The sequence below is a fragment of the Cnephaeus nilssonii genome (genome assembly GCF_951640355.1).
Source record: "Cnephaeus nilssonii genome assembly, chromosome: 19".
NCBI lineage: Eukaryota > Metazoa > Chordata > Mammalia > Chiroptera > Vespertilionidae > Cnephaeus > Cnephaeus nilssonii.
The window spans coordinates 32,081,887-32,219,050 of NC_137090.1; the positions used below are offsets into that span (position 1 = coordinate 32,081,887).

The following is a 137,164-nucleotide window of genomic DNA, read 5'->3' on the forward strand; positions in this document are numbered from 1 at the left end:
AAACTTTACCCCCAAAGTATCTGCTAAAAACAAAGACATTATTCTACATAAGCTACAGCCCCATTATCATACCTAAGAAATTTAACAATTGCTATGTTACCTAATATACAGGAAATACTCAAATTTCTCCAATTGACAAAAATTACATTTATAGCTGTTTATTTTCCATTCAGGATATAGCCATAATGGTGTCTTGCATTTGGTTATCATGTCTTATTAGCATCCTCTAATCTAGGAGAATCTGCCTTTTCTTCCTTTTTTTTTTTTTTTTTTTTTTTTTCACTCCTCACCCGAAGGTATGTTTTTATTGCTTTAGAGAGAGGAAGGGAAAGAGAGAGAGAAACATCGATGTCAGGGAGACACATCGATCACTTGTCTCCCATAAGGGCCCCAAATGGGGATCAAACCTGCAACCTGGATATGTGCCCAGAATCAAACCCACAACCTTTTGGCGCATGGGACAATGCCCCAACCAACTGAGCCACAGGCCAGGCTGCCTTTCCTTTCATGGCACTTGGCACTTTGGAAGGTGCAAGACCAACTGTCATGCAGGATGTCCTACAACGATTTGGATTTTTCTGATTGTTTCCTCATGGTTAGATCAGGTTGAAGACTGCTAACAGTGGTGATGTGGTGTACTTCCCAGCCCATCAGTTCAGGGGGTATAAATGTTTGTCCCAGTTTCGGTCATACTAAATTTGGTGATTTGATCAAGGCTGTGATTGCCAGATCTTTCCATTGTAAAAGTGCCTTTTCCTTTTGTTATTAATACATAATCTATGGAGAGATATTTTGAGACCACATCTTACTCCTCCACAAACTTTTATCCAGTGCCATCCATTGATGATCTTTGCCCAATTATTTATTACATTAGTGGTTGGGAATTGGTGATTTCCTAATTCTAATTCTATCATGCCTTCTACACTTGGCATTTTCTCTTCCACCCTAAATAGATTCATCAATATTGAAGGATTCATCAAACTTTTTGAGTATGTGAACATACCTTCCATGAAGGTTCCGAAACTGCCCCTAGAGGAATTGTGGGAAAGCCTGCTCATGGACCACTGAAATCTTCCTCCCTGGCACAAGACTAGACTACATTCCCACACCCCCTAGTGGTAAGATGTGGGCACGTGTCTAACTTGTCTCCAATGGAAAGTGATTGGAAGGGATGTTTGCCTTAGGATATTGAATGCACTCCCTCTATGCTTTCTTTTCACTTACTAATTAAACTCATGGCCTTGACCATGAAGATGACAATGCCTTAAAGCAGGGGTCAGTAAACTACAATCACCACAGGTCAAATCAGACCTGATGCCTGGTTTTTAAATAAAGTTTTATTGCAACATGGCCATGTTCACTCATGTACATATTGTATATAGCTGCTTTCACACATCAAATAGCAGCATTGAGTAGTTGGGACAAAGATTGGCCTACAAAGCCTAAAATATTTATTGTCTGGCCATTGGCCATTTATAGTAAAAGTTTGCCAACCCCTGCTCTAGTATACAGTAGGCACTCCTTAAGTGAGTGATAGCTGTTAACTCTTCCATTAAACAGGTCCCTTCCACCACCAAATGTATTTGAGGCACATCTTTCTTGAAAAAAAGCCTGACCTTGATACCTCCAGGTCTTTCCTTTCTTAGCTGCTAAACTGGAAACGCATGAGCCTAGTATACAAATTCCAATATCTCACTTCCACTTCCCTCCCTACCAGTCCACCTGGCACATTGGGGCCAGATGAATATTCCTAAAACACTATTGTAATCCCAAATTGCCCTGCTCAAGATCTCCCACGTCTCCCTACTGCCCTGATATCAAGTCAGCGCTTAGCTTTCCAGGCCCAGTAACTAAACCCCTCCTCCCCACTCCTCCCTGACAACCAGGGTTGGAACTAGGGTGAGGTGACTGAGGCTTAGGTGGGCACCAAAATAACTCAGTAATCAGGATAAATAGTATTTTTTAAAATATATTTTTATTGATTTCAGAGAGGAAGGGGGAGAGAGATAGAAACATCAATGATGAGAGAAAATCATTGATGGGCCACCTCCTGCACGCCCCCTACTGGGGACCTAGCCCGCAGCCCGGGCATGTGCCCTTGGCCAGAATCGAACCTGGTACCCTTCAGTCCACAGGCCGACACTCTATCCACTAAGCCAAACTGGCTAGGGCAAGATAAGTACTATTTTAATGCAATATTTTTAAAAATAAAAACTCAGAAAGATCTATGAACAATAAAATATCCAAATGTTAAACTAAATCTTTCCAGGATTAACCCCCACCTGTTCTGTCCCTCCACCCAAGTTCACAGGTTCTCTGACATGAAAAAGAGGTAATCACTCAAGACAGCTGGGCAGCTGCCCTCTGCCTCAGCGAAACCACAGATCTCAGGAGAGTTCATTCTGACTCTCCCCACACAGACGGGGCTGACAGAATCTTAGCTTTTGCTAATGAATATATAATGTTTTGGCTTTGAGGTGTGAAGCCATCTGCTGATTCTGGAGTCTCAGCGGCTTTCCAGGTCTTATCATTTTCCATTAGTAGCAGAACCTCCTGAAATTTGATACACCTCCACCTCGCCATTGGTTGGCTGTCCTTGTCCCCAGTGTTCCCCTCACGGTTTCTCTGCGTGGCAGTCTTCCTGTGGCAGAGGAGTCTGCCTTTCCCATTTAGCTCACTCAACAATGGCCTCAGTTTTGTGTTCGTCAAATAAAGATGCCAAAAACTCAGTCTTTGCTGTCAAGGAACCTACTCTAACAGGAAAGGGACTTAGATCAACGTTGCTCAGAGTGAAAGGAATAAATGTGTCAGAAAAGAAGTTCAGAGATGACAGCCGTGCCACCAAATCAGGGCAACCCTGGGAGGCGGCCATCAGCTCCTCCTTAGAGTCACTTAAGGGGTTGGGGGGATGGGTACAAGGAGATGAGAAGGGTGGGTGCATTTTAAAGAGAAAAGTGAGCCGTAACTGGTTTGGCTCAGTGACTAGAGCATCAGCCCTTGTACTGGTCTCAGGGCAAAGGCACATACCTGGGTTGCAGGCTCGATACCACCCCATCAGGGTGTGTGCGGGAGGCAACCAATCGATGTGTCTCTCTCACATCCATGTTTCTCTCTGTGTCCCTGCCCCTCCCTACCACTGTCTCTAAAAATCAATGGGAAAATATCCTCAGGTGAGCATTATCAACAAAAAAGAGAGAATAGTGAAACAAAAGGCAAAGAGAAGAGGAGAAATCTCTGTACAGCTGCTGCCGAAGAGGAAAGTCGTTGTATTGTTGGGCTTATGGTATTGGTCTCATCCCAGCACAAATAACTTCCAGAAGGTGCTGAGCATTGCCTCTTCTCCCTCATTCTTTCACGCAGCACTTGCTTTGGGTGAGGAATCTGCTGATGAGCCATGTCCTCCACTCAGGGCCATTTGCCTTCTACTATTTATCTGAACTGGTGAAATGAAGAGCTGTGGTTTCCCCACGAGAGGAATTTCAAGCATAAGACAGCAGCTGGACAGATTTTTTTGGATGGAGGGACCTTTCCATGAAAGGGCTTGACCTTGAAAATCTTTATCTGCAGATAACCAACTTGGCTGGGTAAGACTGTTTTTGAGGAACAGTCGCATTAACAGCTGCACACTTACCACGTTCTCTGGGCAAATCCCACCCCCCTCCCCGCAGCAAGCAGTCCAGCTTGAAAGGTGCTGCCACTCTTGAGGGAAGGGGAGCATACCTTCCCCAGGCCCCCCTGAGTACCGCTGTGAGCGAGGGCTCCAGCCTGCCCCTGAGGCCCCAGGGACTTGGTGTTCTGACAATGTGAGCCGCCCATTCATTCCTGCTCTCCCTCTCCTGCTGTGCTGTCCTCACCGTAAACCCCCCTCCTCTCCAGAGCCCGCACTCCCCTACTACGGAGCTAACAAACCCCTCCACGCCCTTAGCTCTCGCCTGCTGTAACTGAGGCCTGGCTCCCCCTGCTCCTCGAGGTCTCAGCTCCCCCCAGCTCTCTCCAGGTCAGGCTGTTCATTTTCTCACACTCCACAAACTCAGGGCCAGGAGGAGGGGTCACCAGCCTCCCCGCCCCCCAAGACCACATCCACCCATTTCCCTTTCATTCTCTGAGGTTTGAGCCACACCTCAGCCCATGCCCACCGTCCGCCTGGTCACTCCCCTTATATACCCAAGACTTTTTGGCAATGGGCTCACAGTCTTCCCTCCACCTAACTGCTACCACCACCCTCAGTGGCCTTTGCAGTAAATCTATCCCATACCCCAGGCTCTCTATCCCTTGATCTCATCTCCAAAGACCTTTCCCTCCACTCTGTTTAGGTCAAACCTTCCCATGGACAGAACCTCTTCCAGACCCAGGAACTGAGACATTGCACCTCCTTATCATCTCTCGATCTCCTGGCCCATTCATCCAGTTACTCCCATCACACTACCACTGTTTCCTCAGCCTCCAACCCATTCACTCTTTTTTTTCAATCTTTAATTTCTTTATTGATTAAGGTATTACATATGTGTCCTCATCTCCCCATTAAACCTCCCACCCCACCCCCCACTCATGCCCTCACCCCCGTTGTCTGTGTCCATTGGTTGGGCTTTTATTCCATTCACTCTTCCACTTTCTCTCTACCAGCTCGTTTGGCCTCATGTCGCTCACTCCCTATCCAGCTTGAACTGCATCTTGTGGGAGCACAGGTCCTAGGACGCTGGGTATTAGCCACAGCTGCTCTCACAGAGCCACCAGGGGGTACCATTCAGTGTTGCTCTGACACAGCTGCCCTACCTCTGCCTCCGTTTCTGTAACATCACACTCCTGTTGTCCACCTGTATCTCAGCTCCCTCCTCCCACAAATCCTGAGTTTGGTGCTCCTCTAAGTTCTCTTACAGGCCCTCTGATCTCAGAACTTCAACTCCCAGCAAACGATAATGCTCATAAATCTACATCTCCAGACAGGTTCATCAGGATGCACTCAGGTATGGCAGAGACTGCTTAATGTCAACATGGCCAGCCCCAAATTACCTTCTCTTCAACTCACTTCTCCTGTGTCCCTCCTCTCCACGAAAGGAAGCCCCATCCATTCTGCCCAGAGCAGACCTGGGCCCAGCATATAAACATCAATATTTGCTGAATGAATCAATGAATCCTTGAACCTCCCTCATTCTTCACAGCCAATCACCAAGGACTATCTATCAACTTCACCTCTTTCTATAACCTCTGCTTATTTTTAGTTAAGGCTGGCTGCCTCCTGCGCATCCTTTGGAAGGCTTCCAGAAGCCCTCAGCTTCGGCAGGACAGGGATCTTGCCCGGTGCTCACACGGCCCGGCCCGTGGATCACAGCGCACTGTCCTTAGGGCCCTCGCCTGGGACAGTCCCACTCACTGGGGGCTCCAGCTCCATAAACGCCCACGGCCCAGCACCCTGGAGGCGCTCTGTAAGCGGTAACGGAGGGGATGGATGAATGGACTAACGAGCGAAAGGGGACCACAGTGGGCAGCCGCCGCTGAGCCCAGCTTGCCACGCGGAGGACGGCGAAAGGCCTGGTCGGCCCTCCCCACCCCGGCACGCCCCTCTGCCCACCCTCCGCGAGGCGGCCGGGAGCCCCGCCCCTGCCTGACTTCCTGACACGCTACATTCAGACGAGCCAATAGACGCGCGCTCCTCCTCAGCAGCCAATGGAAGCGTCCTGCGTAGCCCCCGGGAGGGGCGGGGCGAGCGGCCGCGCGCGGGTCCCAGGAGGGCGCGGCCCGGGCCTGGGCGCTCTTCCCACGTCGGCGGTCCCGGCGAGCGCAGCCTCCGCTCCTACGCGGCCCAACCAACGGATGATGGGGACTCTGAGTGCTCGGCGCGGCCTGGAGTGGCTGCTGGGGCTCTACTTCCTCTCCCACATCCCCATCACCCTGCTCTTCGACCTGCAGGCGGTGCTGCCACGCGAACTCTACCCCATCGAGGTGAGGGCGCCAGTCGGGCCTGGCCGCGGGTCGCCGAATGTGGGGCCCTCCGCGCGCTGCGGCGGTGCCCGGCGTTCCCACGGCTCCTCTCCTCCGGCCTCGACCCCCGCAGCGGGGTTTCCGTTCTGTCTCCCCGGTCTTCCTGCCGGCGCTCCGGCCTGAACTTACTTTTCAGCTCGACAGCTCCCTCGGGGTTTTCTTTGTCTATCCCACACTCTACCCACAAGTTGCTGCGGGCAAACACTTCGTTCCTTGCAAAAACAGTTATTCCCCGGTTGTGTTTAAAGGCTCTTACCACCTCAGGTCAGATGTCGGTATGTGAGGGAAGTAGCGTGGATGAACCAGTGTGTAAATCACGCGTTGGATTTGTTTTAAAGTTGTGCTTCTTGGAAGAGCTTTAAAATACCGTCTTATCCCAAAGAAATAATCCAGGTAGAATTAGATTCGTCAAAAGGGCATTTGCAGATAGTCATCAAGATCAGAATCCAGCAACTTCAAAGGCTCAGAAATAATGACACCTTTTCAGTTCGACCCTTGCAGTTGGGTTCACCTGAGTAGAAACAGGCGCAGAGCCTCATTTTCCTGGTTGGTGGAGAGTTCTTTGTGTTTTTTTTTACCCCAAACTTTGCTTTAATGCTTATTATTTCTCCAGAATTTTATTTTTCCAGTTCTTTTCACGTCCGGACCTTGTGTAACTTTCTTCTATGAAATTCCTGTCCTCAGTCCTATGTTTCTGCAATCTGTCTGTAGAACTGTGGGCAAGACTGACTTGTAAACCTATGGATTTGATTTTGTCTCTGTTTCTTCTTAAATGCTTTTTCTTAACCTGAAGTCCATGAACTCCTGGTGGTGTATGCACAATGTGTGTGCCCTGTGTTTTCTGAGAGGAGAATCTATAACTTCCATCAACTTTTCTGGGGAGGAAGGGGGTGTCTGACCTTCTCAAAAGGTCAAGAGCCATTCAACAGTGTACCCCCACTCCATACATTTTTTTGTTCAAGCGTAACTGGGAAGCCCTCTGACCTATGTTTTCTTGGAAAAGCTTAGGTAGCGTGTGACAAGAGCATGCAGTGGACTACAGACTGGGGACTGGGTTATTCCAAGAAATGCTGGAGTGTCTTGGGCAAGTCAGGGCGCTGTAGCCTCAGTTGTCAAGTAAGAGAGTTGGGTTCAATTACAAACTTAAATATACACAGGATTTATTAGTTTCACTTGTTGCTGCCATAACAAATTAACAAAATCAGTGGGTTAAACCAACACAAGTTTATCCTCTTGTAGTCTGGAGTCAGAATTCAAAATGAATCTTGCAGAGCTGGTTCCTGCTGAAGGTCCTAGGAATCTGGTTGCCAGTGTTCCTTGGCTCGTGGCCACACACTTCAATCTCGGCTCTGTCATCACTCTGCCACCTCTTCTAGTCCAGTGTCCCTCTGCCCTACATGTGGATTACATTTAGGGCCCACCAGGTAATCCAGGGTAATCTTCCTATCTCAAGATCTTTAATTTAATCATGTCTACAAACTGTCTTTTGCCAAGTAAGGGTACAGTCACAGGGATCAGGATGTGGATATTTTGGGGGGCCATTCAGCCTACCACACAGACCTAGATAGCACATACTCTTTCCAAACAGGTTGTCAGAGCTCTGCATTAGCCCTTAGTTGCCTTAAAGAAAGGAGAGCCATGTCTGTGGTTTTTAAAGTCTGTGGCCAACAAAATTCAGGCAGGCTGCCTATTTAAAATCTGTAATGTTATGAGTCCTCTTAATATGGGACAAATATGTTACTCCAGGTTATTCCATACTTAACAGCTGTTGGTTTCTTTATTCTTTCTGAATGTGCCATTCCACAAGTCCGTGCTCACCACTCACAAAATACAATTAAAATATGTCTAGTATAGCCCCATTTAAATTTATATATATGATTTGGTAAAGTTCTCTCAGCTTTATTTAATGTTGACTTAATATAAAAGGTCAAGGGCCAATGTAGGCAGTACCTGGCCAGAAACCCTGTGTGTGTGTGTGTGTGTGTGTGTGACTGACTGAGTGTGTGATGATGTTTTGAAGGAATTAAAACAGGCATCCTGGCTTGGAAGGCCTGTGTCTCTAGTCATTTTTGTTGCTCTGCGGTGGGGAATAATAGTTTTGTTGCTTCTCTTTGTGGAAAATAATAATAATAGAAGCCTTGAGTTATTCTCAAATTCTCAAGCTGCTGCTTGAGAATCCCATGTGCGCAGGCCAGGTAAATGTTGTTTTTTTAAAATGTATTTTATTGTTTTTTTACAGAGAGGAAGGGAGAGGGATAGAGAGTTAGAAACATCAATGAGAGAGAAACATCCATCAGTTGCCTCCTGCACGCCCCCTACTGGGGATGTGCCCGCAACCAAGGTACATGCCCTTGACCGGAATCGAACCTGGGACCTTTCAGTCCGCAGGCCGATGCTCTATTCACTGAGCCAAACCGGTTAGGGACAGGTAAATGTTTTTAATGGATAACAATGTTAAGTTGAGTGAAATGTGACTGAGATATATAAATGGAGACAGTTTTATTATTACCTTTGGGGGGGGTCTTATCCTATATAATAAAAGGCTAATATGCAAAGCGACCAAATGGCATAACGAGCAGTCCCTATGATGCATACTGACCACCAGGGGGCAGACACTTAACACAGGAGCTGCCCCCTCCCCTGATGGTCAGTGCACACCCACAGGGGGAGCGCTGCTCTGCCAGAAGTCAGGCTCACAGTTGGCGAGTGCAAGAGAGGTGGCGGCAGCGTTAAGGATGTCCTAAGTCATCAGTCAGACATCCCCTGAGGGCTCCCGGACTGTGAGAGGGTGCAGGCCGGGCTGAGGGACTCTGCCGGAAGCCAATTCCAGCATGTCATAATTGCAAGAGTTTCATCAAAAGGTTGATGGAACTTGGGGACTCAACAAGGGCTGAATCACATATATTGTCGCCTTCTGGGAAAGGCTAAAGGCATTTCCCCAAACCTGAAAAGGATTATTGCTTGATGCCAGACAGCTCAGGGCATCTTAATCTACATGTTATTGCCTCCTCCTGGCCAAACACCTGAATAGCAGGAGGTAATTCCCCAATCTGACAATGGATTCTGTACCTAACCCTACCCTTTGATGTGTATATCTCCACCTTGCCTTAGGACAAATTGTGTTAATAAAAAGCAAGGAGTCCTGAGATAAGGAGAACTTGGTTTCTTCAGCCAAGTTCCTCTGCCCTCCCACACCCACCCCCCGAATATGCCTTTCAAAATTATGTTTCATCTCTGGACTCTTCCTTTCAAAATTATGTTTTGTCTCTGGACTCTTTATTAATTTACACACAGCCCCTTCTCCAGGTTTCCTGAACCCTTCTAGGTGCTGGATCAAGACCCACTGGTGTTAGGACCCCCTCCCCCCCAGTGCATGAATTTTGTGCACTGGGCCTCTAGTTACCTAATAAGAATAGTTCTTATTAATGACCATTTGCATGCTGAGATGTTAACAGGATTAAATTTGAATATCTCCAAATATGTATTAATTAGTCAGATAATCTTTATGTGCTAGCCATTATTCTAAAGACTGTATGTATTAACTCACTTTATTTTACCAACAGTGAGGTAGGTACTATAATTGGGAAACAAACTTAGTGGGATTAAGTGCTTTGTCCAGAGCCAGCACTCAGGTCCAGGCACTTTGCCCTGCTAGAGGCCTATACTTTGCCTTCCACCAGCCCTCCTTCTGGCGTCAGGTGGCTGTTAAGTGACTGTGGGCAGGTGGTTGTGTTTTAATTGATTACGAGAGCTGAGTGGTTATTTTTAAATTTTGCTAATCCCATCTTGCAGCCCTTAGAAATTACAGTACTGTACAAATCTGCCTGGATTTATGAAATAGGTGGATCTGAGAGATTGTATACAAATAGAATGGAAAATGAAGTTCAAATGAACCAGAATGCCTTTTAAATTCTGCAGTAAATCTTGTAAAGCTTTTTTCTAAGTAAATCTGGAAAGCAAAGAAAGTCTTCAAAAACACTTAATCCAACTGGCTTATTTATTTTATTTTTAAAGTATAGGATTTTTTAAAAATATACTTTTTATTTCAGAGAGAAAGATAGGGAGAGAGAAACATCAATGATGAGAGAGAATCATTGGTTGCCTTGTGCACGGCCCTACTGGGGATTTAGCCCAAAACCTGGGCATGTGCCCTTGACCGGAATCGAACCTGGGACCCTTCAGTCGCAGGCTGACGCTCTATCCACTGAGCAAAACCAGTTAGGGCCCAAGTTGCTTGTTTTATAGGCGAGGAAATAGAGCCCAGGAGAGGTGCAGTGACCTAACCTTTTTGTGAACACTTTCTACTGCATTACTACCCTGAAAAGTGCTCAGGAGGAAGCTAAGGGTATTGCCGCGAATCTAAATTTCAAGTCAAGTACACATTAAGAGATCACTTGGTCAATAAATTGGTTATCTAGACAGAGCCTGTCTTGTTTTTTAAATATATTTTTTAATTGATTTCAGAGAGTGGAAGGGAGAAGGAGAGAAACATCGATGGGCTGCCTCCTATTGGAGATGGAGCCCGAAATCTAGGCATGTGCCCTGACCTGGAATGCAACCGGCAACCTGGTGCATGGGACTATGCTCCACCAGCTGAGCCACACAGCCCGGTAATGTGCTAACAGAATATCTGTCTCTGGATATTTGCTTAAAGCTCACTCACACCAATGAGACCTCGATTTAGTGAGCCTTTATCTTCTGATTAAAAATTAACAGGAAAATCTTTAGATTTTTCCATTGTAAGCTAAATTCTTACTTGGGAAGTTGCCTTTATTTATTCTTAATATAAATACATATTTGGCTTTGATGGCAGGTGTGTTGAAACCATGCCATTTCCAGGAGGTTAAATGCAACAGACTTATGTGGAGAGCCCGAGGCTTTGGGGCTCTTTAAAAAGCACAGAATGGGCACCCTCAGGCCCTCTTACTTCTTTTCTCTGCCTGTAGCCAAGTCAGCATGGATCTGTATCTTTTCATTTGACAGCATAATTATGAGGGTGGGGCCCAAACTAGAACTAAGACTGCTACTCCAGCTTTGCCATAGCCTAGGAGCTATATAGTTTGTGGTTTGGAGCAGAGTTTGTTCTTCTATAAATATCCTACTGGTTTCCTAAAAGAAAAAAACTTGAGTACTAGGAAGTCAATGACAATTTGGCTCGACATACGTGGCTCAGTGGTTGAGTGTCGACCTACAAACCAGGAGGTCTGGGTTCGATTCCGGTCAGGGCACGTGCCCTGGTTGGGGGCCCAATCCCCAGTAGGGGGGCATGCAGGAGGCAGCCGATCAGTGATTTTCATCATTGATGTTTCTATCTCGCCCTCTCCCCTTCCTCTCTAAAGTCAATAAAAATGTATTTTGGGAGGAGGGGGAAGAATGACAATTTAAATTGTCTAAAGTTGCATCCTCACAAAGGTTCAGTTTACTGCCTTTCCATCACTGTCCCCTCCCCCCAGTCAAATTCAATTCATTTCTGTATTTGAGGGTATCTGGCCCTCGGAGCTTGGCATGCAGTTGCTATTGTGAAAGAGCAAATGTCAGGATGATACTGTTGGCAGATGTCATGTTTGTGTGTTCATTCAGCAAACTAAGTGCCAGATATTGCTTTCGACAAAGGGCAACACACCTAGATAAGTGTTGCCATGGAGTCACAAACCGACGCTGGGTGGCACAAAGGGGCTGCAAGAGCTGAGGAAAACTTCTTGGAGAAGCTAACATTTGAGTTAGAGCTAGTGAGTTTTTATTAAATGACCATCTAGGCTGTTTCACAGTCAGCTGGTTGTGCCATCTGCTGCCAAGGGGGTTGGAGCGGCTGCGCCTACCCTGCCAGGTGGTTGTATTCATTGTGATCTTGATCTTTTCCAGTTGAGAAACCTGCTGAAGTGGTACGTTAAAGAATTCAAAGACCCTCTGCTGCAGGACCCCCCAATGTGGTTTAAATCCTTCCTGTTTTGCGAGCTTGTGCTTCAGCTGCCTTTCTTTCCCATTGCAACATACGCCTTCTTCAAAGGTTGGTAAATGGTGGGGAAATCCCATTCTTGCTCAAATCAGGTCCCAGAAATCTTTGGGAAAGTATCTTCAAAGGCGAGAGGAGTGGCCCGTGGTTTGTGTGAGGGTGGTGGAGGCTCTGGTGGGAAGACCAGGATAGCTCCTCTAACGGGACATTAATGTGGCTCAGGCTAATGTCTGTGGTCAGCTGGGCTGCATAACTGCCTCAGCCAACTGGGAAACTCTCGTACACGGGAAACTTGAGGCTACTTAAAAATTGAACTTGTTGCTTTTTCTTTCCTTTATCGTTGGGTTTCATTTTTCTGTTTTAGGTAGTATCATGCTGGCTTATAAGTAGTAGCATCAAGCTAATTCCTAAGGGTTTAACTTCGTTTTAAAAAATGATTCTTACAGTGTCCCCATATGTCTGATGCTGTTATAAAGAAAGCAGTCATACCGGCATACGTGGTAACTAAGCTTGTAGGGCTTATTTCCCACTGCAGCTCCCAAATCCATCTCTTGGCAGAATCTACTGATCTTCTCACCTGCATACACTAGAATTACTTAACAAACACATTGCTGTCAGGCCCCTCCCCGCCCCGTTTCAGACCAAACAGGTTTAACTTTTACTGCCCTAGAGTTTTTCTGAATTAAATTCCAACTCCCACCCTGGCTCTTGGGGGAATTTGCGCATTTAGGCAGCACTGTAACACATCTGGTTTTCCATTGTTTCCTCTGGTAAAGGAGGTGGAATGGTCCAGCTGAAAGGAGCAGTCAGATGTCATGGGGCATGTCCCGGGCATCCCTGGAGTCATGAACAGACCTAACGCTTCTCTCTCTTCCCGACAACTTCAGGAGGCTGCAAGTGGATTCGCTCCGCTGCCATCGTCTACTCGGCCCACACCATGACAACCCTAATTCCAATTCTCTCCACGCTTCTATTTGAGGATTTCTCTAAAGCCAGTGGTTTCAAAGGACAAGGACCGAAGACTTTACGTGAACGCTTAACCCTCGTATCTGTCTATGCCCCTTACTTTCTCATCCCTCTCATGCTTCTGCTTTTCATGTTGCGGAGCCCCTACTATAAATATGAGGAGAAAAGAAAGAAAAAATGAGGTAACTTCACAAGGAAAACTGCTCAGAACCCATGTCTTCAGTCGCATTTGAAACACACCAGCAGCCGTGAACTGGCACCTTCCAAGGGCACTGGCACAGACCCATCACCTGAGGACGGGCCAAGTCCACCACGTGCCCAGTTCTGCAGAATTACTAAAAACAGGACCAGACCAGAAATGGATAAACTTCTAAAAAACATATCCTGCTTGGCATTTTCATGAGTTATTTGATCCACAATATACATGTGACTAACCCCTTGACTCATGATTCTCTACAGCAAATCACTATTCAGCAAAATGAGTAGTATGATGTTCAGGCCATTTTTAAGTTTGAAATTATGCCTCTTCAATACTCATTAAAAACTATATTGTTTTCTTGCCTGCACCCCTGGTGGGGAGAGGAGAGAGAAAATAGTCTGCAAGAGGTTTAAGGTTCAGCCCTGGCTTAACTTTCAGTCAGATAGGGATTAAACCAGAAGGTGCTTTGTTTCTGTTTTAAACAGCTCGTCCCAGAAGGAGAGATTTTTTATCTTCTTTCCAAACCTTAGTCCTGTCTTTTTACAGACCACCGGACAGAAGTCACTCTACTCTGAGGTCTGGTGTCTCAAACCTGATCTGGAAGTGTGCTGCCTTCTGGATAACTACATTCTTCCTAATAGTTTAATCATTCCTTCCTTGTTGGTCTGAGTCAAAATGGGGGAACAGCTGGGCAAAACATGTCCACTGTGCATGTAGGGTCTCTTCACGTTAGTACCTGGTGTTCCATTAGCTTTCTCTAAGTTCAAACTCAAAGCTAACTTAAAAAAAAAAAGACTTCTGAACACACATGGACAACAGAAGAAATTGGTTCCAGTCAATTCCCTCTTTGCCTGTTCTGCTCATAAGCCATATTACTCTGTTGGGAGCATCCTCTGACTCATGTGTCCAGTCCAAATAAAGGTAGCTGCTGACCACTGCCTGGTTTGTTTTGTGGCCAAGGGGCTGGAGAGTCCAAGGTTCTCTTACAAGTGACTAAGTGTACACTTTAAGGGCACCAGGAAAAGAGGTAGATAAGCCATTTGAAAACAATAATTTATTGCTTTTTCCTCCAAAGCTTTGTGAGTTTACAAAAAAAAAAAAAGAATCAAAGTTTACAGACTGCTTATTTCAGAATTAAGAATGCAAGAGGTGAGAACCTGGGCCACCGTGGTCACGGGGTGTCGACCAGATAGGCACTGGCATCTGAAACAAGCCCCCCTTCCCGCCCCCCAGATTTGTTTTATTGCCTTCAGAGATGATGCATCCTCCGCACACCATCTCACATGATATACTTGGGTCATTAGTCAAAGTCACTGGAATGGTACAGAGGTTTTTTGTTTTTCTGCCCTCCTGCTATATAATGAAATTTTCAGTTCATTTCTGAAAAATAAATTGGTCAATAAATTCATTTTGTTCTGCTTCTACTTTACACAAAGCTTCATATTCAACCCGATACCTGAAAAACAAAATTGTTAGAAGCCCTAAAAACGGATGAAATAAACCATGGACTTAATTCTTCTAGAGAAGAATACAGGTGACTTAAATGATTCCAAGAAATGGTGTTAGAGTGAAGTTAGGGCAAGAAGAGAAAAGACTAGTGTGCAAAGCCCTGCACAGGGCACCGTGAGAAATCCTCCGCCCTTAGAGGGTCTGCCAGCCACCTCTGCACACTAGCCACCTGAGTCTTCGTGCTCTCAAACCACTACAGGTGATCTGATATTAACGAATTTTCTTTTTCCTTTCCATCAAATGTAATTTTATTTTTAAAACCTTCAAATTAGAATAAGTGAGACACTATTCCTAGGAGAAAAATGAATAAGGATAAGAGGTGACCGTTAAGAAGGAAAAATAGAAATGCAGTTGAGTAAAGACTTGGCTTTACATAATGTCTTACCTTTCGAGCTGCATTTTCTTTTCTGCTATTAGTGCTTGGAGTTGCTGCTGTTGGGCTTCTCTCTGCTTTGCTATAGATTTGAGCAAATTGCGAGCACCAATGGCCTAGAACAGTGGTCGGCAAATTCATTAGTCAACAGAGCCAAATATCAACAGTACAACGATTGAAATTTCTTTTGAGAGCCAATTTTTTTTTAAAATATATTTTATTGATTTTTTACAGAGAGGAAGGGAGAGGGATAGTTAGAAACATCGATGAGAGAGAAACATCGATTCAGTTGCCTCCTGCACGCCCCCTACTGGGGATGTGCCCGCAACCAAGGTACATGCCCTTGACTGGAATCGAACTTGGGACCTTTCAGCAGGCTGACGAGAGCCAAATTTTTTAAACTTAAACTTCTAACGCCACTTCTTCAAAATAGACTCGCCCAGGCCATGGTATTTTGTGGAAGAGCCACACTTAAGGGGCCAAAGAGCTGCATGTGGCTCGCGAGCCGCGGTTTGCCGACCACTGGCCTAGAAGAACAGTATTGCCAAAGAAGGTCATGGCTTCATTAAAACCATCTTTAGCATTAAGTCCTCAACTGGGTAAGCACCACTTGGGGGCTACCTCACTGCCCAGAAGGGAAAAGAAGGGTGAACCCCAGAGCTTTGGGAGAAAGAAAGGATTAACCTCAGGATTCCAAATTAGAATTGACCTAGAGCTCTGAGGCAGATCTAGGAGTATCCCCAGGGTCTGGAACATTTAGTGCTCTTTGCCAAGTCACCTATACTCTGCACACCTTCATTTATAAAATGATAAAACCATCTATTTCAGTGATGTGAAGCTTAAAGGAAATAATGACTAAAAGTGTACTGGCATATAAGAATTCAAAGTAGGTTAATTGGACCAGGAATTGTTTTTAAAAAACTGAGGTATAATTGACATGTAATATTTCAGGTGTACAACATGAGTTGATACTTGTATAGGAAATGTTGTTTAAAATCTTGTTTTATTAAAAGAATCTCCTCCTCACCCCCCCCCCCCCCCTTCACCCCCAACACACACAGTCAAGAGGGCAGAAGATGACAGGCTAGTGAACGAGGGTCCCAGGCCAAGATGGAGATAAAATGCATGCTGATCTTACCTTCATCTTCTCATTTTCTGCTTCTTTTGCAAGTTGGTCAACAAGCTCAAGTAAACCACCAACTATTTTCTGAAACTGGCCAATTTCTTTTGGGGAAAGAAGAAAATGTTTTTATTTCCTCAGTGTCATCACTCTCCCTCGGTGTTCCCTTTCAGCAAGAGGGAAGGACTAACAGCCCCTTCTAATTTGTGTCCAAACAATTTGGTGCCTGCTGGTCTAGAGTCTGCCACCCTTGGTTTGAACCTAGAGATGACTGGCAGGTGTCCAGAGCTATGGGAAATATCCAGACCTTGAGACCCCACGGCCAGCTAGCTGCTGTTACCTCAAGCTATGGAGGCCCTGGTGGACCTACTCTATGGGTGGACCCCAAGCAGGTACAAAGGGCCACATTCATGAAAGGACTGCCTCAGGACAGGAAGCTGCCTCTTGTAGCCACAGATACACTAGATTTCAATTGATGGTGGGGCTATCCACTGTGGCCACAGCTAATAAAGAGCTCAAAGCATTTAAGTGCCTAATCTCCCATTCCCTTTTTTTCAATATCCTTGGGTGTGGTGGAACCCCCACTACTCAGGAGTAAGCTAAGGCCCAAGAAGATGGGACAACATTCACAGCAATCAGAAGGCTGGCAATAGAACTCATGCTACCTTTCACCAGGTGAGCTCTCTACAGCCTACAGTGCCCAGAAGGCTCAGAAATCCCTGCTCTAGCTCTAGCTAGGCCTGCTCTTTATTTACGCCACTGGTCTTCCTTGGCTGCTAGGACAGGAGGTGTCCTGGGTATCTCCTGTTAAAAGATGTTTTCATGGGGTCTGTTGAGCTGCTTCTAGGGATTCCAGTTAATCAATTTTACTCCCAATACAGACAATCCCACTACTGAGAATACTATTTCTCCCAGGAAATCAAGTCATCAGTACATAACTCTATTTCCCACTCCCAAGCCATAGTTCTGCCCCCACGAAGTTTAAGGTTTCTGGGAGCAAAAAAATCAAAGATGGCATATCTCAAAAACACACCCTCCTCTCAGCACTTCAGCATCCGCTTTGACTGGTGTTCCCTGTGGGACTACATGAGAGCATAAGAGGGCAGGTAGATAAGGTGGGTGGCATATGGGAATTCATAAAGGTCAGGGTCAACCTTCAGGGAGCCAGCAGCTCCATTCTGGCTGGGCCAAGAGCAACAGCTGGGAGGTAGGGGTGGGGCACAGTTGGAATAATTCAAAGCTGAGGGGCAACACGTCTCCCCAAATGACACTCACTGTCCACAAAGTCCTTGCACTCTTCCTTGAGCTCTATGGTCTGCTGGGTAACCTCTGGGTCCAACACCCGCAGCTTGTTCAGTTCATCAAAGTGCAACCCAGCTTCACCCAGGATGTCCTTGGCCATAGCTGTAAAGAAACCAACCCCAATCTATGATCACTTCCCAGCCATCCAAGGAAAGCCTGCTTCCAGCCCAGCCCCACTCCTGCCCCCAGATACCAAGGCCCAAAACCCAGATGTCCCAAAGGCTCCCCGTCCCTCTGCCTCCACCTCTCTAAGCCTCACCTGTTTCCCTTCCAGGTTCTCTAGAGAAGATCTGCTCTGAAGGAGTGATAGTAGCAGCCAGGAGGAGATGTGTCATAGGATCAAGGGTCAGGAAAGAATAAAGTCCAGTTGTTCGTCACAGGCATCGTTCATTCAACACATACTTCTTGAGTGCCTACTACATGCCAACATCGCTAGATGCTGGGGGTACAAAGATGAGTGCAACATGGTACCCGCCCTGGAGGAGCACAGTTTAGCTGGAGGAAGACAGACATGTAAACTGAAAAATTATACTGTGTTAAGTGCTTTTACAGAAATATCACTAAAGCACTAGAGGAGAACAGTTAACATGGTGTGAGGAAGTTCACATCTGAATTAAGTTGTTAGCCATAAGCATATTTATTTATCCCCAATTATATACCCAAAAGGACATGAAAAAGCTTTTCAAATACAGTACTGTAACAACACAAAAAGCAAGTGAAAGAGAAAATCTGGGTGAATTAAAAATTAGGGTTAAAAAAATAAGCCAGGAGTAAGCATATTACCCAAAATGTACGCCAGGGGATACTGTACGCTTGCCTGAACTGGGACCCAAAGTTGGGTCAGTCTCTTCCAAGCAGAAAACACAGAGTAAGGAAGTCAGGGAAGGCATTCCAAGCAGAGAACAGCATGAACAGCAGCCGGAAGTCACTGGAAGGGCCTATCCTGCCTACAAGAGGAAAGGATGGAGGATGGAGCTGGAAAGGTCAGAGGAGCCAGATCAGAAAGACCCTGTGTGCCACGCTAAAGAGGTTGGGGGTTTTCTGTCGGCAACAGGACCGGCACAGGTATCTTCTCCCTTCCTAGGCCGCCTTGCATTCCTGGTCTAAAGGATGCATCGATTCTTGGAAAGAAACACTGAAAACTCAGCCTCATTCTAGCTTTAAAATAACACAAATAACAAGGAATACAGCCCTAGCCAGTTTGGCTCAGTGGATAGAGCGTCTGCCTGCGGACTGAAGGGTCCCAGATTCGATTCTGGTCAAGGGCATGTACCTTGGTTGCGGGCAGCAGGGGGTGTGCAGGAGGCGGCTGATGGATGTTTCTCTCTCATCGATGTTTCTAACTCTCTATCCCTCTCCCTTCCTCTCTGTAAAAAAATCAATAAAATATATTTTTAAAAAACACACACACAAAAAAAAACAAGGAACACATGCCCTGTCTAGAAAGGAAGGCAATGCTATTCAGGACTACCATTGACCGCTATACCAATTCCAAAACCCCAGGTGTTCCAAAGGCTACCACCACCTGGCCCTGCACCTCTCCTCCCTCTGCTCCCACCTCCTCCAACCAACCCTACCCTTCCAGCTTCCTTAGAGAAGTTCTGTTTGAATGGGGTGGTTCTTCTGGGACTGACTGCCCAGAGCATGTGTACCATTAGAAGATCAATGGTTAAAAAGCTGGTGTGGCCAAGTTGGCCGGGCATCGTCCATGTACCTGGGGGTGGCCAGTTGGATTCCAGTAAGGGCACATGCCCAGGTTGCATACTCAATCCCGAGTACAGGATGTGTAGGAGGCAGTTGATCAATGTTTTGTCTCACACCAAGGTTTCTCTCTCTCTCCCACTCCCTTCCTCTCTCTCTAAAAAGTCAATAAAATCTTTAAAAAAAAGGGGGGGGGGGGAATTAAGTCCTACCATTGCCAGAACTGATTTTCAAGAGGACCAGAAATCCAGATTTATATATGGAATCTGATTTTTAAAGGAAAGTATCTAATTCAAAAATTCAAAGTAAAACACATCCAAAACTGTGTGGGCCAACTAATGCATGTCTATAGGTTGTCTGTGTATGACTGTGGCCCAGAGCCTTTGACCTCCCTGGAATCCACTCAAGTAAGCAGGCTAGCATCTTCCTTTTGAAATATTTTAATCATCCAGAGCTTCCTTATGATCAGTTTTTTTAAATGTTGTTATTGATTTCAGAGAGGAAGGGACAGGGAGAGACAGACAGAAACATCAACGATGAGAGAGAATCATTGATTGGCTGCCTCCTGCACACCCTCCACTGGGGATGGAGCCGGGAACCCCAGCATGTGTCCTGACCCAAATCAAACCGTGACCTCCTGGTTCATGGGTCAACATTCAACCACTGAGCCACATCAACTGGGCTGATCAGGCTTTTAAAAAATATTTGTTCATATTTTTAAATATCCTACTTGTTACATTTACACATATAGTCTAAGTACTTAACACTTACTGGGTGATTAAGCTACTCTAGAAAGCTTCAGGTAACCTGAGGGAGCAAACATCTGCTTCAACTGTTACTCCCTTTCCTGAGAGCATGAATTTATTCAGAGACATCTACTGAGTCCCTGCTCTGGAGATGGAATAGTGAAGAAAATGCTTTAATGCTATAGTTCCTGACCTCTGGACAAAGAGTAAACACACCATCACAAATGATGGTAATCGTATGAGGAAAGGCACAGGGTGCTAGGGGAAGCGGCAGCAGCAGGACATACTTCTTATGGGGGTGGGGGAAAAGCCTTCTGCAAAAGGGACACTGAAGCTGAGACCTAAAAGAGGCCCCAAAGCTTGTCAAGTGAAGGGGGGAGGCGGCATTCCAGGCAGAAGGGAAAGCCTGGGTGAAGATCCTGAAGCTGTGACAAATTAAACACATCCCAAGAACTGAAAGGCTAGTGTGGTTCAAACAGAGTGAGCAAGAGGGACTTGGAACAGGATGCCGCTAGATAAGGGAGCTAGAGCTGGATCGTGAAGGGCTCGGAAAGCTGCAGTAATGACCTTGGGTTTTATCAGAGGCTTCATGAGCAGCCAGTGGATTCTCAACAGAGTGACATAATCAGATTTGACTTTGAGAGAGACCACTGTGACCTAGGATGGAGACTGGATTGGAGGACACGAGTGTGGGGCTACACCCACCTAGTTCATCACGGTAACCCTAGCATCTAGCATGGGGCCTGCACATAATTGGCACTCAGTAATTGTGGAATGAAAGACTGTGAGAACAGAGAAGGTTATCATAGTAACCAAGGCTTGGAGCTGAAGAAAAGTGTTCCAATTTGAGATGTTTTGTAAGTCGAGTTGTTAGGACTTAGTAAGGATTGACTGAATGTAGTAGGGGCGTGGGGGATGAGTGAAGGAAAGAGTCAGACAAGTTTCCCATGTTTCTGGCTTGAGACAACTGAATGGCTGAATGAGATGGGTAAGACCAGAGGAGTGAAGGGAGAGGGTTCACAGCTGACTATCAGATCTCTCCCAGCTCCCACCACTCGCGCGTCTGCGCCTCTGAGAAACACCGGGCACAAGAGCCAGACTGAGCTCCCCGGAGAGGAGGGCGGTGACACGCTTTCCGCCCCGGGCTCTCCCAGACCCATGCTAGGCACTGCGAGGAAGCTCCATTCATGGGGCATAGGGAAAGGGCACTGGGCAGAAAGTCAGAAAGGTCTGGGTGATGGAACTGGCTGTCTTCACTATGTAAACTCCTTGAACTTATCTGAGCCACAGTTTTCTCACAAGGTTGTTGTGAGCATCAGCGCGGAAAGTTGCAGGCCCACGCGGTGTGTAATACCGCTCCCAAAGAGTTGGGCAGGATTCCCACGTTTCTTTCCGCCTGGGACGGTCTTTCCTCGAGGCGCGGGCCTGTCGGGTTTATCTCGCCCCGGGTCCGCCCACGTCTCCCGACCGGAGTCACGGCCTACCTTCCGACCCCGCAGCAGCGGCGCGCGGCAGCCCAGGCTGAGGTTGGCAGAGAGCGTCTCTCTCGACCCGCGGCAGCGGTACCTGGCCCGCCAGCCTCAGCCGCTGCCACGGCTACAGGACCTGTACACGCAAAACGTCACTATTTGACCCCGGAAGCATTTACCCCGCCTAACCCGCAGAGCCTGCTGGGAAACAGAGGCCCGAGAAGAGCGGCCTCTGCCTACAAGATCCAGAGGCTTTTGCGCCGGAGTTTTCCGGAAGTAGTTGTGGGCTCACCAAGGAATACTCTAGGGGCTCTTCCCTCTCCCCTGATTGGATGCTGGGCATGCCGGGACTTATAGGCTCAGGCTCCTGGGCCCGCCCCGCTGGGCGGCAGCTCGGGAAGGAGTGTTGGGTCGGAGGATGTGATTTCACAGCCCGGGATTGCTGTTTGAAGGGCGGCCACATCCTAGGGCGGTACAGTGTCGGCCTGCAACCCACCTGACTGGAGAGGCGCCGCTGGGGACGGTAAGAATCGGGTCTGCCGATACCCTAGGCGAGGGGGAGGGATGGACGGGCCTCGCGCTGGAGCCGAGAGCCCCACCTGGTCCTGGGGAAAAGGCATGGGACAGCGTAGGGGAGATGGAGAGCTCCAATCCCCCACTGCGGGTGGGGTGGGGTGTCTGTCTGTGTCTCTGTGTCCCGGTCTCGGTTTCTCGGTAGTAAGAGGGGGGGGGGGGGGTACGAGCTGGGAAAGACTCTACACTGGCCAGGGAGTGTGGGTCTTTAATTTCTCCAGACCCTTTGGATGGAGCCTAAGATTTGTATACTTAGGATTTCTGCTAGACCCGCCCTCTTTAACCAAGGTCGGCGCTCTCCCCACGTCCCATTTCCCCTGTAACTAGTTTCTGAGTGTTCTTCCTTTAGGACCCCTACCTCCTCCCACCGCCGAGGTTGTTTGCCCTTTTTTCTGCTTGGGTTCCCCTTAGCCTCGCTGAGTGTGACACGGATACGCCCCTAGCTTCAGGCATCCCCAGATATCCACACACACAAAGTCCGGAAGGAAGAGCACTGAGGCTCCCCGTGGAAACTTCATTCTCACAGGAATTACTTTCTGGGCGTTACCTGCCAGAGGATTCCTGGAACCTATTGGTATGGACAGAATCTGAGCTGACGTCATCCAGGGGCTCATAGCAATTGCTTTGTAGGAAAAGAATAGATTAACTTTGGGTTTGTCTTTCTGTTGGCAACAACCTAGCCTTTGAGTTCCTTTGCTTTGGCAGAATAAGTGGTGTTTTCTTTGATCCTGGGGAAATTGATGCTAGACACAAAACACACAAGAACTTGTTGAAACCTATTAAGGGGTTTTATTCCTTTGGGGTGGGCTGAGGAAGGTAAGGTGATGTCATACTAGTGTTACTTATTGATTGGGCAGTCTCTGGTGAGGGTTCTTTGTGTCCTTGAAGCAAATGAGAGTCACCTGGCCAAGCCATCAAAGGAATTCAGTACCTCACACAGCACCTGCTCCAGCCCTTCCTTGGCAATTCTTCCCAGGGACCCACCTAAATTATCAGGGACCACTTCAGTGTAACAAACCAACATATATTCAATGCTTTAAAATGTGAATGGCATTGTGCTAAGTTTGGAGAATGGAGCAGTAAACTTGGGAAAACCAGAGCACTGTTTCTGGGTTGCACTTACAAGAGATGATGTGCAGCTGTAAACTTCTGAATGTTGTGATGATTAAATGAAGTAATTCCACTCTTTTTCTGTTTCCATTATCACCACTATAGTCCAAGCCTTCACCATTCTTCTCTTGCCCAGACTACTACTGTTTCCGCTGGTCTTCCCACTTGATCTCTCAAACCCTTTCAATATATTCTCTACACAGCAGCCAGAGCCTGGATCCTTTATAAAGGATGTGTATCCTGTCCCTCAGACTCCTGGGAAACTCCTAGGCTGGCTGGACTCCCAGTAGGTTTGTCTGGAAGTCTTTACATTCCCAAATGTAAATAGATCATATCAGCCCCCTGCTTAAAACTCTCCAATCGATTCCCATTGCAATTCATATAAAATCGGAACTCTTAATATGGTCTGCACCAGCCACTTAACTCTGTTCCCTGGTCCTTATCTAGATTAGTGCCTCTCCCTAGTCACTTTCTTAATACTGTTTTAGCCCTCGCTGGTTTAGCTCAGTGGATAGAGCGTCAACCTTCGAACTGAAGGGTCCCAAGGGCACATGCCGGGGTTTTGGACTAGATCCCCAGTAGGGGGCCTGCAGGAGGCAGCCAATCAATGATTCTCTCTCAACATTGATGTTTCTCTCTCTCTCTGAAATCAATAAAAAATATATATTTTTTAAAAATACTGTTTTACCTTTATTGTATTTCTCACTTTTGGAATTCCTGCTTATTTATTTGTTTTCTTGTCGATATCCACCAACTAGAATGCAAGCTCCATGAGGCCATGCCTTGTTCTCTTCTGTATCTCCAGGGCCTGGCCCGTAGCAGGGGGAAGTAAATGCTAACTCTTATCATATTTGTTCTTGTTAACATTCTGATGCTTTGAACTCCTTGAAGACAAGGCTGATATTTTCTCATCTCTCTATCCCTACTGCTTAACCTAATAGGAACTCAATATTGTTTTATTGCTGAATGAATTGAGTTAATAAGTATTAAATGCCTGGAACATTTAATGCAATGAATGTTTTCTATTATTTTTTTCTTCAGTGAATGGATTCTTTAGAAAACCAAAACATACAATAAAATCTAAATCAAAAGAAGTGACCTAGCTTTACTTTCCATTTCCAAATCACTTAATTTATTTTAGATTTATCATCTGGTCTTTTCTAGCCCTTTCTTCCCATTCTTGTTGGAAGGGAACTGAGGAAGAGATAGGGCTAGGCCCCTTCTCAGGAAAAGAAGCAAAAATAGCCATCCTGTAGTTGTTCAATTCTGAAAAATGGTGACAATTTCAGGAACTTAGGATAGGGCCAGTGCCAAGAAACGGGAAGGTCAGGAAGCGCCTGCTGGAGCCGGGTCATCTCTGCCAAGAACACTGGCTGGGACCCTCCAGCCCGACTCATTTCATGCTCTCCTGAGCTGCTTTTACTTGCCTTCCTGAAGCCAGACTCCGGGTGTTACTCAAAATAAGCACTGGTGCAGGCTGCTCCTGAGCCTGGAATCTTTGGAAAGGAAGTGTGCCCTGTCCCTCAGGCTCCTGGGACCTCCTAGGCAGGCTGAACTCCCAGTAGGTTTGACTGGAAGTCTTGAATCCTGGGAATCTTGAGAAGAAAATAACTGGACTCTGCTTGGCAGATCCCCAGGGTAAGGACTTCTGCCCTGCCAGTCTGTGCCTCTGACTGGCTCCAAGGGCTTGCTTGTCCTCCTTGCTGCCCAGAGCTGAGTCTCAGGGAGGCTGGTGACGTGACCAGCTCTGGGCTCTGGTTCCTGGTACCATAAAGAACAGCAGGAGCATCTTTCTTACCATTGCCTAGGGCCTTCATCTCTGCCAGGGAATCTTGACTTGTCAAGGAGAGAATGACTGGATGGTCAGTGTTTCTCCTTTTGTCCCCCCCCCCCTGCTGACTCTTATCTTCTCTCCCATCTCCTGCTCACAGCCTTGAGAGTATGAGGCTCTCACCTCCACTGGCCACTCACTCGTGACCCTTCACCACGGCGGAACCTTCCAAACCCACCTCTTGCCGTGTGGTGATCTACCTGAAGCGGGAGATGTCGGGGGATACCTGCTTGTGCCCAGCTTCAGGGGCCAAGCCCAAGCTAAGCGGTTTCAAGGGAGGAAGCCTGGGCAACAAATACGTCCAGCTCAATGTGGGCGGTTCGCTGTACTACACCACTGTGCGGGCACTGACCCGGCATGACACCATGCTCAAGGCCATGTTCAGCGGGCGCATGGAGGTGCTGACTGACAAGGAAGGTGAGGTATCAGGGCTTGTTGGGCTAGTTGGGAAGGGAAGGAGGAGTTCCTGGGGATGTGACTTCAGGGCAGGGCTTAAGCCTGGCATATATATTCTAGGTTCACTTTTCCAGTTCACCTAGTACAGGACTCCACCTGGAGTCCTTAATCAAGCTTCAGAATTCTGACATTGTACATAGATTATTGTATGGCTACGCACCCATTTCCCAGGGAGGCTATCCATACTTTGTTTTTTCTTCACATAGGACTAGATTCTCATAGGAGCATCACCATAGTGGTGGGGCCGTGGGCAGAGGCAAACAGGGCCTGGTGGTTTCTGTGTTGTCAGGAGGTGGGCCTGAGCATTCCTGAGCTTAGACCTCTGCAGGCCTCCACAGAGCCTGGAGGGCCTGTCTCTCCTACAGTATGTTCCAGTTCTTGGTTTCAGGGAGGAGGAATGAGAGCAACAATGGACTTAAGAGCTTGAGGTTCTGTTTTCTGTTACCCTGTGCTGTGGACTGGGTGCTCATGTGCGCTCTGCCACCTGTCACCAGGCTGTCAGGTGGCCTTGGCTGCTGCCTGCTTCTGAGGTACCTGGAGGCAAATGGTCACCTTCTGGGGCCCATTTGAATCCCTAGGCTGGATCCTCATAGACCGATGTGGAAAGCACTTTGGCACCATTTTGAATTACCTCCGTGATGACACCATCATCCTCCCTCAGAACCGTCAAGAAATCAAGGAATTGATGGCTGAAGCGAAATATTACCTCATTCAGGGCCTGGTGAACATGTGCCAGAGTGCCCTGCAGGTATGGAGGCAGAGTTGGGGCTGGTTGACATGGTTGGGAGTTGGCCCCCTCCTTCAGGGACATGGGTCCAGTTCCTGGAAGGCTGTGTGGCAGGTATGGCTGACGAGTCCAAACCTAGTGAAATACACCAGCTGTTGCCCAGGCCAAGCAAGTGGGCAGCCAGACAGTTTTGTAAGGTGGCGCACTCAAGCCTTATGACTAGGCCCTGCTGCTAGCTTATAGCCTAGATACCTGCATTTTAGGTTTTCTAGAAATGGAAGTCTGCTTGCCAGCTGGCAGTTTCTATTACCAGGGGCCTCCTAATCTGTCCGATGCCTCGGCAAGCAGGGCTGGCCGTGGCAGAGGGGCTTTGACAGTTCCTGGGGAAAGCTTGGCTAAGCCTGGCAAACAAGACCTCAAAAAGGCTTCTCGGCTGTGTCACCCAGGACAAGAAGGACTCCTACCAGCCGGTGTGCAACATCCCCATCATTACCTCCCTGAAGGAGGAGGAGAGGCTCATCGAATCTTCCACCAAGGTACTGGGATCTCGGAGGGACTCTTGAGGGCTCAGGCAGGGCATTCCAGGACTTGGCCCAGCCCTCACACTCTCCTCCCTCACAGCCTGTGGTGAAGCTGCTGTACAACAGAAGCAACAACAAGTACTCCTACACCAGGTAAGCTGGGCATCAGTGGGGGGGGCGTTGGTGGGTTGAGGGGAGGGCCTTGGGGAAGGGCTGCAGAAGCAGCTAAAAGAGACGAGCAGCCAGAGCGGAAGTTTGGCAGCAGACCACGGGAAGCCACCTGCACTCCTGGCATGGTTGCACAGGTCTGGGTCTAAGGAGGGAAGGACAGAGAGTAGAAGGGAGATCAGGGCAGAGGCATTTGGAACTTGGTGCAGAGCCCTGGCTGGAATAGACGAGACTGAACATGTAACACCCTTTTAACATCTGTCATGTCAGGCAGCATGCCAGGTGTTTTCCCAGCATTATCCTATGGGGTGGAGGAGGGACACTGGGAAGCCAGTGGGCTGGGACTCCTCCTAAGCCAACCTTTGTCCTAGGCCAGTTTCCCCCTTCCCTCCCCCGTCCCCTACCCCGTGTCTTCTCAACAGGTCAGTTAGTCTGTAGGAGGCTGCAGACTCAGTCCCAAACCTTCCCAGCGTCACCCTTACAGCAAGGAAAGAATCCTGCTAAGATAGCAGCAAGCCTCCTTTTTTCCAGGCCTAATGAGAGGAGACCTCCTTCCCTCAGTTCTCTCTGCTTTACCTTAAAACCAACTCAACTGCTTTTCTGAGCAGGCCCCCAAACCCAGATGGTGCGGTGCCCCGTGACGTTTTCTCTTCCTGTCCCCTCTGGCATCTTGACTTTTCCTCATTTTAGCATGCTGGGGGAGGGACGGGGAGAGCCCAGCTAGTGTCCTCCCTGTGCGGAACCTCACTGCCAGGCCTGCTGGCCCTCCTGGGTTTTTCAGCAACTCCGACGACCACCTACTGAAAAACATTGAGCTGTTTGACAAGCTCTCCCTGCGCTTCAACGGTCGTGTGCTCTTCATCAAGGACGTCATCGGTGATGAGATCTGCTGCTGGTCATTCTATGGCCAGGGTCGCAAGCTGGCAGAGGTGTGCTGCACCTCCATTGTGTATGCTACAGAGAAGAAGCAGACCAAGGTAGGGGCTTCCCTCTGCGTGGTGGGGCAGGACACACACCAGGGAGTGAAAGGGGCATCCATTTTGCTCTCTGTGATGGTGATAGGCAAGGATAAAAAACAATATAAGGGGGCTCAGGAATGGCATGAAACTATTTGTTCTGGTCACCTGGGAAGGGGCTGCTGGGAAGGGAACAGCTGGTGCAATGGGAAGGACTGGGTCTTTGGAGGTGGCCCAGTTCAGGTTTGAATTCTGGTGCCACAATTTACCAGTTTTCTGACTTTAGATAAGCCACCTAAACCATTTGAGCCTCAGTTTCCTCATTTGTAAACAGGGGAATGATAGTGCAAATTTAACAGAGCTATTGTGAAAATGAGACAATTCTTAAGAGAAGCAGTGCAGTGTAGTGGAAATAATGTTGAGATCTCTTCTCTGGCCCCTGCTACTTGGGTTTCCTGCTCTGTTCCTGCTCAGTCAGCTTAGCCTCTGCAGTAACAGCAGAGTGCCAGGCATGCGTGAAGGATTTGTTAGGTGAGTTATCATAAGCTGCGCTAACCCCGCTCTCCCACACTGTGAGTGGTCGGTGTCCTCCCCGGATAGCAGCTGCCCACCATGAGTGTCTGTTCCGGAGACGGCCAGGCCTTGCTGGTGCGGAAGGGCAGCTCATCTGGGGGAGTCATGTGCATGTGAAGGGCTCAAAGCAGCCACGCTCATATATTACCTTCTGACCCCCAGGCTACTAAAATGCCTACAGCTGGGCGGTTAGAGGGTCAGAGGACAGCTCAAGGAGGTGGCCCTGCTTCCTCCTTTCATTTTTTGGGGTGGGAGCTCCCATGTGCAGGTATCAATGGAGTCAGGACTCAGGGGTCTGTCTCTGGGAGGGTTGGTTACATTGTGGAAGTGGCAACAGCACCTGTTACTTTCCTGAGTGCTTTCTCTTTCATGAACTTTTTGACTCACATACCACACCTGTGAGGAGCAAGGCTAGAGCCATTCTCCCCATTTGGCAGATGAGGGAACAGAAGCTCAAGATGACACAAGTCAGTCTAGAATTCAGGTGCCTTGAATGCATCCCTATCCATCTTTCAATTAATGTTCACAGCTCTCCTAGGTAGATACTAACCATGATTTTACACAGGTGGAAATTCAGGCCTAGCAAGGTTGAACCCAAGGCCACACAGCTATTAAGTACTTGAGTTGTATTTGGACCTAGGCTAACCACAAAGCCAAGGCCCTAACCTCTGCACATACTAGTCCATTGGTCTGGGATCCGAGAGGACATGGAGATGGTGCTAGTCTTCTGCATCCTTATGTGCACAGAGTACATCTCACACCTTCCGAGGGAGACCTGCCTCGGCCTCATGAAACAGAAAGCCAGCTGTCTCCTGAGAGAGTTCAGGAGGTCTTATGAGCAAGCACAGGGTCAGGGGCCCTGACATGCTGTCCCTCTTTGGGATGAAATCTTGTTCAGTTCAGTCAGTCCTCTTGTCACCCTCACCCTAGGTGGAATTTCCAGAGGCCCGAATCTATGAGGAGACACTCAACGTCTTACTCTACGAGACCCCGCGAGTCCCTGACAACTCCTTGTTGGAGGCTACAAGCCGTAGCCATAGCCAGGCTTCCCCCAGTGAAGATGAGGAGACCTTTGAACTACGGGACCGTGTCCGTCGTATCCATGTCAAACGCTATAGCACTTACGATGACCGCCAGCTCGGCCACCAGTCTGCCCATCGTGACTGACAAAACCCTCAAGGAGTCAGGGCATGGGACACCCTGTCTCCCGTCCTGTGGAACCCTGCCCTATTGGCCACCCCACGCTGCTGCTGGCTGGGCTTCTGCTCCAGCACCCAGAGGCATGATAGGCCCTGCCTGCGAGGTCAGAGGGCCTGAGGGGAGGGACCACATTCCTTTGCCCTGCTTCCTGAGCACTTCAAAATGGCTGAGTCCTGGCCCCTTTGCTCAGCATCTCCCTTCCTGTCTGACAGGGAGCTGCTTCTGCCCCTGGGATGAGTGAACTAATGTGCCCACGTCCTGCTAAGGGCATCCCCTTGGCCCTTTGCTAAATGCCCCTTTGCTTAGCTGACACCCACAGGAAGTGGGTCATTCTGAGGAGAAGGTGCTGCTGGTGCTGTGGAGGCCCAGTTTCTTAGAAGGTGGGGCTCCTTTTTTCTTAAGTTGTTTAAGCACAGGCTTGATGAGGTTTTGTTTTTTTAATCTAGGAAATGAATGGTTATAGGTCTAATAATGAGGGGACTGGGTATTCCTGCTACCCCTCCAGGATGCCAAGACCCTGGACCCGTCTCCATGCCTTTGGGATCTATTTCTTTAAAGCACTTTGTTCTTTTGTTCAGGAGATTTATATTCTTTCCTGACCTATGTTGTCTTTTTCTGACCCTAATCCCCTCTTCCTGCAGAATCAATCTGAGGGAGGAGATAGAAGCAATAAGACACTGACCAGTTTTGGTTGCCAGGATGGCCAAACAGCCTGCCCAGACAGTGCTGAGAAAGGATGTGTAAGTTGGGACCTGTGGTCCTAATAACGGCCCTGTGAAAAAGGACACTTTGCCCCAACATCTTAGAGTCACATAACTGACTCCTAAGGCCTAACGTGATTGCTCTTTTTGATTCTCTTGCTGTCAGCTCCAAGGAATGATGTCCTTACTATAAGGCCAAAACCATTTTAGGGGCCAGGAGCATGAGCCACAGCAGGAAGGCTGTAGAGCCCAAGACCATTGGACACAGCCCTGCATTCTCCGCAGCCCTGTGCAGAAATGGTGTGTGCTTGGCCGAACATCCCCTCTCCCCCCACCAATGCTATTGGTTTTGTGTCCTGGTTGGAGATGGGGGTTCTTCCCAGGGTGAGTCTCTAAACACAGGGTAATGTGAGCAGCCCAAGCCCCTTAAAAGGGTTCTTCATTTCTTTCTTGTTGGGTAATTTAGCCATGGAGATGCCACGCACCAGCTCTTGGGCAAGGATGCGAGTTCCTCTTCAGGGCTTTGGTTTTCATTCTGTTTGGCTTGGCCCTTGGGAGGCTGCTTATCTGAATTCTTTTCCAAAGGAATGCCATCAGGAAGGAATGTTCAGCCAGCCTAACAAATAACAAAGCAGCATAGCCACTTAGCAGTACCCACTCATTCAAGAAGGGACATAAGTTATCGAGTTCAGCTCTCAACTACTCTTACAATAAGCCCTTAAGTGGCTGTTCATGGCTGATTCCACAGAGTCTATGGGCAAATGCCAGGCCAGGGTTAATAGACACTCAACAAGGACCTGAGATGACATGATGGGGCAGAGAAATGTGACTCTAATCAGGTATTTTACACTTGTCACAATGTATAAAGACTTTCAGGTGAGGCACCCTCGTGATCAGCTATAAACAGTTCTTCTAGCCCTCAGTGAAGTAATAAGATGAAGACAAATCCATTTCTTTGGCCAGATTCTGGCTTTGGCTTTGTGCCTTTTTCACAGAGCCTGGAATAATTCTGAGGCCACTGGCCTACTTCCTCAACTGTCCTCCTGATGTCCTTTAATACTCAAAGTCCCAGGTCCCTACTGAAGTATTTTATAATGATTGTCCTTTGACCTTCACAGCTCCTGTAACCTCTTTACTGCTTTGACATTCAGATTCTCTGCTCAGTGGTGACTAGTCTTTCTTCCTGGGACTCGAGACACTTTTCCCTGACTGAAAATATTTCCTTGTTCTTAAGAAAAATACTAAATTGAGCTCAATGAAGTAATCTTAGCTTTTTAAATCAGACTGTGTGGTGTAAGGACTGGGAGAATTTTGCATTTCCTAGCCCCATTCAGAAAACACTATTGATTGTCTGAATTTTTCAACTCTGAGCAGCCCACGGGAAATATAAACAAAAAGTGTGGGTGAAGGTCAAACCTTCTCATCAGCTCCTCCGAACACTGGAAGCCTGCTGTTAAGGACATGAGTGAACATTGGGTTTTATTCCGTTTGTTATCTGACCAGGGTCTGCCTAATGGATGGTACAGGTCCTGGCATGAGGGAACTTCTTCTGTATCATACAACTACAATTCTTTGTTGTTCTGCATAGGTGATGGAAACAAACACTAATTTCTAATAAAATTGTTATACTGCAGTGGTACAGAGCCGTGCTTACGGTGAGTACAGCTTGGTCAGCTCACTGCTATGGATGGAGTTCTTGTATTTGTGTTCACCACTCCTGTTCTCCCTAGAAGTCCAATTGCACTCAGTTGTCCTGCAACACAGACTCCCCCTGGTGGAGGATTAAGGACAACACTAATAAGGGCCAGAATGGAGATTTAATATTAATTCAAGAATAAAACGACTGCTTTAGCAATCACTATGGTAGTGGGGAAGCAGGAACCCTAAGAATCAGGGCAAAATGCAGCATGTTTCATCTCTGGCTCTTGGAGATCTGTGAAAAGCTCAGAAAGTAGCTTGGCTTAGTCACCACCCATACCTAGAGCTCCTCGGCTGAATTTCTGCATTTGTAGTCTGGAAGCTTGACAAATTTGTGCTCAAGGCTGGCAGGCCCACTGCTCCAGGAAACCTGGTTGGCTTGCCTCATTTCTCTCCCAGGCCCGATGAGGCCAGAGATGCCAATGGTTGGCCAGCATTAAGAGCCAGGCCCTCCTCTGACCCCGATATTGGCCTCCTACTCTGCACTTGGCAGAAGGTAAAGAGAACTAGTCCAGCCCAGCCCCCACCCCACTGACTGAGAGGCACAGTGATCCTGGGAGATGTCTAGCCAACCCCAAGCCTCAAGAGGGAAACATGCATACCCTAGTAGAAAGGGAAGCAATCAAGGGCCCTCACTAGGTCAAAAAGGGAGCCTGAGACCTTGGGGGCAGAAATGGCGAGGATGGCCAAGCGTGCACTGGTTTATTGACCAAACCTCACATTCCAAACAACTTGGGTGACCGACTAGGAAACTCCTCCGAGCCTGTGGCAGCCGAACAGAGTTCCTGGTGGAAAGGTCTACTGGAACACAGTGTAGGCGGGGCTTACAGGGGAGGCCAGCCTTGGAGGAGTCCTACATGGGTCTTCAGGAGAAAAGTTACAGCCCACCCACCAAAGAAAGAACCCCACATTCAAATGGCACAAACGATTAAGAGAACCACTGTGGCCACGATGGAGAGTTCTGCAGCAGTTGTGGGATGAGAGCTGTTCAAGGACTGAGCCTGCCCATTCAGGGCCTCAGCTGGCCTACCAGTGAAGGCCTGAGGGTGGTGTCTTCTCATCTTTATTGCTTTCCAGGGAGAAGGGAGGGATCCGGACATCAAAGTGGGAGCCATCAGGCCTCTCAAAGCGGAATGTCCCCCTGTGGGTCAGAGAAGCTAGTTTAGAGGGAGGGCTGAAGCCCTCTTGAGGATCTGGATAGCCCTATGTCCTCAGCTCCAGAAGCATGGCAGAAGACAGGCCTGGCTCATGCCAGCCTAACACTGGTCCAGAGAACCAAGAGTCCTTCCTGCCCCTACATGAAAAGAAAAAATACAGCTGTCCTGATTCTGGCCCTTAGATGCACAATGCATAAAAAACCCAATTACAGCTGAAACCGGTTTGGCTCAGTGGATAGAGCGTCGGCCTGTGGACTGAAGGGTCCCAGGTTTGATTCTGGTCAAGGGCACATGCCCAGGTTGCAGGCCTTATCCCCATAGGGGGCATGCAGGAGGCAACCGATCAATGATTCTCCCTCATCACTGATGTTTCTATCTCTCCTTCTCTGAAATCAATAAAAATATTTTTTTTCAAAAATTCAATTACACTTTCAGGTTAAGGAGTAGAATACCGGGGGGCGGGGGTGGGGGGTGAACCAACTATGTAGACAACACTGCATCATCAAATCACCAGACCTCTTTAGCTGAAGTCCTTACTCCACAAAGCCACAGGGAACTGGAAAACAGTCATAAACAATCAGACAAATCCCACAATAATGAACAGCAGGTAAGGCTCCATCTCAGGACTTAACTTGGCCCAGAATTAACTACAAAGCTATGAGCCCCCACTTTTCTGATCTGCAGCTTGTGTCTGTGGAGTTAAACTGCCCCTGCCCCAGCACACCCTCACTTACCACATATGCCCACTGGAAGCTTGCAGGGAGACGTGGCTGCTGTACTGGAATGCAGGCTGCTCCTTGGATAACACTGGTTCCTGTTAGGGTTCAGGCAAAATAGGTCAGGCCAGACAAGTTCCCTGTACCCTGGGGCCAGATGCTACCACCAGTTCGTCAGGACTGGATGCTCCTCATGCCTCCCCCAATGACTGCCTGCCGGTGCTTCCTCCACTGCACAGCCATGGACCTGGGCCTCTTAGTCTGCCTCTGGGGAAGATCATCTTAGACTAAATGTCTGAGGCACTGAGCAGAGACGCTAGGCACAGGACCTACTCTGTAAATACCCTTCCAGCAACCCTTTGCTGAGTGCCTAAGTGCAAGGCACCATGGCGGGGCTCTGCAAACCTTTGCTGACTCAAGTCTCCAAGTACTCATAGGTAAAGGTGTAATCCCCATTTCAGCAGTAAGAAACTGAGATTTTGGTTAAATAACTTACCCAAGTTATGCAGTGAGTAAAGAACACACCTGGCATTTGAAACCAGACTAACTCCAAAGCTCTGTTCTTACTCTCTATCCCACCCTGCTTCCCCAAGTCCCTGCTAACTTGGATAAATGCTTGTTCAATGTGACCCCTGGCCACTTCTCATGACTTTATTTCTCAGGAAATGGTGGGGTAGTACAGGAATTGCAAAATCAGATTTCCTCAAGGACTAGTAGAGGATGCAAGCATGTAAAAAGGTAGAGGAAGGACAACAGGAGTAGAGGGAGCATGCCTCATCCAAGGGCATTCAAATTCAGATTTTTAAAAAGGCACTGTGCTAGCTACAAAAAACTCTACACCAGCTTTTCTCTTTAACCCTCACTCAAGGATATGATTTTCATTGATTCTAGAAAGAGGAAGGGAGAGAAAAACATCAATGTGAGCCGAAACCGGTTTGGCTCAGTGGATACAGCGTCGGTCTGCGGACTGAAAGGTCCCAGGTTCGATTCCGGTCAAGGGCATGTACCTGGGTTGCGGGCACATCCCCGGTAGGGGGTGTGCAGGAGGCAGCTGGTCGATGTTTCTCTCTCATCGATGTTTCTAGCTCTCTATTCCTCTCTGTAAAAAATCAATAAAATATATTTAAAAACAAACAAACAAACAAAAAACATCTATGTGAGAGAAACATCAATCGGTTGCCTCCCATGCATACCCCAACCAGGGATCAAACCCACAACTAGATATGTGCCCTGACAGGGAATCGAACATGCGATCCTTTGGTGCACAGGGCGATGCTCAACTAAGCCACACCGGCCACGGTGTTAGATCACTTGGATTCAGCTTTGATGTTAGATCACTTGGATTCCAATCCAGGTCCTGCACCACTAGCTATGGGACCATGGGCTAGTTATTAAACTTCATAGTCTCATTCTCTTCATCTGTGAAATGGGTTGTAAGAAACCTCTCACAGGTTTGTTGTAAGATTTCTCACCAATGCATTCACACCCAGAGCCTCTGTCCCTAACCACACATTAAGCCCCCAAGCCTGCTGGGCAGGACCAGGAACTGGGCATTACTGGCCCAATTAATGATGCTCACCCTGCCCACCACCCCTCGGCCTCGCACTGTCTCCAAGGTGCCAGACAGACTAAATATCCTCCAGTGTCGCTCCCGGAGCTGTACCACGTCACTGTCAAGGTTCTCCAAGCGAATACAGTAGCGCCACTGTGGGAGTGAGAGAGAGTTCACATCTGAGAAAGTAAACTTTGGGTTAGTGTGCCCAGAATTCTAAGAGACCAAAATGCAAAAAAGGCTGACCCCCGCATTGCACAGGCCTGCTCCCCAGAGGTAAACTCCCCCACCTCCCAACCTGCCCCACCATGCACCCCTCCTGAGCTCCTCCTCCTCGAGGGAGACACTCACCCAGTAGACGTGGGAATTCTGGGCTTCCTGGGGAAAAAACACAAAGAATTTAAGTCCCAGAGCAGAAGGCAGGATCAAGTCTGTTCCACTCAACATTGCTCCAATGGAATAGATGTATTCCAGGAAGGTTGCAGAGACAGATAATGCTGCGAGTATCTGTGGATGATGATGACTGAACTATGGCCAACAAGCCACTGTGGGGGGCAGCCTTCCCTCAGTCCATCCCTGGCCTTCCTCCTTTTTTAAAAAAAAAATATTTTTATTGATTTCAGGAAGAGGAAGAGAGAGGGAGAGATAGAAACATCAATGAGAGAGAATCATTGATCAGTTGCTTCCCGCATGCCTCCTACTGGGGATCGAGCTCAAAACCCGAGCATGTGCCCTCATCAGGAATCAAACCGTGGCCTCCCGGGGCATAGGTCGATGCTCAACCACTGAGCCACACTGGCTGGGCGCTGGCCTTCCTCCTTCTTATCCTATCAGCCACAGGACTTGTCCCTTTCTCTGGACCACCCTCCCTGACAATTGCTGCTCCTTAACCCTCACTGCTGGCCCAGGCTATTGCCCACCTCTTCGGCCCTACCATAGCCCAACCTTATTACAATACTTGGTGTGGTGTATATTGACATCCCTCACTATCACAAGCTCTGGAAGGCAGGGACAATGTTTCATTTTTATCTGTATCCCCAGGACCTAGCTTACAGCCAGGCAAGAAATAGCTCAATAAATGTTTGACTAATGCATAAAAAGTATGAAGATCAGCCTACAATTTAGACAAGTATGTGTATATTCTTCATAAACACAGCTCCCTTTGAGTCAGAAGAGAGGAGTCAGCCTAGAGGACTCTCTGGGACCCAAAGGTTTCCCTGCTCTCGGTCTTGGTGTCAGCCCTTGTCAAGAGGCTGCTCAACCCCAACCAATACATGGAGGACTCAGAAGCAGCAGCACAGGCACATGGTTGAAATTTGAAACCTGCTCCAGCAGTCACATTGGGAAGACCATACAGAATCTGGGGAACTAGCCCTGAGGGAAGGGGCCCGCGCACATACCCTCATGCCCATGTAGAAGGGGATGACAGTGACACGGATGTTCTCGGTTGTTTCCCGATGGACATCGGAGAGCTCCAGCCAGGGGTGATTCTTCTCTTGCCAGGCCCTTAGTGTCTCCCGAGCCACAAAAGGGGGTGCTGGGACAAGAGAATGACTGATTAGTCCAGGCCAGAATCCAGGGCATTATACCCACTTTCCAAATGCCCCTCCTGGAAAACCCTTCCTGGTGGTGGCTCAGATAAGTAAGACACCCAAACTGAAGCAAAGCACAAGCTGGAAGAAAGCATAGAGCTGCTTCCAAGAAGCCCCGGGGAGGTATGTAGCATCGTGGGGAGAGAACTGGACTGGGAGTTAAGAGCCCTGGTTTTCAGACTTCGCTCTGCCACTAACTAGCAATCTTTTATACACACACACACACACATATTTTTAAAATTGATTTCAGAGAGGAAGGGAAAGGGAGAGAGAGAGAGAAACATCAATGACTAGAGAGAATCACTGATAGGCTATCTCCTGCACACCCCACACTGGGGATTGAACACACAACCCAGGCACGTGCCCTGACCAGGAATCGAACCGTGACCTGCTGGTTCATAGGTCGACACTCAACCACTGAGCTATGCCGGCTGGACCTAACTAGCAATCTTAAGTCCCTTCTCATCACCTCTGAGTTTCCATATCTGGAGGAGATGATAGCCATTCACCTGACAGGTCTAATGGGAGGTTGAATAAGGTTGTGGAAATAGAGTTCTGAAATTACTTCTATGATACTGTTTTTGAAGAAAGGCCCCTCCCTTTCCAGCTTCTCGAGAAAGATTACCTTTTGTCTGGTCATAGAGAAGAAATCTTTCAAAGAGCTCGTGCTGGATGGGAACCTGATCAGTGGAGGTATAGGGGAGGATGTCTTCATGGCTGACATAGTCCAGGCCTGGCACAGAGAGGCAAAGAGACAGTGAAACTCATGTAGGTGAGGGGAGGAACAGGGCTGAGAAGAAATACAATTCCTGGCCTTGTCCTAGGGTGGGATAACCCTGGTACCATCGTTCTCAGCATCTATAATCCCTCCCAGCAGATTAAAGGACATCAGAAAGGAATCCGAATCCTCTCCTTGGGACACACTAGACCCCTCATTGACAGGCACCATTCAAATGCTCTACTCACCTGGGATGGCATAGAGGGCCCGGCTGTCATCATGGTTAGCCAAGAAAGTCACAGCTTCTGTCTGAGATCTCTGAGACTAAGGCAAGAAGCGAGTCAGACTTTCTTAGTCACTCTCCAGTCCTGAGGACTTGGGGCCCAGTGCTGATCTGGGCTGTCTGAGTCCTCTCCCTCCCTTTGTGCCCCATGGGATTCCGGCATTTCCCATGGAGAGGAACCCCAGGTCCAGCCTTCTTGCTTACTTACTATATGTGGACAGTCTCGGGCATCAATCAGCACCTGATAGTAAGTGTGAGTTTTGCCTTTCACCTCCTTAGAGCCGTGGCCAGCAGGATTCTCTGCTCTACAGGGTAGGAGAAGCCAAAGATCATCCAGAGAGAAACAGAATCAGTGCCTGCCCCAGGTCCCTACCCCAGCCCTTCCTCATCTAAACTGTTAGATGCCTGCGGGACAATGTTTAACCAATTGAGCCACACCAGCCAGGGCTGGGTGCTAGATTTTGTTGAATGCTTTTTCTGCATCTACTGATACGATCCTGTGATTTTTATCCTTCATTTTGTTTATGTGATGTATCACATTAATTGATTTGCGAAAATTGTACCAAGTTTGTATCCCTGGAATCAATCCCACTTGGTTATGGTATAAAAAAATAAAAGATAAATAAAGTAAAATAAAAATCCCCTCAAATAAATAAATAAATAAATAAAATAAACTTACTGGTACCTGATCTGAAGGTTTTAGCAAAACCTAGCCTGCCACTCCCCAGGCAGGGGCAAATAATGGAATGTGGAGGACCCATGGCATGGAGTTATCATTTGCCCTACTCTCTGGCTGCCTCTTAGAAGAAGGAGATATTAAAAAATCAAATTGCTGCTTCAGTCCCTGGAGCCCAGAGTACCCACTCTTCTTACATCCCAGGGCTGTCTGTGATCACTGAATGAAGCTGGGCCTTTTCTTTTTTGTTTTTTTGATGGGCCTTTTCTTTTTTTCTTTTACATACATTTTAATTGATTTCAGAGAGGAAGGGAGAGGGAAAGAAAGAAACATCAATGATGAGAGAGAATCACTGATCTGCAGCCTCTTGCATGCCCCCTACTGGGAATCAAGCCTGTAACCCCGGCATGTACCCTGACCAGGATCTCCTGGTTCATAGATCAAGGTTCAACCATTGAGCCACACCGGCCGGGCAGGCCTTTCTTTCTTTAATGTAATCTAATGATGATAAGAGATTAATGGAAAGATTCTAACTGCCTGTCAAGAAATCAAGAAGTCTAGTCTCGGAAGAAACCAAGATGGCGGCATAAGGTAAACACCTAATTGTTGCCTACCACAACAATTTTGAAACTACAACTGGAAAACAGAGTGCACACCGTCCAGAACCACCGGAAAGCTGGCAGAGTGGAAAACCTACAACTAGAGAAAAACAGAGAGGGGGACGCTGAGCCTCAGGAGCCGTGGAGGTGCGGAGATCCGTGAGCGCAGAAAGGGCGGGCGGCTGAATACGCAGCAGGCTTGCTCGCAGCGCGGGGAGAGGGAGGGCAACAGACACTGCGTGGCTAGCTTTCTCGTTTGGGAGAAAAACAAAACCTCCCGACTGCACTGAAATCCAGCTGCGGTCGGGGAGAAACTGGGCTGTTTGGCAGCAGGCGAGGCTTGAGAGCAGCCTTCTCTCAGAGGCGCGCAGCCATTAATTCGGGCACGGAGAAACCGCCCCTCTTAGGGCGGCACGGACGGAAACCAAGTTTGTCTGTGCCATTCTGAGACTCCGCCCCATCCAAGCTGAGCACAGCCCTCCCAGTGACTGGATTTCTCATTCGGGAGAAAAACAAAACCTCGGGTCTGCACTGAAATCCAGCCCCAGCTGGGGAGATGGTCTGTTAGGCAGCGGGAGAGGCTCGAAAGCTGCCTTCTCTCAGAGGCGCGCAGCCATTAATTCGGGCACGGAGAACCCGCTCCTCTTAGGGCGGAGCAGACGGGAAACCAAAGCTTGTCTGCGCCACCCTGAGACTCCGCCCCATCCAAGCTGAGCACAGAAGCTCTCCCAGCGGAGACACTGCTGATCCTCACAGCCAACTGGCTTGGAGATCAACTCCCGCCAGTGATACCAACAATCCTAACCACTCTGAACTCCAGTTTCTGGGGACACGCAGGGGACCCAGAAGCCTACGGGACTCTCGGCCATCGGTCGGAGTGAGAGAGTGACTTTTCTGTCAGTATGGATGACACCAGATTTCAACCACTCTCATAAGGGACACATTCAAGAGGCAGACTCAGTGAGCACCAAAGCCCTACTGTGTCTCCAGCACAGCAATTCTTCCGTTATAGACACAGCAGGCCCTCACAACCAATTGGACCGGAGGTCAATTCCTCCCAACAGCAATCAGGGCTTTTAACTACACCAAGACTTTCCACTCAGCCCACAAAGGGGAGTACCAAGAGCGACCACCTAGGGTGATTGGGGAAACTGAGCTACCGGCCCCTATAGGTCACCAGCCACACAGAGCCACTCCATCAACACAGGGAGGCAGCCAAAATGTGGAGACATCGAAGTATGTCACAAGTAGGAGAGATAGATGAAAGCAAACTAATGGACAACACAGTGTTCAGAACCATATTTATAAAGTTACTCAAGAATCTTCTAAAAACTGCTGAGAAACTTGAAGAGACCTTCAAGGACCTTAATGAGAATACCAAACAAATGGAAAAGGACCAGTCAGAAATTATGCATACACTGTCTGAAATAAAGAATATGCAGAGTAGGCCACCGCACCCGAAGAGTCAAACCAAAGATCTGGAATATGAGGAAGAATAAAACACCCAACCAGAGAGGCGGAAAGAAAGAAGAATCCAAAAGTGTGAGGATAGCATAAGGAGCCTCCGGGATGGCTTTAAGTGTACCAATATCCGAATTTTTGGGGTGCCAGCAGAGAGAGAGCAAGATACTGAAAACCTATTTGAAGAAATAATGACAGAAAACTTCCCCCACCTGGTGAAAGAAATAGACTTACAGGTTCAGGAAGCGCACAGAACCCCAAACAAGAGGAATCCAAAGAGGACCACACCAAGACACATCATAATTAAAATGCCAAGGGCAAAAGACAAAGAGAGAATCTTACAAGCAGCAAGAGAAAAACAGTTACCTACAAGGGAGCACCCATACGACTGTCAGCTGATTTCTCAACAGAAACTATGCAGGCCAGACGGGAATGGCAAGAAATATTCAAAGTGATGAATAGCAAGAACCTACAACCAAGACTACTCTACCCAGCAAAGTTATCATTCAGAATTGAAGGGCAGATAAAGAGCTTCACAGATAAGAAAAAGCTAAAGGAGTTCATCACCGCCAAACCAGTATTATATGAAATGCTGAAAGGTATTCTTTAAAAAGAAGAAAAAAGTAAAGATAAAAATTATGAACAACAAATACATATCTATCAACAAGTGATTCTAAAAATCAAGTGAATTAAAAATCTGAGGGACAGAATAAACTGGTGAACATAATAGAATCAGAGGCATAGAATGGGAGTGGATTGATAATTCTCAGGGGGAAAGGGGTGTCTGTGTGGGGGGTATGGGAAGAGACTGGACAAAAATCATACACCTATGGATAAGGACAACGGGGCGGGGGGGAGGGAACCGGGTGATGGGGAGATATGGGGGGGAAAAAGGAGAAACAATTGTAATAATCTGAACAATAAAGATTTATTAAAAAAAAAAGAAGAAGAAGTCTAGTCTCCCAATGCCTTCTGTGGTAACTATAATGCAAACTGAGAATAGCTTGGGAGAGTATCCTGGGGAGGCCTAAAGGGACCCTCTGGCTTAAGAACCCTGGCACTCAGCACTTTTTCTTCTTTTTTTAAATCTTTATTGTTGAAAGTATTACAGATGTCCCCGCACTCAGCACTTTTGTCTCCATGGGTATTAGTGCCAGGGGAGTATTGTGGGGCTGCTTCTAAGAGCCAGGAGGATGCTATCTTCACTCCTAGGATCCCAATGATGTCTGCCATGAGTCAGGCCTCCTCCTGAGAACACTGTGAGGCACAATGCAGGGCAACTTACTTTTCTGGAGCTGCAGAAGCCACATCCCGGTCATATAGTCTGGCCTGCCAGGGAAACAGGACAACTCCACGGTAGCCAAAAACACTATGAAGGAAAAGCTGGGAGGAAAGAGGAGCCTCAGTGAGTCTGTAATCCAGCAAGGCCATCCAGGTGGGACCCAGACCACAAAGCAACACAGGTGTGCCAACTCCAGCACAAGGTCCGTGATCTACCCAACGAGGGAACATTCCTACCCCATCTTCACCTGGTGGACTTCTACTCATCCTTTAGGCCACAATGTTAACCTCTAGGAAGTGTTCCCTGACTTCCCCTCCACTTAGCACAGTACACAGCCATTGACCATTTGCATATCATAATTCCTTTCTAAACTGTCAATGCCATAAAGGCATTGTTTCCTGATTTAATGCCAATGCACAAAGCCCGGTTCATTGTAGGCACATAAAAAAATGTTCAATAAACAAAAAGTCATCCTTACCTACAAGAAGCCTAAATCCATCTCAGTGGATCTAGCACAAAGCTGATACAGAAAAAGAGCCTCACACCCAGAGTTTATTGCACTGTGAAGAGCTCAATTATGACAAAGCACCAAAGGTATGCTTTCCTTTTTTTTTTTTTTTTAATCCTCACCAGAGGACATGCTTAGAGAGAGGAAGGGGGAGAGGGAGAGGGAGAGGGAGAGGGAGAGGGAGAGGGAGAGGGAGAGGGAGAGGGAGAGAGAGAGAGAGAGAGAGAGAGAGAGAGAGAGAGAGAAACATCGATGTGAGAAACCTCAATAGGTTGCCCTCCATATGCATCCCAACTGGGGATGGAAGCTGCAACCCAGACACATGCCCTGACCGGGAATCGAACCGCAGCCTTTTTGGTGCACAGGACGACGCTCAACCAACTGAGCCACTCCACCCAGGAAGGTTTGCTTTTCTGAAAGCTCCCTCCACTGGTTTCCCACCATCCACTATGTTAGAGGACTATTCAGTAATTCGGCTCTCTCCTCACGATAGTCCACACCATCTCTGTCCACACTAACTTGGAGAGAGAACCCACTGATACATGAAATGCATTCAAATCCAGGAAAACAAGAAACCCACCTTTAAACACTTGTGATTCTGGTCTGGTACCAAACACCAAGGCAGAAAACCGAAACGTTCAGCCCTGTGGCCAACTCTGACCCTTTCAGAGGCAGAGCCTACCATGAAAATGAAAGATGACCCAGCCCAGCACTCACCTGCCCAGTCTCATATTTTCCATTCTGTTTTGGCACCTCAAACACACCAACTGTCTCCAAAACTTTGCCCTCTGGTCGGTTTCTGATTAGGAAGGAACAGAACAAGCAATAGAGCAGCTGAGGAGGTAACAGGACTTCTCCATCAGAAAAGAAAGCGACTAGGATACCGAGGGGCCAAGGCAATGACAGCAGAGAAGGGTCAGGTCAGTGGGGCCAGCTGAAACAGGTAAGGGTCCTGCCAAATCACCACCCCACAGAGCTCCTGCCTGTCCTCCTCGGAGGTCCAGCCACGGCCCTTCCTTGGTTTCCAGGTTAGGCCTGAACTCCCAGGTCACATTCTTCTCTTCATTCTCAGCGTTCTTCTTATCTTGCCTTCATACCCTGCTCAACTGGGCTCCTCACCTCCCTTTCTTCCCTCACCTACCCTCACGACCTCCCACAGCACTTTAACTGTCCCTCCCACCTTGCATTTCAGTTATTTGTATCCATGTCTTATCTCCATTAGAAACTACGTTCCCTGGGAGCCTGTGCCTGATTAGCTGGTGTTGCCCCTCAAAGCCCCGTGTATACCAGGAGCTCAAAAAATATTTGTTCTAATTCCATGTCCATCTCTCCCCCCTCCCCACCTCTAAACTGCAGTCTTCGCCCTACCCTGGAAGGGCTTCATCATCCTCTCTAGATTTCCTACTGTACTCCCTACATTGCACCTAGCGGTCTTGAAATCTAGTTTTTGTTCAGATTTACGTCAGTTTGCACAGGGGTCTGAAAATGCATCTCTCCCCAATGTAAGTGTCTCATCTCAGCCATTAAAAGGTTAGTTCTCCCGGCGACCCCTCTCTGGACAGGTGCTTCTTCTAGGGGGCTCTGTAAAGCACTGTTATTCTTACCATTTTTGACACGTGAACATTGTGTTTCCTCCCACTTGATTCACTGGTCCGAATTTAAGCTGCTTATGACCACGTTCACACCATTCCCATAACCTCAAGCCCCCTTCCCCAAATCATACAGAGACCCAGTCTCCCCAAGGTCACACTGAAACCGGGGACCCGTGCAGGGCTCAGACTCAACAGAGTCCTGTTTTCAACTTCGAGCATCTTTCTGAGCGGTTGTTCTAAGTCAAAAGCCCTAGGGCTTAATTAAAAGGCTGCCTACTAACAGCGGCACTCGAAAAATCCCCACTCGAGGAGGTAGGATTCACTCTGGGAGGGTTACTAGTCTCCCCCCAGCCCTCGCCCCCAGAGCCAGCCCCGCACCACCCAGGGCTCCGGACCGCGCTCCCTTCTCTGCCCCTGGCACACATCCCAGGCGACGTAGGTAGGCTCCGGGCCGGGACCCTCTCCCGGGTCGAACTCCAAACACCCTCGGGGGCAGGGCCTCCTAGCCTCCTTCCCGGCCATGGAACACTCTCCCTAGGCGCCGGGCCCCTGCCCCGCGGTCGGTCCCTCACCGGGACGAGAGGTGCCTCCGCGTCGTGGTCGCCGCCGGTAGGAAGGCCCCAGGTCCACTCGCCGCACAGAGCGGCCTTGCCCCCCGGGCCCCGGACAGCGACCGGGACCACCAGCGGCTGCCCACGGCCAGGACCCGCCGGGCCACACAGCCCGCCATGTCCCCCTGAGCGTCTGCTGGGCTGCTGACACAGGGCCCGACCCGCGGCCGGGCGGCGTCCCGCCCCCGCCCCACACTGCCCCGCGCCGCGCCTCGCCCCGCCCCGCAAGCTCCGAGCTCCTTCCGGCGCACAGCTGGCGGAAGTCCCGGCTGGGGGTCACCTGACCGTACAGTGGGCTAGAAATGGCGTCGTACTTGATTGCCGGCGAGCGGCTGGTGCGCGCTTTGGCCCCTGGCGGGGAGCTGGAGCAAGAGCAGCTTCCCCGCAAGCTGCGGGCAGAGCTTGAGGCCGCGTTGGAGAAGAAGCACAAGGGTGGTGACCGCCCCAGCGGTCCCGCACGCCTGGTTTCCTTCCGCCTGATCCGAGACCTGCACCAGTGTCTGAGAGAAAGGGGTGAGACCCATTCTCCAGTCCGGAGTTGCCTCCTTTTTTCCAGAGCCTGTTCCCTCTTGAGGTCTTGATCGCACCTCAGGCATCTTTATCCACCACTCTCCTTCGCCCGCGGAGCGGTCATCGAGCCAACCCAAGACTCACCTCATAAATCCTAGGGCAACCTACTCCCTTCACAACTTCCATGGGAGTTCCTACTGGATTGCAACGTTTACGTGTGCAGTTTCTGCTTTCTTGGGAGTCTCCACTTCACGTCCAGGCCCACGTAGGCCCACCTGACCTTTGAAAAAGTCCCAAGTCCTAACCCAGTACCATTTCACAGGTTCAGTTTCTTTTAAGCCACATTAAGCATAGTGAGCTTGTCCTGTTTGCGAATCTGGATTTCTTTCCGTCTCAGAAGTAAAAGTAGTCAAATCTGACTCTTTTTCATGTTGTTGTTAATCCTCATCGGAGGATATTTTTCCCATTGATTTTTAGAGAGAGTGGAAGGGAGGGAAAGAGAAACATCGGTGTGAGAGAGAAACATCAATTGGTTGGTTACCTTCTCCCAGGCGCCCCGACTGGGACCCACCTACGTGCCCTTGACCGGAAATCCAACCCCAGACCCTCCAGGCTGGTGCTCTAACCACTTAGCAACACCGGCCAGGCAAATCTGGCGTTAGATAGGATGATAGAAAGCTGTGTGGAAAGGTCCGAACTGGGAGTAGCACCTGAGCTCTAGTCCTAGCTCTGCCTCTCACTCCCTTTGGAGGAGTCATTTCTCTTCCTTGGACCTCAGTTTCCTTAACTGTAAAGGGAGGAAATAGGACACACTGGCCTGTAAGGTGTTTTGCTAAAATTAACATTGCCTACCCAGAAGTACAAAAGATAGACTGCTTAACTATTGGAACTAAAAAGGACCTTAGAGATCCTATAGTACAATGTTCTCTGAGTAGTCCACACCACTGTGACTTTAACTTAATTAGGGTAGTTCTATGGTGGCCACAGAAATGACTTAACCCGCAGGCAAATGTAAATGGCTTACGTGTTAGCTGTGACATTGCCAGGGTAACTGAGAGCTGACAGTTAAACTCAGCTGTGCAGCAGTAGGAGATGATTATGTGGCATTGTCTTATATTCTTCCCAATGAAAATGGTCTAGAATGGGCATAGGAATGGCCATGCTTTATTTTAGTAGAAAGACTAGATCCTCCTCTGATCTTAATCCTTCGACCTCAGCTCTATGGATCATTATGTTTGTGGAAATCTTTTCTTCCCAGATTCCACACTGTACCTTCATGAGCTCCTAGAAGGCAGTGAAATCTATCTCCCAGAGGTGGTGAAGCCTCCCAGGGTATGTAAGGGGTATATTTGTGAGAGTGGATTTTGGCTGAATTGAGCTTATTTGTGATACAGCCAGATTTATATAGGTCAACTTTTGATTTCAAAAATTTGTCTTTTAAATCCTTGGGAGCTGGGGTGGGGGGAACCAGATATTGGTCCTCCATGTTTGACATAAAAGTTTCCAAAGCAGTAGAGGCGGAACTGGTACATGGGTCTCCTAGTACCCTTAGCAGTGCTTTGTCCCCAGAAACCAATGACTGTGACATGTTTTCTAGCAACCTGGGAATATCATTCTTCTCATTTGATTTTCCTGCCTTAGAACCCAGAGCTAGTTGCCCGTCTGGAGAAAATTAAGATACAGCTGGCCAATGACGAATATAAGCGGATCACCCGCAATGTCACCTGTCAGGTAAGGGCCTGCTCTTCAATACATGGACTGAGTAGCCCCAGAAAGCAGGGCCCTGCAACTGGGAAGAGGCACAGAGGAAAGAAACAACATGGTTTGTATACTCTTCAGGGACCAAAGCAGCTCTGTGTTACATAAAAACCAAATATAATTCCCAACTTACTCAGTGAGACTCTGGGCTTAGACGGTGACTGATTCTTAACGGTTGTGGAGATGGGAATGAGCATTGGAGCCTTTCTTCCAGCAGGCTCCCTTCTGCCCTCTGGCATGCTCCTGCCCTAGAACAGTAGAGGGGTAGATGAGTACTGGGAGCCTGTGTCCTTTCTTTGAAATGCTTGGTCTGTGGTCCAGAAAAGAATCCAACTGGTCACAGACAAAAGAATCCATGGATAAGAAAGAGTTACAGTGCTTCGGGGAATAAAAAGGGCTGAGCCCAGACTAACAAATGGATACTCTCTGGGCTGCCTCTGATCTGCTTCCATTCTGAAATCATTTGTTTTTTTCCTTTTTCCCAGGATTCAAGGCATGGTGGGATTCTAAGTGACCTGGGCAAGGAAGGTGAGAGGATAGGATATTAGGTGCTAAAGTCTCTCCCTGCGAGTGCTCAGTCATGACACTCCTTCCCACCCCAGTGCTCTGGGGTTAAGCCTGAGCTACTCAGGTTTGCTGGTTAAGGGAGACCCAGTAGATGGGGGAGGCAGCTATAGAGATAAGAGGACCTCCTGGAGGATGCTGAGCTAAAGGTTTCTTCCCTGGGTTCCTCCCCAAAGTGAGGTCAATGAAGGCTCTGGTCATCACCATCTTCAACTTCATTGTCACGGTGGCAGCTGCCTTTGTCTGCACTTACCTTGGAAGCCAGTATATCTTCACAGAAATGGCCTCGGTGAGTAAGCACTGGGCAGGGTAGGGTGCTCCAGGTGAGGGTTAATGGGAAAGGGAGGATGTACGTGAAAATGCCTTGCATAAGTTAGGTAATGAACAAATATTTGTACAGTAAACAAGAGGAGCATTTGATAAGCCAGTCAGAGAAAGATAAATATCACATGATCTCACTCATTTGTGGAATATAATGAACAACATAAACTGATGAACAAAAACAGATCCAGAGACAGAGAAGCATTGATCAGACCGACAAACCTCAGATGGAAGGTAGGGGAGGGTGGGGGTAAGGAGAAGAGATCAACTAAAGGACTTGTATGCATGCATATAAGCATAACCAATGAACACAGACACCCAGCGGGATGAGGGCATGAGCGGGGGGGGGGGGGGGGCGGCAATGGGGAGGATAAGGACACATATGTAATACCTTAATAAAGAAAAGAAAAAAAAGAGAGAGGAGCATTTGAGCCTAATAGTCTTGGGGGTGGTCAGTAACCTCTGGAGAATTCAGATCCTCTTTTCTTTCTTTTCCCCCAACTTATGGGCTGGGTTGGGGTTCTCTTCGTCCTTATTAGAGGTGTTGGAGGCTTCAGGGCTGGTGGCTGGCCTTCATCCCCTGAGCCTGGTGTTTCCCTCCCCAGCGGATACTGGCTGCAGTGATCGTCGCCTCTGTGGTGGGTCTGGCTGAGCTGTATGTCATGGTGCGGGTGATGGAAGGCGAGTTGGGAGAGATATAACTGGTGCTTCATCATCAAAGTCTGGAGACGGTTTGGAGGGGCTCCAGGCTCCCAGCTGCCAATCACTGACTCTCAGTCAATCCATCAGGTTCTTTGTACTCAGCTCTGGTTAGTCAGGGCCACGCCAAGGCCACCTGCTCTTTCTGTGGGCAGCCTCATCCTCTGCCAGTTGCCAGAGGCAGCAGTAGAGGCGTCTCCAACAACTGAACAGAACTGGTCTGTCGGTACCTTCTCCTGATCCTGATGCCTGTCTCCCTTCTCCAGTCCAGTCCAGGCACTGCTGGGGCTGGGGTTTTCCATCGGGAGTAAATAGAACCCAGGCCTTCCCGGAAGTAGGCCATGCTGCCTGAACTTGCCCAAGTGTACAAAGCAGTCGTCACCCTTGTTCCACACATCCTGGATGCTGGCCTGTAACTTAGTTCTGAAGCCTCCAAAAAAGCAGAAGGGATTCCCTTTCTCCGGGTTATGGGGGAAGAACTGATCGGAGGACATAAAACAAGAAGAGGAAGATGGGTCTGTACAGAACAGCAGAACTGGAAGGAAGGCAGCTATCTTTTTGGAATCTGAGTTTCTATCTATATTTTCTTCCTTCTGCTTGCCTTTTAGGTTTTTTATATGCTTCTGCCTGTCTCTACCACCCACCTTCTTAAACTTCCCATCTTCTCATCCCCTTTTGCTCTGTCTCCAAAAATGAAAACAATTCAGGTCGAAAAACAGTGTTTCTGCTTTTAATTGCAAAATCCCTTGTGCTTGTTTGTGTTTGTGGGGAGAGCATGCCTCAACTAGTAAAGGGAGGGACAGGGATGATTTTCAGATTTAACTACATGTATGAATATGAATAAACATACACCTGAGTATGTATGCATAATATGTACATTATGAATATGTAAACATTTTTATATGTGTGCCTAATACAGGATGTTTTCTGTGGGGTTCTTAAACATGTTTGGGTGAGTGTGAAAAATAGTATGTAAATGCTCACAGTTGACTAATAGTTTTACATAATTGCTTTTGGTCTTTACAACAGTCCTGGAGGTTAGAAAAGAAAATGGTCTTAGGCCCCTTTTCCAGACGACAAAACTGAGGCCGAGAGAGATGAAATGATCTGCTGTGTTCCTTCCTCTGGTAAATGGAGCCAAAGATTCCTAGATGGTCCTGAAGTCTCTGTGTAATGTTAAACTTCCAGAACTTAGATTAGTAGTGTGATGATAGAATCTGTATAAAGCACAATAAATATTTATTGTATTCCGTGTACTTTTATTTCAAATCTGTGAGAACACAAAAGCCCAAAGACTTTTATAGTTCTGGAAATTGTGCAGAGTCTGCTTCTGATGGTAGAGTCCATCTTTCCATTTGTTCACTGCATAAGCTCCAGGTCCTCCCCTCTCTGTCCCCGGGCACTCCTCTATTCTTAGAAATTATATACTCATTGGCTCAGTAGACATTCCCTCAACAATGTCTGCCAGTTATAGCAAGTCTGAGCCTGTCGTGGCAGTATTCTACGTGAGAGAGGAGGAGGTTTTAGGCCCTTCTGTTCACCATAGATCACGTTGAGAAATCCTAGGATTTCTGTTTTTGGTTGGCAGGAATGAAAACAGGAAAAAAAAATGTAGGTGGCATTTTACAGTGTTTCTGGCAACCTAAACTTTGTTTTTTTAATATTTGTATTGATTTCAGAGAGGAAGTGAGAGTGGGGTGGGGGGGGGAAATATAGAAACATTAATGATGAGAGAGAATCGTTGATTAGCTGCCTCCTGCATGCCTCACATGGGATTAAATCCAACCCCCCCCCCCGGCATGTGCCCTGACTGGGAATTGAACTTCAGCTTCCTGGTTCATAGGCTGGTGCTCAACCACTAAGCCACGCCAGCCGGGCAACCTAAACTGTTTTAAAATTAAGTTTTAAAAGCTTTGTGGAGATTCCTGGCTCTCATTTCCAAAACAGAGAGGAGACAAGTATTATCATCCCCATTTTCAGGCTCATAGATTGAGAGAGTTGCAAGGTTACTTAGCAATGCCAGGATTGCAGAGCAGCTCCAGAACAGGAGGCAGCCAGATTGTCCTAGAACAAGTGGGGTCAGGGCAGGAGTTGCCAGCAGAGGTTCCCACCTCCCCGGGGTCTGTCAGTGAGAGCCCTAAGCCCTTCAATTAACTGTCCTTCTTAACTAATCCCAGCAGAAACCTGGGTAATACCTCCCGCCACCCCCCTCACCCCCTAGAATCTGTGGAACTTGGCCCATTTAGAGATTGGAGATGGAGATAAATTTCAAAAGCAAAGGGCCTTCTCGTCCCCATTCATTTGTATCACACAACAATCCAGATTAAGGTACAGAGTTTGGGTTTTATTTGGAGATTAGTTGGTATTACAGATAACAATGATACCAAAACTCAATGCTGCCGTGCACACACCACCCTACCCTATTCAAATCTGTCAGGTTCTCTCCACACCGCCAGATCAGAGGGCAACCAATCTGATCTTTATGAAAATTAAATCAGTGTAAGCTACAAGCTCCTGTTTCTACTTTATTACTTTAATATCACTTCATCTTCAGATCCATGCTTGTGATTAATTTGTCCAGGTGGTAGGAGGTCAGGAGAGACCCTCAACTATGAAAGGGTTGGTCCCTTGCAGTCTAGAATTAGGATCAGCACACTCTCCTCTCCTAGCTCACTTAGCAGTTAGGTGCTGGCCAGAAGGTGAGAGGCAGCTTCCTGCCCATTTTCCTTTAGAGGGAGGAGGTGTCTTTGGCTTGGGTGAGAAGAGTTAGGGACCAGGCCTGGCAGGACAGGTGGAAAACATGGCCCCATACCTCATCCCTCTGAGGTCTCTCCTGTCAAGACAATGGGCATATGCCTCACGAAGTGCAGGGTGCTGGGGAGCAGGAGCCAGGTCCCATTTACTCCATAAGTCCCGCATCTAGGCTGGCCTAGAGGACAGTGGAAGGGAGGGATCCCTGAACTAAACTTCCTTCCCATAAGAGAATGCGCTTGTGTAAAAGAAAAGGGCATGGATTCACTTCTGATGTGTTCCAGCCCAAGGGGCAGGTGGACTACAGGAGCTAGAGGTGGGAGTTTGCAAGTTCTGACCTAGGTTAGGACTGGTCCAGATTGGTGACAATGGCCGAGGCATAGATGAGTTCAGACAGGCTGCCCAGTGAGGTCTGGGGAGTAGCTTGCTCTGAAGAAAGATGGACCGCTGAAGCCCCAGCTGGCCCCCAAGGAGCTACAGCTTTAGCCCCCACCCAGCCCTGCCCTGGATGCAAGCCAGGAGCGGGACAGGAGGCATGTCGACACCCTGAGGTGCACTGAGCTGTGCTGTTGGAGAGTGGAAGCTGGCCTCGTGTTTGGGGCTCCTGAGGCTGCTGGAGGGCATCTGAAAGAGAACAGCGTCTCTGGGGGGGCTCAGGCCTGGGGTTTAGGCTTCCTGGCTTCCTGTTCTTGATTCTCTTGGCCCGCCGGTTCTGGAACCACACCTGGGAAGGGAAGAAGAAGGGGTCTCTTCTGGCTCCAGTACCCCCTTCCCCCCCAAGCACAGGGAAAGCAGAACTTGGAGGCAGGATACTCAGAAGGAGCTGTGGTCAAGCCCAGAAGCTGGCTGTGCGAGAGTACCCCCACCCTGAGAGGGGGTCACAGCTCACCTGTATCTTGGCCTCAGGAAGGCAGGTGACCTGGGCCAGATGCTCACGGGTGCCAATGTCAGGGTAGGGCCGTGCTGCAAACACCCGCTCCAACTCCAGCAGCTGTCCTCTGCTGAAGGTGGTCCGCTTTCTCCGGTGGGGACCCAACCCACTGGCATGGCCTGTGGGCCGAGGTGGAGATCAAGCCAGGACTCCCTTCAAGAGCCTCCACCCCAACCTCAAAGCCCCCAAGAGACCCTGAAGCATCTGCTGCCTGCCCAAATTTCCCCCATCATACCCTCCCTCCATCCTTCCCCTGCCTGCCCTTTTCCCATCAGATCACCTGTTGGCGATGCATCCACAGGGTTGGCCATGGAGCTGGCAGAGAGTGAGGAGCCAGAGGGCCATGCCTAGGCTGTGCCTACACCAGACTCCTCTGACTGGGGTTTTATCCTGCTCAGAGGGCTGGCTCCGCCTCCAGGAGCGTAGAGGTTTATCACCCAGCTTGAGGAGAGACCGGTGGCCAGGGGCAGTGTTGGAGCTTGGCAGGGTATAGGTGGGGTAAAGTTTGGGGGCCCCTGCTCCTTCAGGGCTCCACAAAGGAAGCTGGGCCCGCCCCCCTCGTTGAACTGCACACTCTGGCAGTCTGTGTCTGAAATCCTGGTGCTTCATAAAAATTCTCCCAGGACTCCTTCCAGGAAGCCAAAGAGATCCCTCTCTCCAGTGTTCCCAGTGCTTCAGCCTGGTGCTGGCTGCCTTCAGGGGAGAGTGGGTGCAGTCCTGTCCCACAGCTGAGGACTGGGCTCAGTAGGAGTCCTCTGTCAATTGCCAGAGGGGGCAGTAGAGGAGACTCCGACAACTGAACAGAACTGGTCTGTCGGTACCTTCTCCTGATCCTGATGCCTGTCTCCCTTCTCCAGTCCAGTCCAGGCACTGCTGGGGCTGGGGTTTTCCATCAGGAGTAAATAGAACCCAGGCCTTCCCGGAAGTAGGCCATGCTGCCTGAACTTGCCCAAGTGTACAAAGCAGTCGTCACCCTTGTTCCACACATCCTGGATGCTGGCCTGTAACTTAGTTCTGAAGCTTCCGAAAAAGCGGAAAGGATTCCCTTTCTCCAGGTTATGGGGGAAGAAGTACCTGCTGAGGCTGGACGGGGTGCAGAGGATGACGGGACAGCAGCAGGGCGGGGAAGCAGCTGTCACCACCAGACGGGGTGCAGAGGATGACGGGACAGCAGCAGGGCTGGGAAGCAGCTGTCACCACCAGATCTCCCTCAGGTCTGCATTAGAGCTCTGCTTTCATCTAACCCTTTCTCTCCGGCCCCTCGAAAGCCCAGGTGGGCTTCCTAGAGTCTAAGAACCTGAAACCAGAGGAGGTTCCACAGGTACAGCTGAGGGGTTTTAAGAAAGATACTTGTGCCCTAACCAGTTTGGCTCAGTGGATAGAGCATTGGCCTGCAGCCTGAAGGGTCCCAGGTTCGATTCCAGTCAAGGGCATGTACCTGGTTGTGTGCACATCCCCAGTAGGGGGTGTACAGGAGGCAGCTGATCGATGTTTCTCTCATCGATGTTTCTAACTCTCTATCCCTCTCCCTTCCTCTCTGTAAAAAATCAATAAAACTTATTTTTTTAAAAAAAGAAAGAAAGATATTTGTATTTACAGTGCACTGGTCCTTGGAAATCATCTGGGCCACTTTCTAAGAGATGTAGGAACATTGGCATTTCCTTTGGGTCCCTGCCTTTCCTATCTCTCCTAACCTCAGTGCCCTGCACCCAGAGACCCCAGACAGAGTCCTCAAAGATAGGGGTCACTAGGGGAGCACAGTGACCAGTTCCCTAGGGACTCGGATGTCTGAGATAACCACATTTCAGGCTCAAGATGACCAGAAAACTGAACCAGAAGCCCATCCCCTTCACCCCTTCTCTGTCCTCCAAGACCCTAGAGGTCAATTCCAAGAGGTAAAGCAAGCCCAGGGCTGAGAGGGGGCGCTTGGTGACTCCTGTCATCATCAGAGGGGTTCAAGCTCCTGCTTAGCTACTGGTGGGTTGTTGGGGGCTGCTTAGCTCAGGAGGAGGGCTAGTACCCATGAGGCCTTCTCCAGCCCTCAGCTTTGTGGTTCATTAGGAGGCCCTGAGCCCAACATGGGCTGGACACAGGAAGGCTCTTCTCTCCAAGCCATCCTAACAGCCCAGCTTCACCTCCCTTACCCAGGCAGATCCTTGCCTCCTTCCTGTCTACCCCAGTCAGGACAGTAATCTTAAACTCAGCGCCAAGGGATCTTTATTGAGCCGGCAGGAGGAGGTTAGAGGAGGAAGCAGCGGAGGGCCCAGATATATGGGCTCAGATTCCTACTGGTGATCAGGGGCCGGGCAGCCCAACCAGTACTGGGCGATGTTCCGTGGGTAGGGAGGGCTTACAGTGTCCACTTGCTGTGTGCGAAGGTTGACTCGGTAGTACTTGTCTGGAAGAGAGGTTGGGGGAGAGTGTGTGAGACCCAGCCTGGCCCTGCCCACGCCTGTCCTAAAACCTGGTCTCTCCTGGAAGGGTAAGTGAACATCACAATGCAGGCCAGGACTCCTGGCCTGGCTTTCTGGAGTCACTGCTCAAGGGCTGAGTTGAGCTCATGGGAACTAGAGAGAGCAGGGAGGGCCACTGCTGAACCCGCTACAGGGGTGGCAGGGGCTCCTACCTCCTGAGAAGAAGTAGACGCTCTGGATGGGCTGGCATTTGGGAGGCACAAGCCAGTCCATGTCGTAATCGTAGTTGTAGGTTCCCAGGCCACTCTCCTCACTGGAGAACCAGGACAGCCAGATTGAACGGGATTTCCGGTGGGATTTGGGGCTGTGGCCACGGCCCCGTTGTGATCGGTAGCGTTTACGGTTGCGACGCTTAGACTTAGTGCTCTTGGTTAAGGAGGAGCGGGGAGCTGAGCCTGAGATGTAGATCCGGCCAGCCATGGCTGCATCCACTTTCTCGGGCACCCCAGGCCAGTTCTCGCTGATGGACTGGGGCGGTCTGGTACCACCTGTAGCAGGGAAGGGGTTAATGGGGAACCTTGAGAGCCTGGACCCTGCCCCTCCCACCCCCACCCCGCCCCGCCCACAGGGTAGTTCATCAGGTGCCCAAGGACCGAGGAAGCTAGCGGCAGAGGCCTTCTGACTCCCTGTTTAATGCCCTTTCCCCTGCCTCCCTCCACCATGTCCCTCCCCATTTACCTCAGCCACAGACCCTCCTTTTGCTGTCTGTGCCCTTGGCCATGCTAGGCAAAGTCCAAGGTGTGGGGTCCAGGTGGAGGCAAGCCTTCCCCCAAAAGGTCAAAACAGATGCAAAGTCTGGCCTGAGCAAACAGCTTTTGATCGATAGCTCTACAAGCCGGTCTACAATCACTTCCCCCTCTGGCCAACACAGCCCTCCCTCTGTCTCCGGGGATCCCAGCCCACTTGAAGGGGAAATAAGACCTGCCCTCCCTCCATACCAGAGGGTCTGCTCCAGAAAAGAAGCTCAAAGATGTCCTCCCAGCCGGCCCGCTGCATCACGGCAAAGTGTTCAAACACAGCTGACACGGAGCTATCTTCACACTCCTCCCGGCTGGGCTGCTGCTGGAACTCGTACTCCCAGTACTGTTTCCCTGGGGAGGGATGCGCATGAGCAAGGCTGGAAAGCCCAGAGGCTGTTAGGAGCTCCAGGCCGGGGCAGGGTGGAGGGAGGACGGACATAGGCATCATCTAGGCCAGTCCCCCCAAAACTGAGCCTGCTCCACCGCCTGCTCATTCTCCCCTCTGCCCCCTGAGTACCCTTGAAGAAGTAGACCCGCTCCCGTCCACTGTAGCTGTGAGCGGGGAGGGCGAAGGCTGCATCCACATTGTCTGGAACGCCCTCGAAGCCTTCAGAGATGCTGCGGGGGAAATTGGGGTCCAGGACACCATCCTCGAAACGCCAGTACTGACTTCCCTAAGGGGGTAGGGAAGGAGGAGGGAGGTGAGGAGGTGGCTGGCTGGGCACAGAGGCAGAGACCCCATCCAAGCCAGCAGTCTCAGTTCTAGACCTGTCACCCAGGACCTGGACCCTTGGGCTTCCTGGACCTTACAGAGCTTCAGCCAGACACCAAAGGCTGGGATTCAGCCTTCTTGCCCACCCTGGTCGTCGGCACAACAGCTCTCAACTCCTGCCTGGATACCCTTGACCCTGACCCACAGCCCCTGGGCCTGGCACCTTGAAGAGGTAGGTCTTCCCCTGACAGTTGATGCGGGTGAAGGCAGCATCAATGGGGCCCTCGATACCCCAGACATCTTGGATGAGCTTGGGGTACCCAGGTCTCACTGCATATTCATCCAGCTCATAGCAGTACTTCCCTAGAGTGGAGGAGGCTGTGTGAGGGAGGGGATGTTCCTGGGGCAGACCCCACCCCAGAGACCTGCCCCTGGAGTCACCTCGGAAGGCAAAGAGGGAACCATTCTTGAGGTCAGTGAAGGCATCAAAGGGCTTCCCACTGCACAGCTCCTCTGCTGAGGATTCGAGGATTTCTTGATCGGTGCTCTCAGGCCTTAGGGTCCCCACGTCAGGCCCTGAGGTCCCCCGTTCTGGTCCTGGGGTCCCCCGTTCTGGTCCTGGGGCCTCTTCCTCAGCGTTCAGAACAGGTGCCTGCTCAGGAGTACTTTCAGGGGCCTGTGGGTTACTGTCAAGGGGGGTGCTCTCTGTCGGTGTGTGGACACTGGGATTTTCCGTCTCCAAGTCGAGGCCATTAACCCAGTACTCATCTTCTGGCATGGTGAATACATCCCCGCGAGTCACTGCAGGCAGAGTGGGTGGTGTGAGTCTCCAGCTGCCGAGGGGACCCCAGGCCCACCCAGCCATTCTGAACGCACCTTGGGGCTTGCACTCAGCCACGAAGTCATCACAGCAGCTCTGGTAGTACGAGCAGAGCTCATCACACTGACACTTCTTGTCCGGGTTGAAGCCCTCAGTGCAGCGATCCTTGCATGACTCTGTGGGGAGGGAGTGTCGGTTGGCACCGCCAAGACCGGCCCATTCTTGCCCACCCTACATTAGCCCAACTGGCCACCAACACCCTCCCGCACCTTGGTCAGCCAGAACAGCCCAGACCAGCAGGGCCAGCATCAGAAGGGGCCTGGGCGATGCCATGGCAGGGCCTCTCGCCGTGAGCCTGGCTTACTGGGTTCTGTGCTCTCTGCTCAGATGCCTGAGAAAGGGAGGGAGAGGTGGGAGAGAGAGGGAGGGAACCAGAGGAGAAGAGCTGCCTTTCCTGCTGCTCTGTTTGTTCAACCTCTGGCCCAGCCCCCAGGCCTTGACCTGAGAGGTTGCTGTAGCACAGGGTCACATTCCTGAAACTCTGGGCCTGGGAGAGCTGCAAACAGGATCCTTGCCAAGCTTGGGGTTATTTCAGGAGGGAAATAGTACAGTGTGTCTGAAAGGCAGAAAGAAGGCCTACCCCACCACTTACTGGCTATGTGACCTTGGGCAATCTGCTTTACCTGCCTTAGTTCTCTTTTTGGGAAAATGAGACTAATAATACTTGGGAGGTCATATGAGTTAAGCAGACAGAATGCCCAATGCCTAGAGTAGCCCCAACTTCAGTCTCCATAAATGGTATTGATCTATGATCTGTTTGATCCAGGCACACCCACGCATTGTGTATTTAGGGCAGTGAAGTGGGGAGGGGAGGAGGAATGCTGGGGAAATCTTTTTATCAGAAAAGAACAAAGTTTCATTTCTGGGTTCATCCCTTGGGTGCATTGATTTTCCCAAGCTGGTCTTCACAACACAGGAAATTGAGTGAATATTAACCCTGTGGACTGGATTTGATTCCTGAGTCTTCCACTAATTTACTGCTCCTGAGCAGGCCACTCCCTGTCCCCACCCTCAAGAGTGATCTGGTTCCCCCCATTCCTCCCACTTTAAGACTCTCCTGAGAAGTAGGATCCCTCTACCCATAAAATGCCCACTAGTACAGAATGCCTGATTTTGTGCCTACTTTCAGGGGTCCACAGAACTCCTGAAGTCCTCCTGCCCCCTCAGAGTTTCCAGCTGATTTTTTTTTTTCTGTTCTCTGATCAGAGGGGAGTGTGACTTCCCTTTTCCTTAGGCCTAAGTCGGCTCGCCTATTAAATGGGAACACTAATTCCTCCCTCAGAGGCAGGTTGTAAGGCTGAATTGAGAAACAGGCATAAAGGGCCTCTAGAGTTGTACAGAATCGTTATTATGGTCGCTTTAACTACCAGTAGGGGAGGAGACACACGAGGGTGCTGCTTGCCCTCACATTACCAGGGTCACGGTTAAAACCCAGGCAGTCCTCTCGCTCTCCACCCACTGCCCCTGCACCCGGCGGAGGTGGTGGGGCGGGGAGAGGGGGAGTGCGCCTAAGGGGGAGAGGTCTGGTGAGGGCGTGGGCGGGGCGGGGCAAGACTTGAGGGTGGAGCTACGCAGGAGGCAGGGGCGGAGCCCCGCGAGATCCAGAGGCGGGGCGTCGGCCCGGGTCCGGCTTCTCACGGGCGGGGCTGCTGCGGAGAACCTCGGCAAGCCCAGCCGGAGCTGGAGCCGCGCTTTGTTCTGGTGGCTGCTGCCTACACCCTCCGGCGTCTGGGTCCACCCCTCGCTTCCCAGCTCCCTGCTCCCGTCCATCCCCTGTATCTGGGCCTGCATTCCCTTTCCCGACCGCTTCGTCCTAGATCCTGTCCTTACCTCTCCCCAAACTACTGGCCAGCGCCCTTGCCTGGTACCCTGCTCTCCATCCCTCCCTCCTCCATCTTCTTCCCGCTGACCTCCTCTCGGGCCCCCTTTACCCCAAGGTCCGGGTCACTCCGCTCCGCTAGGTCCCGGCCCTCCAGGCCAGGGATGTCCTCTGCAGCCCCGCGCCCATGGTCTTGACGCTGCTCCTCTCCGCCTACAAGCTGTGCCGATTCTTCGCCATGTCCGGCCCACAGTCGGGCGCCGACCGGCTAGTGGTGCCGGGGCCGGACGGGAGCGGCAGCGCGGGGCCATGGTGGGTCGCGGGCGGCCGCGGGCCCCGCGAGGTGTCGCCTGGGGTGGGCAGCGAGGTGCAGGGCGCCCTGGAGCGTGCGCTGCCCGAGCTGCAGCAGGCGCTGTCGGCGCTGAAGCAGGCGGGTAGCGCGCGGGCTGTCGGCGTCGGCCTGGTGGAGGTCTTCCATCTGGTGGAGGAGGCCTGGCTGCTGCCGGCCGTGGGCCGCGAGGTAGCCCAGGGTCTGTGCGACGCCATCCGCCTGGACGGCGGCCTCGATCTGCTGCTGCGGCTGCTGCAGGCGACGGAGCTGGAGACGCGAGTGCAGGCCGCACGCCTGCTGGAGCAGATCCTGGTGGCTGAGAATCGGTGAGGGTGCCTGGCTGGGGAGAGCGCCGCGTGGTGTGGGGCAGCAAGGGCTGTGGGGTGCCTGGGTCGCCCGTGTGCCTCGCACTGTGCCTACCTTCCCTGCCTCACCTCACTACATCCCTGGTGGGGTGGGGATCAACGTATCCATTTTATGAATGAGAAAACTGATGGGAAAGTTTAGTGACTTGCCCAGTGTCATGCAGTGAAATAATGATGCAGGCAGGATTCACTCCCCGGGCTGGTGAGGTGAGGAATGAGACAGGGAGAGGAGGAATGGCGTAGTAGAACAGGAATTTGTCCCTGATTCTGAGGATGGAGATAGGATCCTACTGCCAATGCTCCCTGAAACCAATAGCCCTCCTCCCCACAAGCCTGAATGCCTTTTTATTCTACCTGCTCTCTCCTATATCATCTCCCTCCTCCTGAGAGAGGGAGAGAACACAATGCTCAGAAAATGGGGGTGGGGGGGAACCCCCCTTTCCTCTCTCCCCAGGCTGAAATGAATGCCAATCTAAGGGTTACTTACCCTCTTCATGCCATCCCAAATCCACCTTCTGCTTCCTCCGTCTTCATTTTGGTCCATGTAACAGGCCAGACATGATCTCATTCTGCAGCTGCTGTTAGGAATCAGAAGGTTTTCTGCTGAGACACTGAGGGTGCCGGTATCTCAGCAGAGTTCCTCTCTGTTTCAAACAGCACCCTGACCAGCAAGCAAAGAGACACACGGATTCCCAATGAAGGCAACAGGAAATGGTCTCACCACAGGCTGGGCTGAAAGAACGGGGGGAGGTTTTCTGCTGAGATGCATGGGTGGGGGAAAAGGAAAGTGAGGTGCAGGGTTAGGCAGGGGCCAGACAGCATGTATGTTCGCTCCCCTTTCCCACGTTGTGTCAGGGTGCAGTAGGTGGGTCCAATTGAGGCCCGGCTGCCACTCTCTTGGCTGCCTCTTGGGATCTCCCCTAGAATGTGAAAACCCCTGAGCACTCTCGTTCTCTCTCCTTTGATGCCAGAGCAGATCAGGATGTCACACTTCTGTCTGTCTCCACCTGAATTCTCAGGCCCCTCAGGTTTTGAAGGGATTGGAAGAGTCACTTTCAGTTCATGCAGCTCTCACAAGTGTGATGATCATAGGGTAGGGGTGCTTTCCTTGCCATCTGCAAAAAGTAAAAATAACTTTGTGAGTGATGGACATTATGCAACTCTCAAAAATGCATGAATGAAGACATTTACATTGGGAAACCAAGTTTTGGTTCTGCTTGTTTAGCAAGTCATTAATCTCTCATCTAACATCAGGCGCCCTGATGGGAATGGACCATACATTTAGAGGGCTAGCAAACGGAGTGGGTGCCCACTGGATGTGTGGGCCCATGTTGGTGGGTGTGCCCTGTAGGCCTGGTATGCGGCAGCTATAACTAGAACTCCTGGAGAATGGGTGCAGCCAGCACCCCAGAAGAGGAAGGCTACAAGATAGCAAATAGCGCTGATATTTTTAAGGCTGGAAATAACATTTCTCACGTGATTCAGAACTGAGAGAGGCATCACACTAATCAGTGTCCTTGGTCCTAAGAAACCACGTACTGGTTCAGGCATTGGGTCAGGTATCACTTCAGGACCAAGGACAGATCCCAGCACTCCTGGTGGGGATCCGAGTCCTTCCAAAGAAAGGCAGAATCTACTCACTCCTCTGGACTGTGCCTGGAGGAGGCTGGAAGGGAAAGAACAGGGAGTGACACACAGATAATGTGTGTTTATGAAATATTGTTCTTCCTCTGCCAACCAACCTCCTCTTAAAGAGGGTTCTTCCATCAGTTTCCCACTCCTTTTGCCATTCTCAGTTCTGCAGCTCTCTTCTTCCCAAGATGCTGCCACACCCACTTCCCAGCAGCCCAGGTGTCAGCTTCCCTCACCTCAAATATCAGAATACGTGCAACCTTGATGTTTTGGGACGACGCTCTAACTAACCGAACTACCTGACCAGGACCAGCTTCTTGCTGTCTTTAACCATTTGCATTTTAATTATGATGTGTCCTGGTGTGGGCCTCTCTGGATTCATCTTGGACTTGTAATGTCTATTTCCTTCAAGTTAGAGATATTTTCTGTCATTATTTTTTCAAATAGGTTTTCCATTTCTTGTTCTCTCTGTTCTCCTTTGGCACCCCCACGATGCAAATGTTGGTGTTCTTGAAGTTGTCCCAGAGGCTCCTTACACTATCCTTGTTTTTTTGGATTATTTTTTCTTTTTTTCTGTTCTGATTGGGTGTTTTTTTGTTCCCTTTGCTGATTTGATTCTTGGCTTCATCTACTCTACTTTTTTTTTCTTTTTATTGAATTTATTGGGGTGACCTTGGGTGACAAAATTAGACAGGTTTCAGGTGCACAATTCGACAACACGTCATCTGTACACTGTACTAGTATTGTGTGTTCACCATCCCAAGTCAAGTCTCCGTCCATCACCATTTATCCCCGCTATGACCTCTTTTTTTTAAATTTATTTCTTTATTGATTAAGGTGTCACATATTTGTCCTCATCCCCCCATTCCCATCCCACACCCCTCCCCACGCATGCCCCCACCCCCCTGTTGTCCTTAACCATTGGTTAGGCTCGTATGCATGCACACAAGTCCTTTGGTTGATCTCTCCCCCCTACCCCCACCCTCCCCTCCCCTCCCTCTGAGGCCTGACAGTCCGATCGATGCCTCCTTGTTTCTGGGTCTGTTCTTGTTCATCAGTCTATGTTGCTCATCATTTCCCCTAGATGAGTGAGATCATGTGTTACTAGAAATATAAGAACCGAATGTGAGACGAGCAATATTAGTTATGCTGACAGGCAAATGATCAGTCTGTAGTGAGTTTCTTTCTGGACCAACAGTTCTTTTGAGATGCAATTTCAATGTCCACCAGTTCCTTATGTGTACATGTTGGCACTGACTTTTCAGCTCTGGATGGTGGACAAATGGTGGTAATGCAGGTCCGACTCCCTCTGGTTTGGTCTCGCCTGGACCCAGGGGCGCGGCTTCTCCCAGACTCAGGGGCACGCGACCTCACCCGGACCTGGGACCCAGCATCACCCGGGCCCAGGGGCGCGTGGTCTCACCCGGACCCGGGATCCAGCCTCACCCTGACCCAGGGGTGCGCGGCCTCCCCCGAACCCAGGACCCAGCCTCATCTGGACCCAGGGGCGCGTGGCCTCTCCCAGACCCAGGGACGCAGCCTCACCCGGACCCGGGGGTGCGTGGCCTCTCCCGGACCCAGGGGCGCGGCCTCACCCGGACCCGGGACCCAGCCTCACCCGGATCCAGGGGCGCATGGCCTCACCCGGACCCGGGACCATCTACTCTACTATTGATTCCCTGTAAATTATTCTTCATTTCAGTTAGTATGTCCTTAATTTCTTATTGGTCCTTTATTTATGCTGTTGAGGTGCTCACTAAGTTCATTGAGCATCCTCACAACCAGTGCTTTGAACTCTGCATCTAGTAGATTGCTTGTCTCCATTTTGTTTGGTTCTTTTTCTGGAGTTTTGGTCTGTTCTTTCATTTGGGACATGTTTCTTTGTCTCCTCATTTTGGCAGCCTCTCTGTGTTTGTTTCTATATGTTAGGTAGAGGTGCTAAGTCTCCCAGGCTAGATAGAGTAGCCCAATGTAGTAGTGCCCTGTAGAGTCCAGTGGCACAGACTCCCCAATCATCCAAGCTGGACATTCAGGGTGTGCCCTCTGTGTGGGCTGTGTACAGCTTCCTCTTGTAGTTGAGCCTTGATTGCTCAACATTGGCATGTCAATGGGAGGGATTTACCCCCAGGCCGATCAGCTATAAGAATTGGCTGTGACCTTCAACCACCATGGAGGATCAGCTGCGCAGGGCTTACTTAAGCAGGGCTCTGGTGCCTCTCAGTCTACCCCATGAGTGTGTTGCTTGTGGAGATGGTTGGAGGATGGTGCTTCGACATGGTCTGAAGCTGTCCACTGGGTGTGATGGCTCTAGGGCCTCCCAGGAGGTACAGGCCAATGTCAGCCGCCACCTGTATTCTGCCCCGGGCCACCTGTATTCTGCCCCGGGACACCTGGCATGAGCTACAAAGCAATATGCATATGGCTGCTACTTATGCTGGGCTTGGAGATGCCCCAGGGAGGTCAAGCTCTGAACCAAGGTCAGCTGCTGCTAGTGCTGGGCCTAAGGCCACTTAGTGAGAGATATGGGGCTCACTGAGGCCAGATGCTGCTTGTTTCAAAGATTTTAGGCAGAACCAGGGCAGGCCAATCATATGGAAAAGCCACCAGAAACAACTTGGGTGGGCCTGAAAATTGGGTGGGATTTTGGATTTCCTCAGGGAATCAGGTTAGTGGGGTCTCAGATATGGCTCTGTGGAGGGAGGGCTCATCAAAGGAACAATGACTTCTGCCTGGGAGAAAGCTGCACCCCCCCCAGCCCTGATGCTGGTCAATTCACTTCCTCCCCGTTTGTCTCTGGTGCCTTTCAAGCTGCTGCCCCCCAACCCCCATGCTAGAGCTCAGAAGGAGTAAGTTCAAGTTAGTCTGTGCACAGGCCCTTAAAGAGGAACTGCTTGGGACTCCAACAGCCTCTGTCTCCCTCAGCCTCAATGCCCACTGGTTTTTACAGCCAGAGATTACAGGGTCTTCTCTTCCCAGCACTGGAGCCCTGAGCTGGGGAGCCTGGTGTGGGGCTGGGACACCTCACTCCCCATGGAGTACCTCCACAGCCGAGATATTCCTCCCAATTTTTTAAAAAATATATTTTATTGATTTTTACAGGGAGGAAGGGAGAGGGATAGAGAGCTAGAAATGTTGATGAGAGAGAAACATCGACCAGCTGCCTCCTGCACACCCCTACTGGGGATGTGCCCACAACCAAGGTATATGCCCTTGACCAGAATCGAACCTGGGACCTTCCAGTCCGAAGGCCGATGCTCTATCCACTGAGCCAAACCGGTTTTGGCAATTCCTCCCAATTTTTACCTGAGACACATGGGTGTGGGACCAGCTCATACTTGTCTCTGCTCCTCCTACCAGTCTCGATGTGTCACCTTCTTTAATTCCCTAGCTGTAGGACTTTCATTCAGCTTGATTTCAGGTGGTTCTGAATGATGGTTGTTCTGTAGTTTAGTTGTACATAAGTTTGATGTGGGTTTGGGATGAGGGGAGTACCACCATGTTTTCCTATGCTGCCATCTTTTTTTTTTTTTTAATTTTCTTCAGTCTAATGTTAGTTTTTTAAAAATTCTTTATTGTTTAAAGTATTACATGAGTCTCCTTTTTCCCCTCATTGACCTCTCCCCCGCCACCCTCTCCCCCAAGCACAAGCCCTCACCCCCTACAGTTTGTGTCCATTGGTTTTGCTCATATGTGTGCATACAAGTCCTTTGGTTGATCCTATGCTGCCATCTTGACCAGAAGTTCCCCTTGTCTTGACTAATGTCCCCAGCATCTTTCTGACTTAATCCCATAGGCAACCATTCAACATATAATACGTATCTTCCTATCTGTATTCTGGTAAAATCTTTTTCTTGTTTTGTGCATTTATTTTTAATTTACACAAATTATATTCTATTTCTTATTTTCCCCCACTCAGTGTTACGTTAAAATCCTTCATGTAGCTATGTTATCATCTGCTCAGTTACTTGTAACTGCTCCACGTCCTCCAGACTGGGTACCTGCCCATATTACCTCTCCACTCTCCCAGGCTTGATGCTGGACTGTCCCCAGTTCCCCCCACCACAAATAATACTGCAGCGAATGAACTTGGCTATGTCCTTTTGTGGGTCTGTGTTACAATCTCTTTGAAATAGAAACCCAAGAGCCCCAATTTCTGGCCCATTCGGTGTGTGTCACCTTAATTTCGTCCACTCATCCCAGCCTGCTCCCCAAATGGACTGCCCTAGCCTGTATGCCCACCCACAGAGCTTCAGGGTGTTCATGGCCCCACACTTCACTAATCTTTCCTGTTGCCCAGCTTCTGCTTTTGCCTGTCTAATAGGTGTAAAGTCATTGCTGTTTTCATGTTCACTTCTCTGATTAATAATGATTTAGAGCATCTCTTTACTAACATTTTGGATTTCCTCTTTTGTAAGTTGCTCGTTTATGTCCTTTGCCCGTTTTCTATTGAATTTATTGCCTTTTTTCTTGTGGATTCGAATATTTACTTACGTATATTATATATGAATCCCTTGTTGGTTTTATATTTTTCCTTGTTGGTTTTAGATACTGCAAATATCTTGGGCTTTCTTTTCTTCAAACATGCCAAGCTCATCAGCCCTCAGGGCTTTTGTCCTGGCTGTCCTCTCTGCCTATTATGCTCTCCCAGATACTTGCAGGCAGGGCTTTCTGGACATTTAACCCTCAGATGGCATCTCCTCAGACATATCCCTGCACCCAAGCACTCTCCGTTATGTCACCTGGTTTTGCTATCATTATGGCCGTATCACTATTGTCCTGTTAATTCCTTGTTTACTTGCTTATTGTTTGTTTCCATATTAGCTGAGTCACTCTTAGTCACTGTTTAACTTCAGCCACTAGTTCAGTGCTTGGCACACAGTAGGTTCTCAATACATGTCTGTTGAATGAATGAATAAATACACCCCAGTCGTGCAGCATGGAGTGAAGAGGTTTAAAGGCAAGGCCAGGAGTGGTGTGCAAGTGACCCTTCAAATGATGATAAGAAGTTAACATTTGTTGAGTCTTTCCTATGTGCCAGGCACTGTGGCAAGCACTTTACACGGATTATCACATTCATTCTCACAATAAGCCTATAGAGTAGGTATTTATAATCCTATTTATGAGATGAGGACACTAAGGTAGAAAGATAAAGTACCCAGGGTCTCCCAACTTGAAAATGGCAAAGAATTTGAAACCAGGATCCAGGGGATCTGCACCAGAGCTAGGTTTCTTAACCAGGACCTATATAGCTTCTCCAGGGGAGGGTACAAGAAAGGAACTGGGTGTGGCCAGGAGAAATCAGAGAAGTCTGGTCCTCCCAGGCAAGAGGTGAGGGGGGGAAGCAGGGAGAATAATACTCTCCCTCATGTCTTATATGAGACCCACCGAGTGTAAGTGACCAGGGGGCAAGCCAGACGCCGCAGGCCCGGCAACGCCACCGTCCCCTCCACTTTCTTCCCGCAGGGACCGGGTGGCGCGCATCGGGCTGGGCGTCATCCTGAACCTGGCAAAGGAACGCGAGCCGGTGGAGCTGGCTCGGAGTGTGGCAGGCATCTTGGAGCACATGTTCAAGCACTCGGAGGAGACGTGCCAGCGGCTGGTGGCGGCCGGCGGCTTGGATGCGGTGCTGTACTGGTGCCGCCGCACGGACCCGGCGCTACTCCGCCACTGCGCGCTGGCGCTGGGCAACTGCGCACTGCACGGGGGCCAGGCGGCGCAGCGCCGCATGGTGGAGAAGCGCGCCGCCGAGTGGCTCTTCCCTCTCGCCTTCTCCAAAGAGGACGAGCTGCTGCGGCTGCACGCCTGCCTCGCGGTGGCGGTGCTGGCGACCAACAAGGAGGTGGAGCGCGAGGTGGAGCGCTCCGGCACGCTGGAGCTCGTGGAGCCGCTCGTGGCCTCCCTGGACCCCGGCCGCTTCGCCCGCTGCCTGGTGGACGCCAGCGACACCAGCCAGGGCCGCGGGCCCGACGACCTGCAGCGCCTAGTGCCGCTGCTCGACTCCTCACGTTTGGAGGCCCAGTGCATCGGGGCTTTCTATCTGTGCGCTGAAGCTGCCATCAAGAGTCTGCAGGGCAAGACCAAGGTGGGTGCGGTGAGGGTGTGGAGTGAGGATCGAGGGTTAGACAGCATTTGAGAAGGCTTCCCAAAGCAAGAAGGGTGAGGAACCAGTTATTCTGGTCTTGAAGGCAAGACCAAGGTTTTAAAGCAGAGGGGCACGTGTTTTGTAAAGATTACCCAGGTGCTGCCTGGGGATGGGATTGGCAAGGGTGAGGCTGGAGGAAAGGGGTCCAGATAGGAGGCCATGACAGGGGTGCAGCTGGGATGGTGGGGGTCAGGACTAGTCCATAGAGAGGCAGAGAGAAGTAGACAGATTCCAGAGGTGCTGAAGAGCTAGAATCAGGACTTTGTGGGTGGCTGGGTGAAGGACAGGGAGGAGCTGAGGATGACTCCTGACTTTGGGCATAGGCGACCCAGTGGATGGTGGCACCAGGTTCCTCATGTTGTGGTGACCCCCAACCATAAAATTATTTTCGTTGCTACTTCATAACTGTAATTTTGCTACTGTTATGGATCGTGATGTAAATATCTGTGTTTTCCGATGGTCTTAGGCTCTACAGGGTATTAAACTGTATTAAAGGGTCGTGGCATTGGAAAGGTTGAGAACCACTGAGTTAGAGAGCTCCCGTGGGCCATTTTGTCATTTGGGTCTGGAGTCCAGGAAGGAGATGGCGTGTCGAGACAGAGGAGCAGGTTGTCAGAGTGTCAGCCAGAGAACTCCCACCAGAGTCCCCATAGGCCCCCATGCCCAGGGCCTGATCTGAAACCTTTGCCCTCTTCTTTAACTTGCTGTGTGACCTTGGATATCTGGCTTTCCTTCTCGGGGCCTGTATGTCTCATTTTTATCCTCTGGAAAACTAAAAGAGTGGATCACAGAAGTAGTTCTTACTCTGGATATGGGACTAGTAGTAGTTAAATGATCAAAAGTCTAAAATTTTATTTTTTTAAATATTACAGAATCAAGATCATCCCTATAATGTCACCCTCCCTACTTTCTGTTCCTTTGGGAACCTGGGGGGTTGGTGACAGCTGGTGCCCAGGGAGCGGAACACACCACATGAACCACCCTGTCTGTACCACAGCTGTAACCCGGGGCTGCTCACAGAGTGTGTCTCTCAGATGATTGTCATGCATCGTGTGTGTCCTCACAGATCAAGGAGACACCTGGAGTTAGGGGGTCTCTGAGGCCTCCCCCAAGGTCCAGTGTTCTAGGAGTTTCTGTTTCTCCTCTCTGTGCCTGCCCCCGAGTTGGGCCATGGGAGGACTGGCTTTATAGAGCAGGTCATTTTGCTTTGGGAGAAGAGCCTTAAGGCGAGTTGGGAGTAGGGAAGTATTGGATCTGGGCAGCAGCTATGACTACCAGCTCTGCACCCCTTTCCCAGCCAAGCTGGTGAGTGCAGTTCAGTAAAGACATAGTAAGCCCCCACTCTGTGCCCTGCAGTGTGCCAGGCACAGGACTCCTGGGGTGACTAAGACATGACCTCAGCTTATCACCCAGTGGAAGTTGCATTCTCAACTAATGACAGTGGCATTCAGAGGGTGGTACAAGGTCAAACTGGAGATGTGGGCCAAACTGGGGGAGGAATCGATTTGGATTCCAGTGGATGAATAGGATTCCCCAAAACAGGCTGGAGGAACCAAGGGTCTGGAAACACCTTGGGCCAAGGCCAGAGGTGGGAGAACCTTGGTGGGGGGTGTCAGACAAGTGTGGGTTGGTGGAAGGGGAGGTGAGCTGGACTTGTAGACAGAGGCTGCACTGTGCCAGGCCTGGCCGCCATATTGAGAGCTCAGGCTTTATCCGCAGGACAGATGGAAGCTGTCGAGGGGAGACATGAAGAGTCAAGAGCTTTGAGAGAGCTTCAGGAGGAGAAATTCAGACTCCATGATTATTGGGTGAAGGCAGGGCTGGGGCAGATGGTGGGACTTTCAACAGTGAGAAGAAGCTGGGCACAGAGGAGAGACTGGGCACCTTTGGGGGTGGCTGGCTGGAAAGTTGGTGAATATAAGGCACCCTCTCCTCACCTCTCCTAGGTATTCAGTGACATCGGTGCCATCCAGAGCCTGAAACGCCTGGTTTCCTACTCCACCAACGGCACCACCTCAGCGCTGGCCAAGCGCGCACTGCGCCTGCTGGGCGAGGAGGTGCCGAGGCCCATCCTGCCCTGCGTGCCCAGCTGGAAGGAGGCCGAGGTCCAGACGTGGCTGCAGCAGATCGGCTTCTCCCAGTACTGCGACCGTTTCCGGGTATAGCGGCGCTTAGGGCTGCCTCCGGAGTCAGAGCCTGCGCATCCCCAAGGACGCGTGGCCCCTAGGGGCGCCATGCACACAGGCGACCTTGCCCCCTCCTGTCCCGCAGGCCCGAGGCGCCAGCGAGGCCTTTTTGGGGTGGAGAGCCTGTACTCAGCAATTTTCCGGGTCACTTGGCTCTAATCGGGGTCTTATCCTCTTCCCCTCCCCCCCGTCTCCAGTTCCCTCCCCTTGCATCTTGTGCTTGGGGTCCAGGGCTGAGATGGGGAGCCCTTCCTTCTTCTTTCTTACCTCTGACTCCACCCCAGGAGCAGCAGGTAGATGGCGACTTGCTTCTGCGGCTCACGGAAGAGGAACTCCAGACCGACCTGGGCATGGTCTCCAGCATCACCCGCAAGAGGTATGGAGCCTCCTGCCTGCCTCCCGCCCCCCGCCCACCCTAAACACCCCCTCGGCCACTAGCCGGTCTGAGTCAGGACTTCAGTGACCTCTCCTCCCTGGGGTGCAGATTCTTTAGGGAGCTCAGGGAGCTCAAGACCTTCGCCAACTACGCCACGTGTGACCGCAGCAACCTGGCTGACTGGCTGGGCAGCCTGGACCCGCGCTTCCGCCAGTACACCTACGGCCTGGTCAGCTGCGGCCTGGACCGCTCCCTGCTGCACCGCGTGTCCGAGCAGCAGCTGCTAGAGGACTGCGGCATCCGCCTGGGCGTGCACCGCATGCGCATCCTCATGGCTGCCAGAGGTCAGCCTGCCCGCGTGAGACCCGCCCCTGTCCCATCTCCATCCCTGGAGGGGTGAGGGGAGACATGTGGTGGGGCCTGGGAGCCAGACGCTGTGCCAGTTCTGCTGTGGGTAGGAGTAAGGCAGGCATATAAACAGGGGGGTGACCACAACAGGAGGGTGGCCCTGTCCACCAGGTCTAGGCATTTAGAGGATGTCTGACCAGGTCTTGAAGGATATACTGGGTGGGTGGGGGTCGGGGTAGCAGCAGCAGGACAGAGGGAGCCCCATGTGCAGGTGAGACAGAGCATGGGGAGTCCATATGTGAGATATGGGTGGGAAGACAGGTGGCTTATTCTATTAGACAGCAACTTGCACAGTATGGGTTCGGGAGGTACTTTAGGGAGGTCATGAGGGCTTTAGCAACCCTCTTTATTTACTATTTAATTTACTAATTTACTATTTAGCTAATCTTTATTGTCCATTACTATATGCCAGGTCCTGTATTAAGTTTTAAAAAAATAAATTTTTATTGATTTCAGAGAGGAAGGGAGAGGGAGAGAAAGATAGAAACATCATTGATGAGAGACAATCATTGATCATACTGGGGATTGAGCCTGCAACCCAGGAATGTGCCCTGACCAGAAGTTGAACCATGACCTCCTGGTTCATAGGTCGACCCAACCACTGAGCCAAGCCAGCCGGGCTTAAGTTTTGAACAGTTATTGTCTCATTAATCTCTACATCCATTTGATGAAGTGGGTGTTGATTTTTTAAATCAACTTTTAAAACTGTTTAAAGAATGAAAGAAGTATAATTTAACTTAAAAGTGTCCAGTTTGAAGAGTTTGGAAACATGCCTACTCCTGTGTAAATACCATCATAATCAGAGATAAAGAATATTTCCATCAAGGGTGTTAATTTTAAAGATGATAAAACTAAGATTTAAAAATATTTTCCAATGTTTAAAAGCCATTAAATAACAGAATTAGGATTTGAAACCCTTTCTTCCTGCTTCATAAATAGATAAATGTTGTCTGTGGATGTTAAGTCTGAATATTATGAGAAGACTAGAGGCCCGGTGCATGACATTCATGCACTGGGGGGAGGGGGGGGGCAGGGGTCCCTCAGCCCGGCCTGCGCCCTTTAGCAGTCCGGGAGCCCTTGGGGAGCGGGCCTAAATTGCCACTCAGACATCCTTAGCTCCCGCCACCGCCACTGCACCAGCCTGGCTTGTCCCCCTTTGGGAGCGCACTGACCACCAGGGGACAGATCCTGCATTAAGGGTCTGACCCTCGTGGTCAGTGCATGTCATAGTGACCGGTTGTTCCACTGTTTGGTCGATTTGCATATTACCCTTTTATTATATAGGATGGATTCTTTTCATTCATGTATTCATTCAGCAAGTATTTACTGAGCTTTGTCTCATGCTTTTGCTTCAGCCAAAGCAGGTCAAGTTTGGTCATTTTTACTTTGCAGCTCTCAGGAAAGCCTTAAGAATCTTATTATTATTATTGTTTTTTTAAAGGATCCTACAGGAGAAATATAGCTTACAAATCTCTCTTCTACAGGGAGTAGGGAGCAATGACATGCTCAGACTTGGATTTTAGAAAGATCCCTTTGGTAGCTGTGCAAACAGATTAGACTGGGCGAGTATGGGTTTGGGGAGACCACTGAGAGGGCTAGAGTTGGGGGACATAAAGAGGGCCCTGAGGCTGGAGTCTAGTTGTTTAGTTGGAAGAATCCACAAAGCATGTACCTGGCGCTGAGCACTGAACATCAGCTCCATGAGGGCAGGGTTTGTCTGTTCTGCTCACTGCTGTATCCCAAGCACTAAGACTGGGGCCTGGCACACGGTAAGCGCTTAGTAAACATCATTGAATGAATGGATGAGAGGCAGGAATTGAGGCTGACACCCAGGTCTCTGACTGCGGTGGGAAACTCGGAGGAAGGATGTGGATGTTGGGTTTGGAGTGCCTGTGGGCAGCTGGCTGTGCAGGTCTGAGCTCCAGAGAGAGGGCAGGGCTGGAGGTGCATTCCAATGTCCCTAAAACACAACGCCTGCCTCCTGTGAGGGACTCAACAAGTTAGCGGCCTTCCTTCCTGTAGACCCCATCTCTCTGCTTCAGTGACCCTTTTTGAAGCAAGGCACCCTGCCTGAGCTGGGCTGGATTGAGAAGGCTGGATGGGCAAGGGACGATGTACCTCATTATGAGTAATGGTGAGGGGCTACCCTCAACAAGCTGTCTCCTGTCCCCCTCAGAAATGCTACACTCCCCTCTGCCCTGCACCGGCTGCAAGCCGAGTGGGGACATTCCGGATGTCTTCATCAGCTACCGCCGGAGCTCAGGCTCCCAGCTGGCCAGGTGAGGAGGAGGGGCCAGGTGAGGGGGCGGCTCAGGCCTTTGGGTGAGGCCAGCGCAGTGACAAACGGCCTCCTCACAGCCTCCTGAAGGTGCACCTGCAGCTGCATGGCTTCAATGTCTTCATTGATGTGGAGAAACTGGAAGCCGGCAAGTTTGAGGACAAGCTCATCCAGAGTGTCATGGGTGCCCGCAACTTTGTGCTGGTGCTGTCCGCCGGGGCCCTGGACAAGTGCATGCAGGACTATGACTGCAAAGACTGGGTGCACAAGGTAGGTGCTGGCCTCTGTGGTCCCAGCATTGGCCTGTGGCCCAGGTTCAAGGCTCTCCTATTCCTTCTCATCTGCTCACCCCAGCAACCTCCATGGCCTCGCTGGAAGTCAGGAGTCACAACTCTGACTGTAATAGGACTCTAGCAAGTGTCTTAGGCTCTCTGAACCCATGTCTCTCATCTACAAAATGGGAATAACTTACCTGTCCTATTCACTCTGTAGGATTGTTGTGAGGGTCAGAGAGAGGCGAAAATACTTTGAAAAATAGCCTCCAGGAGGGAAGCGGGGCAGGGGAGCCTAGTGAGAGTGAGAGACGCAATGGAATTAAGAACACAAACCTTCTTCTCATTTGTAAAATGGAGAGATTCCTCAAGAGTCAGTCAGGGTTGAAGTTATGCAGGTACTTTCCCGGGAGGGCTGTGCTCAGGGGTCCTGGCACCCAGCAGACTGCGAGGAGGGAGGAGGCAGGCCGGTGGTGGGAGCCTTTGCCTTGGACGAGTCCCAAAGGCTCCATCATTGCTCCTTGGTTGTTTTTAGTGCTTAATTGCCTTTGGTTTTAAAACTCCTTTCTCCGAAGCCACGTTTGGTGGGTAATCGATGTGGAAAACCACAAGTGAACTGCACTCAGGGAAATCCAATCCCTGTGGTTCCCCTTTCAAAGGGAAAAAACCCATTCAATAAGCACTTACCAGAGCACCCATTAATAGTAAGTAATATCCTCAGAGCAACCTTGTGAAGTAGGTTTATGATCCCCACTTTACAGAGGAGGAAATAATAGCACCTATTATTATTAAGCACACTCTACATGCTGGGAGCTGTTCTAACCACTTGCCATGGGATAGCGTAGTTATTCCTTCCATTGATCCTACAAGATAGGGACTGTCATTAACCTTCTTTTGTTGTTGTTAATCCTCACCTGAGGATTTTTTCATTGATTTTTAGAGAAAGTGGAAGGGAGGGGGAGAGAGAGAGAGACAGACAGACAGACAGACAGACAGACATCGATGTGACAGAAACACACCGATTGCTTGCCTCCCGCACAAGTTCTAAGTGCGGAACTGGGGATCCTGCAACCCAGGTACATACCCTTGACCAGGAATTGAACCCACAATCCTTTGGTGTGCGGGCTGACACTCTAACCACTGAACACACTGGCCAGGGCAACCCTATTTTATGTGTGAGAAAACAGGCTTTGAGAGCCAGCTGTTTTTGCCTCAGGTCACAAAGTCTGTGTGGTAGACTCAATGTGAACCCGGATCTGATGATTCCAGAGTACGCTCCCTAACTGCTGTGCTACGTTGTCTCATTCATTTATTCATCCAGCCATCCATTAAGTATTAAGCAAGGGTTGACTATGGGCATGGCTTTGCAGGAGATACTGAGATATAAGCTGAGTAAAAACCAAACCTCATCCCTGCCCTTTTGTCTGGTGGGGAAGACAGATATTAAGTAAATTACTCATTAATTAACTTAAATTTGCAACGCTAGCATGTGCTGCAGAAGCTATGAGAGCCTACAATAGGGGAATCTGACCTGGTCAGGAAAGTGAGGGAAGACTTCTCTGGGAAAGTGTTGATTGGCTGCAGATGAGAAAAATGAATAGGCATTAGTACAGTGAAGAGGCGGGGAAGAGCATTCCAGACAGAGGAAACAGCATGTGCAAAGGCCCTGTGCAGGGAGGGAGGATGGGAAATCTAAGAGGCTGCAAGATCTGTATGGCTGGGAGGGCAGTGCAGACATGGAGTTTGAGACGTGAACTGTGGCCAGCCACGCAGGACCTTCAGACATTAAGGAGTTTGAACTTTTTTCCTGAGCCATGTAAAGTCTTGAGGAGTTTTAAGGAAGGAGTGACATGCTCAAATTTGCATTTTGCAGAGTAGCTGGGTGAAGGGGCAATGTAGAGAACAAATTAGAAGGGAGCAAGAAATGGAGGAGAACAGACCTGGAGAAGGATGAAGATAAGCGAGGAGGACGGAGCAGGAGAGTGACGGGGTACAGGTAGAGAAAAATGGGTGGATTTGAAAAGTAAGAAAGAAAAATAAGGAGTACACTTTGCAGGGCTTGTGATGGATCAGTTTGGATGCAAGGGGGTGTGATGTTTTTCTTCTGACACCAAATTGTGTGGGTTTATTCCCACACCAATAACCAATTCTCCAACTCACCACCAATTGGGTGTCCTTCAATCCTGATACTAACTACCCACAGGGAGTGTCAGACGCCACCGGTAGAAGGCTCTGTCCCACAAGCCTGCCCTCACTTCAGATGCCAGTCGAAAGTCCCAGGTTCCCAGACCACCCACACTTCTGACTTGGTTATACATTCAGGGGTTCCCATGACTCTCCGCACCAGGTTCAATAATTTGCTAAAATGATGTGAAGAACTCAGGAAAGCACTTTACCTACTGGATTTTTATGAAGGATGTGGGGGCAAGGTATGGGGGTGGGGATGCAGGCAGGCGAGGCACAGAGCTCCCATGCCCTCTATGGACACTCTCCCAGCACCTAGATGTGCTCAACCCATTAGGGGCTCTTGATGGAGGTTTTATTATGTGGCTATGATTAAGTCATTGGCTGTTGGTGAACGAACTCAATCTCCATCCCCCCCCCCCCCCCCCCGGGAGTGTGTATTGGGGCGAGGGAGCTGTAAGTTCCAACCCTCTAATCAGACCTTAATACCCCCCCCCCAACCAGTCCCCATCCTGAAGCTATCTAGGCACCCCCACCCCAGATATCTGGAGGTTAGAAGGGTTATAAGAGCTCTGTGCCAAGAACTGAGGACAAAGACCAAATATTTTTTATTCTACCACAAAGGGTAAGCGAGAAGTCGAGGTGGACTTTAGGGGACCCTGATCTCTTCCTCCTCCCTCCTTTCTCCAGGAGATTGTGACTGCTTTGAGCTGTGGCAAGAACATTGTGCCCGTCATTGATGGCTTCGAGTGGCCAGAACCGCAGGCCCTGCCCGAGGACATGCAGGCCGTGCTCAGCTTCAACGGCATCAAGTGAGGAGGGGGGGGGGGTACACGGGCCCCCAGCCAGCAGTTCCCTCTTCCCAGCGCTCTGACCCGCCGGCCTCTGTGCCCACAGGTGGTCCCACGAGTACCAGGAGGCCACCATTGAGAAGATCATCCGCTTCCTGCAGGGCCGCTCCTCCCGGGACTCGTCTGCAGGCTCTGACACCAGTTTGGAGGGTGTTACACCCATGGGCCCGACTTAACCAGCCCCTAGTCCCCAAGTCCTGCTGTGACCCCCATTTCCATGGTCTCCCTGGAAGGAGCAGCTCCGCACACCGGCCTTCCTGGGCTGAGACAGCCTGGGCCCTTCTCAGGAAATGGCTCTCCCTCTCCCAGACCCCATGGGCCACCTCAAAGCCAGCTTCCTCAGTATCCAGAAAGGGAAGCTAGGCATTGGGGGTGGTAAGGGTTAGACCACCCTCAAGCCCTGCCACCAGGTTCTCTGGCTCAGGTGTGGGAGGGTCACGGGTCAGTTCTGGAGACACTGAAGAGCAAGGGTTCGCTGCACACAGCCCCCTCTCCTGCCCTGACATCAGCCAGCTTGAGTAGGGGAAGTCAGGCAGCCTCTGACAGGAAGTAAGGCCATGCCCAGCCCTCCCAGCCAAGCGGGCTGGGCCTGGGAACCAGCAGGGATAAAAGTCCAGTGATGGCTCTCCAGCTACACTGTGCTGGTCCCTAGGCTCACCCCTTCCTGCCGCCCTGTGGCCTGGCCCTGAATCACTCAGTGTCCTTAGCTGACCTGGTCTGGTCCCAAGTCCCTTCCCAGCCCCCCTGAGGCACAGCCTCTTTCGCCACATCCTGGGTTGGGATTGGGCTGAGCCAGCCCCTGCTCTGGCTGGTCTGCAGCTGCGGCTGGGTTTGACGCACTCACAGGCACATGGCACTCCCTGCTTGGGCCTGGGCAGGGGCGGCCATGTCTCCAAGGGCTGCCAGCCACCCTCCCCGTGCCTGGTGCTGTGCCTCAGGCTCCTGCCGCACCTGGCTCAGCTGGCCTCCCCAGCCCCTCCCAGCAGTAGCCTGGGCAGAACCTGCAGCTCCATGGGAGGAAGGGCAGGGGGTACATTCAAACCACCTGGGGATTTTGTTAAAATCCCATTCAGGTGACCCGGGGTGGGGCCTGGATTTCTGCATTTTTGATTCCCAGGTGAGCCCATGATGGTGGTCAAGAAATGACACGTTAAGTAGCAAGGCTCTGAAATACAACCCCCTCACTCCCCTTTAACCAGTTCCCCCGCACCCCGCTCCATGGTCTCCGCAATCATCAGAGCCATTTTACCTTATCGGGTGTTATCCCATTTTACAGAGGAGTCCAGTGATGTGCCATTTTCTAAGCCACGAGTGGCGGCCCAGGACCCAGCCCTGGCCTCCTGGTGCTCAGCCCACGGCTGGTGGCACCGCCCTCCTGAGAATCATTCTGGAGGCTGAGACCCGGCTGGGCTGCTGCTCCCCAGACAGCTGGCTTCTTCCTCGCCCCAAAGAATCTACAAGTGGGGACAGGTTTCTGACCCAGGGGCTATACAGAAACAAAAGAGCCGGAACATCCCTCTGCCCCTTCCTCCAGGAGGGAAGGAAGGCTCCAGCTAGCCAGGCCGGCCTCTTCCCTCTTGAGCAGTGTGTTCGCACCTCAAGGCTGGCTCAGCTCCCAGAGTGCCTCCTGCAGGTGCTGGCCAGGTCACTCTTAGCTCTTGAGCCACATGGTCAGGAAGTCAAAGGTCTCACTCCAACCTTGGTACTTCTTCCACGCCCCTCCCTGCCAGGTACTGTTCAGCTGGCCCTAGCCCCAACGCTGGCTTTGGCTGCACTTCCTCCTTCATGCCACCAGGGGTCCCACCGCGGCCGGGCCCTGGATCTGATGGTGACTAAGGCAGACTAGCTACTGCCCTCACAGAGCGGACGGTAACAATACAGCGTGGCGAATGTTCTCCAGGAGCTTTCTGTCTTTTGGTCCCCAATCCCACGCCCTCCTGAGGTCCCCCATGGACAGTGCTCAGAGAGGTGTCCAGCCCTGTTTTTTCTGTTTGGCACACCCTCCAATGCTGCCCCTCCTGTCTCTGGGGAATCAGAGCTCAGCCTCCCCACCCCCTAGCAGCTGAAGTGATGACCCTCCCCCCAGCCAAGCCTGTGTGTTCTCGGGACTGCCTCCCTGCCCTGACAGGGCAGGCACCTTGGCCCTCACCTTCCACCTAGGCCTGGCCTCACAGGGCTGGTCCTGGAGCAGAGAGCTGAGAATTAGCCTTTCCCCCAAAGCCTGCTCTGACGCAGGTCTGCAGGGCCAGGGTTTTCCGCTTGGCTGGACTGTAGTTGCTGTCCCCACGCTGGAGCTGAGTCAACTAGGTCCCTACCCCACCTCATCTCACACCTCCCCAGGGACCAAGAACTGCTCAGGGACACTCAAAAGATCAAAAGTCCAGCTCCAACTCATTTATCCTTCCCCCAGGTCCATGAAGAGAGGCATCTCATTCCAGAACATATGAGGCGGAAAGGATCTCAGAATATTACCTAACCCAGTGTTTCCTAACCTGTCCAACCATGATCAGATCTAGCCTTTCAAAGAGGGGCTTGCTCAAGGTCACCCGGGAGCCAGGCAGTGGCTGGAGTAGAGCCCAGGCCTGAGCCCAGCCCAGAGCCTTCCTCCCCTATCCCCTGTCCCCTTCCTGCCTCATGCTGGGACAATCAATGGATTGTCCTCTTCTTGCTCCAGTCTCCCAATGACAGAGGGGACCGTGAGGGGGGACTCCAGAAACAGGCCTGGGCCGCAAAGGCCACATTGACCTTGGTTTGCCGTAGGCCACACCCACTTTACTTGAGTGATTTCCAGCCAGAAAACTGACTGGCAGGGCTGGTCAGAGAGAGTGGGGTAGAAATGGCATTAGGGGGCTGAACCCTGTGGCCAAGTCTGGTTTGAAAGTCAAGTACCACCTGATCTGGGTCTGCTTGGGGGCTTATGGCACTTTAATATTAAATCCAATTTTGCCTTTCAACTTCAGATCCAGGCTGAAGAACAAGGCCCGGCTGAAATACCCGGCGATGGGAGGTGTTGCAGGGCTGTCGTTGCCAGGGAGACCAGTACTGGCACCCTCAGGGAGCGGATCTAACCCTCAGAATGAGCGGCCAGGGCTCTGCTCCAAGCCTCCCTGCTTGGCTTGATGCAAGCCTGGCAGCCCTTCATCTCCCAGCCGCTCAGGAGCAGAGAAAGGGCAGTCCGATGAGGTCTGGGCTGGCCACGCCCAGGGCCAATACCATGGCAGCTCAGAGGCTTCTGCCCAGCCCAGCAGCTGCCTGTCTGACCCATGGGGGCAGACGGGACAGAAAGTAAAGGGCCCACACCTACCCTGTGGCTCCACCTACACTGTGCTGGTCCCTAGGCTCACCCCTTCCGGCCGCCCTGTGGCCTGGCCCCGGAATCACTCAGTGTCCTTAGCTGACCTGGTCTGGTCCCAAGTCCCTTCCCAGCCCCCCTGAGGCACAGCCTCTTTCGCCACATCCTGGGCTGGGATTGGGCTGAGCCAGCCCCTGCTCTGGCTGGTCTGCAGCTGCGGCTGGGTTTGAAGCACTCACAGGTACATGGCACTCCCTGCTTGGGCCTGGGCAGGGGTGGCCATGTCTCCAAGGGCTGCCAGCCACCCTCCCCGTGCCTGGTGCTGTGCCTCAGGCTCCTGCCGCACCTGGCTCAGCTGGCCTCCCCAGCCCCTCCAGCCTTGGGTACCAGAAGATTCATCTCAGAGTGCTTAGACTGATTTATTATGATGGTTGGCACGGCTAAGCCCAGGGGCTTGATTCCACTGAGTCAGTAGCGCTCTCTCTCCATTCCCACAACCCTTCTTCCCCTCTAAATAGTCATCATTAAGGAGCGGCTGGTGGCTGCTCACAATGAACTGTGAGCTGTGCCGTTTGGGTTGGAAGCAGAGACAGCCCTCATGCTTCAACTGGTCCCTGAGGCCTCACCTCCCTCAGGACCTCCTCTCTCCCCTGGGGGGTTTTATGTAATTGCATAAAGGATGAACAGACCCCTGTTCCAAATGTCGCCCCCGCCACTGCCTGCCCTGGAGTCAGACGGTCGGGGTTACAATTCCAGATCCTCGAGGCATAGGCTGGCAAGCTATGGAGGGAGGTGGGGGCCTTGGTCTAGCTTGACCACCTTATCCAGGGCGAACACTGCCTTTGAGGGGAGCTGCTCATGCTGCTGTGGGTGGGTCCCAGGTGCATACTTCCAGCTGGTTAGTGCTCACTTCGCTCCTCTTGTCCTCTGTTCTCACGTCTAGGCAGATCAGGGGCTCTGGGGAAACTGCTGGAATTCAGAGAGAGGCTCAGTCTTTCCAAGAATCCTGTGAGAGACCAGAGAGAGTGTTCAGATTTGACATAGGGGGGAACCCTCTTCAACTCCTGAAGAAGCGACACAGGCTTTATTGGGCGGGCTGGTACAGGTACCCTCCCTCCCAACACAGAGGTGAAAGGCAATGTCCTGAGGAGAGGGCTCTGGAAAGTGAGTGGTAAGGCTATGGGGGAAGAAGTCAGTGGGGCAGGCTAGCCTGCGGCCCAGCCACAACTAGCCAAGGAAGCTCTCCGGCTTCCCTCTGGCAGATTTGTCGCCATAGTTCCATTCCATCCGTAAAATGCGAATGGAGGGGGACGAAGCAATGTCTGCCTGACCCTTCCCCTACTGACCCCTCTCCTGCCCCCGGGAAGTGGCTCCAGAGGATTAGGCAGCCATCTGCAAGGGGTGAGTCAGGCTGGGCCGGAAACACCCACAGGAAGGGTTCCAGGCAGCCATTTCTGGTCAGGAGAAGGAGGAAGAGGGAACCTTCGGGATAAAGAGCATATGAGCCTGGGACAGAGTCCTAAGTTACCCAATCAGAATGGCAGGGATGAAGAGGAGGCCAGCTCCCAGGAGGAAGGGAAACCCCTTCATGAAGTTCAGGGTGGCTGGGTAGAGCGAGTTGAAGATGCTGGAGGCCATCAGCATGGCCAGGCCATTCACACAGGCCACAGCAGAAAAGAGAGCACCTGCGAAGGAAGAAATATCACACTGTGGAGACTGAAAGACGTAGGTTCAAATGCTGGCACCACCAACTCGCAGCTGTGTGAACTGGGGCACGTCACTGAATCTCTCGGAGTCTCACCCTCCTCAGCTGTAAAGCCTACATCATGTGTTGTGATAAGGTTTCAATGAGGTCATTCATGGGAAGCACCTGGCACACAGGGGCTATGCAACAAATGGCTGTTGTTAAATCCATGCATTAAAAGGACATGTGACTATCTTCTAGCAAAAGCCTGAGAAAAATGGTTTTTGGTTTAACCCCTTCAGAATCATATCCCGCGTGAGGTTACTTGTGGGGTTAATTCCCAGTTCCAACACTTATTAGCTGTGTGGTCACTGAACAAGTGCTTAACCTTCTGGTTTTTTGCACTCCTTTTGTTAAATAAGGATACTACCTATCTCATAGATTGGTGGCAACATTGAATTCCCATGTAAAGCTCCTATCACAGGGCCTGCCCCCTGGAGGGAGCCAGTTAGTAAGGGCTGTTCTTTTTTTTTTCTTGTTCCCCTAGCACCTCCGGGCACAGTGAAGATGCTGGACAAAAAGCTTATTGAGCGAATGAATGGAAGCACCTGGGTCCTGGGACAAACGAACTGATAGTGGGCTATCTATGGCTCCAAGTCCTCCTTCCAGGGCAGATGGGGAAAAGTGGACGAGCCAGATATTTCTAGATTGGGGTCTAAAGACCCAGAGGCCTGAGAAAAGCTATTCTTTATAGTTATGCCAGCAGAACCCAAATTTTGTGAAGTGAGCAATAATCTAACAGAAGTTGAGATTAAATGTCAGACCATCAGAGCTGGAAGGGCCTGCAGATGTCATCAAGAACAAACCACTCGCCGAAACCGGTTTGGCTCAGTGGATAGAGCGTCGGCCTACGGACTCAAGGGTCCCGGGTTCGATTCCGGTCAGGGGCATGTACCTTGGTTGCGGGCACATCCCCAGTAGGGGGTGTGCAAGAGGCAGCTGATCGATGTTTCTCTCTCATCGATGTTTCTAACTCTCTATCCCTCTCTCTTCCTCTCTGTAAAAAATCAATAAAATATATTAAAAAAAAAAAAAAAGAACAAACCGTTCTTGCCCTGGCCAGTGTGGCTCAGTTGGTTGAGCATTGTCCCGTGCACTGGTCAGGGCACATGCCCAGGTTGCAGGCTTGGTCCCCAGGAGGACACGTGTAGGAGGCAGCCTGATCAGATTCTCTCATCGTTGTTTCTCTCTCTCCCTCTCCCTTCCTCTCTAAAATCAATAAAAACATTAAAAACAAACAAATAAAAAAACGCTCTAGTATAGGCGAGGAAACAGTCCCAGAGAGGGAAAAGGGACCTGCCTAAGATCACACAGCCAGTGGGTAACAGAGCCAGGACTAAAACCCAAATCCCAAGACCTGCTGCTCTTAAAAACAGACCTGGGTTTGCATCCTAGCTCCACCACTTACTGAGTGACCTTGAGTAAGTCAGTTTAACCCTCTGGGCCTCGGCTTCCTCATCTGTCACTTGGGGACAATGAAACCTTCACCACAAGGTTGCTCACTCCCTCTGAGCTTGTATGCTCTGACCCCAGTGAAGCAGGGCACGCTGGCGTCACCGCATCCATTTTACAGATGGAAAAGCTGAGGTCTGGAGAGGGCAAATCCTCTGTCTGGGTTACCCGAAGAACAAAATTGTGCTCTGCTGACTGTAAATTCCAACTCTGTGGTCTGAAAACCCAAGGCACTGTGGTCCTCTGCCTGCCCTGGGCAATTTGTTCAGAGAACATGGGGCACAAGGAACCAGATGCTGGTTGACCATGACACTTACCCTGCTCTGACTTGCTCACCAGCTTGGAGAGCTTGGCCCGGACAATGGGGGTAATGACTAAAGACAGGAAGAGGAGCCCGTACCCTGTGGAGAAACAATCATTAGGAAAATGGGGTTAGGGAGGGGGGTGCCCAAGCAAGATGTAAGCAGAGCTCCTAGACCACCCCAGATGGGACTCAGGTTAGACAGGAAGAACTTCCTTGATAGAGAAGGACACAATGACTAAGGAGGAATGGAGACTACCCTTCTCAAGCTTTGGCCTACCTGCTACCTCTTTTATGAATAAACGCTGCTGATTCCCCACCAACGGCGTTTTTGTCAGAACACCTCTTGTGGTCCCAGCGGGTATCACCCACCTAGTAGGGAGATGGCAGGGCACATAAAACAAGCCTGGACTTGGGAGGCAGTCCTGAGTTCAAAACCTGATGCTATCACTGTGTGGCCTTGGGCCTGACTACCATCTGTAAAAGATAACAAGGCCTTCCCCATAGAATGATTCTGGAGTGGTAGGAGGCGGAATAATGGCCCGAGATATCAGGTCCTAATCCCTGGAATCTATAAATGTTGCCTCATTTGGAAAATGAGATGAAGTTAATAATCTTGAGATGAGGAGATTATCCTGGATGATGACACCCTGGTAAGTTGGGCCCTAAATAATTTGACACAGACAGAAGGGAGAAGGCACACAAAAGAGGAGGCAATGTAATCACAGAGGCAGAGATCACAGTGATGCAGCCAGGAGCCAAGGAATGCTGGCAGCCCCCAGAAGTCAGAAGGGATGAGGGACAGATTCCCTCCTAGAACCTATGAAAGGAATGTGGCTCTCCTGACACTCTGATTTTGGTCCAGTGATATGGATTCTTGACTTCTTGCCTCCAGAACTGTGAGAGAACAAATTTCTGTGTTTTAAGCCACCAAATTTGTGATAATCTATAATAATAAAAGCATAATATGCTAATTAGACCAGACGACCCTCTGGATGAAGCCACAATGGCTGAGGCCAAGGCAGGTGGCCGCCACAGCGGGCGGGGGTGGGGGTGGGGGGCGCTGAGCTTCTTGCACGAATTTTGTGCACCGGGCCTCTAGTTTGTTATAGCAGCCATAGGAAATGGATACAACAGAAAACATCCATGAAGAGCATGGCATAGGAAGCACAAAGTGGAAGTTCCTTTTCACTTTGCATGTTGTTACTCACAGGCTTACACTATTTCCTTTACAACCATTTCTTTCCCTTGTGTGACTATTGCCTCCTCAGTAAAACTGCAAACCCCTAGAGCAGCAATTTTCAACCAGTGTGCCACAAGAATTTTTAAGACATGCAATACCTGACTATGTAGTCAGGGGCACTGACCTGTTTTCCCTTAGACTGTCAAATAAAAAAACGACAACAGCCATTCAGTATGAATGAATCAAAATTCTACCTAATTTTTTTTTGTCAGATCGGCAAAATAAATAACACATTTTTTGGTGTGCTGAGAATTTTAGTAATTAGTTTATGTGTGCCATGAGATGAAAAGGATTAAAAATGGCTGCCCTAGAGGATAGTAGATCCTTCACAGTGGGTATATGATGAGGCACCACAGGGCCCCTTTGGGTGTCAGGCTCCCAAATCCCACTCTGCGGAGGCTCCCCAGAACAATGACAGTTTCTTCGTCATCTCTGCACCCCGGAGGGCTTTGAGCCCAGCACCGAATCTATGGGAGATGCTGTGGGCAGGAAAGAAAGGTACCTGGTCTTCAGCCTCACTGTCCAGGCAAGCAACCAAGTTAATAAATCTGTGATTACCAAATGGCTCACTTTGTACACTACATAGTTTAGACTCTAAACGTTACAGCTTTATCAAAATAAATCTGTCCCTTTAAAAAAGTTAATTTCCTCATTCCCAGCTGCTCCTCTCATACCAAAACAAGAACTAACGCAAGCAGGAACTTGATATCTGTGGTATGAAAGGTTGGCTCCTTTAAACACCCAAAGAAGCTGACCAAGGATATTTGAGGTAGGTCCCGTGATTATCAGAGAAGTGAATATTAAGAAAGTAATAGCATGGACTTTGTCTAAGAACATCATGAATATTGGCTATGGGAGGCCAAAGAATGAAGCAATTAGTGCATGAGCCATACTTGTGTCCGTTGCTCTGTCTTACTAACAATATTTATGATTGACAATGTGGATTGATTACTTTGGCTATTGAAGTTCAATACTTTACATATAACAAAGATGCCAGCCCAGCTGGCATGGTTCAGTGGTTGAGCGACGACCAATGAACCAGGAGGTCACAGTTAGAGTCCCAGTCAGGGCATATGCCCGAGTTGTGGGCTTGATCCCCAGTGGGGGGGGGAGGGGTGTAGGAGGCAGCCGATCAATGATTCTCTCTCATCATTGATGTTTCTCTCTCTCTCTCTCTCTCTCTCTCTCCTCTCCCTTCTTCTCTGAAATCAATAAAAATATGTATTTTTTAAAAGATGCCATTTTTATGAGGTGCAAGCTAGGAACATAACGATGTTTCCAAAAGCATAAACCAGCAAGTGGCTGTCCCCCAATTTCCACCCAGCACCTCTGGGATAAACTATCCCTGAGCCCACACACATTACCTGTGAACATAAGGGGTGTGCTGGTAGCGAACGCAAAGACCACCATCCCCAGGATGTTAAAGGCCAAGCCAATCTCAGCCACCCAGGTGTCTGTCAGGCAGAATCGCATAAGCCACAGGCCCAGCAGGCTGGTGAAATACGGAAGGTGTCTAGCTGCAGAACCGTAGCCAATCAGCTTGGAGTTCCAGCAGAGGGGTGCGCTCAGCTCATAGATGGTCAGGATGTCCTGGGCCCCAAAGTGTACAGTGATCACCACAAAGATGACCAGTGAGTACAGGGCCAAATGCTTCCTGGACTTGTCCGGGGCCGGAGCCATGTAGAGCTGGACAATGGATCGGTGGTGACGCAACGTGAAGAGCCGGGCGGGTGTTGGCTCCATCACAGTCTCACCAAAGCAGAAAGCAGCATAGAAAGTCATGAATATCAGCAAGCCCAAGGCCAGCCAGAAGGGGTTGGCATAACCCTGGGCCTGGAGCCAGTGGCCCCCAAGGAAGCTCGCCAGCATCCCTGCCACCCCGATGGATGCTTCCAGCAGGGCCATTCGGGTGGTTCGATTGCGGTGAGAGCTGACATCTGCCACCGAGGCAAAGCCGGCAGCCAGGAGGCCACTGAAGTCGCCGAGGAAGGCACAGAGGATGCGGCCCAGCACGAAGTAGCCGACGTGTAGCTGTAGCAGCACCACAACGATGGACACCAGCGCCTGGAGCAGCAGGCCCAGCGAGGCCAGCACCAGCAGGGGACGACGGCCCACACAGTCACTCCAAGCACCCAGCAGGGTGGACGAGAAGAGCCCCACCAGGAAGCCGCCCACGTTCATGTAGAGGGTCCAGTGAGAGGTGAGGCTCTCCACTTCCTGTGGGGGCACGAGTCTCACCAGGGGGTTCTTCCTCTCTCTGAGCTCCCTCCACCCCCACGTCCCGCTCAACTACCACCGTCCTGGGAGATACAGGGATGCGGACGTTCTTTGGAGCGCTAAACTCCAGAGAATTTTAGTGCAACTTTCAAAAATTGGCACTAGAAGGAGGGTTATAGAAAAGGGCCTAGGCTCTTTTCCCTCACTTTTCCCCCCTCTTTTGTTAACTCTTAAGGCTAGAGGAACTTTACGCAGCCTTCACACTGCAGTAATCGGGCAGGCCCACCACCCAACATCCATGACCGCCTTGGCGGCCCCACCGCCCCGCCCCGGCCCGCCCCCTCATCGGTCCCCTCGCGCTAGCTCAGGGTCCGCTCCCCGCTTCTCGCCGCCGCCGCCGCTACCTGCAAGATGGGGTTCGCGCTGTGGTTGCTGCAGCCGCCTCGGTCGTGGGTGCCATTGTAGCCGAGGTCGGCACTGAAGCGGTGCCACAGGTACTGCGTGGTGAGCGGGCCCTGCAGGACCAAGGCGAAGTTGGCCAGGAAGATGATCGGCCCCACGGGGCCGCGGAACAGCACCTTAGCCGCGGGGTGGCTGCGGGGAGCGCCCGCGGAGCTCGCGCGCCGCTCGGAGCGCTCCATGCGCGTGCAACTCGGCGCTGGCGCGAGGCGGAGGACGCGGCTTTCTGCGCCTGCGCCCCGGCGGCTCCCAGCTCAAAGTCTGCGGGGGCGGGTGCCAGACCTCAGATGCACTCACGCTCGCCCCGCCCTGTCTGGCTGGGGAGGGCGGGCGCCCAGCTCACAGGGTGACCTCACCTGCAAACTCGACAAGAATACTGCCCTGCAGCCCTCCTTTCCAGTCCCAGATGGACAATAAGGAAAACATCAGTATTTAACATTTATCGATCGTTCACTGGGTGCTGGGCGCTGTACTAAACTGTGTGCTTTAACCTCCCAATAACTCGATAGACTCGCCACTATTAAAGATCCCCATCTGTAGAGGAGGGAACCAGGACGTGGGGCCCTCAAGGCCCAAGTGAAAAAACACAGGACTCGTGCTGCCTCTGCAGATGTTCTGCGCTGTACCTCAGCGTGGGTTAGAGTGCAGCCTCCAGCTTTATTTACCGACTCCGTTCTGTTACTTACGCTCCGCTACTCTCTTGGACAAACCAGTGCCTCCCTGTGCCTCAGGTTGTGCACCTTTAAAATGGTGAAGAGCCTGCCTCGAAGCGCTGCTGTGGAAGAACGGTGTCTGGTCCATTGTAGGTGCCATTATGGTTACTAGCAGGCTGTCACTTGCTCCACTCCTGCCCTAGGATCTTTTCCTGGGAAATGAGTCTTGTTTGGGGGCTGGAAGCTGGCTCTGAGGCGACCTTGGAGAGACAGAGGAGGAGGAGGAGGAGATGGTGGAGGGCCTTGGAGGCTGTTGGGTGTGGCTCTGTATTCCATAGGAATTGGGCCAGAAGGCCTGTTTTATCGCCTGTAAAAGAGAACAGCATTATCTGCCTTCCTTCAGTGCATTTAATGAGTACCCTTTATGGGTCAGGGACCACGTTGGGGAACCTCTGGAAACACAGCAGTGAAGTAAACAGGCCCTGTAGTTTCTAGAATGGTGAGGGAGAGACATCAAAGAACCCTACTGATGCATGTGTGACTTCAACTGTGGCAAGTGCTTTCAGGAGAGGAGTTGTGGGACTCCCAGGGTGCTAATTCAGGAGGCTGGGCCTGGTCTGAGAGAAGCAGAGCCAGGAATGATCGCTTAACCCGGCAACCTGGCAGCTGATTGGATTTCTGGAGGTGGGCTCTGATTCTTGGGGGAGTGTGGGCGGGGCTCCATTTCTGGCCACCACAACTGCGAGTGGCCTTGTTGCTGGCTTTTTGACAATTCCCCACCTCCCAGGAGTCAGGAAGAGTCCCATGCTCAGAATAAGTAGATGTTGGCTATTTACTGTGGACTGACTGATGGCCTGCCCCTCATAGGACCATTGCCACCCTGTGGTCTTCCTAGAGATAGGAAATTCCACCTGAAATATGAGAAACCGTGGGTTGTCTCCCTCTCCTCTCCACCACCTACACAAAAGTTTGGCCCAGTTAAGTCAGCAATAGTGAGGGAGGAGTACCCAGCTAATATCTTAGAATTATCCTATATAATAAAAGGCTAATATGCAAATCGACTGAATGGTGGAAGGACCAGTCGCTATGAAACCGCACTGACCACCAGGGGGCAAATACTCAATGCAGGAGCTGCCCCCTGGTGGTCAGTGCGCTTCCACAGGGGAAGCACCGCTCAGCCAGAAGCTGGGCTCACGGCTGGCCTGTGCAGTGGCAGCGGCGGGAGCCTCTCCCGCCTCCGCGGCCGTGCTAAGGATGTCCCACTGACGGCTTAGGACCACTCCAGTGGGGAGTGGGCCTAAGCCATCAGTCGGACATCCCTCGAAGGCTCCCGGGCTGTGAGAGGGTGCAGGCCGGACTGAGGGACCCACTCCCCCACCCCCAGTGCATGAATCTTGTGCACCGGGCCTCTAGTGTGTGTGTATGTATATATATATATATATATATATATATATATATATATATATATGCTGTATTTCCAACTCTTCTTTTTTTTTTTAAATGTATTTTATTGATTTTTTACAGAGAGGAAGAGAGAGGGATAGAGAGCCAGAAACATCGATGAGAGAGAAACATCGATCAGCTGCCTCCTGCACACCCCCCACTGGGGATGTGCCCGCAACCAAGGCACATGCCCCTGACCGGAATCGAACCCGGGACCCTTGAGTCCGCAGGCCGACGCTCTATCCACTGAGCCAAACCGGTCTCGGCTGTATTTCCAACTCTTCTAATATAAACTTGTATTTTTATCATGGAGCATATAAAAATGTTTTAAGTCAGATGATGTTCCTCTAGTTCACATCTATTCTGACTCAACTGCTAAAGATCAATTTCATGCCCCTTAGTATCTGGCGACATCAGTAAGAGCTGACGTTATTACCAGGCACTAGGTGAGGTCATTACACACATTATCTTATTATTCAATCCTCACTACACCTTATGATGATGTATCTATGGTTTTAGAGAGATGCAGGAAAGTGGTCCTTCCTACTCTGAGCATAGGCTATCTCCTCATACCTGTTTCAGTTTCCTGGATCCCAAGATTAGTACATGTTAGTCCCTTTGCCAGGAATACCCTTCCCACCTTGCTTGGCCTATTCCATTCCTACTCATCCTTCAAGACCCACCTCTGTGTCATACTTCTAGGCAGAATTAGTTATTGCGTCCTATGTGTTTCCACAATACTGTGTTCATACATTGAACCCCATACATTTGTACTTAACCTGATTATAACTATGTGATTACAGGTTTGTCTCCTCCCAATCCATGTCCATATCCTACCTCCAGATTTGAGGGCAGAGATTATATTTTATTCACCTCTGCATCTCCTAGCAGCAGGGCTTGCATGCAATAACATGAAATATTAAATAGGTTTGATGGCATGCACCAACTCCAGTTCACTGATTGCAGTGGCCTGGCTTGCTGCATTGAGATGGGCTATATCTCTGGCCTGGTGGAAAGGAGTCTTGGATCCCTTGGATGTCTGCCATGGGCTAAGGAAAGAAAAGTATTGGCAGTAATGACAGTGTTGCCCTACCCCGGAATATGTGCTCAGTAAGTTTTCTTTTCTTTTTTAAAAAATATATTTTATTGATTTTTTACAGAGAGGAAGGGAGAAGAATAGAGGGTCAGAAATATCAATCAGCTGCTTCTCGCACACCTCCCACCGAGGATCTGCCGCAACCAAGGCACATGCCCTTGACTGGAATCGAACCTGGGACCCCTCAGTCCGCAGGCTGACGCTCTATCCACTGAGCCAAACCGGTCAGGGCATCAGTAAGTTTTCTTGAGAAGCTTTGGGAAGTGCTCGGAAGCTGTAATGGTTTCTTCACTCCCAGCTGTGCAGGAGGCTGTCTGCACAACCGCTGTGAGAGAAGTGATTGCACATGGATTCCTCACTGAAATGGCAGTCTGGTAATAACTTACACCCAAAGCCTGTGCTTCCTCTCCACAAGTGGCCAATCACATCTTCTGAATTGTTGATCGTGTTTAGGGACCTGAAGAGGAAGGGAGGAGAGAGCAGGAGGGGAAAGCCACTTCCTGTCTTGCACTGTCACTTCTCACAGGCCAACTCTGAAAGTCAAAGCAGCATTCTTGTCACAGCTAAAGGGGTTCATAGTACCGAATAGAAGCTGCGATTATATCCATCTCACTGCGAGACTTTAGCCAAGTCCCTTTCTGGCCTCAGTTTTCTCATCTATGAAATAATTTCTGGCCTCTGTTTCCTGGTCTGTGAAAAATGAAGTAGTAATATCTACCCAAAGGGTGCTGTTAGGATCAAGTGAGAAAATGTAAGTGGCTTCAAGCTTTTTGTGGCATGTCCAGGTCCCAGAGGTGGTGGTTGCTGTTGAGCTGAGCTTGAGGTGGAGAGGAATTTCACTACAAAGAAGTGATGCTGGCCCCAGCTGGTTTGGCTCAGTGGATAGAGCGTTGGGCTGCAGACCAAAGGGTCCTGGGTTTGATTCCAGTCAAGGGCAGGTACCTCGGTTGCAGGCTCCTCCCTGGCCTGGGCCCTGGTCAGGGCTCGTGCAGGAGGCAACCAATCGATGTGTTTCTCTTACATGGATGTTTCTCCCTGTCTTTCCCTCTCTCTTCCACTCTCCCTAAAAATCAATGGAAAAAATATCCTCGGGCGAGGATCAACAAAAAAACAAAAAACAAAAAACATGGCACCAAAAAACAAAGAAGCAATGCCGTCCAAATGAGGGTCAGACAGAGCCTTAGAGAGGGCCAGGGGAGCCTGAGAGAAAAATGCTGTCCAGGATCCAAAGACGTGCAGGACTGGAGATGCAGCTCCCCAACCACATACCCCAAAGGGGAGATTCTCCCAACCGCTTTCTGTCTTGGGGCTTCTACCCTTGCTCTCAGTTTAAACACTGCTTTTGACAGGGCCTTCTCATCTCTCTGTCCCCCCATCCATTCATTTAGCATCTACTGCTTACCAGGCCCACTCCTAGGAGCTGGGGTTACAGACAACAGCTTACACAATCCCTTCCTCTAGGAGTCCCCAGGCCAGTGGGAAACAGCACCACAAACCCAGACCTACAATAATAAAAGTATACAGTCGCTTCCAGCAGTTCAAAGTATCCTCAAGAGGAAATCAAAGAAAAACTCACAGCAGAGGAGCTGAATGTCTTAAAAATATGTTTTTATTAACGAGAGGGAGAGAGAGAAACATTGATTTGAGAGAGGAACATCAATCGGTTGCTCACTGTACACACTATGACTGGAGATCAAACCAGCAACCCGAGTATGTGCCCTGACCAGGAATCAAACCACTGATCTTTCTGTGCATGGGACGATGTTCAACCAACTGAGTCACACCAGCCAGCACAAGGAACTTTGGAGCATGAGATGATGAAAGGAGTTACCAGAACTGAGGAGAAATGGATGAGGGCTTTCTGAACCATGGGAAAGGCAGGTCCATGCGATTATCCTGCGAATAGCACAGTGAAATAGCACAAATAAAATGTGTTAATTTGTTACATGTAAATGTTTAAATTATACTGCAAAATCTGCCTGGGCAAGTGTTCATTTTTAATTTCTCTACATCAAATAAGGGAGGGGGCTCAGGCTCTTGAGGAGGCCCTGCGGGAGCTCCTAGTGGCTGACACAGCGTGGGGGTGACAAGGAGAGTAACATCTAGGCAGTGTCTTTTCGTCAGGCCTTTCCTCTAGTGCCAGGCCGCTGCGATGGTTGGTCTGGACACCTGGGTTTTCTAGGTGCCACAGAGAACTAAACTCAAATGACCCTGGGGTGCAGGTCAGAAGGTCTGTTCGCAGATTGTAAAGGCCACATCGCTCATGTAGGGCTGCCATCCCCAGCACCAGGAAATGCGCCAGGACTTCCTGATCAGAAAGGTGCTGGAGCCTGGCTGGTGTGGCTCAGTAGCAGAGCATCGGCCCATGAACCAGGAAGTACCAGTTCGATTCCCAGCCAGGGCACATGCCTGGGTTGCAGGTCGATCCCAGTAGGGAGCGTGCAGGAGGACCCAATCTCAATGTTTCTCTCGCATCAATGTTACTATCTCTCCCTTCCCTTCCTCTTTCTCTAAAATCAATAAAAACATATTTAAAAAAGAAAGGAAGAAAGGTGCTGGGGAAGCCAGGAATCAGAGCCCCGGGAGGAAGATGGCTTGAGGGTATTTTTTCTATGCACGAGGGAGGCCACCACTGAGGACTGCTCCTTAGGGACTGAAGTGCTTGGGGCACTGTCAGCAGGCTCACCCTCCTCGTCCTCGGTGGTGCTCGTATCCCCTGGTTTCCTGTGCTGAGGACAGAGACATGTTCTTTCCATAGATCTGTGGCCAGTGCTGAGTCATTGGCTCCCACCGAGGGAACTGCTCTGTGCTTGCCATTTTACAAATGTGATCTCTTGTCCTCAGTACCACACGGCGAGGGAGGTATTCTTATCCCTGTTTTACCGATGAGGAAACAGAGAGGTTGTGCGACTTGCCCAAAGCACACAGCCGCAGAGTAGCAGACCTGGTCTTGGAGTTGGTGTCTGCCGGCCTGCCAAGCCTCCACACAATCTCCTCTCACAGACACAGGCCCTGTGGGCTGGACGTGGCCCACAGGTATGTTTTCTTGGATTCAAACAGTGTTTGTAGCCCTAGCTGGTTTGGCTCAGTGGATAGAGTGTCAGCCTGTGGACTGAAGGGTCCCAGGTTCGATTCTGGCCAAGGGCACATGCCTGGGGTTGCCAGCTCGATCCCCAGTAGGGGGTGTGCAGAAGGCAGCCAATCAATGATTCTCTCTCATCATTGATGTTTCTATCTCTCTCTCTCTCCCCTCTCCCTTCTTCTCCGAAATCAATAAAAACATATTAAAAACAACAACAACAGTGTTTTTTATTTTTATTTTTTTTATTTTTATTTTTTTATTTTTTAAACTATTTCAGGCCTAAATTTATTTATTTTATTTTATTTTTTTTAAATTTCTTTATTGATTAAGGTGTCACATATTTGTCCTCATCCCCCCATTCCCATCCCACACCCCTCCCCTTGGATGCCCCAACCCTCTGTTGAACTTAAGCATTGGTTAGGCTCATATGCATGCACACAAGACCTTTGGTTGATCTCTCCCCCCTCCCCCCACCCTCCCCTATCCTCCCTCTGAGGCCCGATAGTCCGATCGATGCCTCCTTGTTTCTGGTTCTGTTCTTGTTCATCAGTCTATGTTGTTCATCATTTCCCCTAGATGAGCGAAATCATGTGTCACTATAAATATACTTATAAGAATTGAATGTGCGACGAGCAATAATAGTTATGCTGACAGGCAAATGAATCAGTCTGTAGTGAGTTTCTTTCTGGACCAACAGTTCTTTTGAGACCCAATATCAATGTCCACCGGTTCCCTATGAGTACATGTCGGCACTGACCCCTCAGCTCTGGATGGTGGACAAATGGTGGTAATGCAGGTCCGACTCCCTCTGGTTTGGTCTCGGCTGGACCCAGGGGCACTGCTTCACCCGGATCCAGGGGCCCACGGCCTCACCTGGACCCGGGGCCAGGCTCACCCGGACCCAGGGGCACGCGGCTTCACCCGGATCCAGGACCCAGCGGGGTTTCGTCTTCTTGATCCCATTTCCTGTTGGTCAATTCCATCTCAGTAATTCCTTCGGCCATTTTCTCAGAGCTCCAGGGCAGCCACCGCCGAACTCGTTGGGCGGCGGGCTCGGCGAAGCTCCGGTGTGCCCGGTGCGCGGCAGCGGGCTGGTCCGGGGTGGCTGCGTCGGCCCTTGGGTCTGCAGCGGTGGCCAGTCACCGAGCGTGCGCACCTGGCCGCTTCCGGGGCGTTGAGATTCTTGAAGGACTCGGAGGTCAGCCAGCGCGGAGTCTCCCACCCCATGACTCCCAGGGGCTCGTCTGTCCGTGCTCGGCAGCGAGTGGGGCCTTCCCCTCAGCCGGAGACCGCCGGGGGAACTGCGCCGAGCACGTTCCAGGCCGCCACTGTGTCGTCTGAGCCGTAGTTCTTAAAGTGTGATCTTTGGGTCGCCGGCATCAGCATCATCCCGAGTACCCCTCTCTTTTATTCTAGTTGTAGAGCGTCTGCTCAGTCAGCCCTCCGGTGGTTCTGGATGGTGTCTGCTCCGCTCTCCCGTCGTAGACTCAAAATTGTTGTGGTGGGCAGCAATCAGGCTTCCGCCCTATGCCTCCGTCTTGGTCTTCCTTTGTATAGTTAAGTCTTGATTGTTGTTGGTGTTGCTGGAAGGAATTGTCCTCCAGGCCAATTGGCCGTGCAGATCCTCTGTGTCTATAAAGGAAGAGTTGCTGTGTAGGAGACAGATTTATGGGCCGGGTCTTGGTGCAGCAAGGCTTTGGCGCTCATTGATTCTGCCTCTGGAATGTGTCCTTTATGCGAGTGGTTGAAATCTGGTGTCATCTCACACCGACCACTAGATGCCCTCGTTTCTGGGTCTCCAATGGTGTGTAGGTCAGCTACTACCTGAGACCACTCAGCAGGACTTACGGCAGAAACTGCAGTTTCCTCCTCCTGTCTGAGCGTCCCTAGAGCAGTCCGACTAGAACCGCAGTTTATCTGGTCAAGCTGCCATAGGGCAGGCCACCCACATGCAAAAGCCGTTGCTTGGAGCCCAGGTGTGCCTGCAAGACGTGCGGGGCGGGTCTGCAAGACGAGCGGGGCGGGTCCCAGGGCGGGGCGGGTCTCAGGGCGGGGCGGGGCCTCAGGGCGCCACCAGGCCATGGTGAGGCGGACCGCACTGGCTGCAAGTCTGCTTTTTCTGTTTTCCACGTTTCCAAGCCCCCTCATTCCGCACTCCAGCGCAGCAAACACTGATTGCTGGGCGCACCTCCACAAGGAAGTCACTCCCACTCTCCGACAGGAAGGCCGAGAGTCCAGCCTCTTCCCGCAGGCGTCTGGGGAGCTAATCTCCCCTAGGGTTGGAACAAAAGCCACAAGTCCCTTCCCCCGACCCACGCGCCTCCGCACCTCAGCTTCTCCAGAGTTCGCTCTTTCCTCTTCTCTCTTAGCTGTAAATCCACCATTCAGCCAGCTCTCCTGTGGTTCTGGGTGGCAGACGCTCTGTGCGCGGCGAAGTTCCTTTGTTTAACTTTGAAATTGCTGTGCGCGAAGTTCCTTTGTTTGACTTCGCTGCCTTCTTAGTTCTCCTCTCTCAAAATGGCTAGAGGACTTGAGTGTAAGACAGGAAGTCTTAAGAATCCTCTAAGTCGGTGTTGGCGGTCTCCGGGGCCCCGAGGATCTCAGTGGGGAGCTGGGCCAGGTCGGTGACGCGGGTGGGCCCGTCTCGCAGAAAGATGGTCTCTTCCTTCACCGAGAGCCGCTGCGCCGAGTCCGCGGCCGCCGCCACAGCAGCTGCCGCGGCGCCCACGAGCTCATGGCCCCGGCTGCGGTGCTGGCTGAGAGGAGCCACCGCCCGGTCTGGGGAGACGCGAGCAGGAGTCGCCGCGCTCACCAGTCCATCTTTTAGTTGTTTTTCCAAAACTGCCATGCGAGGCAGCAGATCAGCCGTTCACCTCCGCCGCCATCTTCCTCAGGCCTCTCCAACAGTGTTTTTTAAAAAATTAGTTGGCTCATAGCACATTTCACATTTTGGATTAGTTGCCAACATTTACCAATGGGTCGAGTCACATGAAAATCCAGATTTCTGGATTCTCCTGAAAACGCAGGAATTGTGGCAATGTTCACACAAGCCTCTACCTGGCTGAAGCTAGACGGGACTGTGCCCTGTGTTGATGTGGGGCCTATGTTCTCCAGTTCACCACTCCCCTTCACTCATGTGAAAACTGCCTGGCCCTGTGGGCTATCCAACGGGCAGCCCCTGTTCTGGGCTCTGTTGTTGCCTGGGAATAGGATCCCGAACTTTCCGTGGGGCCTGTGCGGAGGCTTCGTGAACGTAAAGCAGATGGAATCACTGTGACACTATGCCGTGCTGCTATTCCAAGGGTCTGAAGAACATTCTGTTTCCTCCCCTATTAGGTTGATTTAATTGGCTATAAGGCCACCTTAGTTTCCAGTCTCGTATTGCTACACCTCATAGCAATGAAGAGAGAGAGTGTGAAGCCAGGGAAGTCAGCAGGGACCACATTATGCCCCCAAGGAGTCCAATTTGGCTGTTACTGAGTTTGAGGTACCTGTGTGACATCCTGGTGGAGGGGGGCTCCTGTGAACAGCTGTCCCCAGAGCTCAGGAAGGGCAGGGCTGGGAGTCACCCACATATGTGTGATAGAGTCATGGGAGTAGACAGATGAGAAGTGACGTGGAGCCTGGGCAGGAGTCAGTGAGGAGCACAGCCGGTTCAGATGGACAGCAGACATGGAGCAGGCAGAGAGGGAGGGGGAGAAGAAGCAGGAGAGAGCACCGAAGCCAAGAGAAGAGAATTTGCAGGCACGCGGGGGAACACTAAAGGGAGAAGCACTGGCAATGAAGGGTCAGCACTGGGCACCCCAGAGTTTTAACAAGTGAGGTCAGAGAGGGAAAACAGAAATTGGATCCCAATGGGTTGTGTCGGGATCAATTGGACATTTAATACTGAGGGATGAAGCGAAGCTGCCCCTTGGTAAGCTCATCCTTGGGGAATGTAACAAGCAAGATATAACACGTTGTGGGGCAGGCTGGCTCCTTTCTCAGAGTGGGGGCTGAGGAGCTTTAGGAACAGGCAGGCCGAATCTCGTGACCAGTGGAAACTCAGAGAAGCACATCTGAGGCTGGAACTTAGGGGGAGTGAAAAGCGAAAGCTGCTGTTCTAGCCCACCCCACCCGGATGACAGCAGCACACAGGTCCTCCCATTCTCTATGGAGTTCACCCGCCAAGGAGCACGGACACTTTCATTCTTACACCCCAGCACCCCTAGGTCACCTGTCGCAGTCAGTTAAGCTGGAACGCCTTCACGGCCTTGCCCAACGAACACTCCAGCTCTCCCACGGTGCCTTCCCCACTTTCCGTTTTTCTATGCAGTTCATTCTTTTTCTTTTTCTCTTTTCTTCTCTATGCAGTTATTTTGACATTTGGTTGACATTGCTCTGACTTTATAAGACTGAGTGGGAAAACAGAAAACACTGGCCAACCCCAGTGCTACTTCAGATAAAGATGTCACCAGCCCTAGCCGGTTTTGCTCAGTGGATGGAGAATTGGCCCACAGACTGAAGGGTCCCGGGTTCAATTATGGTCAAGGGCATGTAACTCAGTTGCAGACTCCTCCCCGGCCCTGGTCAGGGCTCGTACAGGAGGCAACCAATCAATGTGTCTCTCTCACATCGATGTTTCTCTCTGTCTTTCTCTCTCTCTTCCACTCTCTCTCTCTCTAAAAACAAATATAAAATATCTTGAGAGAGTATTTTAAAAATTTTTCAAAAAGCACAGTATATCAGGTCTTTAAGCGTTAACAACATTGAGCAAATACTTTCTTTCTGAATGTGTATCTGGATCTTCTTTCAGATCTATACTTTACCTGTACACTGTAATTCCTTTTGTTTTCAAATGCACGTCTGAATCTCTTTTTAAGTATATATTTTCTTTCTTTATTTCCTCTGTTTCCAAAGTGTGGACTTGAATCGTTTTCCAAACATATACTCTAAGAGTGTTAATTCTGAGTTGCAAAGATGTCCCTCCACTTCAGGATGTGGATCCTAAAACGATTTCTGGAAAGGTGGCAATGGTGTGGTGAGGTCTTTTATTCATGGGAGAGCTCCACGAATAAAAGAGAGCCTGCAGCCCTGGCGGGGCAGCTCTATTGGTTGGAGCAATGTCTGTACACCAGAAGGTGGCGGGTTCGATTCCCAGCCAGGGTGCATGTCAGGTTTCGGGTTCAATCCCTGGTCAGGACTCATACAGGAGGCAACTAATTGATGTTTCTCTCTCATATTAATGTTTCTCTCTCCCTTCCTCTCTCTCTCTCAAATCAATAAAAGTATATCATCAGATGAGGATTAAATAAATAATAAATAAAAGAGAATCTGTAAAAACTGGTGTGGGTAGTAGATTCTGGATAGTTGAATCTCCCCTCACTTTTTATGGTATGCATATTTTTAAGGAAACTGCAAAAGTCTTATACTATATATATATATATATATATATATATATATATATATATATGGATAAAGAAATGTCGGTGACCCAAATGCAGCAAGAATAATAATCGTAGCTAACAATGAATGAGTATTGTTCAGAAATATCTGAACTAATCCTAGTAAGTCCTAACCAGGTGGTTATTATCGTCCCCATTTATAGAGGGGGCGGCCCAGGCTCTTAGAGGTTGAGGGACTTATTTATCAATGTCCTGTGGTTAATGAAGCACCAGAGTCAGGACTGGAACCACTTGTGGGCTTTTCAAGCCAGACGTCTCACCTCTGCCCTCTGCTGCCTCCCAGGTCTGGAGACCTGTTGGCAGACAGACGGCCCATTACAGGATCCTCTCTCAAGCAAAGAAACTAGTATTCAACATCCCCTTGAAATTTGTCAAGAACAGTCACTAAAACCCATCCACTTCCCAGCCTCCTACAAAAGCCCCACTGAAAAGTTAGTGTGGGCAGGCCCTTGTCCCCAACCTTCCCATGACTTTCTCCCGTCTCCTAAGATGGCAGAATGAGAACTGAGTGGTAAGAAATTACCCTAGAAACTTAATTTTTATGGTTTCTATGGTTAAATCCATCTTTAACTTTTTTATGATTATAAAATGTTCCAACACACAAAATAAAGAGTAGTGCAATGAACCCTCATACTCATCACTTAGATTCAGCAATTATCAAAATCTTGCCGCAGATTCATCTATTTTTTTGTCATTTACTGAAGCACTTTAAAACAAATTCCAGATGTTATGATGTTTTGTCATTTTAGCCCATACTTTACATCTCTAAAATATATACACATTTTCTCACTATCACCTTAAAATTTAGTAATTATTTCACATGTGATCTAATACTGAATATTCAGTAACTGTTTCCAAAATGTCTTTTTATGACTGATGATTTTGAATTAGACTTCAAACACGCCTACACAATGCATTTTTAAGGGCATGTTATGGCTCTTTAATCTTTTTTTTGTTGTTGTTGTTCTAGAACAGTTTCTCCATTCCCTACCATCCCCCGCATTGACTTTTTTTCATACCAGTGACTTGTTGCAAAATTAATGTTTTTATGTCCTCTCCCAACCCCCAATCATGTATACATAGAATAATACTGAGTTGTAAAAAATACCCATAGCCCTAGTTGGTTTAGCTCAGTCGATAGAGCATCAGCCTGCAGACTGAAGGGTCCCAGGTTCAATTCCAGTCAAGGGCACATGCTTGGGTTGCAGGCTTGATCCCCAGTGTGGAGCATGCAGAAGGCAGCTGATCAATGATTCTCTCTCATCATTGATGTTTTTTTTTTATCTCTCTACCTTCCTCTCTGAAATCAATAAAAATATCTTTTTAAAAACACCCATAGACATTTACATAATAAGTTGAAATTTTATAGCATTTATGAGGTTTAGGAATGGACTCCACAATAGGACATGTAAATCACTTCTCAATTTTTGTATATTTAATGTGCATATTCTGTTAGAAATAAGATACCGCTTGTAGTGAAAAAAAATACATCAGTTGAAAAGAACGGCCCAAAATAGGATGGGGGCGATGTGCAGAAAGTGGAGATCAAAGGGAAAGATGAAATTTGGCAATTTGTCCCCTCCAGGGTGAGAGGCGTTGAATTGGAAGACGTGAGCGTTCACTTCAGGCAACGTGTAAACAGCAGTGGGCAATAGTCCTTGCCAGAAATGAGCTCACGGTCGTCGTGAATAGCCTTATGTCTCCCACACACCTTCATTCCCTGTCTCCTGTGGCGACTTCTGATGAGCCTTCCAGCCTCAGGGCCCTTGATGCCTGGGTAGAGGTGCCTGTTGACTGGCTCATGTAGTCTGGTCCCTCTGGACAGATCTATTTTGATTTTTTTCAAGTTTGATTCTCTACTGGGAGTTAACACACTGGTGTTTGGAACTTGGGGGCAGTCCCTTATGGGTTTGGTTACTGTGTGTCAGCCTTTGAGAGCCAGACACAGGCTGGCTGTCCTGGCGAGGTGGCATTTGGCAGCCCCAGGTTCTGTTGCCATGGCCAGGATGGCTCTTCTGGAAGACCAGCTGCCACTTTCACCGCTAAATGTCTTCCCTGCTGAGTGATGTCTGCTGTGACCTCTTCTTTTCCTCTCCTCCTCCTTTTTCTACCACCCCAATAACCCCCTCCTCGACTCCTTCCCTGTCCCCTTCCACTGTCACCCCACCAGCCCAGACCCCTTCCCTTCTCAGGCTGTTCCAACTAACCTGACTTGTCTTATATGTTCTAGTCTCCCTCTGCTACCAAATCTTTCCCCACAGTGATCTTTTAAAAATGCAAATGTCATTTTGTCACTTTTCTACTTTAAAAACCTTCAGTGGTTCCCTTGGCATGACATCTGTCTTTGTGATCTGGTGCCAGCTCCCTCACCCTCGGTCCCCACTCCATGCAAGACAGTATGCCCACCCCCCATCGAGCCCTGGCACCTGGAACTGCCCTTGCCTAGAAGGCCCCAATTCCATGCCCACCTAACCTACCAATGTGCTAGAGTAACTCCTTCCTATACATCCTTTTGACCCCCCTTAGGTACCTCCTCCTCCAGGCAGCCCACTCCCCCCCGGAGCACACACTGTCACAGAGCCCTGTGCTTCCCCCATTGGGGGACTAGGCTGTTCGTTCTCTGAAGGAGAATATGCCTTGCCTTATCTAGCAGTGACTGACGTGCCAGGAATAACAGTCAGATGCCTGAGAAAGCAACATTTGAAGGCAGCCGGCCTTCTCCACTCTGGGTTGAACAACTCTGCTTCTTCAATTTCCTCTCCATTGGCGGGATTTCCAGGTTCTCCCCGTGGTGGCCTTCCTGAGCATTCCGCAGGACCCCACGTGCGTATCACCTGGCTTGTCCCAATGGGGCAAGGCCCCATGAATGAAGCCCTAATTGGGGTAGAAAGGGCACTTTCACTGCCTCGCTGGCTCCTGTTGCGTTGTTCCTGAAATCCCCAAGTTCCCACCTCGCATTCTGCTCCTGCCCGGCTCCATTTCCACCATCTGGCCCACGTACAGGTGGTTGCGGACCCACTTTTAGGCCCACTCAACTCTCCCTTATGTATAATGTCACCTTGTTAGATTCGGCCCATCTGTGTCACTTAGCAATCTCTGTTTGCAAGGAAAAGCAACAAATTCTGGCTGTCTTTTTTTTTTAGTAGAATTTTTTTTTGTTGTTCAGAAAAAAAAAAATAGTTTTCCAACCACACACAGGTGGGGTATTGGCTAGGGAGAAGTGTCTGCCTATCCAGCCCTGACCCTCAGCCCATGTGGTTTGGGAAGTAATAAGGGGTGTGGGGTAATGGCCCCCCCAAATAAAAATGGTGTATGTATGTGTATGGAAAGGAGAGGGGTTCAGAAGCAGTGTGTGTGCGTGGGGGGGGGGGGAGGGATGGGAAGGGAAAGGCGGGGTCAGCACTGGGAACGCTGGAGGTGGGAGGTCATTGCATAACATTTCTTGTTGATCATACCACCATGGACACCTTTTTTGCCCATCAGCAGGACTAGCATCTTGGCAGTCATGGTAACAATGATGTTGAAGGTGGGGGGGGGGGGCTCCACAGATGCTCTTGATATGAAGAATATACATGGTAAATTCCCCATCCTGCAGCAGTGAGTCCCAGATCACAGATCATTTCTGATCCCCAACTGTCAGCCCATTCAGAAAAAAAAAAAACTTGACCCGGTCTTTGCCAACTAGAACAACCACCTCAGCTGGCGTGATGTTGATGAAGGTTTTCCAGGGCAGCTCAGGCAGAGGGTGAGTCCTTATAGCCCACATGGCCGCATCCTGTCAGGTCCCATCTGCCATGAGGTTGTTGAGGCAGGCGTTCCACCTGGTCATGGCACTACTGCTGGGGCCACGGGCTGGGCTCAGGCTGCCTCGGGCTGGCAGGCAGGGGTGGCGGGGAGCCTGGGACATGTGCTGCCGCCTGGATGGTGTCTCTGCTAGCTGTGCAGCAGCCCTCACACTGCCACTTCCTCTTTTCAAAAATAATTTGTTTGGAGGCTCTGGAAGTGTAATAAACAAAAACGTGCTGAACAGCCGGGTCACAGTTAGGACAAGGGGCAAGATACTTCAGAAATCCAGGTAGCAGGAACCATCAGACTCACTTTACAGGACATTGCTGTCGGGAGAAATCAGCTGTAACCCTACTCTATCACTCGCAAGATTGTGGTTCCCAGGAAACAGAGGCTGGCTGGCCTGGCTGGGCCACATGCCCCCCCTTGGCAAGGAGGGAGGCACCTTGATTCTTCCAAGGCTGCACCCAGTGGGGAAGGCAGAGCTAGATGTTGTCATCAGATGCTGAGTTGGTTGCTAGTCAGGGGAAAACACTGATCTCCATTCTGCTGTCCTTTTGTCAGAACTTGCACAAATTCTAGAGATAAAGGAAGCCAGGATGGGGAAGAGTCAGTGTGGCATGCAAAGGGTAACCTTAGGTCAGGCTCCAGCAGAGTCCACCCAAGGCTCTCTTCTGAGCAGCAGAGCACGTGGCAGGTGATCCTGAAGGTACCTGCGCAGCCCTGAGGCACTATGGCACCAGCGGGTTCAGAGCCGACCCCACCAAGGGGCTGGCTGGGACTTAAGGAGTGTTTGTGGGCTCAGTGCTCACCACCCTGCAGTTAACACCCAGGGACAGGTTTCAGAAGCAAGACAATGTCAATCTCCAGGGCCCAGGAGGTTTTCTGGCTTTCTGGTGACTAGGAGCCTTAGCTGCCCCTTTCTTCCTTCTCTCCTTGGGTCCTGCTCCTATGAAAATTCTTAGACCCTGCCTGCGCTGCTCTTGTTTGCTCCCTGGTGGCCATGCCTGGTATGACAGCGCTCTCTGGTCTCAAAGAAAAAGTCCTGCCCCCTAGTCGGTTTGGCTCAGTCGATAGAGCGAGGGACTGTGGACTGAAGGGTGCCGGGGTTTGATTCTGATCAAGGGCACAAGACCCGGTTGCAGGCTCGATCCCCAGTAGGGGTTCATGCAGGAGCAGCCTGTCAATGATTCTCTCTCATCATTGATGGTTCTATCTCTCTCACTCTCCCTTCCTCTCTGAAATCAATAAAAAAACCAAACATTTAAAAAATAAATAAATGGGAAACATATTTTTTTTTTTAAAAGTCTCCAACCTGCAGATAGGGATTTAGCTCTGCATCCTGATAATGGCCCAGTAGATTAAGCAAGCATATTTTCCGGAAAAAAAAATTATTGACAGAAAATTTTCCCCCCAATGGATTGATTTAAGTAACGTAATTACAAGTCCTATGAAAGCATGAACAATTATATCTTGCGAGCTCTGTTCCCAGTCATTTACATTGAGAAGAGTAGAAATGCATGACACAAGGACTCTCCTTGTCAGACCACAGTGGCAGTGACCTCCGAGACTGGCCCTCGTGGCTTTGTGGGGCTTTACACTGGGGAGAAAGGCATACACTGTTGAAATGTCAGCCTGTCGACGCATCACATGCTCTTCTAGCAGGAACTTCCGTATCAGCACACGCATCCCATTTCCTGGGCTTCCTTGACCACACAAGACCGCTCACCACCTTCAGACATGTCTGCCAGCATTTCTTCTCCAGATACCAGCAGCCTTTGGTCCACCACCTGCCGTTTGCAGCCCTCATGGAGGAGGCATTCCCAGAAGACAAGCTAGACGTCATTCGCAAAGAAAAGAGGAAGAGGAGGAGGAGGAGGGAAGTTACTGTATTAAACACTTCACAACATTAACTCAGACCTGTGGACATCCCCATTTTACAGGGGCAGGCCCAGACACCCCACAGCTACAAGAGGCAGGGACCCCATGAACAAGGAGGAGGGGGTAGGGCTGTGGGAGGCTTCCTGGGAAAATGGCTGCACCCACTGAACCAGTTTGTGCCAGAGGGTGGTGCCCTTGGTTTCTGGTTGCAAGGCTATTTCACTCTTCCTGATTAGGACACGTCATCTGAGTACAGTGGTCACCATCCTCCTCTCCTACTGGAATCTTTTCTTTGTGTCTTTAGCTCAGAGCCTCTACTTGGGCAGGGACACTAGCGTGGCCATGCATTCCACGGTCCTTAGCTCTCCTTAGCCTTGAGGTGGGAATGACATTTACCCACATGAATAGTCATATAACTAGTGGTCTATTCTTCTCATTAGGACATAAGGCCTTGATTACGCTGCTCTGGGGAGGTTGTTGGATTATTATGGAAACCATGATTTTATTTTTTAAAATATATTTTTATTGATTTCAGAAAGGAAGGGAGAGGAAGAGAGAGATAGAAACATTCATGATGAGAGAGAATCATTGATCGGCTGCCTCCTGCATGCCTCCTACCTACTGCGGGTCGAGCCCGCAACCTGGGCATGTGCCCTTGATCAGGATTGAACCCGGGACCCTTTAATCCGCAGGTCAACGCTCTATCCATTGAGCCAAACCAGCTAGGGCAAAACCATGACTTTAAGGCTGGATACTATAGGCAACACAGACAGAGGCAATACAGGAAAGTGAAACAGACCCCGCCAGCAAGCTGTGCTCCTTTCCCTGACGGTGCTGTCCACCTGAGTTAGGTGGTTAGTAAGCAAGTTGCAGGTAAAGGCCATTCCCCTCAGTTAATTGCAAGAGCAATCATGCAATCCTGCGATTATGCCAAATTGTTTTGTGCTGGTCTCAGCCTATTAATAACCAATGTTATTGGCTGGACCGGCCCTTGTGGTTTTTATTATGATTGCAAGATGCACCTCAGCAATAACCATAAAGAAACTTTGAAAAAAAATAAAGGTTTATTATTTACAGGACCAGGAAGTATACAGCACACCTGGAGCCGTGCAGCAAGGTCACAGGTAAAGAGAAAGTGCACAGGTCTGGGTTTCTGCTTTTACTAGGGTCAAGGGGGGGGCGGGTCCGGGGTTTTGTTTGTTTGTTTTGTTTTTAATATATTTTTATTGATTTTAGAGAGGAAGGGAAAGGGAGAGAGAGATAGAAACATCCATGATGAGAGAGAATCATAGATCGGCTGCCTCCTGCATGCCCCCTTCTGGGGATGGAGCTCGCAAGCCGGGCATGTGCCCTTGACCACAATCTTACCCAGGATCTTCCCGTTCGCAACACTCTATCCACTGAGCCAAACCAGCTCGGGCAGGGGGTCTGGGGTTTTTGCAGGCTTACTCCTTATTGGTGAATTTAAAAGTAAAAGCAGGAATTTAAAGTGAGAGTAGAGAAAATAGAAGAAAACAAGTGGCCTAGATGGTCAGTTATTGAAATCAACCTGAGATCTCTAAAACAAAAGGAACCACAATGTGGGGAGGTGGCCTGGCTCTTTGTTTTTGTTGTTTTTTTAAAATATATTTTATTGGTTTTTTTTACAGAGAGGAAGGGAGAGGGATACAGTTAGAAACATCGATGAGAGAGAAACATCGATCAGCTGCCTCCTGCACACCCCCCACTGGGGATGTGCCCGCAACCAAGGTACATGCCCTTGACCAAAATCGAACCCGGAACCCTTCAGTCCGCAGGCCGACGCTCTATCCACTGAGCCAAACCGGTTTCGGCGAGAATATTTTTCCATTAATTTATTTTTAGAGAAAGTGGAAGGGAGGGGGAGAGACAGGAAGAGAAAAACATCAGTGTGAGAGAGACACATCGATTGGTTGCCTTCCCCACACCCCAACCAGGGCCAGGGATCGAGCCTGCAACCAACGTATGTGCCTTTGACCAGAACTGAACCCGGGACCCTTCAGTCCGCGGGCCGATGCTCTATTACTGAGCCAAACCAGCTAGGGCTACCCTGACTTCTTTTAAGTTTGTTTTTCAGATCTAAAGCCAGGCTACAAACCCCAAAGACAAACTCAAACCTAGTTGGGAAAGTCCTTCCTGCACCCCATAAGTGCTGTACAATCCCAGGACACTTTGTTTTGCTGACATATTCCGGTTTTCCGTATACTGTGTTCTAAAAGAGGAAAAAGCCAGCCAACCTACACCCTGATTGGTTAACCCCACCAACTCCTGTATTCCCAGGAATAAAAACCCCTAAATCCTCATTCGGGTGCAGAACCTGGAAAGCTATCTCAGTGTTCTCACCCTCTGCAGGGCCTCCATCGATCTGCCTTTGCTTTTATCAGTGTCCCTGGTCTAAATTCTTTTTAAAAAAATATGTTTTTACTGATTTAAGAGAGAGAGGAAGGAGGAGGGCGAGAGAGGTAGAAACATTGATGAGAGAGAAACATCAGCATTGATAGGCTGCCTCCTGCATCCCCTTGCTGTGAATTGACCATGTGCCCTGACCCCTGAATGGATTCGAATTAGAGACCTCTTGGTGCACGGGTCGATGCTCAACCACTGACCCACGCCACCTGAGCTAAATTATTTTATATTAGGAGTCAAGGACCCAAACTCTTCGGCCACAAACTGTTTCCAGAAAAGGTGTACAAATTTATACTCACACTTTAAAATCAGCCCATTTCACCCCACTCTCACTCAATTTGAAACAGATAAAGTAAGAGGTTCCCAAAAAAATTCTTTTTTTTCAAGTTTACTAAATTTATTTATTGAAAACACCACCACAATAAATGGAATCCCTATACCACCTGTCACAAATAAAAGGTAGCCAATAAAAACAGGGCTATTAAACACTTTTCCCACCTGCCCTAAGCCCACGGCCTGTTCTCAAGTTACAGGGGCAGTCAGCACGGGTTCCAGAGGCATGAGAACATAGCGGCACCAAGCCGGGACCGTCTTCTGGCAGAAAAGGGTTGCAAGAGAATGGGAAGGGAATCCTTTTCTTGCTCGTTGTGCTTAATGCAGGCCCTACTACCTAAACACATCTCAGGGGAATGAGGGTATCCACCCGATACTCTGGGACGACTGGACTAGAGGCTCCCTCTGCATCATGCTTAACGCCGCGTGGAAACGGTGTCCTCTGAGCACACCTTCAAGCACCACCAGGTTCCCCTCCCCGTGTGCCTGCTCTCACATCGAGGCCTGGCAGCTCCCTCTCCCCACGCCTGCCCCCCAGCAGAGGTCACCGCTGACTCAGGTGGGGCTCCAGGGAGAGGAGGCCCCCCAGCAGGAGTCCATGCACGCCGAGCATCAGGAGCAGGAAGAGGAGCAGGATGGAGGGCACCGGCTCCACGGCATGGTGTCCGAGATGCCACTGGGGGAAGCCCATGTTCACCAGCTGCGGGTTGAGGTCATTGAAGGGGGACTGAGCCGCACCTAGCCTGGCTCCCCGCTGCTGCTGCTGCTGCTGCCGGAGGCCAGGACCCCCCATTGGGGCACCATGGCCCCTATTGAGCAAGCTCTGCCGAGGGGTGCTACTGCGCGTGGGGCAGGGGGATCGTCATCCTGCATGATTTCCCCATTGGCCTAGGTTCGCACCATCCTCCCAGGAATGCAGGGGCCCTGGTGGGCTGCACCTTTCCTCGCACCTCAAAAGGGCCAAAAAGGGTTACTAGCCCCCATCTCCTGCCCGTGGCCCGGAACCTGCTGGCCCCTGCAGAAGGCCAAGTGGGTCCTGGCCCCCAAAATCCCTCTGTGCTTGGTCATCCCCACCCCTTGTGTGGGCTGTGGACACCACCTGCCCTCGGTGCACCTGACCCTACCGCTGGGGGAAGTGGGGTGCTCGCGGGGCAGGAGGGGCCCTGCCTGAGCCATGGAGCCCAGCTCTGAAACCAGGCCCTTGTGATAGGGAAAGGATGCGCCCCCACACCCCGACACCCCCACGCCCCAACACCTACCTGCAGGCAATTCACTAATTATTTTTTTTATTACTATTATTGATTTTAGAGAAAGAGAGGGAAGGAGAGAAAGAGAGAGAGAGGAACATTGATTTATTGTTCCACTCATTTATGCATTCATTGGTTGCTTCTTGGATGTGCCCTGACTGAAGATCAAACCCACTACCTTGGCCTAAAGGGATGGTGTTCTAACCAACTGAGCTACCTGGCCAAGGTGTCACACTAATTCTTTAAAAAATTTTTTGTAATCTGTTGGGTAAAGAATGCTTTACTTGCCCTGACCCATGTGGCTCAGTGGATAGAGCGTCGGCCTGCGGACTCAAGGGTCCCAGGTTCGATTCCGGTCATGGGCATGTACCTTGGTTGCGGGCACATCCCCAGTAGGAGGTGTGCAGGAGGCGGCTGATCGATGTTTCTCTCTAACTCTCTATCCCTCTACCTTCCCCTCTGTAAAAAATCAATAAAGTATATTTAAAAAAAAAAAAGAATGCTTTACTTGACTATTTATTTGACTGATGCTGAAATTCAGTAGTTTCTCATGTTTGTTGGTCATTTGCTTTCTTTTGCAAATTATTTATTCAAATCCTTTTTTCTTTCATTCTTTTTCTTCTTTTTAATATATTTTTATTGATTTCAGAGAGTAAGGGTGAGGGAGAGAAAATCAATGATGAGAGAGAATCATTGCTTGTCTGCCTCTTGCATGCCCCCTACTGGGGATCAAGCCCACAACTGGGGCAAGTGCCCTGACCAGGAATCGAACCCACATCTCCTGGTTCATAGGTCCATGCTCAACCACTGAGCCATACCAGCTGAGCCAAATCCTTTTTTCTATTGGATATTTTGGCCTTTTTCTTAGTGACTTGTAGTTTTAAGTATTTTATATGTAAAAACTAGTGGCCCGGTGCACAAAATTTGTGCATGGGGGGTGACCCTCAGCCCGACCTGCACCCTCTCCAATCTGGGACCCCTCAGGGGATTGGGCCTAAACCAGCAGTCGGACATCTCTCTCGCAATCTGGGACTGCTGGCTCCTAACCGCTCACCTGCCTGCCTGCCTGATCTCCCCTAACCACTTTGCCTGCCAGCCTTCTAGCTCCCAACTGCCCCCCTGACAGTCTGCTCACCCCTAACTGCCCCCCCGCCCCCGCTGGATGATCACCCCCAACTGCCCCCCTCCTGGCCTGATCACCCCTAACTACCTCTGCCTCTGCCCTGCCACCATGGCTTTGTCCAGAAGGACGTCCAGAAGGTCTCCCGGTCTAATTAGCATATTACCCTTTTATTAGTATAGATTGTGTTTGTTATAGATGTCCCATGTATTTTTCTCCCCAGCCAGTCAATATGTCAGCTTTGTTTATAGTCTTTAGCCTTAAAGAATTTTAAATATTTGTTATTAAGTACAGATTAAATTCCGAGTTTCTTTATTGTTTAAAAAGAACCTAGAGGGCTTATAAGAACATGTCATAGGCTAAAAATGAAGAGTAAGACCAGGCCAAGACAGACTAAAGGTGGAATATAAAGATGGGACCCCAAGACAACTTCGTGGCCACAGATGCCTACGAGTATAGTTGGGGCAGCACAAGTCCATACATTGTCAGGAGAGAGCTCACGCCTTTGCTCAGGAAAGTCCTGGCTGGGGCGGGCATGGAGGCCGTGGCAAGTCTCCTCCCCTCAGGTACTTCTCTCACGTGTCAGGTGGGGAGGGTGCCCTGGCCTCTCCACCATGCCCCACCACGCCCCACCACACCCCTGAGCTGCCCTAGGCGGAAATCCTATGAAGGCCGTTGCCGCTGCGAAGTGACTCAGAGATATATGGGGTGACAGCATGTCCCAGGGATCTTATCTTACAGCAGGATCCACCCTTCCTACCTGCAGCGGCTCCTGGAGCTCAAGCAAGTCTCCTCTTGGAGGGGAACACAACACCTGGAAGAAGTGATCCATGGAGTCCTGCCCAGCCCAGCTCAGGCAGCTTATAGACATCCATCCCCAATAAATAAAATTTGCACATTAAATTGAGTTGCCATGACAATTCACTTTTATTTATTTATTTATTTATTTTTGAGAGAGAGAGAGAGAGAGAGAGAGAGAGAGAGAGAGAGAGAGAGAGGAAGGGAGATAGAGAAACATTGATGTGAGAGAGAAACATCAATCAGCCACCTTCCCTATGCACCCTGACAGGGGATCAAACCCACAACCTGGTTATGTGCCCTGACCGAAAATTGAACCCGCCACCTTTCGGTGTATGGGATGACGCTACAACCATCTGAGCCACACCGGCCAGGGTGACAATTTACTTTTTGGGAAAACATTTAAGTTGTTGATTTTATTTTGTAATTTGATTTTTCATTTTGGTGTCATTATAAGTTTATTTTCAGATCTCAAGCGTTTTCATAGACTGTTGGAAAGTACTTACGTCCTAGGCACTGTGGATAACCCCTCCCACCCAGCAGGGTTTACCTCACCAGAGACTCGCTTCCCAATCTCCAAGTGCTGCTAAGACCTGGAACTCCTCCTAGGATGGGAATTACCAACTGGGCTCCGATAAACTAATTTTAGGGAGGAGAGAAAGGAAATTTCTGACTCTTTATGCCTCCAACCCCAAACAGATCTGGGGTTGCAGGTAGAACCTTAACAACCTGAGGTACTTTGAGAGGCTGCAAGGCAAGGCCTGGAGAATCCAGATTTGAATGGGGTACTTCTTTGATTGGCCGGGCTGGGTTAGGTGCTGTTAAATATCCCCTGACCCACTAAACGTGGGTCCTAGCACTTCGCATGGTTTTTAATGGTGTAGTTATTTTTGTCTTTGTTAGACGGTCTATCTCACTCACCCACTGTAAACTCCTTGAGGACCAGGGATGGGTTTGTTCCCACGTCCCAGCACAGTGCCTGACACATTGTAAGTGCTCAGCGGATATTTGTTGAGCAACGAAAAGTTGAGTTTTTTACATTCTCCCCACTTGAGATTTTGCTAGACTCTCACTTAGTGATAAAGCTCAGGACCTAAAGAGCACCAGGGCACACCTGACATCAAAGCTGGGTTTATTTACTCACTGCAGCAGGGGCACACGCACCGAGGGGAACTGTGGGACATCTCAGTGAGAGACAGGATGGGCTTGTTGCAGGACCTGAGATTGTGCTGGGCAGTTTTGGAGAGTGCTTAAGGAAGCACAACTTTGTTCTGGGCTGAACGCTGTCAAGAAGCAAGGGAAGCCTGGCTGGTGTGGCTCAGTGGTTGAGTGTCAACCTATGAACCAGGAGGTCACAGTTCGGTTCCCGGTCAGAACACATGCCTGGGTTATTGGCTTGAGCCCCAGTGTGGGGCGTGCAGGAGGCAGCCAATCAATGACGCTGTCTTATCATTGATGTTCCTATCTTTCTCTTCCTCCCTCTCTGAAATCAATAAAAAAATATATTTTTTTAAAAGCAAGGGAAATTTGATGATTGAGCATCTTAATAATTTTTGTCTAGGAGGCAGGAGGAGAAAGCAGGGCGAGAGTTGTCATTGGTAATGAAGCAGTAGTTTGGTCATTTTTGAATTGCATAGTGTTAAAATTTTTATTATTTTTTTTAGCATAAACAAATTTATTTATGAACCAAAAGGTGGATTCTAATTAAACCAACACTCAGAAATAGTTGCATGTAAAATGTTTGTGATAACTGAACACAATAATGGGGGGGAAAAGCATGAAGAGACTTGTTCATTGAACTGAGCTTGTTTATCCTCACAGCTAATTCCTGTTCAGGAGGATGATGGAATTTTTACTCTACATCATTAACCCAAGTACAGGTGACCTTGTTCATGATGCATTCCACCACTAACTTCCCATCTTTCAATTTTCTTGTTATTATGCTTTCCTTCTTATCCCATTCCTGTTGTTTAATCAATGCACTGTTTATAAAGTTGCATTTTCCTGCCATCAACTGTAGTTTCTTCAAATTTCTCTTTCCAATTACATGAAAATTGTGCAGTTTTCAACATGCAGTCAGTTTTGTTTTGTTTTATTTTTTTATTGTTTTTTTTTGTTTTTGTTTTTTTTTAGAGAGAGAGAGATCGATTTGTGGTTCCACTTATTTATGCATTCACCGGTTGGTTCTTGCATATGTCCTGACTGGAATAGAACCCAAAACCTTGGTATATCAGGACAACTAACCAACTGAGCTACCCCGCCAGGGCACCATGCTGTCAGTTTTCGTGGTGAGATTTTCGCCATCAGAAGTGATGACACAGTCTGGTTTGGCCATGGTGCCCATTTTCTGCAGAACCATTCCTCCTACTTCTCTCATGTAAGTGCGCCTGTCTTCCTGCCAGCTGCTGAATGGTGGCCAGGCCAACAGGGGCGGCGGGCTGGGTGAGCAGAGCAGAGTGCAGTGAGGGCAGCGTGGCTGTCCTTATTTTTGTCTTGTTCTATCATGGTCACGGAGTGACATCATCTAATATTGATCTTCTGTGAAATTGTTTATGTTCAGCATGGAACACAGCCTGTTGAACAGTTGCCAGGCCAGTAGGGTGACCAGCCATCCCACTTTGCCTGCAACTGAGGACTTACCTAGAATGTAAAACTTTTAGTGCGAAAACTGAAACAGTTTGGACATTTGGTTACCCTATTGGCCAGCTACCAACTTTTGGGATTTGTTTCCTCCACTAGGTACTTGTCAAATCCTACCCAGCCACTGGAAAATATACCTGTAGACACATGCATTTTAATATCCATGTGCAGGCATCCACCACATAACACTAACATGTATAAATGCATTCACATAAATGCATACATTACAAACAAGTACAGATGTAGTAAACATACATATGTCTCATATATATACTGTACCTCTAGGCCATTGGAGAGATGGGGAAACATTGATGGGACTAGTGAGTAGGCCTGTGTGTATGAAGCTGGGATTGGAAAGGGAAGTTCAGGCAGGTTATGGAGGAAGGACTTTGAATAGTAAATAACAAGAGTGTCATGATGTCATGGAAAAAGCCCTGGATTTGAAATTGGATGATCCTGAGATTAAATCACAGCTCTGCCATTTACTTCTTTTCTCTGCTTCCCTTTCCTTATTTATAATATGAGATGCTGTAAAGATGTGATTAAGTTCCAGAATGTTCTAGGTGCTTAATAACAAGTCAAAAACTGTTGTTATTATGAGGTATGTGGGAACTAAAGGTATACGAATGGAGCCTTGACCTCCACGAAGTGATGTTTCAGGAAAATAACCTTCATATAGATCATTATCATCAGCATCCCATTTGAGACCAGGAAATCAAGGCCCACAAGAGGTAAAAGTATTCGCCCAGGACTGAGTGTGGATGATATTTGCATTGTAGGAAGTGTGCAGACCTGGGCTGAGGCTGAGGGACCCAGCTGCTATCAGGAAGCCCTGCTTGTCAGGAACTCGGCCTCCTCTCAACTATACCGAGCTGCTCTGCAGCATTCCTGAGGACTGCGAGTCCTGATTTGCATGTTATGCCAAGGAGGGCCATATTCTTCCAGAAGTTCATTGTTCTGGCCCCTTGCCATCATCTGTGCCCACGAATGTCTCCAGTGGGCCTTAAGCCTTATCCTTTCTTCTGGGCATGGGTGGCTGCTCCCCCACCAACTTTTCAGTATTGCCGAGAAGGGACTGCAGGCTTGGAAAGCTGAGTTGACTGTTGAAGGATTGAGGTTCAAGTTCTATCTCAGCCACTTACTAACTGTGAGGTCTTGGACCAGTCATTTCCCTTTTCTGAACCCCGAGTTTGCCCCTCTGTTCAATTATGATAATGGCCACCTCAAGCAGTGTAGTAAGAATTCAATGTAAGAATGAATGTGAAAATGCTTAGCTAGGGCTCGACCCACAGTGGGGACTCATTAATGTTGCTGAACACTGAGTACAAAAAATCGGGGAAAGACACCTGTAGGAAGTGTGCAGACCTGGAAGTGTCAAATGTGTATGACTTTTGGAAAGTCTCTTAATTTCTCTCAGGAGCCTCAGATTCCTCAGCATGAAATGAAAAAAATTGATAATCCCCAGCCTCCCTTCCAGCTATGATTCCAGAAACCTGCGATCTGAACTGTCGGGATATCTTCCTCTGATCCCTGAAGGGCACACATCCATCTAGAGTGTGAAGAGTGTCCAAGTTGGGGATATACACAGAGGGAGGACGTCCCCACCCACCCTAGAGACCTGTATGCTTTGCAAATTAAATGGTAAGGGCCGTTGCTTTTGTGGTAGGCAGTTAGACAGACATGAGTTGAGCAAAGACTATGGGCCAGGTACAGAAGGTCACCACGGTGGAAGATCCCAGGTGCCTAGTGATGGACAATTGTAGGGTGGGACCTCACCCCCAGGGTGACTTTTCCTCCCCTAGCTTATGGATGGTCATTCAGTTTGCACCCCTGACCTTTCCTCCCTAGAGATAATATCTATGCCTTGATTGTATTTCAGCTCCAGAACCAGAAAAGCAGTAAAACCAGACCAGCAATCCCATAGTTGCCTTCAGGACCAGCTCCATTGAATAATGACCCCCTGGTGCCAGCCAATCAATCAGTGGGGACCACAACCTTGAAAGGACACACCGGGGAAAACTGATGAATATTCTATTGAGATCTTCCCTTGGGACCTCCCCTAACATTTCCCCCCTTAAAACCCTTAGGACAGAGGACTCAGCTTGATCTCCCTCTAGGGAGCACCCCTGTGCCTTTCCATTTTCTTCTCCCTCCTCCTGCCCCTCCCGCTACCCAACCTATAGGTGCGTCCTCACTCCCAAGCTCCAAGAGACTTTCCTTTACCTCTATAACTTGTTTCCTAAGCCCATTTCTTCTAGGAATCATTTTTTCTACCTCTGTGATTTTATAAATAAATGTTCTCTAATAGTTTGGATCTTGGCTCTGAATTCTTCCCTAGCCAGAACCCAAGTACCGAGGTTGCTGAACCCAGTCCAGTCTGACCCTGCGGGTCTAACACTCAGTGCCTTTCCCGCTGCCTACAACACTTTGACATCTTGTTGAAGGAAATAGGTCAGTATATGGGGGGGACTGCTGGATGCTTGATAAGGGAATCTAGTGGGTCCATCTGTCAGTCATGTATTGTCTGTCAGCCATCGCTTTCAGACCTCTGCTCCAAGAAGAGAGAAGAGCACTGGGTTACACAATGAACTACCAACCAAGGTGGGCGAATCAGATCCCCACTCTGCTCCTCAGGCTCTCACAGTCTAGTGAGAACATGCTGGGACAAATGTTACCACCAGAAGTACGACTTGTACTAAAAAACCAGAGTAACCGGTATGTCCTAAAAGTATTCTGGTCAAGACGGGCCATAATGTCAGGCAAGGGTGGCAACCATAATCTGGTCTTGAGCGATGGGGAAGAGTGTTTATGGAGTGGAAATGGAGGAGGGCAGCCTATTACAGAAGTCAAGTCTCCATTCAGCATTGTGGGAGTGGGGGCGTGTGGTGCCCTGAGGAGGTTTAGCCAGGAGGGGGGCACATCTGCACCCACGTGTGGAGGTTTAAGAGCTGAGTAGGAACCAGCAGTTTATGAGGAAAGGGAGAAGGAGGAAACCAACCTTTGCCCCAGGGCCTTCTGTGCACCCTATATCCTCTGACACAACCCTCACCCCAATGCTTCCTAGTGGGTTTTTCTCATGCTCACTTTATAGAGGAGGCACCTGAGGTTCAGAAAGACCAAGATCTGGTGGCACAGCTGGTGAAGGGCAGAGCTCAGATGGGAAGTTGAGGCCAGAACCCCAGCCCCTCCTCCCTCTTCAAACCTCTTGGAAGCTGCTCCTAGGCTTCAAGGAGTGGCAGGAGGGGGAGGGCCCTTCGTTCCGAGAAGGACTGAGAGGGCGTCCCTCTTCTGGGCAGCCTTCCAGTTGCTCTCCTAGTCAGAGAGTCCCATAATCCAAACAAGCACGGGGCCACTCTATTAGCCTTATCACCACGCCCACACTCAAGACAATCTGATTAAATCCTGCTGTCATCAGTGAAAGCTCTTCTACAAAAGGCTCTGCTGTCTGCAAACACGTGCCTCCTTGCTTCCTCCCAGGCAGGGCCCACTCCCCACCTCCCAGCCTTCAAGGTCAGTCCACGTGACAAGAGGGAAACTTTGTCACTATCACCATGGGGAGAGGCTTGGTCTGGCAGAGTCCTGCCTACATTTGTCAAAACTAATGATCCCTTGGGCAAATAAACGGAAGCTGAATCCCCAGAGGGCACACTGGTTTATTGATTCTGAGACTCAAGGAAACCTGAAGAAGGGCTGTATCCACCCAGCGCTGGCCAACCAGAAATAACAATGACTACCTTTTATCGAGTGCCACCCAGGTGGGCCCTTCCCACTGCTTCTAGTTCTTCCAACAATTCTGTAAGGTAGGTTCGAGTCCTCCCTTCTGGCTCCATTTTCAGTGTCTTCTTACTTTACAGAGACAGAACTGAAGTTCAGAGAGGTGCTCTGTCCAAGGTCACGTGGGTACTAAGCTTACAAAGTCAGCATTCACACCCAGGCCTGTGTGATTCTGTTCAAGAACCAAATTTACTGCAGCCTCGGTTACTGATTCCATTTTCAATAAGCCTAGGTTTGCTACATTGGTTTCCCCAGAAAATAAACAAATAACATTAAAAAAAAAAACACACACAAAATTCAAATGAGTATATTTGAAGATCTAATTTATTAAGTGATTCATGCATTGGGCAGCATCCCAATATCTAGCAACTAGGAGGGTGCTCCAAGAGGTCATACAGAATGGAAGATTTTTACAGGAAGAAAGATGGGTCAACAAAATATTAACAAATGAAAAGAAAAGACTACTTTTAGGCCAGGATGGAGGGAAGGCAATGACAAGGGTGTTTATCACACCAAATGACTCCAATTAATTTAATATCTCTCTTACCTTTAGATTTTGCCCTGGTTTTCCTCTTCAATTTTGCCTCTCTTTAGGACACATTTAATTCCTTTTTCCTCAAAAAAAAATGTATTTCCATTTCTTATATCTTCTTTTACTGAAAACACTTCCTTGCATTCAAAGTTGTTTCCTTATTATTCTAGTGGTTTTAATTCCATACAGTGTAATTTTTAACCCTTAAAAACCTTGATTTTAATGAAAACTAAGAAATAAACAATTATGAACTGTCTTTTATATTAGCATTCTGTGCTTTTGCAAACATATACATACTTTCTATCATGTATAGAAACGTGCTTTATCATAGAAAATTTCTCAGTGTGGCATAAAACATGTTTGCTAGTAGACCCAATTCTGTACTAGGAAACCAAAAGTAGATAAACTTGAGTTTTACAATTAACATTCCAATTTTTTTCTTCCTTATTTGGAAATGATCTAGACATTTAATAAAGACTTCAAAAAACTTTTGGGGTTTCTCCCTAGGTTTAGGAAAGTCTTTAACTACTGACCTTAGTTTTTGACCAAGGGGTAAAAGATACCTGAAGGGTTCATCCTCAACTTCAGGGAGTTTTATTTTAAACAGTAACTGTCTAATAGTCTCTTCAGAGTGGAAAAACAGTTCAAAGAATTAGTGAAATGTGAGTACTCAGGTGAAAAGTAAGGGGCAGCTCTGGCTAATGTGGCTTAGTTGGTTGGGCGGTATCCTGTGCACCGAAAGGTTTCTGGTTTGATTCCCGGTTAGGGCTCAATCCCTGGGAGGGGGCCGATCGATGTTTCACTCTCACATTGATGTTTCTCTCTCTCCCTCTCCCTTTTTCTCTCTCTAAAAATCAATTTTAAAAAATCTTTTTTTTTTTTTAAAGTAAGGGATAGGGAGCAGTAGGAGTCACATCTATCCTATTATTAGTCTTAGATACCTCTTTAATTTTTATTAGCCTTTTATAATCTTTTAAAAAATATATTTTATTGATTTTTTACAGAGAGGAAGGGAGAGGGATAGAGAGTTAGAAACATCGGTGAGAGAGAAACATCGATCAGCTGCCTCCTGCACATTCCCTACTGGGGATGTGCCCACAACCAAGGTACAAGCCCTTGACCAGAATCGAACCTGGGACCCTTCAGTCCACAGGCCGACACTCTATCCACTGAGCCAAACCAGTTAGGGCGCCTTTTGTAATCTCAATAAAGCTTTTTTGGAATACTAAAGGCTTCTGTAAGCTTCTGCATGTGAATTAAAATAAGTATATCATTCTGTTTGCTCAGTTACATTCAAATGCAGTTTTCATTTTTTATTTACTTTATTTTTTTGTTAATCTTCAGCCAAGAATATTTTTTCCCCATTGATTTTAGGGAGAGTGAAAGGGAGGAGGAGAGATAGAGAGAGAAAGAGAGAAACATTGATGTGTGAGAGAGAAACATTGATTGGTTGCCTCCCGAATGTACCCCGACCAAGGAGTAGGGATGGAGCCTGCAACCAAGGTACATGCCCTTGACCAGAATCGAACCTGAGACCCTTAAGTCCCAGGGCTGACACTCTAACCACTGAGCAAAACAGGTTAAGGCTAAGTGCAGCTTTTAAATGATTTTGTTTAACTGGAACACTCCTCACAATGGACATTGCCAACTCTAGGCTGTGTCCAGCAAGATTTTGCCTCCTTTGCAAATATCTGCGGCTTCCAGGACTGTGGTTCTTAAACATAAAATAAGCAGGTATGCTAGAAGGTGGTACACTCGGTTCTTTGGATATAAAAGATCATTCTTTCTTTTTTATTGATTTTAGAGAGGAAGGGAGTGGGAGAGAGAGATAGAAACATCAATGATGAGAGAGAATCATTGATTGGCTGCCTCCTGCATGACCCCCACTGGGGATCGAGCCCACAACCCGAGCATGTGCCCTGATGGGGAATCGACTGGCAACCTCCTGGTTCATAGGTCTACGCTCAACCACTGAGCTACACCGGCTGGGCGGATCCTGTTTCTTTCTTTCTTTCTTTTTTTTAAAATATATTTTATTGATTTTTTACAGAGAGGAAGAGAGAGGGATAGAGAGTTAGAAACATCGATGAGAGAGAAACATCGATCAGCTGCCTCTTGCACACCCCCCACTGGGGATGTGCCCGCAACCAAGGTACATGCCCTTGATCGGAATCGAACCCGGGACCCTTGAGTCCGCAGGCCGATGCTCTATCCACTGAGCCAAACCAGCTTCGGCCGGATCCTGTTTCTTAATATTCGCCTGAGACCTCCTGCTGGACCTAGTACAGCTCAAATCAGACCCAGTCCAATCCTGGACCCAGTCTGGTTCTTAAATGGAACCCAGTTCAGTTCTTAAGTTGGACCCAGTCTACTCCGGCTGGTAACCACCACCAATTCCCATGGGACCTTGAATTGGGAAAAGGATTGAACCAAAAAATCCCAAGGAATGAGGATTGTGGACTGATTTCAGAATAAATGAAGAACTGCAGCTGCCACCAACCGTTCTCAACGTGGAATCTGGGGGCTGATTCCAAACACATGGGGAGTGGCCGACTGAATCGTCAGCAGTCCCATCGTGGAATCCAAGGACAGAGCTCAGGCCTGGGGTTTTCCACTGGGAAATTGGGGTCTTGTCACCAGAAAAGAACCGGGACCGAGGCGGGTCTGCCCCTGGCACGGTCTGGAATGTGTAAACCACTTGCTCCTAAGTGTCCTTAACCACAGGCACAGCTGGTGGTTCAGCAGCGAGACTCCTTGGTTAGGGAAGATAAGACTGTGATTTATAAGCTGGCTGTAAATTGTTTGGCCTTGCTTAACTGTCTGTTTCCCAGTTCCACGTGCCAAGGACTTTTTCTAGCTTCTTACTAACCTGCCTGTCTAGGGGCTTGCTCTGGGCAGAACCTCTTGCCAGCTCAAGCTTACCTGCCCTGTAAAGGCAAGTCATTTAAATCCGGAGCTTGAACGCAAGATAGAATGGAGCTCAAACCTAGAGGGGCTTATCAGCAGCCCTAGGAAACGGCGAGAAAGACAGTGAGCTTGAAGTGGGGCTTGTGGGGTGCCATGCTTATGTTTCTTGTCCCCCAAAACCATCAGAAGTTTACTTTGGTCTCAATGCTGCCACTACATCTGTTAAAGAACAAAATTCAATGGAGTAAATTTGAAGATCTAATTGGCTTTATTAAGTAATTCATGTGTTGGGCAGCATCTCATCTCGCAACTAGAAGGGTGCTCCAAACAGTTATACAAAATGGAAGGTTTATCACCCTGGCCCGTGTTACTCAGTGGTTAGAGTGTCAGCCCGCACCCTGAAGGGTCTCAGGTTCGATTCCCAGTCAAGAGTATGTACCTGGTTTGCAGGCTTGATCCCTGGCCCTGGTTGGGCCAGGATGGGAAGCAACCAGTTGATGTAGACACAGTCAGCCCCAGAACCTCCTCCCTGCGTTACCAGGTAGCGAGTTTGTCCCCAGTTCTTCCAAGTCTCCATGCCCAGCATCAGAGCGTTCGCTGGATCCCTGCATCGCCTCCAGCAGCCAGGGCAGATGGGCAGTGCCAACTCTGGGAGGGTTACTCCCTATCTCCCCTTCACAATCTTGAGGGTGGGGAAACCTATTCACTTCTTTCCTTTTTGGGGGGCTAAGGGCCTGGAGGCTTTTATTTCTCCACTCATTCAAGGGTGGTGGGCGGGCCCCACTATACGGCCACCTGGCTGGACCCCTGACTTCTGGCCAGATCCGCCTCCCTCTGCTCCCGCCATTTCTTCCACTTGAGCAGCAGCTGCTCGAGCTCAAATGCCTTCATTCGCATCACGTAGTCGAGGTGCTCACAGAAGTCCCAGTCGTGCTGCAGGCCAGGAAGTTGGGGAAGCTGTCGTGCTTGCATTTGAGCAGCAGGAGAAGGTAGTGGGCGCAGTAGTCTCGCTGCTAAACCACCAGCTGTGCATCGTCCATCTGCTGCTGCGTGGCCACCATCTCGCACTCCTTGCACCCGGGGAAGCTGTAGTCGGGGTTTGGGGGGGAAGGTGGGCATCCGCAGGGGGTCTGGCTCCCCTGAGGCATCGCCCAGGTAGCGCCTGGCCAGGTGCGCCCCCATGGCTGCTGTCGCCACAGATTCCTGTGGCAGTCAGGTCACCTCATTCCTATCCGGAAGCACTCCCCGCTCCCTATTCACTTCTTCGCCTTGTTACCTGATAGATGGCCCTCCTCTGTCCTCGCTGAAGAACCAGGGACCAGCTCCAGAACATGCTGGAAGGAGACTCTCTGATGTGGACTTTATAAATTTTCATATGGGCATCCCATCCACCCACCCACCCATCCACCCATCCATCCATCCATTCTTTCAACACATTTTTGTTGGGTATCAACTCGAGGCTGAAGAGGTGCATACAGACAGTCATATAGACAAACTCTGTCCCCATGGAGCTGACAGTCTGATGGGGGTATGGGCAGGTTATCAGGAGGGAGAAATGCAGTGTGATATGTGCTGTGGATGTAGAAGACACTTAGCAGGCAACCTGAGTTAGTCTGTGATGAGAGCTCATGAAGGAAGTTCAGTCTTAGGCTGACTTGAACGATGAGCAAGACTTAACCAATCAAGTGGGGAGAGGGAGGCAGGGAAAGTATGTCAAGGGGAAGCAGGAGCATGGGACCTCCTAGAGATTTTAGACAATGCAGGGCCAGGTGAGGATCTGAAAACGGTTGAATGGAGGCAGGAATGGTGAGAGCTGAGGCAAAAGAGGAAGGCAAGGACAGGGTCTGGTAGGCTCGTTTAAGCACCTATGGAGCACCTTCCAAAGTGCTAAGGGGGGTATGAGACAAAATGCGTGGACCCAGTTGGAGAGGCAGTGTCAGATGTGGGGAGCCGTCAGGAACCCTGGAGTCAGATTCTGGGTCCAGCATTCTCAGAGCTGTGAGCAAGATGCCCTCTTACTCTGTGTGGGACCCCTTTTCACCTCTCCCTACTGTCTCAGGGCAAGCTAGCCACCCAAGAAGGGCCCTTCAGGTGCTGGGGAATGCATCACCTTTCACCATGGGGTGGGGGTGGGGGTGGAGGTGTCCTTGTACACAGCCTCAGTGTGCCTCCCTAGCCCTGCTCCCTGCGGCCCTCTGTGCATGAGAATATTCCTGTCCTCTCCTTCAATCAAGATTTCACAGCCGTCCCTATACCCTGTCTTCTCTCCTCTAGGCTGGGCATTTCAATCCCCGGTCTCACAAATCATTCCTGCTCCCTGCTATGGCCAATCATCTCGTCTTTCTAGGACCACTTGGGCTGTGCCCCCTGGGGACTCCAGGCCAAGCCTGCTCAACCCCGGTTGCCTCGAGAGCCTCTCTCGGATGCCTGTCTCCAGTGTCCAGGTCTGAACTTCCTAAAAGCTACCTTTGGGCCCCAGCCCCGGCTCTATCTCTAGTTTATCTACCATCTGCTTCTGAGGATAAGCTGGTTCTTGTAAGCTGGGAGCATCTCCTCTCTTCCTAGTACTTTCTCAGCTGTTCTTGGGCGGCCCTCTCCAGGAGGGTCAATGGTCAAAGTGCAAAGTAGGCGTTTTCTGGTTATGACTCCTCCCTGAGATAGTGCAGAGACCTGTCCCAGGAAAGACCCCCAAGAAAGGCTGAAGAAGGCCAAACTCAGCACCTCCCACGGGTTGCTCACAGTCCATTGGGAGCCATGAAAAAAGGAACAGTTATTTGCAGGGTTAATTGAAAGAAAAGGAGGTGAGGCAGACTGGAGCACTGAACAAGGTCTGGCAGAGTGGGACCCTGGCTGTGACTGGCAAGGGAAAAGTTCTGTGACGGCTGGAGACTTCCCACCGGCCTCAGGACACTGCTTCTGATATGAAGTCATCATTGAACGCACCTGCTGCTGGGGATGTGATAGCACCCCAACATTGGTCCTCAAAAGAGGATCAGCCAGGGTCCCAAGAGCCTATGACCATGAAGGGGGCTGTAGAAGCAAAGCCGGGGGCGGGGATGGTGGTGGTGGTGTCTCAGTAAAAGAGTAGCCATCTAATTTGGAAACACCAAGTTTTGCCATCACAGGGGCCCAGGGAAGGCTAGGCAAAGAGCATGGACAGTCTTGGATGTGAATCTGGGTTTTCTCTGTTACCCACAAGCTGTGTGACCCTGGGCAAGTAACTGCATTGCTCGGAGCCTGCATCACAGCGTTGGTGTAGAGTTGGGAGAATTGGGATGCAGATTACACATAGAGTGAATGTTGTTCCTCTGGGAAGGCCCAGCCACCGTTCCCCTTGTGGCTTCTCCAAAGCCTCGGGCCGTGGGAGAGGCCTTGTCCAAGGTGAAACAGAATTGGGGTATTGTCTTGGGTATCTGAAACCCATTGTCTATCCCTGTGCCTCCTGACTCTTCCTCACCGTTGCCCTGAGCAGGTGGATGGTAGGTGGCAGGAGAATGGAGAGGCCACAGCCTGAATGGCGGCATGGGGGTGGCCAGTCCTTCCTGTCTTACTGTAGCTTCCCACCCAGCCTGGTGCCAGGAGTCCTGCCGCCTGGATCTACCCAGAGCTCTCTGCCCATCCTGCAGAAGGCATTGCATGTCTCTCACACAGACCTTGGTGGCTCCAGATCTCACTGGCGTAACAGCCCAGGTCACTGTATAACCTGGAGATGTGGTTATCAGCTTTCAATCCTGTCCCCCACAAACCCATATTTCAACCACACAGAAGCTCCTGTTCTCTGAACTTCAGGCTTCCACGCTTTGTTTACTTCCTGAAGCACTTGCTCTGGCACTCTGCCTTCTTATCCTGGCACACACATCATCCCACTCTGATAATCAACAGAAACATGGATTGAGCTTCTACTGTGTGCAGTATTGGGGGTGGGGACGGGTGAAGGTACTAAGAGGCAGAGGCTCTGGCTTGAAAGACAACTGGCAATTCCTTCCAACCCCCAACCGTCACCTCCAGCACAGACACACACACACACACACACACACACACACACACACCCCATCCTCCAGGCCTTATTTCACTCTTCCACCTGCTTGTGATCCTTCCTCCATCACCTTGTGGCCAAATTAGGCTCAAGTTTTAGCTTAGATGCCACCTTCTCCAGGAGCCCTTGCCCCGCACTCCCAGTACCCTCCTTCCGCCTAGAGTTCAGGCACTGGTTTGGACTCCCAGGGCACTCATAAAGCACAGTCGTGCGCTGCTTAAAGATGTTTCCATCAAGCCCTGGCTGGTGTGCTTAATGGTTAGAGTGACAGCCCATACACTAAAGGGTCATGGGTTTGATTTCGGTCAAGGTCATGTACCTGGGTTGCAAGTTCAATCCCTGGCCCTGGTCCCAGCGTGAGTAGGAGTAAATCAATCAATGTGTCTCTCTCAGATTGATGTTTCTCTCTTTCTCCCTCCCCCCTTCCCTTCCCTCTCTCCCTCCCTTCCACCCTCTCTAAAAATCAATGGGAAAAATATTCTCAGGTGAGGATTAACAACAACAGCAAAAAAGATGTTTCCATCAACAACAGACCACACATATAACAGTGGTCCCACAGATTATAGATTATAATGGAGCTGAAAAATTCCTATCTCCTAGTGATGCCATAGCCATTGTAACATCATAGCACAACACATTACAATTGCCTATGGTATTCAGTACAGTAACATGCTGTACAGGTTTGTAGCCTAGGAGCTATAGCTTGTACTAGACCATCCAGGTTTGTGTAAGTACCTCTATGATGTTCACACAATGACAAAATCGCCTAACAACACATTTCTCAGAACACATCCCCGATGTTAAATGGCGCATGACTGTGTTTGAATTCTGGCTGTCTCTGTGTCCCAGGGCCTCAGTTTCCCAACCCATGAAATGGAATAGTAACCCCTAACTCATGGTGTGGTTTTACCGAGTAAATGCAACAGCACACTAACCACTGGGTACTAAATGCTGAACAAGTGTTAACTCTTACCAGCAGCATTTTAGCACTGAATGGGGCTACATGTATAATCAGCACCAACTACTTGTTTGGTGGGTGGATGGATGATGAATAAATGGCAAGATTATTTCCAAAATATGAGAAATCTTTGCGGGTCTTCCATGGCAATTTAGGGGAAACCCTAAAAAAACAACAACAACAACACAGCCCTAACCTTTATTGTATACCTACCACATATCAAGGCTCAACACACCATAACTTGTCTAATTTGAACCTCAGAATAGGAAGGTATTACAGCAGAACAAGGAAGTGGCTATTCTAAGGAGTTAAGTCAGTGGCTCAACATCACAAAGTGAGTAAGAGACAGTCAGGGCCCGTGGTTTCCGAGACACCTGGGAGGAAGCAGAGGGCTTGCTGTGGGCCTGGGCTTCCTGCAGTCTTAGACTGGAAACTCCTGGAGGGCAGGGCCTCTCTAGAGGAATGCTGCCCTACCCATGGCCCTGGATAAACAGTTCTCGGAGAACCTGGCTTTGGGGAACAGAAGGAGGAAGGGAAGGTTGGGCTGGGGAGGCGGCTCGGGGACTTGCCCTCTGGAGGCCAGCTCGGCAGCCTCCCAGGCACCCTTCCTTCCCCAGCTCCTCCCAGCAGCCCTTCCCAGCTGGCACGCACAGAAGGGGTTAACTCTGGGCCTCACTCCTTGAAAGAACCTGAAGCTTTTACTCCTTGATCTCACCCTCCTCCCTTTCCTCGCAAAGTCTTCCTGATCTTTATACCTCCTGCAAGTCCCTCCTCCTTACTCTCACCCCCGGACTCCAAAAACACTCTGATTGCCAGGGTGGGTCAATGGTTAACACTCCACGGGCTTTATATAAGCCTGCCCCAGCCAGCTACCTGCTCAGTCAGTCCTTCAGTTCCCTGGATTCCAGAGAGACGGTGGCTCCAGCAGCACTCCAGGGTCCACACCATGGTCACCTACTGGCAGGGCCTGTGGGCCTATCGCTTCTACCTGTTTGTGTACTTCCTGCCCATTATCCTGCTGCCTCTGCCCATCCTCATCCCCACCAAGGTAAGGACTTGGGGTTCTGGGCACACAGAAGCTCTAAGGGGGCAGGAGAGGGACTGTTTGGGCCAGGGTTGGGGATCCTTAAGACCAGCATAACCTACCGACTCTCCTAGCCTGGAAGTGAGGCTATAATAATCTCCTAGTCCTCCTGAGGAATGAGGGTTAAAAGGTCAAAGGGGGCTTTTGCTTGGCACCCAGTAGTGCGGGCCTAAGGTGGATTGCTTAGGTGCATTTGGCATCTACTGCCTTGGGGGCCAGGAAGCCAGTTCAGTAAAAGAGATGCAGGTGGAAGCCGATGGGGCTATCTGCCTCCTAGGTGCCCACATTGCCCTGGATAAGCTTAGTGGCTAATGAGCAGGGCTAGCTGCTGGAGGGGATGGAAAGGGAGTAGGATGAAGCTGGCCTCAGGCAGTCTGTGCCATTAAGAACACAAACCGAAAGAGAAGGTACTCACCTGTGATCCTAAGGGCTAAGTCTGCTGAGGGGGAGGGGTGGGACCTTGCCAATGGGCATCATAGATGCCCTGGGTGGTGGGGGAGGTGCCACTGCTCCCTGCCTCCCCCCACCCCAGATATTATGCACTTGGGGCGGGGGGGGGGGGAGGGCTCTTATACGTAAGAGAACACAAAATTATAAACCAAAATTAGCACAGGGCTGGGGACAAGGGCCTGGAACTCAAGCGTCACAGTAAATCTTTCCCTCTGGCAGGTCACACAAGTAAAAAGTGGCAGAGCTGGGGTGTGATCTAGTTCCAAAGCCTGTGCTATCTTCTCTCTACCCACGGCCACCTGGAGGCTGGGACAACAGCCCCCCAGGACTGCCCACGGAGCCACTGGCTTCCTTTTGTCACAGATAGGGAAACTGAGGCAGGCTTTTAAAAAATATATATTTTTATTGATTTCAGAGAGGAAGGGAGAGGGAGAGATAGAAACATCAATGATGAGAGAGAATCAGGGATTGGCTGCCTCCTGCGAACCCCCTACCAAGGATCGAGCCTGCAACCCGGGCATGTGCCCTGACCACGAATCGAACTGTGACCTCCTGGTTCATATGTCAATGCTCAATCACTGAGCCACTGCAGCTGGCGAGGCAGGCTTTTGATTCATGCTGTTCCAAAGGGGTGAGAGACAGGGGATAAAAGGGCACAACCCCTGGGCCCCTGACGCTTGCTAAGTGACAAGGCTTGGCTGACATTTGAGATAACCCTGGTCTCAGGCCAAAGTCAGTGGCATCTCTGTACTGGGAATCCATCAGATGGGTTTTCAGACAGGCTGGGCCAAGTGTGTGAACCCCGGGAGAGAGGACAGACAGGACCTGGGATTCTCATTTTACCCCCAGGAAAGCACAGCCCAGAAAGGTTCGGTCACTTGCCCAAGGTCACACAGGAAAGCCTGGGTCAGTACTAGAAGCCAGGCTTCCTGGTGGGAGTGAGTGCAACGAGGCAGGAGCCTCTGTCTTCCTTGTGCTGCGCCCAGCCCTGCTGCCTCCCTGTCCTGACTCAAACTGTCCCAGTCCTATCTGTGGAGCCAGCCCCTCAAGGACTTTGCTCATGTAATTACCCTCTCTCTCTCTCTCCTACCTCAAGTTCCCCTTCTCTGCCTGATCTCTCCCGTTAGCATGCACACGTGCTGTAATATCTCGCATCTTAAAAAACAAGCAAACCTCCGGCCGGCGTGGCTCAGTGGTTGAGCGTCGACCTATGAATCAGGAGGCCATTGTTCGATTCCCGATCAGGGCACATACCCGAGTTGTGGACTTGATCCCTAGTGTGGGGCCTGCAGGAGTTAGCCAATCAATCATTGATGTTTCTATGCTCTCTCTCCCTTCCTCTCTGAAATCAACTAAAATATATATCTTGAAAAGAACAAAAAAACAAGCAAACCCTGCTTGGGCCCCACATCTTGTCTTCCCTCTCCCAGAGAAGGCCTCAGAGACCGTCTGCCCTGCACACGTCTCTCCTCGGACAGCTCCAGTCTCCGAGGCTCCCCACCCCGAGAGCTCTTGTCAGGTCCCCACCAGCTTCCATGTCTCCAAAGCCCTGTCCATGCTCGCCCGCCTCGACCCCTCAGCAGCATTTGCCACAGCTGGTCACCCCTCTTTGCAATGCTCTCCTCTTCTGGCTTTGGTGACACCTTCTCCTGGTTCTCCTCCTTACTCAGCCACTTTCCTGGCTCCTCTCCCTATTCGCATACCCTCCCCCAGGTGATCCTTTGCTGTCCCCTGCTTTAAAAAGCGACTCTATGCTGACGATTCCCCAATCTGTAACCCCAGCCCTAACCTCGAAACTTGTGTTATCCAATTCACACTAGACACTTCCACCTGAATATTCTCTCTTCCGCAGCACACACTTGACACGTCCAAAACAAAACCCTCATGGCCCGTCTTTCCCAGCTGGCTCCTCCTGCAGCCTTACTCATCAATGGAGAGTCAAGCATCTACCTTGGAGCCATTCCTGATTCCTCTCTTTCTGTCATTTCCACACGCACCAGCAGGTCCTGTTGACTCAAAAATACTTTGGATGCGATCACTTCCCACTGCCTTCTCTGTCGTTTGGGTCACCATCGTTTCTCACCTATTCTTATCCCTCCCCAGACCCTTCTTCACTCCACTGCCGGGTCTTTTCAAAACATAAGATCATCACTACCCTGCTTAAAACCCCTTACAGGCTTCCCATCAAACTTAAATTCCAAACCCCCTATGGCAGCCCCGAGTCCCTGGGCTCCACCCCTGCAGACCTCTTGGTCCCCATGCCCGATGTCCTACCTCCTGTCCACGCTGCTCCAGCCCCACCAGCTTTCTCTCTGCTCCTCAACTTGCTCATCTCCCTGCCTGGAATGTTCTTCTCCCAAATGCCTCCTTCTCATTCCTTAGGTTTCAGCTTAAATCCACCTCCTCAGAAAAGCCTTCTCGGACCACACCCACTCACTCTTTATTACAAAAATGCTGTGATTTTATTTGTAGGACTTTCACTGTCTGAAATGATGCATTTGTTTATTTTTTATTTATTCTCTGACTTCCTATACTAGAATGCAGGCTTCATGAGGACAGGGACTTTGTCTTTTTCTATACAGAATCCCCAGTGCCTGGCACATCGTAGGTGCTCAACAAATAACTGTCAAATGAATGAATGAATGAATGTGGACAAAGAGGGCCCTGTCCTGAATTCCTGCTGCATCCCTGCTCTCTGTGGTGAGGCCCGAGCTTACCTCCATGCCCCTGGCCTCTGACCTGGGAAGAAGGCGTTCCAGACTAGGCTCAGACTTGTGTCCATATAATAATAGCTGGTGTCTATTGAGGGTTCTTTTTGTATGCTAGTCATTGTGCCAAGCACTTCTAAGCACTAATCCATTCATTTCTCAAAATAATCTCTGAGTTACTGTGAAGTTACTACTATTGGTTCCATTTTACAGACATGCAAATTTAGGCCCAGAGTAGTACAGTGATTTGCCTACAGTCCCAGCTGGAAAAAGGCACAGTGTGGACTGGAACCTGATCTTGGGGTCTCTGAGACTGTCCAGGGATGCAGGGTGATGGCCCTGCTGTGAGTCGTGTTTTGAGCCATCTGCCCTCACGTCCATCCAGCTGTCAGCCAAACCGTCCTCTGTTGATCAGTCTGGATGTCTGTTGAGCTCCTGCCCTGTGCTGCAAGTTACCAGAAAGGAATACAGACCTTCTGCCCTCGAGTTGCTCTCAGTGTAGAGGAGCATGTGTTTACACAGAGGTAGAGCAGAAGGCTGCAGGAGCTCAGAGGAGAGAGAAAATCCTTCTAGCTAAGACAAGGGAGGATCGAGGCAGGTGACATTTTACTTGGGCCTTGTAGGCTGAGTGAGATTCCAACAGTCAGGGGCATCTGTGGAGGGAAGGCCAGGTGAAGGGACTGCAGGAACACAGGTGTAGGGGCTGGAACTAGTAGGTATGTTAGAGGAATCGCTACAGAATCCTTGAAATGCTCGCCATCTGGTGGTCCCAGCAGATGGGGGACCGTGGGGCCTGAGGCCTTCTCACTACTCTCCCGAACCTACAAGCAGAGTGAAGCATCACCAGTCTGCCAGAAATCTTACATCCATTCATCCATCCATCCATTCATCCATCCATTCACTCATCCATTCATTTACTTCCTAAGGAACACATACTGTGTGATAGGCACTGTTTAGGTTTGGTGGTGGGGAGGGTGGGGTGGAGAGACACACAAAAAGCATATACTGTCCATGCCGTGAAAACCATGCAGCAGGCAGTGACTGCAGCTTCGGGAGGGACTGCTGTAGATGGGATGGTCCAGGAAGGCCTCGTGGGTGGTGATATTTGCACTAGGACCAGAATGGCAAGGAACAGCCAACCAAGTACTACTCTGGGCAAGAAGCTGTCCAGGCAGAACACACGTGCCAAGGCCTGAGGCCAGGGCTGAGCTTGGAAGGTGGAGGGGTAAACAGGGCCACTGTGGCATGGGGGCCTCAGTGCGGAGAAGACGGCTTAAGTTCAGGTTAGAGAGGTGGGAAGAGGCCAGCCTATGGCAGCCTTCCAAGGCTAGGGGAACCAGTGAGGGCTTTACGCATGAAGGGTGAATATTTGCTCAGGGATCAATCAGCTGGTGAATTCAAATAAAATATACAAATGCCTCCCAGGACCCAAGGGGAACTAAAAACAGTCTCCCAGTGGCACAGTGTCTGCTAGGACAGAGCTCAGCTAAAATCTATATTATGTTTACGGTGAGAACAATAGGTGGAATTCCTTAATCTGAATCACCTGTACTCCTAAGACCAGTATGTGTGCCCGCCCACACACACGCAGAAACCTGTGTAACTAAAATGCCCTACTGCCGTGGTCGGCAAACGGCGGCTCGCGAGCCACATGCGGCTCTTGGGCCCCTTGAGTGTGGCTCTTCCACAAAATACCACGGCCTGGGCGAGTCTATTTTGAAGAAGTGGCGTTAGAAGAAGTTTAAGTTTAAGAAATGTGGCTCTCGAAAGAAATTTCAATCGTTGTACTGTTGACATTTGGCTGTGTTGACTAAGGAGTTTGCCGACCACTAGCCTACTGCAAGCTATTCCTGAACCCCAGAGACAGACCCAGGACTCAGGTGATTCACTGTGGGCATGAAGACTGTACGAGGAATTTGGACCTCACTTCTGAGACCCGCCGCTATCTTGAGAAACTTCCTGGCTCTTGGTTGAGAAGGCAGAGTCCAGGGAACAAGACAGGGATTTGGGAGCCAGGCAGCTGTGGGTCAAACTCCACTCTGCAGCATGTACAGCCGTGTGACCTTCTCCAAGCCTCTCACCCCTAAGGGGCTAGTGTCAGGATGAAATGCGATAACCTGAATGCATCGAGTACCTGGCCCTTGGATGACTCCCTGTGCCCTTGGCCTCTTGTCTGAATGTCTAGCCCCTGGAAAATACAATTAGTCTCGGGCCCTGTGGAGATGCCTGGCTTCTTTTCCATAGATGACTTCTTTTGTTTAAACGAGCCACTGTGGTCCTCAGTGATTCCTATGAAACGGAAGGCGAGGTGTCTCTGGTCACTCCCACCAGAACGGTGAAGTGTGGCCCCTAAATGTGACCCCGAGCAGCGCTGGGACTATGCGTAGACGAATCTTCTGGCTTCTGGGGTACATGGGAGTAGAATTAGAAGAAGAAGCCAGCTTCCAGGGCCAGGGGAATCCCTGGAATAAAGAGAAAAGGTTCCCCAACTTGAACTTTGTCCCCAGATTACCAAATGGGGTCCCAGCTTTTTGGCACCTGCCAAGTGAAGGTCAGGAAGAATCTTCAACTGTAGTTTCCTGGATGTAACCCAGCAGTGAGGCGCAGGGCTGTGTGAGGCTCACGCGCACGGAGGAGTGTGGGAATGCCTCACTCATCATCACTCCGCCTGCTGTTTGGCTCTTTAGTGGACACAGGCAGGCCTGGCGCCAGCTCAGACTGTGAGGTCAGGACTCTCCCCACTTCTGTTTTCTCTGACACTCAGAAACCCATTGTTCCCCTTCAGCCTCTTAGTGCAGAAGGTGATGCAACAAATTCATAACCATTAAGGGGCAGGGGTAAACAAAACAACCCAAATGAGATCAGGCAAAGAATAGGAAGGGAGTCAGCCACCATCACTTGCTTTTGGCAGAGTCTCAAAGGCAGGCAGGGGCTGGGGACACTTTAGGATGGAAAAGGGGAAGGCCTCAGGTGTTCCCTGATTAGGGGCGTTGGCAGGGGGAAGCCGGGAGGGGTGCTATCTAGAAGCAGGGCATCCTATGTCATTGGTTAGGGGAGCATATCTGGCTTTCACTGGTTGGTCCTGAGTTGGAAGTGGGGGTAGAGAGTGGAGGGCAAAAATGAGGGAAGCTGGTGGTCACTGAGCCAGTCCTGACTGGGGCCAACTGCTATAGAGGCTGTGGTTCGGCTGCCTGGGCTGGTTCCTGCAGAGGTTGCATTTTTATATGTGGACTGGCCATTGTTCCCTTTGTATATCAGTCTTTCAAAGGTTTTAGGCATGTGGCATGGGCCTATTATTCCTAGAAAGGGTATCACACACCCCTAGCCCACTCTGTACCTCCTCCCCCAAGTCTCTTCAGCCTGGCTTCTCTCCTTGCGGTCACTGTCATTCGGACACCCAAGACAGGCCCCTGCGGGTATTCCTCCTCCCGTTCCTCCTCCCCAACTCATCAGCCACCACCCAAACCTTTGTCTTCCAACTCCTAACATCTCTAGAGTCCATCCTCTTTCTCCATCTCCATTGCCATGACCTGCTCTGAGCCCCTGTCATCTCCCCCCGGGACGCCTAGCACTACCTCCTGTGGCCTCCACGTCTCCCAGCCTGTGTCTTCTGATCCATCTGCCACGCTATAGCAGGTGTGAACTCCTTATTTTCATCTTTCCGTGATTGATTGATTTAGGCGATACCTGCACGTCGTACTAAATTCAAAGCATACAAAAAAGGGAAGTGGAGAGGACCCCTCCCACCCTCTGCCCCAGTGCCCTTTCTGCGGGCAGTCCCGGCGACCAGCATGGCGTCTGTGCTCCAGAGCGGGGACTCCACACCCATGGGGATCTGTGGGGACAACTCAGGATATCTGTGGACTTGGATGGCAAAAATTACATTTTATTGTCAATACCTCTAAAGAAAATGTAGCATTTCCTTCTGTTATGAATGTAGACAACAAATCACAATAGTATAATGACAGTTTTGACTTTGCCACCAGTAAAGTAGAAATCAAAAATATTTTTATATCACATTAGAGCTGTTGCCAGTACCTTGAAATATTGTTTATGTTCATCATGACTTTGCAATTACAGTAGCTGTTAGCCAGTGATGGTCTTATTAACTAAAAAAAGGTCACATATATCACTATCTTACCCATTTTTTCGTATTTTAATCACTGTATTTCAATATAGTGGTTTTCTTTATAATCCTACGTATTTTATTTTATTTTTTTAATTTGTTTTTTAGAGATAGAAAGGGAGAGAGAGACACACATTGATCGGTCGTCTCCCGTAGATGCCCCAACCAGGATCGAACCTACAACTTTTTGGTGCATGGGACAACACTCAAACCAACTGAGCCACACTGGCCAGGGCACTATGCATCTTATTGAATGCGTTTAAAAACATTATTCTAAGAGTTTAAAAACATTATTCTAAGGAGTATATATATATTTGTATACATATTTTTAAAATCACATATGATAGCATCAGTTTAATCTTTTAATAGAAACACTAACCCAACCGTAACACTCTCTCTGCTTAAAACCCTTCAAGGGCCTCCCTTTTCCACCCCTGTCTTATTTTTTAAAATATATATATTTTATTGATTTTTTACAGAGAGGAAGGGAGAGGGAGAGAGAGCTAGAAACATCAATGAGAGAGAAACATCAATCTGCTGCCTTATGCACACTCCCTACTGGGGATGTGCCCGCAACCAAGGTACATGCCCTTGACCAGAATCGAACCCGGGACCCTTGAGTCCGCAGGCCGGCGCTCTATCCACTGAGCCAAACCGGTCAGGGCTTTTTTTTTTTTTTTTTTAAATATATTTTATTGATTTTTTACAGAGAGGAAGGGAGAGGGATAGACGGTTAGAAACATTGATGAGAGAGAAACATCGACCAGCTGCCTCCTGCACACTCCCTACTGGGGATGTGCCCGCAACCAAGGTACATGCCCTTGACTGGAATCGAACCTGGGACCTTTCAGTCTGCAGGCCGACACTCTATCCACCGAGCCAAACCGGTTAGGGACACCCCTGTCTTCTTGATAAAATCCTTGATCCCTCCCAAGGCAGGCAAGGATCTTTCCAAACATTATGCCCTTCCGAGAATTCATCTTGATCTTTTATGCCTCATTCTGTTCCCTCTGTGCTTACTTCCTCACCCCAACACCTTTTCCCCACTCACTGAACTCCTATTCATCCCTCAGTACCCCCTCAGTGTCTCCTCTCTGGAAGCCTTCCTCCGCCTAGAAGGAGGGAGACTCAGGGAAGGGCCCTTCTCCTACCATCCCACTCTCTGGTCTCTCCTTGGCCATGATGCTTGGCAGGCTGCCACCCAATGCCTCGCCTCACTCCCTAGACCCAGAAGTGCTGGCTGCCAGCAACATCCCTACTTGCCAGGGGCAGAGGGGCAGTGGGAGTTGCCCGCTCTGTGCTAGCCCATCCCCACCCCTGGGTTAACCTTCAATCACCAGGAGAAATAAGTTGTGGCACCTCTGAGACTGTGGGCATATTTGCTGCTGCCCAACAGCCACAGGCCGCTCTGCACCCGTAACGGGTAAAGGCCGTAATGCCCGCATATCCCACACCTTGCCCACACCTAGGGTCCAGAGTCTGCCCTGGATTCCCTGGCACCTTCATCCTCATGTGTACCTCTTGCATTCACCCTGATTTTCCAGAAGCCCAAGAACACGTTTCTGTCCCGATGCCAACCCTGCCACCTGCTCACTGCCATCCACAGTCCTTTACGGCTTATCGCTACATAGTCACATCCCTCATCCTTATAATAACCCAGCAAAGTGGGTGTTCCTCTGATTTGTTGATAAGGAAACCTCATAAAAGAGATACGTGTGTGTACAGCTGGGAATGCTCAGTGCTGCTTATCAAAGAAAAAGGCTGAGAGGAGTTAAGTAACCTGCCCAAGGACACACAGCAGTAAAGCTGGTTTTGGGTATGCAGGTTTTCTGAACTCTGACCTGTGTTTCCCTTTACAAAAGAAGCAAGCCGCCAGCCCTCTGAGTAGACATTTCTTGATAGTAATGTCTATCACACTCAGGCTCCCTGAGGGCCAGGGCTGGGCCTGACCCATGTCTGTACCTCTAGTGTCCAACACTCATTCATTCAGAGTGTCAACTCCAACTGGATGCCAGACACCCTCCTGGGGTAGCAGAAACAGGCTTGGACCCTGCTCCCTGGAGAGTATGGTCTGAGGACAAAGATTGATGGTAATCAAGAAATTCATGAAACTAAATGTTGCATTACAGGTGGTGATGAGTGCTATGCAGAGGAGGTACAGGGGCTTAGGGTGTAAAAATATGTTGACTATACCCCAGCCTGGAAGCCATAGAGGCTTCCCTCAAAAGAAATATTTGAGACTTCAAAACTGAGTAGACATCAGCTGGGCAAAGTGGGCGGGAAGAGAGGAAAGTATGTGCCAAAGCTCTGTGGCTACAGGGACAATGAAGCATTTGAGGAACTGAAAGAGGGCCAGTGTGGCTGCAGCAAAAAAGAACAAGGAGGAGAGGTACAGACTAGCCCTGAACTTCTCCTAAGAGCAGCAGGAAACCCTGAAGGGATATGAGCTGCTTTGAGGTGAGTGTGTGCATGTTGGGTGGGAGGTTGATGGTGGATTAAACAGATTTGCGCCTCAAGATCACTCGGACCGCAGCAGGAAGAGATTTCAAGGGCGAGGGGGAAACGAGGAGGTGAACAAGGAGGCTACTGCTGGGATCCTGGTGAGAGATGCTGAGGCTCGGACCAGGCTGGTGGCCCAGAGCTGGAGAGAAGTAAAGGGGAGCACTGAGGCATAGATCCAGCAGGCCTGGAGGCCTGGAGGGGGATGGTGTTTATTGAATGAGTATCTGATGAACAGGTTTGATTCCCAAGTCCTCACTTCTCAAGGTGTGGATATTGACCTTGACATAGGACACACGTGGGACCAAGGGAAAAAGGATCCCCAGGGCGCTCTCCTCAGTGGGTACCCAAGGGGCTGGCACCTGACTCAGAACAAACAGCTCCCTGACCTCAAACCCAAGTGCTCCAAGGTCCAACCAATAAACGAGAAAATGTGTGTAAAGCACCCCCCTGGCTCTGCAGGTCACTGTCACCTCCACTCCAGCTCAGCCCTGCCTCACCTCTGCTTTGCTGGGACTTGCAGAGACCCCTGCTCCCTCTCACATAGGGGTGGGTCTGGAAGTTTAGGAAACTCCCCAGGTGATTCAGGGAGGCCACAGGGGTTAGTAGGAGGTAATTGTTTTCTTTCTCTCTCCTCAGGGATCCCAACCCATTTCTGAGCCATGACGGCCTTTGGTTGTCTGGTGACAACTGTGGGCCCTTCTCAGGAGATTGCTCTGAAGCACACAAAATAAAACGCGCAGATTACAAAGGAAAGCAATGCGTTTGAGATCCAGTTATCACGATATGAAACTAGTTCATTGCCATTCAGAAATTTAGGTGCTTCTTCACGAATGCATGGAATTTAGGTGCTTCTTCATGAATGCATGGAATAAGATCTAGTGTTGGTGTCATAACTACCATAATTTCAAAGTAGTGATGGATGTCAACGCTACTTTGAGATAGCTGTGGCAACTGATTTGTGTGGGTATCTAGTAGCTAACAGCCAGTCAAACATCCGGGACAAAATCACCAATGGTGCCATTCGCAGTTGTATGGTTTTGTTGCCTACATTCATAACCTTAGTTAGATGTTAGCAGAAAAGTGAAATCGTTTTCCGATCAGACTTTATGGATTTTTGGAATTCCATGCTCCAGTGAAGAACCCCATGAACCAGGAAGGGCAAGTCAGCAAGTCCTGAGGCTACAGCTGGACAGACTCCCCAGGAAGGTGGGAGGGGGACCCGGAGCCACAGCCCCCTGGCCAAGGAAGGCTCCTGGATGGAACTGTGAAACCAGTTTTGGGTTTTGGTCCAGAGACAGATAGACAGACATGGAGAGGGACACAGAGACATTGTAATGGGGTCAGGGGGCCATAGATTGAACACCCTGGAGCTCACAGGGGCTGGATTGACTATTAACAGCTCCCTTCGGAGTGCGGAAATGGGTTCTCAGAAGTGAAGGAACTTGCCCAGAGCCAGGCAACAGGAAATAGCAGGCCCCACCGTACATAGAGCCCAATGCACCCCAGTGGCCACAGCAAGCCTGAAGCTGGGGACACCCCTCAAATGCAAGGGATCAAGTGTAGGCTAGAAGGTAAAAGCTGGGGCTCAAGAACCAGATGGCCTGGCTTCTCCACGTACTTGTGTGACTTCGAGACATTTACTTAATGTATTTGTGCATTTGTTTGTTATC

The 137,164-nt window shown here is 49.9% G+C and overlaps 10 protein-coding genes and 2 pseudogenes across 15 annotated transcripts in view; 5 read left to right on the forward strand and 7 right to left on the reverse strand.

Moving 5' to 3' along the window:
• The first annotated feature begins 5,717 nt into the window (after positions 1 to 5,717).
• TMEM97 (transmembrane protein 97) lies at positions 5,718 to 14,046 on the forward strand. Its single transcript, XM_079797703.1, has 3 exons — positions 5,718 to 5,940; positions 11,842 to 11,986; positions 12,820 to 14,046. Exons 1-3 carry the CDS (start codon positions 5,812 to 5,814, stop codon positions 13,077 to 13,079), a joined length of 534 nt encoding a protein of 177 aa, XP_079653829.1. The 5' UTR covers positions 5,718 to 5,811; the 3' UTR covers positions 13,080 to 14,046.
• An 88-nt stretch (positions 14,047 to 14,134) lies between these two features.
• On the reverse strand, positions 14,135 to 21,473 carry IFT20 (intraflagellar transport 20). 4 transcript variants are annotated; one of them, XM_079797704.1, is made up of 6 exons: positions 21,333 to 21,467; positions 17,661 to 17,896; positions 17,375 to 17,503; positions 16,118 to 16,203; positions 14,992 to 15,095; positions 14,135 to 14,553 (listed from the first exon to the last, which is right to left on the reverse strand). In XM_079797704.1, the coding sequence occupies exons 2-6, from the start codon at positions 17,734 to 17,736 to the stop codon at positions 14,472 to 14,474; spliced, it is 477 nt and encodes a 158-aa protein (XP_079653830.1). In that variant the 5' UTR covers positions 17,737 to 17,896; positions 21,333 to 21,467; the 3' UTR covers positions 14,135 to 14,471. The 4 variants fall into 4 exon arrangements, with proteins under 4 accessions (XP_079653830.1, XP_079653833.1, XP_079653831.1 ...); XM_079797707.1 differs by having other exon boundaries at positions 17,661 to 17,696; positions 21,333 to 21,460; XM_079797705.1 differs by having other exon boundaries at positions 17,661 to 17,840; positions 21,333 to 21,459.
• A 226-nt stretch (positions 21,474 to 21,699) lies between these two features.
• Positions 21,700 to 31,766, forward strand: TNFAIP1 (TNF alpha induced protein 1). Its single transcript, XM_079797865.1, has 7 exons — positions 21,700 to 21,840; positions 24,932 to 25,248; positions 25,866 to 26,035; positions 26,461 to 26,550; positions 26,636 to 26,688; positions 27,485 to 27,680; positions 29,163 to 31,766. Exons 2-7 carry the CDS (start codon positions 25,044 to 25,046, stop codon positions 29,397 to 29,399), a joined length of 951 nt encoding a protein of 316 aa, XP_079653991.1. The 5' UTR covers positions 21,700 to 21,840; positions 24,932 to 25,043; the 3' UTR covers positions 29,400 to 31,766.
• A 169-nt stretch (positions 31,767 to 31,935) lies between these two features.
• POLDIP2 (DNA polymerase delta interacting protein 2) lies at positions 31,936 to 44,773 on the reverse strand. The gene is made up of 11 exons (XM_079797864.1): positions 44,540 to 44,773; positions 43,093 to 43,174; positions 41,871 to 41,968; positions 38,058 to 38,154; positions 37,815 to 37,890; positions 37,474 to 37,581; positions 36,657 to 36,793; positions 35,608 to 35,634; positions 35,284 to 35,409; positions 33,723 to 33,802; positions 31,936 to 32,972 (listed from the first exon to the last, which is right to left on the reverse strand). The coding sequence occupies exons 1-11, from the start codon at positions 44,695 to 44,697 to the stop codon at positions 32,858 to 32,860; spliced, it is 1,104 nt and encodes a 367-aa protein (XP_079653990.1). The 5' UTR covers positions 44,698 to 44,773; the 3' UTR covers positions 31,936 to 32,857.
• Positions 44,774 to 44,847: 74 nt separating this feature from the next.
• Positions 44,848 to 49,979, forward strand: VMA12 (vacuolar ATPase assembly factor VMA12). The gene is made up of 6 exons (XM_079799155.1): positions 44,848 to 45,091; positions 46,347 to 46,420; positions 46,730 to 46,819; positions 47,332 to 47,374; positions 47,587 to 47,699; positions 48,337 to 49,979. Exons 1-6 carry the CDS (start codon positions 44,881 to 44,883, stop codon positions 48,430 to 48,432), a joined length of 627 nt encoding a protein of 208 aa, XP_079655281.1. The 5' UTR covers positions 44,848 to 44,880; the 3' UTR covers positions 48,433 to 49,979.
• Positions 49,980 to 51,524: 1,545 nt separating this feature from the next.
• On the reverse strand, positions 51,525 to 52,423 carry SEBOX (SEBOX homeobox; the record flags this gene model as incomplete). Its single annotated transcript, XM_079797022.1, has 3 exons — positions 51,525 to 51,905; positions 52,071 to 52,231; positions 52,393 to 52,423. 3 exons carry the CDS (start codon positions 52,421 to 52,423, stop codon positions 51,525 to 51,527), a joined length of 573 nt encoding a protein of 190 aa, XP_079653148.1.
• A 1,889-nt stretch (positions 52,424 to 54,312) lies between these two features.
• On the reverse strand, positions 54,313 to 57,283 carry VTN (vitronectin). The gene is made up of 8 exons (XM_079798770.1): positions 57,128 to 57,283; positions 56,915 to 57,034; positions 56,480 to 56,839; positions 56,262 to 56,401; positions 55,844 to 56,000; positions 55,525 to 55,677; positions 54,739 to 55,074; positions 54,313 to 54,510 (listed from the first exon to the last, which is right to left on the reverse strand). The coding sequence occupies exons 1-8, from the start codon at positions 57,189 to 57,191 to the stop codon at positions 54,398 to 54,400; spliced, it is 1,443 nt and encodes a 480-aa protein (XP_079654896.1). The 5' UTR covers positions 57,192 to 57,283; the 3' UTR covers positions 54,313 to 54,397.
• Positions 57,284 to 58,610: 1,327 nt separating this feature from the next.
• On the forward strand, positions 58,611 to 79,321 carry SARM1 (sterile alpha and TIR motif containing 1). Its single transcript, XM_079797235.1, has 9 exons — positions 58,611 to 59,394; positions 66,529 to 67,147; positions 69,154 to 69,366; positions 69,678 to 69,769; positions 69,878 to 70,113; positions 72,354 to 72,456; positions 72,536 to 72,725; positions 75,602 to 75,723; positions 75,809 to 79,321. Exons 1-9 carry the CDS (start codon positions 58,925 to 58,927, stop codon positions 75,936 to 75,938), a joined length of 2,175 nt encoding a protein of 724 aa, XP_079653361.1. The 5' UTR covers positions 58,611 to 58,924; the 3' UTR covers positions 75,939 to 79,321.
• Positions 79,322 to 79,454: 133 nt separating this feature from the next.
• On the reverse strand, positions 79,455 to 86,710 carry SLC46A1 (solute carrier family 46 member 1). The gene is made up of 5 exons (XM_079797236.1): positions 86,416 to 86,710; positions 85,159 to 86,011; positions 82,568 to 82,651; positions 80,583 to 80,739; positions 79,455 to 80,060 (listed from the first exon to the last, which is right to left on the reverse strand). The coding sequence occupies exons 1-5, from the start codon at positions 86,650 to 86,652 to the stop codon at positions 80,003 to 80,005; spliced, it is 1,389 nt and encodes a 462-aa protein (XP_079653362.1). The 5' UTR covers positions 86,653 to 86,710; the 3' UTR covers positions 79,455 to 80,002.
• Positions 86,711 to 101,584: 14,874 nt separating this feature from the next.
• LOC307115460 (profilin-1-like) lies at positions 101,585 to 102,017 on the reverse strand (annotated as a pseudogene). Its single transcript has one exon. The product of its transcript is annotated as a profilin-1-like (transcript).
• Positions 102,018 to 120,413: 18,396 nt separating this feature from the next.
• On the reverse strand, positions 120,414 to 120,812 carry LOC307115461 (NADH dehydrogenase [ubiquinone] 1 beta subcomplex subunit 7-like; annotated as a pseudogene). The gene has a single exon. The product of its transcript is annotated as an NADH dehydrogenase [ubiquinone] 1 beta subcomplex subunit 7-like (transcript).
• A 4,722-nt stretch (positions 120,813 to 125,534) lies between these two features.
• SLC13A2 (solute carrier family 13 member 2) overlaps positions 125,535 to 137,164 on the forward strand; it is a 22,170-nt gene continuing 10,540 nt past the window's right edge. The window contains exon 1 of the mRNA XM_079797103.1: positions 125,535 to 125,672. Coding sequence (XP_079653229.1) covers positions 125,571 to 125,672 — 102 coding nt within the window. The 5' untranslated portion in view covers positions 125,535 to 125,570. The remainder of the gene's footprint in view (positions 125,673 to 137,164) is intronic.

Excerpts from the sequence above, each read along its gene's own strand:
- TNFAIP1 (XM_079797865.1), top strand. The coding sequence starts at position 25,044 with ATGTCGGGGGATACCTGCTTGTGCCCAGCTTCAGGGGCCAAGCCCAAG. Across the intron at positions 26,036-26,460 it reads TGTGCCAGAGTGCCCTGCAG|GACAAGAAGGACTCCTACCA; the intron begins GTATGGAGGCAG and ends TGTGTCACCCAG. Across the intron at positions 26,689-27,484 it reads AACAAGTACTCCTACACCAG|CAACTCCGACGACCACCTAC; the intron begins GTAAGCTGGGCA and ends TGGGTTTTTCAG.
- IFT20 (XM_079797704.1), bottom strand. The coding sequence starts at position 17,736 with ATGACACATCTCCTCCTGGCTGCTACTATCACTCCTTCAGAGCAGATC. Across the intron at positions 16,204-17,374 it reads GTGCAAGGACTTTGTGGACA|AAATTGGCCAGTTTCAGAAA; the intron begins GTGAGTGTCATT and ends TTTCCCCAAAAG. Across the intron at positions 14,554-14,991 it reads AAGAAAATGCAGCTCGAAAG|GTATCGGGTTGAATATGAAG; the intron begins GTAAGACATTAT and ends TTTGTTTTTCAG.
- TMEM97 (XM_079797703.1), top strand. The coding sequence starts at position 5,812 with ATGATGGGGACTCTGAGTGCTCGGCGCGGCCTGGAGTGGCTGCTGGGG. Across the intron at positions 5,941-11,841 it reads GCGAACTCTACCCCATCGAG|TTGAGAAACCTGCTGAAGTG; the intron begins GTGAGGGCGCCA and ends GATCTTTTCCAG. Across the intron at positions 11,987-12,819 it reads AACATACGCCTTCTTCAAAG|GAGGCTGCAAGTGGATTCGC; the intron begins GTTGGTAAATGG and ends CGACAACTTCAG.
- SARM1 (XM_079797235.1), top strand. The coding sequence starts at position 58,925 with ATGGTCTTGACGCTGCTCCTCTCCGCCTACAAGCTGTGCCGATTCTTC. Across the intron at positions 59,395-66,528 it reads ATCCTGGTGGCTGAGAATCG|GGACCGGGTGGCGCGCATCG; the intron begins GTGAGGGTGCCT and ends TTCTTCCCGCAG. Across the intron at positions 70,114-72,353 it reads CATCCTCATGGCTGCCAGAG|AAATGCTACACTCCCCTCTG; the intron begins GTCAGCCTGCCC and ends TGTCCCCCTCAG.
- VTN (XM_079798770.1), bottom strand. The coding sequence starts at position 57,191 with ATGGCATCGCCCAGGCCCCTTCTGATGCTGGCCCTGCTGGTCTGGGCT. Across the intron at positions 56,001-56,261 it reads GGAAGACCTACCTCTTCAAG|GGAAGTCAGTACTGGCGTTT; the intron begins GTGCCAGGCCCA and ends CTACCCCCTTAG. Across the intron at positions 54,511-54,738 it reads CGTCTACTTCTTCTCAGGAG|ACAAGTACTACCGAGTCAAC; the intron begins GTAGGAGCCCCT and ends CCTCTCTTCCAG.
- VMA12 (XM_079799155.1), top strand. The coding sequence starts at position 44,881 with ATGGCGTCGTACTTGATTGCCGGCGAGCGGCTGGTGCGCGCTTTGGCC. Across the intron at positions 45,092-46,346 it reads CCAGTGTCTGAGAGAAAGGG|ATTCCACACTGTACCTTCAT; the intron begins GTGAGACCCATT and ends TTTTCTTCCCAG. Across the intron at positions 46,421-46,729 it reads AGGTGGTGAAGCCTCCCAGG|AACCCAGAGCTAGTTGCCCG; the intron begins GTATGTAAGGGG and ends TTCCTGCCTTAG.
- POLDIP2 (XM_079797864.1), bottom strand. The coding sequence starts at position 44,697 with ATGGCGGGCTGTGTGGCCCGGCGGGTCCTGGCCGTGGGCAGCCGCTGG. Across the intron at positions 35,410-35,607 it reads AGAATTCCCACGTCTACTGG|TGGCGCTACTGTATTCGCTT; the intron begins GTGAGTGTCTCC and ends TCACTCCCACAG. Across the intron at positions 32,973-33,722 it reads GCTTCCAGTGGGCATATGTG|GGGGACATTCCGCTTTGAGA; the intron begins GTAAGTGAGGGT and ends TCTGACCCACAG.
- SLC46A1 (XM_079797236.1), bottom strand. The coding sequence starts at position 86,652 with ATGGAGCGCTCCGAGCGGCGCGCGAGCTCCGCGGGCGCTCCCCGCAGC. Across the intron at positions 80,740-82,567 it reads GGTGAGCAAGTCAGAGCAGG|GTGCTCTCTTTTCTGCTGTG; the intron begins GTAAGTGTCATG and ends CTTCCTTCGCAG. Across the intron at positions 80,061-80,582 it reads ATCCCTGCCATTCTGATTGG|GATTCTTGGAAAGACTGAGC; the intron begins GTAACTTAGGAC and ends GGTCTCTCACAG.